Source organism: Xiphophorus hellerii, chromosome 15 (assembly GCF_003331165.1).
Source record: "Xiphophorus hellerii strain 12219 chromosome 15, Xiphophorus_hellerii-4.1, whole genome shotgun sequence".
Taxonomy (NCBI): Eukaryota; Metazoa; Chordata; class Actinopteri; order Cyprinodontiformes; family Poeciliidae; genus Xiphophorus; species Xiphophorus hellerii.
In genome coordinates this window covers 14637508-14780211 of record NC_045686.1, presented here as the reverse complement: position 1 = coordinate 14780211, position 142704 = coordinate 14637508, and the positions used below count along the sequence as shown (strand labels likewise).

Sequence of the window (142704 nt, the reverse complement as noted above, 5' to 3'; positions counted from 1 at the left end):
CCTTCAATGTCACAAAATACACACACGACTGAAGACATGATAAAAAGAAATATTTGTTAAAAAAATAAAATAAAATAGTTTCCACCGCTGTGGATTAAGCACCATGACTCAGGAAGATGTTGGATTTACTACGGGGTTCAAATTACAAGCCACTTTTGCATCTTTTTATCATATGTCTTGTTTAAAATACACATTTAAGGTAAGTATTTCCAGTTAATGATTTCATGCTTCAGCTTAATTTTTTTAAATTAAATGACAAAGACAACCCACTATGGAGTGGTTTACCGTTGATTAAAACATTCCCACATGTTAGAATGGCCTAGTTAAAGTCCAAAGGCAAATCAAGCAGTGAAGTGGCAGCTGGTCAAAACATCTCAAGAGGCTTGTGGATGTAATTGCAATGGGAGGCAGTTCAAAGTAGTACTAATTCAAATGTACAGCACTCATTTCTAATTTTTGTTGTAAAAAAAAAAAAAAAAGCAAACAAGCTAAACATAAACATACATTTCCTTCCACTCCACAATTAAAAAATTTTTTGGTTGTTTTTGTCCCATTAAAACACATTGAGGTTTGTGGTCATAGTGTGAATCTTTTTTGAAATTATATTTAGAGGATGAATGCTTTTGGAGGCGACTGTGTAAGAGATTGCTTTCACATTATATTGAATTGGGGAATATTTTCTTCCTCAAAACTGCACCATAATAAAGATACCAGAATTTGTCTGGATATGCAAAAAGTGTTTGAAATATATAGAAGTTTCAGTCTCTCTCTTTGTGTCTCTCTCTCTCTTGCTCTCTTCCTCCAGAAATGTTCAACAAATGAGCTTGATGTTAAAGGGCTCCGGTGGATCATATATGAATCTAATCATGTTTTTTTTTTTTTTTTATCTTCTAAAGCCTCACAGCTCCGACAACAGCATATTGTTTTATAACCAAAAATTTACATATTAAACCTCTTAACGTGCAACTAGCCAGCTGTGCTCCAGATAATAACCCATCTGGCTGCTTGTGTCTTCTCCAGTCTTGGGGATGCACTTCCATTTAGCTCGTCGTATCCATAAACTTATTCATCATTGCTGCTGTTTGTAAAACATATGGTTGAAAATATAAGTGAAACAAACATCAAAATACACTGCTACATTTCCATCTCACTCCAATACTGCAATAAGATCTGAAATGTTGCTTGAGGTTTCTCATGCAGGTGATAGTGAGACCACAGCGCCCCATGCTGGACAACGATGTGAATTGCAACTAGCTTTGATCGTTTAGGTTTGTAAAAATAAAACTTGCGTTGCCATAAATGTTTCCATTGTGGATGTACTTACATCCAGAGTGAATTTGCAGCAGTGATTTGCCCTAAATGATTGAGTTTCTCTGTTCTTAGTCTGTCTAGTTTATCATAGACATTATCCTAGAGCTTAGTCATCTTGTAGGTTTTTTGTAGGATTTAGCTCATGAAGTTTTTAATTTCAAAAAGCTAAACTTTCATTCTCCCATACAAACGCAGAATTGGAAAATTGTCAAATTAAAATCCAGACTCTGAAGGATTAAAAATCGTGGATTGTAAAAATCATGGATGTATACAAATGGAAAGATCAACAGATGAATCCAATGGTGTGTGGAATGATAATCATGTTGGCAATAGGACATGAAACATTTAGAAATAAACATTGTGTTCTATATTTTAATTTGTTTTCCCTTAGTCTTCTTCACTCTGCAAGACTGTAGCAACCACAGTGAAAGGAGATACTACAAGTACCTATAACTGTGGCATCTAAAACTAAAAAAAACGAACAAAAAAAAAAAACAGGAAAATAAAATAAATATTTCTTGATTTTGAATCGTCTTCCATTTCAAAAATTAAGGTTGGATTTTTCAGACGTAAATTTTAGCACATCTCTACCGAGTGGCGGCTGGCTTTATCTGATAATACCACGCAGACACAAGGCTAGGGCTTAAACATTTAATCTCTCTATACAATATATTGTTCTAACTTTCAGTTGCATTTTGATTATAAAATTGGAAACGGTCATTAGAAACAAAAATCGACATTTTCAGGCTAAAAGCCTTCTGCAGAGAATGACAGGCACATTACCCTTTGCTTTCCCCCCCCCCCTTTTCACACCAGGTAGCATTAAAACTGCATTCACACATCAAAACGTTGAGAACTTTTACAGTCACATGGCCGCCAGGTGACGGAGGAGTCTGTCCCCGAGGAGGCGTGGAAAGATCACCGGCGTGTGGGAAGCAATTTCAGCCCACGGGCGAGTGGATGACGAGCCTCCTGCCCGCTGCGTCGTCTCACGAACATTCATGACTAACCGCAGGAAGGACCCTTCGTTTTGTGTTAGCTACACGTACATTTTGTTTTTAGACTTGTAACCGACTGGAATACAATGAAAAGTATGGCTGAAAATCAGAACCAGGACAGAATGTCAATATCAGCTGGTTTAAACAAAAATCATGCCTCAAAACAAAACGTTTTTTTGTTGTTTTTTTTAAATGCGACAAACTATTTTCATCAATGTTAGTCCCATTGAAATTGAAGCAGCTACAGAGTTATAAACCGAGTGAAATATGACCGGTGAGCTAATAATACACTGCGAGTCAGAGCTTGTGCGTAAAAGCTGACGAAACCTCTCGACTTCAACAACAAAACGGTCGCTAAACTATTCTTAATCAGCGTTTTCCTTATATTCATAAATCAAAATTACCTACTGTTTCCGGCGCAGACAAATTGGTCAAAAGTGAGACCCGAAAAGTCAACAAAGTCTTATTAATGCCATGATTTCTTTCTTTCTTTTGTTTTTGACTTTTAGGTGTTTCGAGTTTATGGTACCTAAAAGTTGAACAACAAAACGAAAACACAGCAACACAAAATGAGAAAATGTTCATAACGAAAATAGCAGAGATTACTCCAACTTTTCTACATTCATCTCCTTTCGTTCAGCAAGCTGTTGCTCCCACTTCAGATGTTCCTTTGAAACTGTATAATAGCTCCTTGAAACGTCAAACAGGAAACGCATTGTCCTCACATCCTCCACTCTGCAGTTCGTCTAAACTCAACCCCCTCCCGCCCAATCGATCGGCACTTTGCTGTTGGCCCCAGGACGAGTCCGTCGAATCCACACCGGACCAGCTCAGACAGTGGGAGGCGTGCGGCCCTCCCAGTACTTCTCGTACGCCTTCTGGAACATATCCTTGCACTGCAGCTTGGCGTTGAGCCGGGAGCAGATGAGGAAGGAGCCGCCCATCTTGCGGTGCAGCGAGTACGTCTCCTCCGGAGGCGGGGTGAGCCGGTGCTTCAGCATCACCGGGATCAGGTTGTGGATCCTCTCGGTGGTGGACTGGGCGCCGAAGTCGAAGGTCTCGGACGACGCGAACGCCTCGCCAAGAATCATCACCGCGTCCACGTGGGCGTTTATCATCGCCTGATGAAGAAGGCAGTGTAAGGGTGCGTCTCCACATTCTGAGCTATCTCCGGTAAACAGAAGATGTTAAACTTTAGGAGGTGAAACAGGTGAAGAAAAACATCATTACCTTGGACTCGTATCCTGTCAGGAACTTCATATCAATAGATCTCTTCAGCACTCCCTCTCTGTCGCCTTCGGCGGCGGCACGGATAATCTAGTCGCATGGGAAGATTAAGAAATGTGGAGAAAATATTTAGCCTCCTAAATGAATTCCTGCCGGAATAACATACCAATAAACACAGCTACGAAGAGAAAAAAGTAATGACCTTACCTCTACGTAGACATCTGTGAAACTTTGATCAAAACCCCTAGTAGCACCAAAGTCCAACAGCGCCACCTAGCGATACATAATGAAACAGTCATTCATTTATTTTACCGTAATCCTCTCCATCTCATCTGCAAATTGCGGAATAAACTTTTCTGCATTGATTATTCAGCAAAACAACCATAAACGTTCATGTATTTTACCGACATTTTATGCGATCGACCAGCACACAAGTAGTGTAGGAGTGTGAAGGGGGAAAAAAACAACCTTTCGAAATAAAACTCGGAAAAGTGTGACGTCTGATATCCCTAAATAAAAACCCAGTGCTTATAGTTAATAAATATAAGTCCATAGATGTTTGTTAGCAACATTACAGAACAAACAAGAGAATGAAGCCAGATGACTAATCAGAGAAGAACTGGAGCGCTAAATGAAAATATGCACATACCTGCCACACTTTTCAGATTTTTGTTTTTAATAAAAATGCTGAGAATGATTTATAATTTTCTTTCACTGCAAATTCATGCATAAGTTCTTTGTGTTGGTCTGTCAGAAACAAGCCCATCCAAACACACTGAGGCCTGTTGCTGGACCGGGACAAAACAGGGCAAAAGTTCGAGGGGGATGAATATTTTTTGCAAGGCACATAATCTCTGGAGACAGTATTATAACCAACAGGCTTATTTAGGCTGTGAGCAGACTCACCCTGTGCGTGTTTGGATCGTAGAAGAAGTTGGACCAGTTTGGATCCGTCTGCATGTACCTGAACTCAAACAGCTCTCTGAGGCACAGGAACAAGATGTTCTGGCAGATCTGAGGGAAGAAACAAACACGTCCTGTGTCTGGTTTGGCTAATTGTTAACACCAAATGCAACGTGTTTATATTTACTTATAGCATACAGATTGTGGTGTTAATGAAATGGGATCAAGTGGAACATAGAAAGCCAGAATGCTCCAACGGGTCGGGGGTAAATCATTAGTCTCACCTCATTCTTCAGCTCCTGCGAGAGGCTCTCTGCCTTGTCCAGGGGAAATCCAGGAACCAGTTCAGTAGTCAGGACGTGGCTGCTGCTCAGCTCTTCGATCACCTCCGGCACGTAGAAGAACGGATCGTCCTTCAGCAGCTCCCTACGCCAGAGGAGGGAGATACAAGCATCCATGAGCCCCAACGAAGCACAGAGGCAGTTCGTATTATAAATCTGCATATCACAATTAAATTGTATTGTACTGAGCAAGGTGATTGAGTGCAATCCCATACAAGATTAAATAAATTAGAACATTTAGAAAGCAATGAGAAAAACACATTTATATTTAAGAAAATTTTCTCTGCTAAAGAGATATGGTTTATTTGCTATTTGTGCTCATATTTGTTTTTTATTATATATATATATATATATATATATATATATATATATATATATATATATATATATATATATATATATAAAAACACAACTCACTCCAGAGAAAAGATGTAAAAAAAAATCCAAAAGCAAAACACAGCAGGGGCAACAAATACACACAGAATGACTTAAATATAGACCATCCGATATATTTAAGTTGTTTTCTACTGACTAAAGTTTTATGGCAAACATTAGAGGACAAAAGTGCATAAAGTTTTAAAATAATTTTTCCACAATCCATTTTCAATTTTCTGTACTTATCCAGACATGGAAAATGATCAAATCAAACTTCATACTCTTAAAAAGAGCTCTGTGGCATGTTTCCAACTATACCACAAGGTGGCGGTAATGCAAAAATCTGAACACAGAAACTACTGTTAATTTCAAAACAAGGGTGCTGTTTTTCTGACTAACCACCTACAACTACCCAAAACTAAAAAAAAAAAGAAAGAAAAAGGACTGTCCATCCAAAACACTGCTCTACTGCAGGAGAATTAATCTGTTCCACATTCTCCAGATCTGTGGTAGAATGACTTCAGAATAACTGAATAATTAAAACACAAGGGATGTAAAAAAAACAACAAAAAAAACATTTTCTTCAGCAGCTGTTATAATATCCACACAGGAAGGCTTGTAAATGTAAAACTACCAAAAGGCAACATGAAGGGGTTTCTGCATATTAAAAAAAAATAAAATAAAATAAAAAATCACATTTTGTTCTGAAGTACCTGAACTTTTTTGCACACTGAGCTTCTCTGATGTAGTCACACTCCAGGGCCAGCTCTCTTCTCATTACATCTATCAGATGCTCTGGAAACAGACCTAAAGACGAGCAAAGACAAAAACTAATTTAAGAAGAAAAAAACATTTACCAAATGTCTAAAGTGTGTGTTGATAGCTAGATTTCTTTCCCCTTAACCAAGATGGACTAAGAGTCAAAGAAGTCTCCAACTTGCAATGATACAACCGCTCCCTCAGACGTTAAGCAGATGTCTGAGTAAGTGAGAGTAATGCATGTCTTAGAGGCCCAGAGGAGATGAAATAAAACAGAAAGGAGGGGAGCAGATTGGAGGAGGTGACCAGCCTGTGTGTTGGGATGAGTTCGGTGAGTGCGTACCCTCAGGCAGAGCGTTGCTCATGTTCAGCACAGTCATCAAGTTGTTGACGTCACTGTTGATGCTCTGAGCCACACCAGGATACTGAGGACAGAAACATACAAAAAAAAAAAAAGTACCTTTATTTATTTCAACTCAGCAATTTCATTTCTTAAACTCAATCTCTTTAATATAGAGTAGTTCTACTACAATTACTCCTCCCTCATGTTAGTTGGACTTGTTCTACAGAGACTCTGACCTGTCTGCAAACAGATCAGAGGGATCAGATTATGGATGGTGTACACACTCTCTCTCCAGTAATCCTGTTGGTCCTAATAACATGGGAATATCCTGTGTCCACACACATGTTTACGTCCTAACCTGTATCTTCATGGCCACCTCCCTGCCGTCCTCCATCCTCGCCAGGTGCACCTGCCCGATGGAGGCGGCTGCGAACGGACGATCCTCGAACGATGCCAGCTTGTCCCTCCAGTTTGGACCCAAGTCGCTGTTCAGCGCCTTCTGCAGATGGAGAAAAACAAATGTCTTTTGCTTTTTTCTTCCCTCACTGTACCTTTTTAAGTGATTTTAAATGAATAGTACAAGTACTATTTCTTCATCAGGCAATTGAAATTTCCAATCAGATCCCAGATTAAAGAAACAAACTTTGTTTAGGACGTTTTTTTTAACGTAATCCTCAATCTTCTTCTGAGACCTTTACACTTTAACACAGTTCCCATATGAATTAAAATGTCCACTTGGGAATTAGGGATTGATGAATAACTGTCAGAAGATAAGCGCAGGTCCCTTGCCATGCTAGCCTATGAGGATTTAGCATGGCGAGTTGAGCGATTCTTCATGGGAGCAGGCAGAGCGTCTAGCACAGATAATGGAATTAAAGTTATCACGTTTTTTTCTGGTAGCAAAGGCAAATACGTGCTACAAGGAAAATTTATTTGCATTTTAACACAAAGATACAATGTTGAAAATGTACAGTACAGACCAAAAGTTTGGACACAACTGTGTGTCCAAACTTTTGGTCTGTACTGTATATCCATCTTAACAGTAAATGGAAAAGTCTCATCAATTACAGAAATAAAATCCTTCTTATACTTGCTGAGCGACTTTTAGCTTCTTTCCACTGATATTTTAACTCTTAATCTTAGGGCTCCTTGTCATCGCCCTAATCTTTATGTCCCTACACAGATTCTCCATCCGATTCAAGTCGAGACTCTGGTTCCACCATTTCAAAATGCCAATATTATTTTCAATCATTAGAAACATGATGGTGAATGTAAAAAACTGATTTAAATCTAAATCTTTACGTTTCACGTAAAGCTGGGCGTATGACTAATTTACATTCATCAGGAAATATGAAGGTTTTTGTTGGAGAGACGACACTTACTGTCATTTGTTTGATTGGCATGAAGTCAGCGCTCTGCCTGACACGCTCAAAGATCTTGGCGAGTTGAGGATTGATAAACGCATCGTCTGAAACACACAGAAACACAAAATGTTTCTCAGCAAGACATAGAAGCTGAACTGAAAATTTGCAAAGGAAACATTTTTTCAAAAGAGTATTGGACCTAAGGTTTTTTTTTAAGATTATCCTTTAAAAAATCCTTATTATATTAAGACAGCCCCACAGAACAACACAAAATCTCATATCTCTACTGGGAAATAAATCCTGATATGCAGATTAACTGCGCAGGTAGAGGAGCTCCAGACTTTTTGGTGAAAACTACGATTATTATTAACCTTTGAAACAGTTGGGTCCTCTGAAGGTGAACACTATTTTGGACTTGTGGTGAAAGGGACCAACGGTTGAACAATCCAAGAGCAGCGTTCCCGCTGTGACAGATAAATGTCAGCAGAGGGCAGTGAAGCCTGCGGCGATTTTTATTATTTCACTCAGCTTATCTGCACCATTCACAGTATCTGAGGCTACAGACCTCCTCTGTCATCATTTAGGAATCGCCTTGTTACCGATTTAAAGATAGGCGTCCCAGCTCTGCCATCCATGACGCACCTGTGCACCAGGTCTAACCTGACTGGAAAACAGTGGGAAGATTACGTCCTTTACTTGAGTACGCAGAGCTATGTTTACTCATTCCCTGAATTGCGCTTTCCAAGTTTGGACCAGCATGTTTATGGTGAACATGAATACCAGAGGAGGGAGCTAACCAGGACAAGGTCAAGCTGTGGGACCGGCAAGAGGTGGTAAACAAATTCAGGACGAGGTGTTTATTGCCGTTACCTGAGCCGGGTTCATAACTTCACCGCTAGCATGTCTGCTGCGGTTAGCGGTGTACTTTAATTACCTGAAGATTGCTTGAAAGCAAATAAAGCGTAATCCACAGGCAGGTCAGTGTTAATGTAAAAGATCTGACAGAGAAATTATGCAGACATGGCCATAAAACATCTGTGTTTTCTTTCCTTTTACACAATCAGTTCAAAAGGAATGCCTCCCGTTGACAAAAAATTATTTTACATACATTTAGGACGGTCTTAGAGAGATATCAAAATCTTCTAAAACACTTTGTGAATCACAAACATTGTCTTGAGGTTTGGAGAATAAAGTTTTCAAGAATAAACGTTACTGATTTAATGTTCTGTAGCTCACCTTGAATACTTAGAGCTTGTCCAAGTTTAAGAGCGGCTCCTCTGACTTTGCACAAAGTCCTGACGATGCGCTCAGCGTTGGCCTCGGACAGGAAGGGGCTGGATTCCAGAACAGATTTCTTACTTTCACCTGAGAAAAAAACAACATTTTATTTGGGTTTCATAAACATAGGCTTGAAACAGTAGATGATTCTGTTTCACATCTGGCAGGTTTTCATTAAAAACAGATGTAATGCAACTGGTTAAATGCACAAAGCGTAACTTTTTTTCGATACGTTTAAGAGCGATTAAACATGTTTTCTGTTCTATGAAGGTCTCAGATTTTGTTAGAGAACATCAGTGAACAAACAGCGTCATGAAGATCAAGAAACACAGCTGAGGAGTGAAGGAGAAATCAGTGGAGATGTTTACAGCAGAGTTGTCTTATAAAATAATATCTTTAACCTTCGAACATCTCACAGTTCAATTTCCAGTTTTCCACAAACTACGTAGCAGACACGGTGAACACCCAGGAAACATTGTTGCAAAATGACGCAAAGCTCTGAATGGTCTGATAACTTGGTTTGGAAACAGACAAAATAAGCCAGAGCCTGACAAGATGGATTCTCTCATATTTCTGTAAAAGTAAACAAGGAATGTCCTCAGTTGAAAAAAAAAAAGTGTCTGAACCCGACCAAACATTATAGGTATTTCAAAAGGAGGCGATTTCTCGCTTCCAACCTCGTCCAAAACAGAACGTGACCCGTTGTAGTGTACAACTGTGGGGACAACAGACTGCCGGGTGTTGTTTACAAGACGCGCTGAGGTGGGGGAGTGTTTGTGTGTTTTTATGTCAGTGGGCCGTCAGGTAGACACCTTCGGAGGCTTTAACAAAGATTTACCAGTCGCTCGCTCATGAGTATGTTCGGAGCGTTCTCGCTGGGATTAGAGAATAAATAAAGACAAAAATAGCGGCCAGCATTTGCACAAAAGCCTGGGATTTGCGCCTGGGAGCTCTGTTTCAGCTTAGGATTAGTAGGTCATTGGAACAGAGAAGCAATGCTTGCTTAAGAGGTGAGCTCATCAGGGAGGCGGTTTTTGAAATGTGCGTAACATGTGACAACATGCATGAGAGAAGATGAGATGTTTTCTTCTGGAGTGGAGAAGAATACCTAACATACAATACAGGCCTAAATACAGACATTCAAAACATTAATATTCACACCAGAATAATTATTTTACTATACCTGCAGCTCCGTTCATTCCGATGCTCTTCTTTGCGACTTCTGCTAGGGCTCCAATACCTAAACCTACAGCTAAACCTGTGCAGAAACAGAGACACACACACACACACACACACAGATTTTCCATTAAATTCATTTATAAAGAAATAAAACATCAATGCATTTTTACACATAGGTAAAGACACACTCAAAGCAGCAGTGTCACTCAAAAACGCCACCATGCAGTGACCTAAAAGAGCATTTCAGTCAACCTGCAAGCATATAAACATCGAGTGTTTCTGTGTGTGCAAAGTGCGGCGTTTAACTCTTCAGTAAATGAAAGCTCCGCCGTGGAGCAGAGCAATGCTAACCGAGCCGCTTCCTTTGAGGAGCCTGTCTGTTGATAATAAAAACACGAAGCAGAGGATTGTTTGTGAACAAGTTCCTCCATGTCGAGCTTTCACCTTACGCAACCTCGCATTACATAATCTGCTAGTCAGCGGATTGCGGGAACAACAAATCTGAGCCGTATCTCTGCGTGGATGAAAAGGAGGACGCTCTGCGTCTTTACTGCCTTACATACAGCCTGATATCCTCAGCAGTGATCACAGCCTAGTTGTACGGAGTCTGAATACATGAATCCAGCAAAATTCTGTTCTTGTAATGCTGACGTTAAATGCGCAGAGGCAAAACAAAAGACGGACTCCTAATCGTGCAATTAGGGGCGAGTATGAATACATCTCTCTAAAGTCAGTGTGTCCTCATCCCTGACTGACAGGTACTTTTCCGACGCGAGCACAAGCGCCTGTCCATCATTTGATCCAACGGAGCAGCAATGTGTTTACAAAAATACTGCTCTATATATGTGCACTGCCAAGTGCTGTCAATTGACTATTATTTACACATGCCATTTTAGAATACAGCTGGAAATAAATGAATACATCTATAATTATTTAAATACGGCTACAATTTATGGAACACGTTATACAGTAACGTTTTAAATATCTCAATTAAAAATTTTAAGTCATACCTTAATAGCACATACAATTATTTCAATATTTATTTTGCATTATTCTTTGCAATGTGATGCATTATGCATCACATTGCTGAATTGTGATGAGCTGAAGGTATACTCTTATATCCTCTCATCCATTAGGCTGGAAAAACACTTTTTTTTTTTTGCCCTGGATTATGAAACAATTAGAAACTTGAAATTAAGGGAAGGAACAAGGACACATGCCACAGCTGCAGATAACCAATCAGCTTCTTATGAGCACAAGGTTTATCAAGAAAGAATATGGGCAGGTTTTATTTTAATGATTGTATTTCAAATGAGTTCTCTGTAAGCTAAATAGCTTCATATGTGGGTCTTTTTTTTATCAGTGTAGGCTAATTTGGTGACACTTGGAAATAAACATCAAACTTTTATACCCCAGTCGGGATTCCTGTTTGCTAGGTTTCCAAGCCACTGAACTCAGATATCACGTAGCGTAATTTCTTTCTCATCGCTGGCTTAAGAATCATACAAATCTTCACTTGTGCACTCAGAATTAAGTTGGAGACATGCTGCAACTTTTGTCTTAGACTTACCAAACAATTTCATAATTCTATGTTTTTTTGCTTTTAAAATATACTTTGTAGTACATTATTGTATAAATTATACATTTGCTTTCCACAGTGCACAGCTTATGCACTCATTCTCCTCCTGTAAGATGATTTTCTCACCCAAAAAGTCCTCAAAACCCTCAGCAAAATCTTTGGAAGCAGTGAGAATCACGGCAAAGACAAGAAGACATCGGAGCTAGGTTGTAGCCAAGGAAACAAGCCAACCGAGTCATGACTATAAACCTTGATGCTTCTCCCGATACTAAAATGTGTACAATTTCCACACACAGCTGTGTGAAAGGTAATGAACTTGCTGACGTTTCTTACCGACTGTTACAGGAGAGCGAAGGACGAGCAGAGGCCACGTTTCTAAACCTGCTCTGCCCACACTTTTCAACACCTTCTAAATGTTACTTACAACAGTCAACATGCTGAATCGTCGCTCAGCTACCTGCTGCTTCGCGCTGTGGCCCCAGTAGATCCTGCTGGACTGGAAACGAGCTGCGGCTAAATTCTGACGGACGTGTTTGTGTTGGCCGTCCTCTCCCGATTTATCCCAGAACGCTCTGGGTTTACTTTTGTTCGCTGTACAGTCGCTTTCAAAGTTCCAGTTTAAAGTCCACAACACATGGTCATGTATACAGCATCTTAAATTAAGCTCTAAGCTACAGACTGGATGAGCTGCAATCTGAGATTTTCTCCATTCGACTGATTAGTCGTTTATCTACACACGAAATGATCATGTGTAGATAAACTACAGGGTCTTGAGGATTCTCTAACTTTCGCAGCATTTACGAGAACCGTCATTACAGGACCGTTTTAGACATGAAGACAAAAAGTCTTTGAACATTAATTTCTATAAATTATCTAGTTTGGCAGCTGACTGGAATATCTCTTGTAACACCGTGACCCCGTCAAGTTATGGTTGTGAAGCCAGTGGCCCAATCATAAAGGAGTGAAAGACCAACTCAAGTAATAAAATTACTCAGGTGAAGCTTAACCAACGTTTACACAGCCTGTTCAAGACAAAAAGGACCCCATCCTACTGGGTCTAGCAGCCATGACCCAGTTATCGGTATCAGGAAGGAAGGAAATAAGGAAAAAGGAGCAATAGGGCAGAAGGGAGTAAAGACAGAAGGATCCAAGAATTACAAGAAAGACGAAGTCTGACATTTGAAAATATTTCGACATGAAGTCATGACGCGGCAACTAAAATTCATCTCCCAGCTCCTCTTCTTACGGTAAAGGCATTTCAAAACTACAGCTGGCGAGCGCCAAACAGCACATTTGTTATTGCAGCCAGCTACCAGCAGGCATGTCGCCTCAGTAATCAACCAGTTAATATCTGCTTGTAGTTCTCATAAACCGAGATCTCAAACTCCAGCCCTCAAGGGCTTGTTAACGGCAACTTTTACATGCGTCTCTGCTTCAGCACGCCTCGTTCTAATAATTGGGCCGTCAGCGGGAGTCCGCAGAACAAACAGGAGGCATGCAGAGTCGGTAATTCGGCCGTTTGTTTTGAGGCTCCATGGACTGCGGTTTGGTGCTCAAAGAGAGGAAGACATCAAAAAGAGATTATTATATTCTTTATTGAAAATTTTTAATTGGGTGGCCTGTCTTCTGAATGTTAAACTCATATACAGAGTAGACTCCAATATACCTGTAATTACCAGTATGTTACATTGTTTCTGTTTGATTAGGAATAATTGTTGCTTTGAAAATAAAAATTTATTAGATTGTCTGCACATTTTTTGTTCAAAATTTCTCCTTAAATACCAGATGTATGAGCCATTTAGTCATGGTTATGACACCCCAAAGGAGTCCACTGATAATAGTTTTATTTTTATTTATGTTTATGTTTATAAAACATGATCTACTAATTGTGGTTGTAAACTGCAGAGATTAAATAGTGGGATGGATGCATGTTTGTGGCAGCTGTGAACCAGGAAAGGACTCAAGCAGTAATATAATCTAGCTCACTTATTGCGTTTTTTGTCATGGTTACAGTCTGCTGCTGGTGTACGTGCACACTAGCAGGAGGGCAACCATGACCGCAGATGTAGTCAGACTAACAGTGGATGAATCACCCACAGACTCAGACACAGTAATGTGGTCGTACCTCCGAAGTTGGCCAATCTGCTGAGACGGGTCACAGGCACCTTCCTCTCTCTGGCTCGTTCGCTCAGCTGCAGATGACAAAGTGACGAAACCTTCGCATCACGTTGTTAAACCGGGAGCGCAAAGCTGATGTCTACAGGGGGACGAGCGCCAGCTGTTGTTATGGGAACAGGAATTACCATCTGTTTGTGCGGCTTCGAGTCAGCCCTCTTGCTCTGGCTGGTTTTCTCTATGTCCTCAGCTGTCAGTCCTCCCACTGAGGACTGGTCCTGATGGTAGGTCCTGAACCGACCGACCTGGTGTGGATAATTAACCTCCTTAAACACGTGCCTGCTCAGGCTGTGGTTATACCGCTGATGTCCAAGGAAATGCCTGTAAAACACGAGGGGACACATCATTACCGTTAAATATGCAATCCGACAGAAATACCGCTTAAAAATATAAACTGTTAACAGAAACAGACCTGGCATGTTGGTGGTAGGATCTTGTGTGGCCGCTAAACTGGTTGCTTGGATCTTTGTATCCCTCAAACATTGACTTTTTCCCACCCGTGTTGCTAGTCCCTGCTGTTCCGTCAGTACCAGTCTCTGTGTGATCAGCTGTAAAGTCCGCGTGCTCTTCCCTGAACTCTGATGATGTGAACGGCGTCTCTTCCTGAGGAAAATCAAACTCCGACTCCGAGGTGCTTTGCTGTTGGCCGGACAGCTCCTGGAAACAAACGGTAGATGTACACGGGTTACAAATCAACCAGCGAGATGCCGCTCTGCCGCAGATTAACTAATTGATAAAACGGAAACTTGCCTGTATTTTCGACATGGCTACAGACAGGCCTTGCTCTGCGGCTGATTGGGCGCTCTGGACAGCAGCACCAACGCCTGCAACTCCTGAGTAAGAAAAACCACAAAAAACCCCCACAAAGTACAACATTTCATTAGGAATTTAAAGGTGTGTATTTATCCTAAGTTGCTTACAGTTTGGCCTGATATGAATATATATTTTTCCCATCTGCCATAAGCCAAACCAATACTCTCGACTGTGCGGTTTGTTGACTTGCCTGAGCTCCAGGTGTAAAACAGCAGGAGACGCATATTGGCAATTTAACAACTGTCCACCAAATCAAGCACAGATCCCGTGAAAGCTGATCTGACACCATGCATATTTTATACATCATCCAAGCCATATGTTAAGCGTAGCACAAGAGACAGATTTGTACTGATGCAACACAAAAAGGAACCTTTTTAACATAAAAAAAACATGAACTACATGAATTTTAAACATAATTTTGTACAAAGCTTTGGGTTAAGATGACCTGTGTGACCCCGAGACATCTTTCTAGTGCGGCTGTTATAAGCTTATGTTGCTAGGGGACTTTCAAAGCTGTAGTCTTTCCTTTCCATTTACCCAATAAATTCAACTAATACCGCCACTAACTATGTGTTGGATTTTTTTTTAAAGTACAGAAATCAGTGAAGAGAAAAGAAGAACCCACTGCTAAGGTACTTGCAAAAGATAATTTTTTTTCCCTCAGATTATCGTGTTATAAATAACAAATTTTTATGTAATCTAGTGAAATCAAAAAGTAGCGCATAAATGAAGAGGAAAGCTATGTTCTGGAAAACATAGCTATGCAAATGTTTTCCAGAAGAAAATTGGGTGATGGCAGCATAATGCTGAAAGGATATTTTTATTTAGAAGAGACAGTGGATGGGGAGAAATAATGGAGGCTGGGTTAAAGGTGAACCAGCAGGAAGAGAAATCCAATGTCACAATTTCAATGATTTAGATCAAAGCATATTTACATTGTGTTAGAATGTCCCAGTCAAAGTCCAGACCTAAACTCCAGCTATGAATCTGTGAGAAAACCTGAGAATCACAATTCACAGATGATCTCTGTCCAGTAAAACTAAAACTGGAGCTTTCTTCCACAGTCAGCTAACCAACATGGCTAGCGAAGTAGCATCTCAATTCCCCACAATGTTAAATATCTAATATTTGGTTCCAGGTCCACATATGCTCCATAGTTGGCTGTATAAACTGCTAAATAATTAGCAAATTAAAAAAAATGTGGGAAAGGTGTTAGAAAGCTGTCACATAGTGTACATACCGGTTCCACTGCGCACGGCGTTGCTCTGGGTCTCCACCACAGCCTGGCTCAACTTGGCCAAGCCTCGAATAAGCAACATCATATCACCCGCCATGATGGTGCTGGACACAGAAAGAACAACAGAAATCAATGCTACTTTATACATTCAGGGAAATATAATAAATTAATATAATTTTTTTTTTTTAAAACGCATTCAGATATGTAATCCCGTCCACAGAAACAAAGACCTAAAGATGGACAAGGAAGCAAATGGTAAGGGATAAAACTTGTCAACACTCTCGTTCCTGCCAATAAGTGAGCTCGCCAACAAACATACACAGCTGTTCCGACTTTAAATCGACGCCTAAAAATACACGACCTCCACTCTGTCCCCTGCTTGGATGAACACACACACACAGACAGGGAAATGCGAATCTTGCTCGGGCGAGCTGTGAATATGCAGTCCAAGACTGAATCTGAAAATGTCACTGGAAACGAAAGGGGAGGAGTGCAAAACAAACGCTGCAGCTATTTCAGGACACCAGTCACCGTAGGTGCACGTGTTTGGTTTATGTTCAAGGCCCGACACCGCACTGTACTGCTCTCAGGGTTTGTTTGGTTTTTTTTATACAACTGACAAGCTTTCTATTAACCTTCATCTCAAAGACCTACCACTAAGCAAAACAGATCAGGGTTAATACAGGCCACAAAGAAAATTTGATCTGCGAGTCTTATCTAAACAGTAGAGCTTTGAACCGCATTCCAGTGTGTTGCAATATTCTACCGCTGTTTTGACACAGGTGATCCACTGATGGTGTGACAACATGCTCTGACACAACACAGTCGAGACCGAGTCCAGTGGAAACAGCTCATGCTGCTGAGTCTTAGCAACATGTGAGCATGCGTGAAGCGCTATACATACACTGGCAGTCAGTAACTAGGTCATCTCCCTACTTCAGGCCTGTTCTGTGTATACTGCAAATCATGTGAACATGGGCGGAGAAAAGGAAAAATAAACTTAATCATCTATCTTCTCAGAATATCAGAGTATTATTGTTTAACATGTATTAGTTGGACTTTTGATCACGGCAAGTGGCGGTGGCTTTTGTTTTTGTTTTACAGGACTGGGAGGTAAAAGCAGTGAACCGTCATTTTCAGGGAACAAATCTGTTCATTCACAAATGAAAAGCTGACTAATAACCGAAGTTATTATGGGGTTGTATTTTTTGCAAATATCACCAAAAATGGTTGTGAATAAAGGCTGGAATTAGATTCTCAAATTAAACGATTGTTAATTGTATAGTTGTCTTACTAAGAGTGAATGGTGGCGCTCTTTTAGTCCATTTTTCCGCTACAGAAAGTTTGCTCACAAACATATGAATTTGTCTTTTGCAAACAAGTAAACAAACCAACGTTCTTTCAGTCAGCTGACTGGCAGTGGGCAGCAGGAGACGGTGGGGTGGGTGGGGGGCAGTGCTATGTTCCTCTGTGCTCCATGAGAAAAGAGAAAACTTTGATCATGTTGGTATTTTCCCTCTCACCTCGTCATAATACATTGTTTTCATAGTTACCAGCATCAAGGTTCCAAAAATTAAAAAACAACAAAAAAACAGTAATATTTGTTTTCAAACATACTGTTTTTATGGTTGGCAGTTATTTTCAGAAAAACCCAGCAAGTGCCAAGAGTGACCAATTTCTGGTCACACTGCCCTGTGGAGGGGAAAAAAGGAAACAGGCAGGAAGGGTGTGTTGTCAGGGCAACAGGCATGCATGTGGTCTTGGGATCGAAGTCAACCTATCAGGAAAGTGGTAGCAGTAACTTCAACCTAGCAGTTTTATTATTATTATTATTTTATTTTGAGTTTTTTGTCCTCTCTTCAGTCCCATAAAAGAGCAACACATAAAACACAAATAAATACTTGCAGCAAATATTCCTATTGAAGCAATACATTTGTAAAATTATAAGCATCTGCTAAGCAGCCAACAGCAGAGGGGCTACAGATACACTCACTAGTTAGCTAAGATCAACTTGCTGTTTGTTCAGTGTAAATTTAAAGTTTATTTTTAATTAAAAAATATATATATATTTTCTAATGAAAAAGGTTTATTGTTCTGCAGAAAATAGCTTGAAAACTACCACTAAATTTAGCTGGTGTTAGCTCAGCAGTTTTTGGGCATTTTTTTTTGGTTTATTTATCAAAAAAGAGAAATAACACTATATAATATAATAATAATAGGAAATAATAATAGTACAAATTGTAGCTTTTCATTTGAAATAAAAACTATTTGATTATGTTCTAAGTTTTCATTTACAATTGAATTATAAAGATATCACAAAATCACACTGCTTTCACTCAATCATTATCAAGTATTAAATCCAATGCAGTCACGTTAATAATAAACCTATAATTGTTATTGACCTCAAAGAACACATAGACAATCAACTTGTCAGACTTTACAAAACAAAAAGCAAACAACTTTAAGAGCTTAATAAAACCATTAATTTAAACACCTTAGAGACAAATCAGCTGTGGGTAAACAGATTGAGGAAATGCTTTTACCTAACTGTAGAGAGGGAGAGGAAAACCTGGAGGCTATTCTTAAAGCTCACACACTGTGCTAATGCGGCGTATTGTGTGCTGAACTTTCTCTGCACAAGGACACACATGTAATCCTCAGCTGTTGTCTGCTCCACAGGATGATGTGGAAATAGCCGAGCAGCTTGAGTCACTGTCTGAATGCTGTTAGCTACACCTCCTGGAGCCCTGACGGTAAATCATCGCTGCCCTTGACTACTGAGTCTGAGCCAAAAGTGGGAAACTGACTCCTGGTGCTGTGAAGTGGCGAAGCGCCATTGCGGTGGCATCACCACTTCTTACTGGGGAAAGTTGAATTATATCATGTTCCCTGAAAGATGACGAAGCTGGAGTTAGTCTGGGTTCCATGTTAGTAAATGACCAAGTCAAAGTTTGCTACAAATGGCTTATAACGGGTACGCCATACTGGTGAAATTTGTAATTGTCAATGTCATGTTGTTTATTTATTTTTACAGTTTTTGAATAGAATACAAATCACCTTGCTTTAACGCATGAGTGGATAGTCTTGCAATGCATATTCTGCTGGAGTCAAGAGAGAACTGCGGAACATTAGGAAGACATAAAATTGCTAATTTATTGTTTACTATTGCACTTGGATTATTCAAAATGTCTTTATAGTCATCACAATGTTTCTCATTCACCGACATCTACATATCTCGGTGAATGAGTTTGATTCCGTATTGAATTAGAGATGCAATACAGAATCTCTAGTTCTTCTTATTGACTTCAATAATGTTTTTTAGGCTAATATGGGCTTCTAAACAGGACAATTATTATCAAAAAACCCAAACTGAAATGAAGCAAGGTACTACTTGTTCTTTTAACATAGTTTTGGGAAGATTGGTCATAACAATATCAAGTGCTTTTGGAGGCAATTACCGAAGAACATCAATGTAAACGTTTTGTTTATCTCTGTGGCTTTTTTGCATGTTTGTTGCTACGAATGAACCCCTATTATGGACAAACAAAGTTGCTTAGCCTAATGTTGGAGAAAACTAAGGATTAATTCTTTTTTTTTTTCAGAAATAAAAAATACCAAACCTGTGTTTTGAAGAGTCATACATTAGTCCCAGTTTGACCATTCTAATAGTTTTCATTGACGATGCTATGATCCCCCACCCCCCCCAAAAAATGCAGAAAAGGCTTTTATAAATGTCCAACAGGATGTAAAAGAATTTAATTTCTGTGAAGAACGTTTCAGATCAGATTCATTGAGATGATTAAGTGGAGAAAAAAAAAAGAAAAGAAAATAGAATAGCCCTCAGTCAGAGGTATTAAAATGTGCTTATTGATATAGCACATTTAATACTGCAATCACAGACTCAAAGTACCTTAAAAGAAAATAAAAAGTAGATCATATAAACAAGAGTAAAACATACAGATAAAAAAAGAGTACGATTGCACAATAAATCAAGAGTGTAGACAATGAGTAAACAATAAACCACATAAAAGAAAAATGAATGAGTCTAGCTAAAAGCTTGGGGAAACAGATCATTACAACCTCTAAAACGGTTATATTAAATTGTCCACTGTAATAATTTAAAAAAATAAACGCATAAATACACGAGTCCTACTTTAAAAAAAAAAAAAAAACTTAATACAGTTTTTACTACCTAGCTATTCAATGTTAAGCCATAACATCCTTTCAGAAATACCTTTACGCAATCCTCAACTTGAGAGTTATTGCAGCAGTTTCACTTCACCTTTAAAGGGTCACGCCACTATATTCTTCACAAAGCGCCCACAGTGGCCTCCTTTTAAAAATCGGCGACTAACGGCTTCCGTGGAGCCAACGAGACTTGACGGAAACTCACGAGCCGTTTGCAAGCGTGACCTCCCGAGTTCACGCTACCATTTTGAGCGTCTTAGCGCATCCGCAGCCGTGTGGTTTGCGTTATCCTACGGTCTGGACAAAGTTTGTATGAGCAGCTCGCTAAGTTTAGCATTAGTGAAGGCGGCCATAGATCCGCCGCCATACGTCAGGGACGTCAGCACGCTGGCCAGGAATTTGCAACGTAACCCGTCTCAGGCTGAAGCTGCGGAAAAAATACGACTGTTTCAGCCTGAACTGGGTTATCGGTGTGCTGTTTTGCTCCCACGCGTCGATGCATGAAAATCAGTCGTTGGGTTTGAGGAACTCACCAGCCAGCAGCTGTCCTGCAGAGCCTCTGCTGCTGGTTCCTTCCACGTCTATTAGAGGTCAACACTGGCGAGCGTCTCCGAGTAAACACTCCCCTTTTTGCGGCTGCACAGTTGAGATATGGAGAGGATGTTGTTGTTATTACTATTATTACTACTATTTTGTTGAATCTGTTTGCAAGAATTGATTCCTCTTCTTCTCCTGCAGGCAGCGTTTAGTCCAGGCTGTCTGTCAACACGAGGTCAAACCCTGTTTCCCAACTTCATGTAGCAGCCAGAGCCACTTATTGGCGCAACCTTTATCTTGCGATCAAAAGCAACCTTTCACACGGCTCACCTGAACAGCTTACTTTCCTGCACCCGCGGTTCTTATTCCTGAAGTCATTCGCTTTCCCCTTTGTTATGCATTTACACGATATAACCTCGTTTTTGCATGGCTCTTGGTGTATTTTTTTTCCTCTATTAAGCTCCGCCCACTCTTTCTCATTGGCTCCTGATAGTTTGTTTACAGTCGGAGGGAGTTATATCAGGGAGGCCCCATGTTGTTCCTGAAGAAAAACTGCAGATAACCTCTGGCGGCAGGTCATTTACATGTCAGGTGAATGAACTTTACAGACATACAGATTTACACTCAAAATATACATATGTCCAAGTGCTGTGCCAGCAGATAGCAACATAAAAGCAGCAAAAATAACTTATTACTCACGTTTCTGACTAACTGGTTCTTTGGTGCCATCTGCTGGTGGTAAGACGACAGCGCGGTGACGTGGACTCTGTTTTTTCCGCTTAACTTAGCGGTCCGCAGAGTTTTTACTTTTCATACGTCTGTAAAGTCACGTCTTTGAAAGATAGGGAAATAAAAAAAAGTGCTTGTGTTACATGCGCAGGATGGTAGATCTGGGCATATACAGTCCTGAAGAATTTTAGGAAGGGAATTTTTAAAGAGTGTTTGATATATGTAAGTTGCTTCTCTGGAAAGTAATCCAAAATCTAAAGCTTGAACCAAAGTTCCTATTTTGTCTCTTTAGTCTACTTTCTTTATTGGTATGTATTTTTACGAATCAAAGAATAAAGTGTAGTGAGTTGCGGTTCTGTGCAACTTTATAAAATTGTCGCATGTTGTTTACTTCACACCCTTTTAATTTCTATTTAGGTCAGTTTATTTATGAAATATATTTTCTATAGTCTACTGTCATTCTAGTATAAGGAAATGTTCATGCACAACACAACTATAAATACCGAGGTTGATCTGATCATATTGGTTAAGGATTTGAAATAAAACTTATAGAAAAAAAGTGTAAAAAAAAAAAAAAAAGTTGTAATTGAATAAAATATAATGCTATTAAATTAAATCGCGATTTCAGCATGTTTATGATTACTCATCTCAATACTTCATAAAAATACTTTATGAACTGACAGCTTTTCAGAAAACCTGTCACTGTCAGTGTTTTCACAGTAGAGGGCGCCACTAACCTACAGTTTTTTGTTATGCTCCATAAACGTGATGATTTGTCACCTATGTCCAAGTAAAAATACATTTCTGCATCCTCTTAAGTTAGCATGTCTTCTGTAGAACTACGTAGAGAGTGCAAAATGTAGTCATGCATTTTATGAGAAATTACTGGTAATAAAAAAGCACAAAGGAATAATTAATACAAATTGTTTGATAGATGAAATCAATGTTGAAATAAAATTGTGATTTCAAATTCTAGAAAACAGTAATCCAGCTCTAATACCTACAATAAATTTGAATAAAAAGGCAAAATGGAATTACATCTAAAACATCTAAAGTTTCTTTCTTTCGCAAACAGTCTTGAGGAATGAGCTTGAGTCCATCGCCTCACAAAAAAAAAGAGGTGCGCATGTACAGCTTCTCTGGCCAAAAGCACTCATGAATCACGTCTTTTCTTTCCCAGCAACTCCGGATGCTGCTGCTGTTGTGGACAGGTGTGATTTGAATGGCAAATAAGCTTCATGCAAATACAGCAATTAGTGTGGGGAAGGAGTGCAGCGGGGTCATACCTTCAGAAGAAGTAAAATGCACAGTTTATATGTATGTATGTATGTATGTATGTATGTATGTATGTATGGATGGATGGATGGATGTATGGATGTATGTATGTATGTATGTATGGATGGATGGATGGATGGATGGATGGATGGATGGATGGATGGATGGATAGATAGATAGATAGATAGATAGATAGATAGATAGATAGATAGATAGATAGATAGATAGATAGATAGATAGATAGATAGATAGATAGATAGATAGATAGATAGATAGATAGCACACACAAACATGTTTCACCACAAATGTATTTTTAAAGGAACAGTCCGAAAAATAAATACACAAACCAGCAACACTACAAACCTTTAACACCTACATTAAACATCTGTAAGTACACACAAAGGAAACCAGGCAATATTTATGACTGCTGGCCTGAAATGAATAGTTAGCACATTTCATTAAAACAGCCCAGACATGACTGTGGTGCCATGATGTCCAGCTGTTTCCTTAAGAAGGCACAGTATTAACTTACAGTAATTCCTTATTCACTGTAACAGCAAATGTTTAATAAAGGTCAGCCTGTGAAGAATGTCTTATTTTCTTCTCATCTACCAAATGATTCTAAAATCAACACCAAACATACCAATCTCATATATATGGTTTTAAATGCATATTGGGTTTTTTTTGTCATATCCCCAATTTTTCTACTCTGTGACTACTTCTTTAAATCTAGCATGTTTAATGACAAATCCAGATATACCATTATTCAAAAATTGTAAAGCCTCCACAGAATACATTGTGTTGTTTAAATAAAATCAGAACAATTTACAAAGTAATAAACATTTAAGAGAATAATAAACAGGCACCCATGTTAGACTAAGCAAAGAAATCCATATTTATACAGTACAGAACCAAATGTTTGGACACACCTTTTAATTCAATGAGTTTCCTTTATTTTCATGACTATTGACATTGTAGATTCACACTGAAGGCATCAAAACTATGAATAACACATGTGGAAATATGCACTAAACAAAAAAGTGTAAAACAACTGAAAATACCCCTTATATTCTAGTTTCTTCAAAGTAGCAACCTTTTGCTGTGATTACTGCTTTGCACACACTCTGCATTTTCTTGATGAGCGTCAAGAGGTAGTCGCCTGAAATGGTTTTCACTTCATAGGTTTGCCCTGTCAGGTTAATAAGTGGGATTTCTTGCCTTATAAATAGTCATGAAAATAAAGAAAACCCATTGAATTAGAAGGTGTGTCCAAACGTTTGGTCTGTACTGTACCTAAAAACAAAAACCAACATTTTTTTTTCCGCTTTCTGACTTGGCTTTGTAATGTCAAGGCACAGTGTAGCTTAAATAGGATTGTTCATGGCTGTAAGTGTTCCACAGGATTTAACAACGACTTTGTTACAGTAAAAACCAAACAAAACTACATAAAACTAAATAAATCTGTCTGTACACCGCATGAACTACCCAGAGCAACCAAAGAGAAACGTGTTAAGTGTTATAATTACGTCACAATTCAAAACACTTCAAAAACTACTGGGAAATTCGCTTTGTTTTCCTCTGTTGCGCCTCCTCATGGTGAGTAATTCCCAAACGACTGTGAATCAAACAACATGTTCTAGCTTAACTTTGACTCTGTCTAGGTGTAAACTTGTTGGGATAATTTTTTCTTTATATATAGTTTTTAATGTTTGGACTAAAAAACACACTTAATTGACACCGCGAGTCCCCCTTTGAAATTGATGCTTAAAACTGCATTAAAACAAAAAAAGAAAAGAAAATACAATAAAACTGAGTTAAATTTTGTGGTTAAATGGTGTTTAAATTGGCAATCTTGAACATTTTTATTTAATTTAATTTCTTAGATTTGAATTGCTGAACGACGTGGCTCAATAGTGCTTGTGTGTATGCCTCACTGAACAACAGTACCTCTGTGTTTTTCAGTATCGGAAAACCTAGTGGTATTTAAAAATAGCTCTTTTTATTTGAATATAAAGGATCTGCAAACAAGAAACACAATTTGATTATCTGAGCATTTTTTTAGCAGTGCAACAACAGCTAAACTTTTTCTCCCTCAAATCACTGGCACTTATTCAAAAACTGTTTCTTTTCTATTATACTATTATTACTATTTCACTGGAACGGTTTATCCTGGTCCAAAGTGTATATTCCATTATCTACATACTACATTGCATTTTCAGAAATCCCAAGCACACCAATAGCCAATGCATCAAAGTGGAACAACATTCCCTGACAACCTGCCAGATCTAGTTAATCCTAATGAAAAGTAAACATACCATGCTACTGCAGTTTCACAGAACAAATATTTAACCTGTTAAACAGGTGCTGAGATCAGATAAGGCAGACGCCTTAAACGCAATGTGTGTGTGAGTGAGAAGAATCAACCATTATTATTGGAAGAACTCTAGAAAGTGAAACACTTTGTAGTTGTAAGTTAGTATTGTAACTCACAATCACAGTACAATTAGGGAAGAGACTATGTTTTGAGTGCAAATGAATGTGAGATTTAGAGGTTTGACAATAAAGCATGGTTGAAATGTTAAAGATTGCCATTTTAAGCTCCAATATGGGTCAGATCATTTTTTTAGCCCTAGTATTATTTTTCTGATTCGACACCATCAAAATACAGCAGGGCAGCACAAGTGGAGGTGTGTTAGAAATCTAGTCAAAATTCTGCCAGAGGAGCAGAATCAGCAAATTTATATAAAATACATTCTTAAAAATTACATTTCTTGGGATTTTCTAAAAAAAAACAAAAAAAAACATTAAAGGAAGCCCAAAGCAACAAGCTGTACCAAACTGAATAAATCAAAACTGAATACGTACAGATGGACGTTATTTCATATTTTCATTCGCAGAAAATGTTAAAAAACATTTCTTTTTCTTACACTTTAGGATTACGTTACTTCATATCGGTCTATTAGATATTCAGATAAAAACACACTGAAGTTTGTGGGTGTAACGTGACAAAATGTTAAAAAGTTCAAGGGGTGTGAATACTTTCATAAAGCACATAATATAATAGAATGCCGAGGCTCTCATTAACAATCAAATATTAGCTAACCTCTTGCTGGTTTAGGCCTTTGCAGAGGATTTATTTATAATATTAAAGTACGTCAACAGGTCTCACTTTGTATTAGGCAACAAGATTCATATCGTTTGCTTTTCAATGGGAATTTCTTAAGTAAAAGGTTATGCTGTCAAAATGAGGTTATATAAGATTGACCCTTTTCCCAACCACAGCACAAAATAACTCAATTATGAGGAACTGAGGCGCTGCTGCTGTTAGTAGTTCCACTTGTGAGGAACTAAGAGGAGCTGGACCATATGGTTTGCGTCGTGAGCTAAAGTGTCAGTGTTTCAAAGGTTTCTCCAGTAGAATGAAGCATGAATGGAAGCTTTAATGGTGGTGTGTCCAAAAGTTTACTTGGTTCAAAAACAAAACCTGCACACTTCAAGTCTCAGAGTCCACCATGGAGGAAAAGATGTCCACCAAGCTGTCGAGTCCATAAAGGTAGCCGTCCTCTCTGTTCCCTTCTACCCATAAAGCTCGGTGGGTTAGTTCCTCCCCATCAGGGAGGGGCGTGGTCTTTCCAAAGTCGATCATCCACACTTTGGCTTGCTTCCTGCTGTCATGAACAAATAAGAGGGAGCTGCCAATTACCTGCGAAGACACACAACAGCCAGGTGATCCAAGAGAACTGGACACAAGGGCCAGAACCGAACAGGGTTTCCTCCGTTATTTGCTCAGCAGAACACGCCTGTTTGTTTCTTTTCAAAACATTATTTCACTTCTCGTTTCAGCTTTGTGCCAAATGTCTGTCTGTGTGTGTGTGTGTGTGTGTGTGAGTGCGTGTGTGAGTGCGTGTTTGCGAAAGTGTGAAAATGTGCGCGAGTGTGTGGTCAGGCAGTTAAGAGTCTAATTTCCATGATGAGTCTTGCTGTGTCTGAGTAATTTGGTGTGTTTACTTTACATTAACAACATAAACTGAATAAACAGGTAACTAGGACTGAAACTAACGCACAGATTAAATCCACAACCAGCTTGTGTTTAACTCCCATCAGTTCCAATTGAAATAATAAAGCTGCATAAAGACTTTTGCTATAATCCATACATCAGTGTCAAAGCAAAAAAAAACATAACGATGCATTCAATAACCATTCAACATATTTTTCAGAAATGTAATCTTCCATGCATAAATACACAGAGCATATTTTCAGTGTTTTGTTTCAATGTGAGCAAGAATTTGATTTTTTTCTTTTGCAAGTCTTACAAGGCAACTTTTCAAATGTTTCCCCTACTAACTGTGTGTCTTTACCTCATGACTTCTGAAGAATGGAGAGATCTCCAAAGTGGCTCGGATTTCCTTTAACCTCGTTAGATATTTGTTCTGGAAAATAATACAAATAAAGAACAAAATTAGTCTTAAATGTGCTTAGCAAAGGAGAACCTCGTAGCAGCATCCAGGTTTGCCCTGTTTTAAACTTTATTCAGCCTCCGCGTCAACTCCGACCAGCTTTCTAGTCCCCACTGACGGAAAGCTTCCCCACACCATGACGCTGCCACCACCATGTTTCACTGTCAACATGGTGTAAAAATGTGGTGAGCAGTGTTAGGCTTTCACCATACTTAACATTTTGTTTGAAGACCAGAAAGCTTTTCTTTCTCAACCAAGCAGAGCATCTTCTTTCTATTTTTCAATTAGGGCAACTGCTTGCTGTAGTTTTTGATTTATTTAGGGTTGCCAGAGTAACCGAGGTTGGAAATAAAAGCACTGCACACCTTTCAGATTTGTATTTCTAAAAAAAGTTATAGATAGAAGTTTCCTACTACTTCACAGTTATGTGCTACTTTGAGTTATAATATATTCTTAAATGACCCTGCAAGCACTATGCATAAGTATTATATATAAGCATTGTATCAGTTAACTGCATGATAAAATTAAAATAAGCTCAATCATTTCAATTCTGATGATTAATGTTTATTGAAGGGAAATTTTGTTTACAGAGAAATCATAATCTATTTTACTTTTTGTTTTATTTACTATTTTTGATTGTGTTTTATCTTAGAAATTTAAAATATCTTCCAGTAGTAGGTGTTCTTTACAAAATTAAAGTTTATTGGTTTATGAAAGGGCAAACTGGCATTATTATGCCATTATCAACATATTACTTGAAAATTGACTCAATACCACAATATTAACATTTTTCCCAATAATTACTGGGACAATTTATCATCCAGCAAAATTTGTTAATAGTTTTGTCATAAAATATGTGAACAAGTTCATGGCATGTGAATACTTTAACAAGTAGCTGTGCTTCACAGTGTTCCAGTTGGGAAACGAAGCTAAAGCACAGAAATGTTTGACGTCGTCTTAATTGTTGCGGTTCTACATAACTGTAATCCAGATTGTTAAAACGTTCAGACACAGCTTCTGCTTGTTCCTCAGACACAAACTTAATGACAGACATTATACACAACTTCACCTCATCCTCCGATGCTTTACTATTACTATCGTAATTGGCAGCTTATTGGCTCACTGAGTATTTTAGAAAAACACTCACCAATATCTCCGAATCTCCTCTTACAAAGTCATGGAAGGCTGCCACCACTTGTTCCCTTGTCCTTGTTTTCTTAAAATCTCTGTTCACAGTTCCATCTTCTTTCTACAGAAAAAAAAACAAGAGGAAATTAAAATTAATTGGCTTTATTTGTGACTCGTTAAATATGGTAGGTAATGTTTGGAAGGATATGGCTTACTGTGTAATCTTACGGCCTAGAGTGTTATGAAATTTACAAATTTCTTCTGTACCTGCTTTCTTGTAATATTTAAAAGTTTGAGGTCGTCAAACTACTTTTTATATTAGACAAAGGTAGCCAGTTAATACAAAATGCATTTCTCAAATCATTTCATTTATTAGGCGAAACAGCTACCCAAACAAACCTGCCCCTATAAGTAAATCAAGACCATTACTACCACCACTACGTTTGTTTTATGCCAAATGTAATAAGCTGCAAACCTTCCAACAATTTTCACTTTTATGACTTTAGTCCAAAGAACTTAGGGATCATAAAAGTATTATTGAGAAAATTTATGTCAGACCTTCATAATTCTTTTGGTTAGCAGTGGATTTGGCCATGGCACTCTCTAGAGTTGCAAAATCCAAGAAATGATCTTGCAGCTATTTGCAGACTGACAGTTAATGGATGTGTTTCTCATATGATCTTGTATTTCTATAGATATTTCAAAATATTTTAACCTACTTCAAGTTGTCAGACAGGATAGAAAAAATTATTTCTTAATTTTTACACCCAGGGCAAAGTTGGTTTGGATAACTTTTTTCCATTGAGAAATGAAATTGCCATTTGAAAGCTGCTTCCTTTTTAATTTATTAAGATTATTTAATATTAAAATCAAATAACTTGTTTGACAATCTGAAACATTTAAGTTTGACAAAAAAAGAAAAAAGGCAGAAAAAAATTGAAAATCCTTTTTCAGGCTTCAGTCTTAGGAAAGCAGACAGACAGAAAAGGTAGGAAGGAGTAGAAAAGGAGAACAATGTGTGGAAGGAAGGCAGAAGGGTAAGAGAGATATTTTTAGAAATTTAGCCTTTGAGCAAGAAAATATCTCTTTGTGTTTTTTTAATCTAAATATCCACACAGTAACTATTTTTATACCTTCAGCTTTCCACTTTATAGATCACAAGTAATTATCATCACCGTAAGTTTCCCACACTCCAAAAAAAGAGCGTGTTTTATGTTTAGAAGCATCACAGATCTGCTGCCAGTGCCTTTGTAGTAAAGAGTCTTCTTAAAATGAACTCATCAATGATTAAAACCATCACAACAGACCAAACTGTACACTTCCCTTCTAAAACAGCAAATGTGGAAGTATCAATGTTCAAAGTTGTAACAGAGTGCTGGCGTGTGAAGCCGAAGCTGTGGCAGAAAATGCAACGCTGCAGCAAGCATGTTCTTACATGACGTGAGACCATTGATGGTCACCAGTTAGGTGGTTTAAGAAGGAATAAATTAGCTTTTCTTATTCCGCTCGCTGCCTAGCAACGAGGTAATATTTAGAAGCAAAAGTACTTTTTTTTCCTCTTTATGGCTTAAAGTCTGAAGAGTCTCTGATCCAATCTGCCCTCAACTCACACTTTACCATGTTTTCAGCTTACATAATAGACTCATTGCTATAGGCTTGGCTGTCCTTGGTGACGATCCGTGCATAATTTTCCAAATGAAAAAGCACACACACGTCTTTTTCTGGGGATAATCCTCCGCATCATGGCAGCGGACCACCAGGAGGTTGTGAATGTCCTTATATAGCCATGACTCCCACAGACAAAGGGACTTTTAGTGTGGACACAATATGTCAGAACCGTATGCTGAGTTTGACACAGCTGACACTGACAGAACTCATACAGGACAAGGGTACTCCTGTACCTTGAGAGGAAGTTTCTGGGAAAAACAGGAAGTTAGGTCATATTCCTGAATTAACCACACAGCAGCGCAGGCCGTTGGAAGAAAGAAGGGAAGGAAAGCTGCTCACACACACCTTTGTCCCTCTTTGAGAGTCTTACCTTGACTCCCTCTATCCTGAACCCCAGGGTGGCCGTTGAGCTTATTGTCTCTCTCCACTGCATGTATCTTGGCTTGGTCACTGCCTTCTTGTCGTTTTCCTCCAATGTGGGCGCCTCAGGGTCGACCTCGATCATTTTCTGATACATGTCGGGCCTCGGCGCAGGCTTTCTCCGAGCCTTGGTTAGTTCTTCTTCAAGGTAGGTCCTAAAGAATTAAGAGAAGCACAATTGGTGAGGGATGAAGAGGGAAAATATGCAAAGGTTACATGAGAAGAAACACACGTTGCACTGCATATTGTTCCTAAGGTCAGGTTTTTAGTTATAACTGACCTACAGAGGTTATCTGTTTTCCCACAAAAATTGTCAATTGAGCTGCTTATTGACAAGCAGCTCAATAAAGTTTTTCTAAATTTAACATTCAGTGTTGTATATAAACATGGTAAAATGCGTACCTATGTGAGTGGCATTAAAGTTTTGGAGAACTTTGAGCAAAATTATGATCAAGATGATTCACTCGAGTGAAGAATACAACAACAGCATTTGAATGAGAATAAAAGATGAAAAATGCATTTTGAGGGATGCAAACTTTATCTATTTTATGTAGAAAAAAGCTGCAACATTACCCTGCACAGGTAAGTACCTGGTGACTGGCATATGTGCAAGGCCACATATCTTACTTTAAACTTGGCTTTTGCACCTTGAATTTTCTTTAAACTTAACGATATAAATGTAAGGTCAATTTCCTAACCAAAACTGATTTTTTTTTACCATTGTAAAGTCAAGTTTAGTCAAATTTAAAGTCAAGTTTCAGACTTTAATGAGTGATAATTTTGACAGATACTCTCAAACATCAACAGGGATTGGAATTATTGTGCTCTTTGATTGTTAAAGGAAAAAGCAGCTTTTTGGGGAGCAGAAGATAATGGTCTCCTGGTCTCAAGCAAGAGACTAGAAAATAATGAAACAGATGTAAATAAATTAACATAAATTAAAATACTGCACAATGACACAATTATGTTTGTATTTGACACGTAATAAAATAACTTTCCACTTCACATCTCAGACAACAGACGAGCTCCTCTGTAAGATCAAAAACCTGGAGCAGTCAGTGGAATTAAGTACATTATGTAAAACATTTTGTGAAAACAATTTTGCATTCTCTCACCTCACTCCCATCTTACAGTCCATTACACATGGGTAGTCGAACTCTGCCAGCAGATCCTCCATCTGGTTGTATTTCTGGCCATCCTTCTCCACGTCTCCATGATAACCAGGAACATAGGGCTTCAGCACATCCTCCATCAGCCGGGACAAGCAGCGCTGCTCACATTCACAGTGTTTCTAAAAGACATCATTAACAAATGAGCATTTAAATCAGAATTACAAATATGAGGAAGCTGTTAATAACAGAGATGATTTGAAGCTAATTTCTTACTTTTAATATGCGTCCATTTGCACCCGCTTTAAAACTCCCTGTGAAGAGAAAAATCTTTACAGTCAGGCAGCTACAGAAAGAGCCTGAGGTACCGTAGCTTAGTTTAGCTGACTGAAGTCACTTCAGCCGTGATTTAGATCTCCGTTAAAAAAACAGGTTCCGTGGGGTCCAACATGATGATGTATAGCGCTAACATTGCAGCCAACCACTTTTCAGCTAGATGTGTCAGAGCACTTAGGATTCAACCGTCCCTTTCTTATGTCACCAGAAAGTCGCCTGTGTTCTGCAACATGTGCATGCATACCTGCATGTCCAGCCAGTTGAATCCAGGGATACTTCTTCTTGAAGGACATAACAAATGGAGACCAGTGGACCATGTTCTTTATCTTCTTCCATGACTTGTGCTGCATAAACACACACAGAGAAACAAAGAGCCTTAGTGGAGTGTTCCTCCCCTGGAGTCTTATCATGTATCTCTACTTTGTTATACTGCAATACTTAGACTTGGAGCATGATGACATTCAGGATGTTTATTTCTGAGTAGCTACACGGGCAGAGAATCAGCTGCTCTCCAAGAATATATTAAGTGGAATATAAAAAAATTATAATTATTATCATTTAGTAAAAGTAGATAACAGAGCCATAGCTAATAAAGATTAACCTCTGGAAGGTTTCAGATTTGAACTACCATAGAGGTTTAAACTACCAGACGACTTTCAGTATACAACCTCAACAGCATGGACTGTGGTCTTATCTGTTCTCAAATAGAAAAAAAAAGAATTATAAGAAAAACAGAAACTGGTTTTTTTATAAGAATGTTTACGACCTTAACAGTAAAAGCAGTTTTCTGACTTATTCAGTTTCCACCCAGTTTAGACTAATATTTGAGGCGAGCTTAGAATTTGACACAATTTGCTTCTGATCTTTGAGCAGCTGAGATGCCTGTTGATCAAAATTTTAAACAAAAAAAAACATTTTGAAAGTCATTTGCCGCCACCTAGTGGTATGAGCGTGAAGTACCACTAGCTGCAGTATAAAAAGTATACTGTTTAATAACTTACTTTCCAAGTCATGTTTCAGCAATACAATAACATACATGCATTAAGACTAAAGATTTAGTTCAATATTTTCCACGATTATGTCTCGTTGCACATTTGCATCATACCTATATTTTGCATGGACTGCATGGGCTACATTCAAATAAACAATCTCCATTAGATTTAGTATCTGCTTCACAGCTAAACACAATTAACTTAATTTCTATACAACTGTTTACAATCTGAGGCAGTAGAAGGTCGTGAAACAGTAGTATATTCAGTTCAATTCACTTACAGAGCACCATTTACCAACAAACTTCACTTCAACCCAGTGAACAGGTTCAAATCCAACCCTAATAAACCAACTGGCTGAATAATGTATTTACCCTTGAAATGTCCCACGCTTTCGAACTGAAAAAGGGAAGAAGGCATTCAGTGTGTTGGCCCCCACAGCGTGGAATCAGTTGCAGTCTGAACTTAAGATGTCGGAAATGATTTCACTGGACTTATTTAGAGCATTTCTTAAAGATAGGCAACAAGATTCTATGAAACAGTGACATTGTTTTTAAATTGTTTTTATTGTTTTATACTTGTGCATATGTATTAATTGTTTTTATCTTGTAACCAGGTTGCTATGTATTGCAAATTTTTTGCCCAGGTCCCTCTTGAAAATGAGATCTAGATCTCAACGGGGTTTACCTGGTTAAATAATATCAAAATGTAAGTTTAAATAAAGAAGAGAAGCAGTTTTAAAGTCTGTCTTTAAATATGTTGGCTAATTATCTGCTTTTCACTGTTTTGCTAAAAATCTATGAGAGACATAATAAACACGTGCGCCTAAAAAAAACACACACACATACATTGTGTTGACTATCCGTGACCTCGGGCAGTCATCTTTTCTTTTTTTTACATTTGTTGTTTTCTAACATTTTAACTAAACTCTGGAGAACTGAGCCAGGGTTTCCCCTGGTAACTCACACAAACACGAATAGACCCAGCGTTTCAGCAAAGGCTCACCCTGTCCCTGGCAGGGATGCATTGAACTGTGGGAGTCCTGCCTCACAAAGAGACACTCATTCACAAAGTGACAAACACACACACACACACACACACACACACACACACACACACACACACACACACCCACACACACGCAACTACACGTACACACACAGCATTGTTGTTTCAACATAAACAGCTTTTCTCTGATTTAAATCCAACTCTTCCTTCTTTTTTACTAGTTCTCTGGCTTTATAGTGCTCAAACTGTTCTTCATTAATTGTGTTTTCCATATTCTGTTACAACCATAAATTTCATTGTATCTTATTGGGCTTTTATGCAATAGACCAAAATAAAGTAGTTCATAACTGTGAAGCGAAAGAACATCTTACAAATAAAAATCAGAAAAGTCTGGTGAGCATTTATATCAAGCACTTGTTACTCTGACACACATATATATACAACTCTGTGCAACTGAAATCTTTAGAGGTCATTTGATTAGGAAATGATGTCAGCCTAAGTGTAAATTAGACTCAGTATAAATAAAGTTGCACACAATAAAGCTTGGGCCTTGAGAAAAAGCCGCAAGAACAAAGCTACTATTGAAATAGAATCATAAGAAATTATGCCTTCATGTGGGGAAGTTGCTCTCTGGTCAGATGAGTCCAACATTAAACTTGTGACATGTGTGGCACTGTGAAACAGTTTGGGACTTGTATCACAGTCCAAAACTGTGAAACAAGGTGGTGGCAGTATCATGCTGGGAAGCCTCAATCTGCAGAAAGATTAGTTTAAAAGCTGGTAGAGATACCAAAAAAGAATTGCGGCTGTTACTCCAACAAAGGGGGGTTTCTGCAAAAGTACTGACTCAGGGGCCTGAAAACAATGACATGCCACACTTTTCAGATTTATTTCTTGTAAATTATTTAAAAATGATGTAGAACTACTTTCCACCTTACAATTATACACTACTTTGTGTATGCCAATGAAAAAAATTATTACTATTCGCAGAGGTTTGTGGTTGGAATGTGGCTTTTGCTGAGAAACCATTTTTACTCTGTATAAATAAACCCAGTGCACAGAAACTCTGGAAATCTAAAATAGAAATAAAACAGACTTTTAGTGTACAAGCCAGTATTGTACAATGAAAACTCAATCTCCATCCCAGCAATCCAAGACACTTTTTTTTTTTGTTAACAGCGGGATCATTACATCAGATGTGGAAAAATTCAGCTCGACTCTGAGAGTTCAAACAAAGCTTGGCTGTTCGACAACAAGGTCACCAGTGATTGCAGCCGAGCTGAAAATATGTGTTGAAAATCCAACTTCCTAAACACCGCTTGACTAATATGACAAAATCCTCTCGCTTCATGTTGCAAATAGAAAGTTAACGATGACCTCACTGAGAGAAGATTTCCTCCGGTCTGTGAGAATCAGGAGAAATAATATTATGTCTCCAAATAACTTGAGGGAAGAAGAAGAGCAGCAGGAGGAGAAGTGAGGAGAAGAGGGATAAGATAAGAGAGGAGCGAACCATAGAAGGAGACATTTAACCCACGTCCAATAATCTGGACCTGAAGAAAATTCATCAGCTGTTACTATGACTATCTATGGTTAAACATGTCCACACACTTTCATTCAAAGCATTCAAAAGTCACATGATGTTTTTTTCTTCTCTGGACCAGTGAAGGGGTTAGGAAAAAACTCAAGCACCAAAAGACACCCAAACCCTGGCGTTTATAGAAATCACATGATGGAAACTCATTAAGAGTGAGGTCATCTGAAATGGGTCCCTGAGCAGAAAGTCTAAACTTTTCTCAGTTTGAGAGGTCCAACAAACAGAGAATGTTTTCTTTTATATTTAACAAGACAAAAAAAAATCAAAGGAGAGCGGGTTGTTTACAGGGAAAATTATGGCGGCCTGGAGGCAGGAAATTGCTTAGTTTACATGTATTATGAGTAATTAAGGCTGTAAATTAAACAAACAAAACATTCGGTTATCAGCCAACATATTTGTTTTTGTTTTCTAAACACTCATAAAGTTTGGAACTTATCTCATTTTTGTCAACTTGTTTAGCCAATGAGCAGGAAGGAAAAGAGTGGTGGCTACTGGCTGAAGTTAGCGCTTCCTCTGTGAGTTCTGTCATACTTTCCAGCATGCAAGGCAAGAGTCTGCACCAGCTTAACAGAGCAACACCCAACATGGTCTCTATGTGACCTTCGCAGAAAGTACTTCAGAGGTTTTCATAAGTTAAAATTAAAACTCAAATCATCGATTATTCCACCTGGAATCACTACTGCTCAGTAAAATCTTGCTAGTTCTAGTTTGTCAAACACGAATCTTTCAGTAGGTGTAGATCTGAGTTGAAAAAAATCTCCTGCGTGGGTTACCTGAGGGCTGCTGCGTCGGTGGATGACAGTGATGATGAAGATGGCTACGAGTGATGCCACAACACTCCACAGTGAACACAGCCATGCAGACCACATCGTGACAGATGGGCTGCCAGTCAACCAGGCAACCTGACAGAAGTGATGACCTGACCGGCCTGCGCTCCTCTCACAGCTGGAAAACCCGGCTCCTCGGGCACCTCTTTCCCAACCTCAGCAACATTTACACCTGTGTGTGTCTGACTGAGCGCAGGCACAAACAACTGCGGGGTCATTTGATTGGCAAAACACAGGGTAAGCATAATCTGGACATGCAAATCTCCACACAGGTCTTGACAATTGAAAAACAGATGGAGCAAAGTGTGTGTGAGTCTGAGAATGCAAAATAATCTGGATTTAATTAGAAGTCAAACAAATTCCTCTTACATATGTTTTATACTTGAAAGCAGTTAGAGTATTTTTCTTTTTTACTTTTTTTCTGGGTGAATAATGATGATGACAAAAAAAACCACAACACTAGCTAATATAAACAAAAGGAAGCATTCAAACCAGCATTGCCCACACTCTATGGCAACCTACTCAGGACTTTACTGCAGACTTCATGTGAATTTTAATTACTTAAACTCACAATGCACCTAAGCAATCAAAGAGACTGTCTAGTTTATCTACATTTTAAGACAATTTGACTTGGCGACGGTACAGACTAAATATAACAAATTCTATTGACTGTATTACTTCCTGTTTCTGTCAGCAATTCTTAAAGACGTGTAACTAGATAAACTGCAGGTTGTTATTGTTGAATTAGGAAACTGATGTAACATAATGATTCCATTCTCATCTTAAACAGAACTTAATTATATCACTTGTACTTCCTCCAGCCTATACATGTCAATTCTTTTGTACTTTTAAAACAAGAAAATGTATTCAGAAATTAATTTTTCAATGTGGACTGCACAGTGATGCAATTTGACAGCACTGTTGCCTTGCAGCAAGAAGGTGCTGACTGCACCATTCTTACAGTGAAACACGGTGGTGGCACTTTTCCTTCTGAAAGCTCAGGGAAGCTGGTCAGAGTTGATGTGAAGGTCAGTGACGCAAAATATAGTACAGTCGAGGAAGAAAACCGTGTTGGAGGCACAAAGCACTTAAACATGGAGTAAAGGTTCATCTTTCAGCAAGAAAACAGCTCTATACATTCAGTCGGAGCTGCAATGGAATGGTTTGGATCAAAGCATGCTCATGAGTTCATGTGGATCAGTCAAGGTCAAAACTAAACCCAAAATAAAATGTGGGACAAGACTTGAAAATAAATGTTTAAAGATGCTCTCCATTCAATCTGACAGAAAAACAAAACGAAAATGAAGCTCTGACTTAAAAAATTGTGTTAGTTGGTCATAAGAAATAGAATGAAATTCATCAAATGTACTTTAATCATGTTTGTTTACCTTGACAACTTAATAAATTAACTTTGATAAACATAATGTTATTACTTATTAATTAATGCATTTGTTTTTAAGTTGGAGCTGCATTTTCTTATTTTCAGTGTGTGCAAAGTGTTAATACTATTTGTTTCCATATATACACTACTCTTTCCTGTTTGCAATCTGGGATTTTCCCAAAGTGTCTGTGATCCAACAGGACAGACATTTTTTCAGCTTGGCTTCCACTTTGTTGAGAAATTACTGTCTATAAGATGAATGAAAGATGCCTTGTTGCCCTCCTGGCTTTAGATAAGATGTTTTCTACAAAAGGGAGCTTTTCTAGTGAAGCTTAATTACATTTGTTGAAACTTAACGAGAGGCCTCAGACTGTTAAATAAAATCCAACAAGTCTTAATTTAATGGTGTTTGATTTAAAGTTTTCAAGTTCTGTTAGATCAGTGTTTGATTTACTCTTCTCAGTGCAAACATCTACAGTATATTCATATGCCCACAGTGTTGATTGACAGTTTCTTCTGGATATAATTACCCAAAAAATGATATGTGTGCATACTCGTGTCTCTTCATGTCTGCAAAAAGACAAAGAAAAAAGAAGTAAGACTGCTTTTAGAAAGTCGCTGAAGGCTCAAAAGCCTTTTCCCTCTGTCTGTAAGTTCCCTTTGCCGCCGTCTGTCTCACATCTTTGGCCGCTCGGTGAAAGATTTCTTCTATCTCCGTCCCCAGACTGGCTGAGTGACAGGAGGATAGCAGGAAGAACAGCAAAGTTTCCATTGAGGGAGAGTCGAAGAGAGAGAGAGGAAATTGTAAGCGAAGGAACTTCTTGCAGACAGGAAGTTGAGGAAGGGGGGGTTGCCGCTTGCCTTAGCGACAGTATTTTCCACATCCGCCACTGACTACAAACAAAATAAGACAGAAAAAAAACTGGCCTTGCCCACTGTAAACAGTAGATAGAGGAAAGACTAAAAAAAAGGGAGAGCCACTAAGCAAGAGAGGTTTTACTGGTCACTGGTCATTACTGGCTCTAAAACATGCATGATTTTCAACCCATCAGCTACATGAATTTGCAGAAGCTACAAATTCATTGGTTTTATGTCAAAACTTTTATCTTAAAAATATGCACAGATATATAGGAATATAATGTTTAATTATCAATAAAAAGAAACTGAAGTTATGTGACCTGATATCAGCTGTTTGCATGCGGAAAGTAGTGCAGTAAAAGGTGTTAAATGGTTAAAAAAAGACACTCAGGGCAAAGGGTAACTCTGGGTTACTAATGTGTAATGTGCACAACCAGGGGAAACACTGATGCACGCTGATGTTTTCAACGGAGAGACTCTGAGGAAACAACAGGCTCGATATCTCTCACCACAAGGTCCCCTTGCAGATACAAATACTGCAACTGTCTGAGTCTGCAAAAGTTTAGACTACGAGGTGCACAAACACAACACAAACACACACTTACTCGCAAGTCAAAGAAGAAAGAAAAATCAAGCACACAGGCACCATTAGGCTGCAGTGAGGGTGACGCAGTTTAAACAACGTCCTTGGGGAGAGCATGATTAATCCTTTGGTAACCAAGGTTTGGAAAAACAGCTTTGAAATACTGACTGTGCTGGTGAGCTGGGAAAAGAAAGACCTTACAGTAGAAAGGAGGTTAGATGTTTTGAATGTGGCTGCTGTTCAGTTATGTCGTAACCAAACATCGCAGTTAGATAAGAAGACTTCTTTCCAAATTGAGGTCACTATGGAACATTAAAGAGCCAATCTGAGTTTCGATCTAGGCTTGACTCTGCAAGACTAAAAAAGCCAAAGTGATTCAAGGGGGTCCTTTGCAAATTTGCCAGGGAATGTCAGTGCATTTAATACTCCTACATATTGATCTCTGGCTCACATGCATGAGTGTTTTCTCATAACCGTGTGTCAGAGCCAGCAGGGTTTCCCCCGAGCAGTGGGTCCAGTAAAGGCCGTCTGTCATCTAGGCCACCAAACTCAGTGACAGCAGTTTGACCGGACTTCTTCATGTCATGCATAAAACATGCAGCTGCATTCTCCAAACTCACACAAAAAGCACCAAATAAAGGACTGACCAGTGGTTCCCCTCTCACGGTAAACCAAGTAGGCACTGCAACAAACACACACTTGGGTTAAACACACACCCATAAACTTAGAGACTCTGCACAGCTGTAAGAGGGAAACTCGGTTTGACGTCACTGGGCTGCTAGGCAACTTGCGCTGTGGTGGTGAAGATTTTCCACTGCAGTACAAACGGGGTGTGTGTGTGCGTGTGTGTGTTTGTGTGCTGATAGTTCAGTTGACTTACAGTGCTGGACATACAGTAAAAATGGCTGCTCACCTCAGTGAAGTACGGCCAAAAGAAATCTCTCATTTTGGTTAAATTCGCAGGAAAAAGCATAAAATTGACACGAAAGGTGATGATGTTGGGTTTGGGTCAGCGTGTTACCACATTTATCAGAGACACAGAAAAAGGGATGTGAATGTAGCTTTACCAGGTTACACTTTCTGTGTGTACGCTGATGAATGTGTGATATTTTACTGACTAAATTTGTAGAGAAATGTGTGCATAAGGTGTGCCGATGATGTGTTAGGGTTTACGGTTACTGCAGGACGGGTGTGGCCTTCGCTTCAAAAAGGCCAGCTTGTTTATATAGTCGATCTGTGTATTTAACAGGCGCATCTTTTTCAGCTGCAGAAAGTTTATAGAAATCTTTTCAAGCATCCCGTGCCTTACAAACTCTACATATGGTTTCGTAACACTATGCGTGTATCACTTCGCTTCTAGATGTCCTGCTGTGCATCCTTTTTGCTGCTTCTGCCCAAAATAGCTTCAAAGTCTTGACTGAGTCTGCATAAGATCTGAAAGATGAAGGAGTTTTATTCTAGCCCTGACAAAGTGAGAAGCTAAACAATAAAATAACAGGAAAAGCATTTTTTTGTACATAAAAAAACTATTTAATTCTTAATAAGCCCAATAAAAATATATTATTATTATTATTAATAATTATTATAGTTAATTTAGCATTCAAAAAAATATTTAGTTAATTTTTTTCCCGTGATCATCACAAACGTAGCTCTAAGAGAGCCAAACCACATGAATGTCCTTCCCCAGCTAACAAAGGACGCAAAGCTAAAGACTGACTGCTGGACAACCGAGTTCTGAAGAAGCCACAAGCTTTTGCTCTTGTAGGACGATGTGTCATGTGGCTTACAAAGATCTCACGCACAGAAAGATTCTCACGATGGAAGGTGAAGAAAGCAAAGTAGCATTTTTTGTCCTGAGACAGACCACGAAAAAGAATCAGAAACAGCAGTTTCACACTGGCTGAAAGATGACACACTTTCTAAAATTGGGGCCACACAATATTGGAAGGTCATACGATTTTGACGCTGTTGGCAAAAACTGTGATTGTTTTCTTTAGTACATTTCCCACAACTTGTTTTTAAAATTCACAGCCTGTGAAGTAGAACATTCATAATATTTTGATCAAACTGGCTTCGTCCACAGAGAACAGCTGAAACACCAGTCAATAAAAGTTATAACGCTCAAAGCAAAAAAAACAAAGTTTTGAGTTAGCACTCCAACCTCTGTCTGTATGACTTATCTGACTCAAAATGAACTGGCAAGGCACTGAAATATGTTATAAGCCTAAATATCAATCAGCAGTATAAAAACAAAAAGGGACTATGCTGGCGTTACAACATCATTTTAACAAATTCTTCCACAGAACCAGCAGGACCGAGATGTGAGCGTGATTGGGTTAGGAATGTTGTCCTACAGGAACTGCACTGCTGGGTTCACTAATTATCCAAATGCCACTAATTGATTAAATATGACACATTCACATTTATGTAGAAAATATAGTGTCAATATTAAGCTAATGACAACTGAGGTTTTATTTTTTTTAAAATAGTCTATACTTTGTTTTACTATCACGTAAAATACATGTGAGCTACATTTTTCAATAAAAACTAGTTAGAAATGACTACACTTAACCAAAAATACTTGTGTAACTGAACATTTTAAGTGAAAAATTGCCTTGAAATGGTAAAGAATTGAAATGGAAACCTGCAAAATAAGTTTTGGGAGAGAAAAAGAAAATTATAAATACTTTTTATAAGTGAAGTAGATTTGTTAAGCAGCCATACCAATTGTTCTTAAAAGAACAAATTCTGCAAATTGCCCCAACATACTTGAAAAATGTAAAAATGTTTGTATCTCAAACTAAATTTGTACCATTTCACTATTTTTTCTCTCAGAGTTCACAGAACCAATTGCTCCACTTGAGCTTAAGTGAAAAAACCCAGTTTTCTAATTTCTGATTGATTTCGTTTTTTTTAACTGACATATTATTATAAGAATAGATGTAATTTCAAGTCCTAGTTGAGGTTAAATTTGAAGAAAAAAAAGGAAATGACTAAGTTGTGTTAAAGGAACCGCATTTGTGGAATGAGGCGTTTAATATTATAGAAAAGTTTTTGATTGAAAACTGCAATATAAAGTAAAGGAAAAAAAATGTAATATGTGGAAATTATATGCAGAATATTAAAGGCAAATCAACAAAAAATTGGTACTGTCAATTAATTAAGAATAATAAAAAGGTTTTTATATTTCCTGTAAAAGCAGAATATTTACCATTTCAAACAAGCCCTGAATAAATTCTTCTAAATGTTACAATAAACGTATCCTATTAATCCAGATGCTTCTTTGAAGTTTTCTTTTGTAGATTTGTTTCCTGAAGACATTTCCCAGCTGCAACAAACAGCTATTATCTCGTCGAAGCTTCATTTTTTTCCTCCACAGAGCTCAACTGAAACACCGATGCCAATCTGTGACAGGTGTCTTTCTGCTGCAAACATTATCAGAACAGGAAAAAAAAAACTGCCAGCACATTTCTAAGTGACTTGTATTTTAGGAGAGATGCGAGATAGTTAAAATATCTACCAAATGTCTCTACGTGTACCTTCTGTCGGAAAAAAATGTTTTCAATTCATCTTAATTGTCACAACGCTCTACAAATATTTAGCATTTAACGTCACTCTAAAATGCCTTTATTAAAGAAACGGTTGTTTGCAAAAATTTATAAAACAAATGGACAGCAAAGCAGAGCAAAGGGATCAACTCATAACTGAGAAATAATGTGTTTGGATGTGTCTCACATTTGCATTTTTTTACACCTAGTATGCAATAAAAAATTCCTTTTTCTAGCCCTTGTTTGATTCACGCTCTGGCATTTATAGCTGTGTCAGAGCCATGTTAACACATCTATGCATTTCCTGGAACATTCAATGGTATGACAAACACCTTTTAAAGAGCCGCTTTCAGTTTTTCTTTGTCTTTTCTGCAGACTAAATACTATGAAAATGGTTTATTTCCTTGTTGGTGTTTGTAGCAGCTAAATTCTTATTCAGTTCCACTGTGTTTGTATCACTCCTCCTCTCTCTGTCCCTCTACTCTCTCCCACATACCTCCTACACGAGCAAGCACGCTTTATGTGTTTCTGCACGTTTGCCTCTTGCACAAACACATCAGATTTCCTTAAAGGACGGATCAGGAACTGTAACAAGCTAGAGACAAAATCAAGCTACATGTTAGACAACGTCATGATGTGCCCATATGTTGCTTGCAAATTGCACCGAGAGCTTTGGCTTCTATCTTTATCCGGACAAATAGAAAAAAACAACAATGAATGGAAACATGCAAAAGACAATACAAACCCTATTCAAATCTTTAAGCCAAATTCATTTAAACAAATGATTTATACAACAGCAGGGTAAGTGGAGAGGTTGGTTTCAATTTGCAATCTTTCAGCAAACTTCTGTTAAAAAGATCTTACTGAGAGTTTGCCAAAAAGGTCACTTATAAGGGAGGAAGTTTTAAAACAATGCGAAATCAGTCCCACAATCCTTCCTTTCAAAGGAAAGTCAAGTGATTTTGTAAAAAGCTGCCACCCACATGCTTACACACACACTTCAAACCCGAAAAGGGCCTGGCGTTTAGCTGCATTGACATTCAGGAGGTTTAATGCAATTTCTCATGCCTTCACCTTGTTTTATAACACGCACAATCTCACACGGCTTCAGAACTGCACATTAGCAAGAACAGGGCGCGATCCCTGCTAGTGTTGAGGTAACTCAGGTGGTGGGCTTGACGCAATTTGACAGAGAAGCACTCAGAAACATGCAGAGGCATATTCAGGAACATCAGCAAGGGGCATAAAGAGGGATTCCTGAAGCAAAACACTAAAAGAGAAGCTTATTATTCTGTCTTACATGTAAAACTTGATTTTATGGCACCTGAATCCAGAGCAATTCAGACAATTTACCTGCATGGTGTGATGGGTAAATCACTTATGAATTGAGCTAATTTATGTTGACTAAATTCTCTGCCCCAACTAAAACCTGTAAGTTCTGTTTGTGAATGAATGCGGATGTTGTGTAAGCTGATTATGTGCTACCAATAGTACTTTCTTTTCATTCAGCGTGTGATATACCACCCTGTTGCAATAAACACATAGACAAAGTAAAACAAAAAAAGTCAGGGCAAACTCTTTCCAGGAAAGAAAAAGAACAAAATGCACTTCCAATAATCTCAGTGAAAATATTTTAGACAATAAAACTGCTTTTGTGCTTTAATGGCTCCGGAGGTTCAGCAGTTTAGCTAAACTGTGTAGATGACGTTCTATACAGAGACGGATTAAAGAATGGTTTTCTGCAAACAAAGTAATGCGACAAACACATGCAATAAGCTCCCAGTTGGGATTGGGGATCAACAAAATTAATAAAAGCTATTGGGTGGAAAGAGGAAACAACTATAAAGACATTCCAGTAATCCATCCAGCACCCTTTGAGACCCTTTAGCCAAAGTCAGAAGAATAAAACCAAACAAGAACTTCCTGTCACAGCAGTTAGACAAGCTAATGGAGAAAAACTGCATTAAAAAGCCATGCCATTATGTTATGTTAAGTAGAATAAAACAAGATTAAAAAAAAAAAAAAGTGTTGTCATTGCAGTCACATGCACAGCATCCAAAGTGAATATTAACAACAGTCGGTAATAAATACTTGGCTGACGATGGCACTTTTACAAATTACACTTAAAAAGAAGATATAGCCACAATTACTAATTAGCAGTGTGGTGCATGAACAATTTTTTTGAGGACTTTGAAATGAACAGTGCTTGTTTTTACATGACAAACGCCACATAATTTATTCTACCATCTTTAAAAGGACCCGATATATGTAGCATATGTCTCTTTTCTTGCTTTCAACTTGACTGTAAAGTCTTCATCCTAACGTAAGAATTTGAACTAATGGCAACTATTCAAACTAATCAACTGTGTTTTGCTTTTTTGTGTGTGTTTTTCATCATGACTGTATTACTTGTTGGCAGGAGACACAGAAAACTTTTCCTTGAGACCTTTGTGCATATTATAAGTAGCAGAAGTAACATCACCAATGATGTCAGATTTTTACATAATTGCAATTTTTGTCAGCTAAATAAGTTTAGAATGAATCAGGATTGTATTAATAAAGGAAGATTTTAATGCCTTTATGACCACAATTATGCATAATCCACTTTGAATTATTTTAATTTTTTGTCCGTACAGTCATAAAAACAACTGACGTAAGTATTTTTGACCATTTGTCCAAGGTAACTTCAACTTTTAGTGTCTGGCAGTAATTCATTATTACTGTGTGTTTTCGACCATGCAATAAATTGAAAGGGCAAAAAAGGTGATTGCTAATAGGAACATCGTCTTAATAAGCCTTTTTTCACTCAGTATTTTACTCATTTTGCTTATGTATGAATATGAGTGACTTTTTGGGGGAGTTTCACCATTATAAAATACTATTTATGTGAGGAAAGGGAGAACAAAAACTCATTTAAGGAGGGTTACAAATGTTAGGCACCGACAAATTCAGTGCCCTAGTTGGTCAATAATGTCATGAAGTACATATAATTATAAGTAATTATAATGTGGACCTGTTAATATTGGAACTGTGACCTGTGAACTATGAACATGAACCAACTCACGCTGCTAAATAACTGCAGTAATAATTATTTTCACTGTTTCTGCCTTCTGGGTTGATCCAACAACTTTGTCATGAATATTTGCGCCTAAGAAAAGCTCTAAAAAGCATTCAATGGAAGTTTACCAAGTGCTAAATCTGTTTAATGTTGATTTCACACCTCTACTCATCCAGGAAGATCAGATAATTAAATGTCACATCCAATAATAGCACATTAAAATACAGTCCCTGGGGCCTAGGTTTTCAATGAATCTGAAGCAAAAAGACTTCAACACTGTTTATCAATATCTACTAATATTGTACAGCTATTATCCATTTAACCAATATTGTCCTCCACTATGGCATCAACTAAAGATATCCCTCTTAAGTGTCTGTTTTTCTGCTATGTAGCTGTCTCTTTTCTGGGTCCAGTTAGAAACCTGGCTGCAAAACTTTGGATCCTGCAGATGGGAATACAGACACCAAGTAATCCCTCAATAAACAGAGATAAAACACTTAAACCATAAAGTAATAGAGCAATATACCGCCGCTTAAGTCATTATTAAGAGAGATTTGAGATAAGAAATGTTACTTAGATCTAAAACAACAACTCAATACAACTGAGTTAATCTTTTTATGAAATATAAAGTGCAATCAAAAATTGCTCATTATTCTCATGAAAATAAAAGAAATCCTTAAGGAACTCTGTAAATGACAAGCTTTTCTTCAAGCTGACAAAGACAAAAACCAAAACAAATTTTGGGTCGACTCACCGCTTTCTGCTTAGAACTGAGATGTGCAGGATTCAGGAGATTGTCTCCCTTCTCCGTGTCACTGGAAACATCATCCTCCGACTCTTCCCAAGACGAGGAGAATCCAGCTGAGGAGGCGGAGGAGGAGGACAGCTTCCTGAGAGGGCGAGACGAGGAGTATGGAACAGGACTGGAGCTGGGGCTGGGGGACCGTGACAGTCCCCGCTCCGAGCCAGAGCCGTCGGTAGTTTGAGACCGGCTCTCCAAACCGTGGTCGGTGATTATGACTGCAGGGATGGAGGGAAGCAGGGAGGATAAATGGTCGGATGTTTGATCAGGTGCGTTCAGCGAACTCAGCTTCACGTTATTACTGTTATGTCCTTGAGGTAACGCAGGGGTTTCAGAGATATTGATAAACGTTTTTCCTTCGGTCTGAATCAGCACTTTTGATTCCCACTGATCCTCCTGCTCATCTTTATTTTCTCTGTTTGTCCGTTCTCGCTCATCTCGCTCCATTTCTCTGTTTTCTACCTCCTTTCTAACTTTTTCCTCCTCCCTTTCTCTCAGTTTTTCCTTATTCTCCTCATCTGTAGCTGAATGTTTTACTGACGTCTCAGGCAAACAACGAATAATCCGTTTATCCCCATAAGGAGTTTGTAACGTTGTTTGTGAATGGCAGTCATTTTGATCAATCAGTGTCTTGTTCTCTGTGTTTGACTTCATAGCATTGCTGTTCTTCTCGCGCTCATCCATTCCACTTTCCTTCTTTAGTCTTTCCGTCATCCCTTCCTCCACCTCTCTGCCATTTTGGGCAACAGAAGGTACTTTAGTCACTTGTGGGTGGGTCATTGGATTTTCGAGAAGTGTGTTTCCTTGGCTGGGAGACAAAGAGGACTGGCTAGTCGCTCGTCTTGTCGTCCGAGGACTGCGCTGGAGTTCACTATTAAGGGCCTGGGTGCGGATCCCGGAAATGTGGGCCTCAAAGATGCCCACTTTTCCCCTGACCTAAAAGACAGAAATAATAAAGGAGTATTTGTTTTGAACATTTATTATGATTCCATTTGTTTTTCATTGTCTAACAATAAATTCAGTATAAATATAAGCAAACAAATTGTATTTGGAAACACAACGGCTCACTAATTTCTACATCAACAGAAATTTGTCTCTATGATCTGCTCGGATAATGCTGTATATAAACTGAGATTATGGGACATTATCCCACTATAGAGTGGATAGGTAAATACAGCACTATTTAAAATAAAACTAAGCATTCCAAGCCAAGTTAAGTACATACGCATGCAGGAAATGTTAGTTTTATACTTAATACAACTTTTAAAACCTTCTAATTGTTTAGGCTAAATATATTAAAATCTTTTAAAATATCAGTTTAATTTATATTTTTCAGCAATATGAGTAGAATGACTCAGAAAGTAAAGACACCACAACTAGCACATTCTAATAAATAGAGAAAAGAATTACCTGTTTAACAAACCTTAACCCAACAGTTCTTGAAAAATAACTTTACTCCCTTCGCTTTAATCTGTGATAAATATTACACAGATACAATAGCTAAAGAAAGTTTAATCATGTTGGAAAACGGTACACAGATTGCTACGGTGTGACCAGAAAGCTCTTAAAAACATTGTTATTCAATTAACTTAAAAAAATAAAGAAGTAAATTCCTCTGACTTCTCATCCATGACTGAAAATCTTTGCATAATCAGATGTAAACAAAGAGTTGCATAGATGACTACATAAAGATAAATTTCCGTTAGAAAGTAGATAAAATCACCTCAACGTTTTGCAGCTCTCTGTGGATCCGGAGCAGATGTTCCTGACGTTTCCTCTCCTCTCGCGCCTCGCTCCCTCTCGTCCCTCCTCCCGTCTCCTCTTGCCCGTCTCCCTCCCCTCTGTCTTCACCGCTCAGGCGTCGGATGCGTTGGCCCACATTGACTCCCAGGCGCTCTGGGCTTCGCGGCGAGGGGGAGCGAGGGCGAGTTGTGTCGCAGGGGGAGAGCAAATTTGGAGGAGGGGGAAAGACAAAGGCTTGGCTAAGAGATCGGGGGCTCGTCTAAGGGAAGAAAGAAGGGACATTAGCAGTCACCATTAATAATTCACAATAATGTAAAGTTACTTTGACGCATTTATGACAAATTTATTGATGTTTGCAGTTGAGTAGCTTTAACTTCTAAACTAAACTCCAGGGAAGGAAACATATTGTGTTTTGACTATTATGGGTTAAAAATCAGAAACAGTGTGATTTCTACAGCAAGTATTATTTTTTTGTAAATAACTATATTATTTTTTTATTATTTAAAAATTAAGGATGAAACAAGATCTTATGATATAAAAACACCATCACATCTCTTGTGAAGGTGGAGTGAACACCTTTAGCCTGACATCAAATCCAAAGATTATTTCCATCCAGGATTAAAACAAAAGTGCTGCTGTTGTGCTATATAGAAAAAAATACTTTAAAATGATTTATTTTTACAAAATGGTGAACACATCCTGATTTTGCATACATTGAGAGTAAATTAACAATAAAATAAACTGCTATGTTATTCACAACAAAGAATACAATGCCTTGAAATAAATTTCGACACAATAGCAAGTACACTTCCTATTGTGTTGTATATTTTGTATATTGTGTATATTGTGTATACTTGATAGCAAGTATTTTCTTATTAAAGGTGCCGAGTTGAAGAAAGATGTATCAAAACGCTGCTTTTTGGACCAACCAATTCTATGCAGGTTACAGAAACTTCAGCTTGTGGTTTGTGACTCTGACTCTGTCTTTTGAAAAATCAAAAGAAAGTATTCTTAGGTTGCCCCGAAACTTCGCTACACTTTGTCTCTTCTTATTCTTGCAGACATAATATCTCCTTAATATATATCATTCTACTCCTTCTACAACCTATTCTGTAGATGTATTATGAAGATAGGAACACCTTTTCTACGTTTTATAGACGAGATTTTTATCAAGCAAAATTAAACTTTAATAAGAGATAGAACAGAATCAATTGTCCACACTTTACCCAAAAGTAACACATACAGTGGTGGTTTCTGGGGGCATTTCTATCCTCAAGCTAACAAAACCACACACCACCGTCTCCAACGAGTCACAAAAACCAAAGTTTAAAAGTAACTTAAAGACTAGAAGTAATCCAAAGACCCCAGATACATACAAAATATGGTGGTCCACTCTTTTTTAACCATCTATCTAAAGTTAACAGCATATGTTTCTAAATTCACTTCACAGGAGCTGGTGGAAATATAAAGAAATGTTTCCAGATTGACTGGACATGGTGCTGTTGCTACCTTAGGACTCGTTGGGCTGTAGAGGCTTCCCCCCAGTAACGGACAGTAGGTGCTCCGATCCGGAACCGGCAGCACAGGTCGGCCGACTGGGCTGGTGTTTGTTCTAGATGTGGCGTTGGAGGACCCTGGCTGGGAGTGAAACTGATTGCTGCTGCAGAGAGGAGGGAAACATACATCATTAACAAACACCAAAGCTTCAAATAAAAGCAAAACCAAAACAAAAAAAACACACACTTTCAATAAGTAAGATCAATCTCACCACTTTGGTCTAACAGTTTCTTACTAACCATAGTAATAAAACTTGTAGAAATAACTGATTTTTATCAAAGTCCTTGTACCTGTTCATGACTCCAAGGCCGTTCAGGTTCAAGGCAGAGGCTGCCATCCCCACGGCCAGGCCAGGGGCTTTGTGTGCTGGGTACACATCTGACAAAGTCCCCTGAAGCTGCAGGGATGCCTGCCGCGCCAAACAGCTCTCAGGGTTTTGTCTGCATCCACAAAGAAGCAGCAACAGAAGATTGGCAGCAAGAAAATAGGTCCCTGCCGCTGAAAATGAAGAGAAAAAGCCAGATGAGCTTGCTGTATGCTGTTTAATTCTTATAAATATTCCCACCTGAAGCAAGTGTCACCATAAAAGTTTTGTTTGCAAGCGAAAGGTACTGGCTGCGAGATTTTTAAGTAGTGGGAGTCATTGTGAAGTGCGTCACAAACACAAAACATTATTCATGTGATGCTGTTGTTGAAAAATTTAATTACGTTATTTAATCTGTAAATGAATAAATTGAATAGAGAGAAGGGGAATTTAAGGGGCAGACAGAGTTCAATCAGGAACAAATTCTACAAGACAAAATGTCTTTTATTTCTGTGAGTCTGAAACAAACAGCTGGTCCAGCACAAAGACGAATTTTTCTTCCATCAATAAAAAAAAACATGAAAACTATTACTGATGAGTTATTTGTCGCTATCAATATATCCTTACATTTTAAAAAGTTACAAAACCACAAAATGCTTCCTTCATTCTTCTTCCTTCATTTTTACTTAAGAGTGAGTGTATCAGAATTGGAGAAAAGTAAATAAATGTTATGGATAATATTCTTAGACACGCATCAACTAAAATAAACAGATCGCATGTTTACGTGAACACTTTTAAAATGCAATCATTTCAATGACAATAAAACCGGTAAGATTATTGAAAGAAAACAAAAACGACCGGTTCTGATCACTGATCAGATGATCAAAAAAAATTTTTTTTCTTATTCAATAAATGCATCAAAACCAAGAACACCCAGTAATTTCTTTACATAAATTCATCAACAAAAGGCTCAAGCGTTGATGCACGTATTTGTATCTTTTTAAAAAAAGCAAAGAAAGAAAACAAAGTGCAAAGCACTTTTTTCTTGTATATGTGTTACAAGTCAGCAGTCAAGAAAACCAGCTATCAGTATCAGATGTGAAAAGCTCAATTGGTGCATCAGTAAGTGTCATAAACCTAATAAAGTTAGTATAGTGTATACTTTTAGAAGAAGGTAAAAGTTAAGTTGCAGAAGGTAAAGGTAAAGGCAAAGGTAATTTTATTTATATTGCATATTTTCAGCAACAAGGCAATGCAAAGTGCTAGTGCTAGAAGTGCTAGAAGTCAGAATAAAAGTTTAAATCAAAAAATGTCAGAGGTTTTCACAGTTTTGAAAGCTAATGTAAAGTGTGCATTGGTCTTTATGGCAGTCATAGTTTTGTTTTTATATGAATACCATGATTTTCCAAATTACAGCTGAGAATCAGATGCCTTGCTCTTTTACAACTGCTTAGCTGCTTTAAAGTATCATTGTAGGAAAAGTTGCTGCGATGACGAAGAGAGAGGAAGAAAAAAAGGAATCCATAAAGATGCAGTGACGTAGACCCGTAAAAACGAACAAAAGTAGCACTTCTTTAACAAAAAACACACTGACTAAAATTTTCTGTAGTTTTGTTTTTTGTGTTTGTTTTCTTTTTATGCAATTTATCAACCTCTGCTCTTTTGCAACCAAATTAAGATGAGTTCACCCCAATTAGAGGTGAACTGTGGCACAATACAGTTTTAGTTCTGCACTGGTCAGTTTAAACACTGCATAACAGCTTGTTTTATCATATCCCGCTGTGAAACAAGCTATGCAAATAAGCTTGACTGAGCAACATGAGTTGAAGACTGGCATTCCATGCGCAGATGGTCAGCTGCAGAAAACCTGCTTAATGCTTCGCCTTATTTGCCAGCTACTTGTTAGAGATATCATGCTTCAACTCAAGAGCGCTTCAGTGAAGCACTAAAACATCCACAGTATCTGGCAGATGAGTGATTGTGATTAACTGTTTCTGCCGAGCTGTGAGTAATAAGTCTTTGTGTTCAAAAACATTGGTTTCAAGGATATTTCTTTCTAAAGTCAACGTTTTATCAGACACTTTAATCGCACCGCAGTCTATTTTTCCACTCTGCTTTATTTATCGGTACACTCAGAGAAACTAAACTGAAGCCGTTATCTCTGCGAATCAAAAGCTTTTCGAATCTTTTGCATTCTGGTTCTGGGGGCTCACTGAAGCAGCCAGCTCTTCTTGCCATGTGCAGAGCTGACGGAAAGCAGCCTCAATAATGCGTTTTGATTCCAGATAAGTAAAAACATCAGGTCACGAACCAGGGGGTAAATATGGGATTTCCTTATTGGGTAGTGACGCAGTTAGAAAGAAACTCAAAAGACAATCTGATAGGGCCCCTCTTGACTAGAAAGTGGTCACTGCTGCTTTTTTCTTTTTTCCTTTCTTTAATATAACACACAACCTCATATATTTTGGCTTTGCTTGTGCGAATGCTTATAAAGTTTTAGTGAAAACAAGTAAAAAAAAAAAAAAGAAGGCTGAATGAGTGAGAAGATGGAAAGAGAGGTGTGTAAGAGTTATTTTGGTTCTGTTGTCTGTTCTGAACCCCTCATGCAGAAGGAGCAGATTTACTTTCTGTCAAACAGAGGGAGTGTAATGAAGCAGCACTGGGCACCAAGAACCAATTTCACACTGTGTGGGGCACGTGGTCTTTGCACCCTAGAGAAAAGCTCAGTCTTTTTTTTTTTTGTAGCCAAATTTCTCATAAGAAAAACAAAAAAAACATTGAGCAGCCAAAACCCAAACCCAACCTTTGACTCAGCAGTTAATAACCCATTCAGAGATGTACTGGATAAAATCAGAAGGTACCAACAACCTCTTCAATCCACTAAATCTAAAATTTTTTATATAGGAACAAAGGGACAAAGACTTTAAAAGACTCAGCACCGTGTATTTTGATCCATCAGTCACAACTTCATTATGCCGGCACAAAAACATGCAAATCCTGTTGCGATCTGAGCGTTTTCTTTTATCGCACTGGCAAAGGTCCAACGGCAACAGCGATTAAACAGAAAGGCAAACAAATACCCGGGCCATGCCTTTAAAATCGCACAGATGAGTCAAGCTTCAAGGCCACAGGCAGACCTGTACTAACTTTAGCGCATCTCAGTCAGCCCCTTCAGTGTTATTTGCGCTAAAGCTAGGGCCTTGCTCGTCAGAGCGAGTGGGACCATGTTAAGACTCCAAACTGTTCACTTGCCCACACGAGTGGGCAAGACATGCATAAAACAATCAGCTGGTAGAGAGGTTTTTAACAAGTGCAGTAAGGACAGCAGCTGGGAGACAGCATGCATTTATCTGCTGTGTAACACTTTCACACCAACTCCATTTCATGCGTTTTGTTTGTGGGTGTTTTATTGATAACTTTGACAAGTGCGTATTAGTAGAGATGAACCAATCAGGCTTTTCCTGGCCAAAAAAGGTTGATGCTTTCTGATTATAATACTGATTTTACACTCGGAGGACTATAACATATAATTTAAAAAAAAAAAGAGGTTGCAGGGTTTTGTTAAAATAGGTCATTTGAATCCAACAGACAACAAATGAATTACAATAGCATTATTCCCTCTAATTTGTATTAAACTCAAGCACAGGTTGGTGGTGCATCTGTATTTCTTCATTCGTATCAGTTGAACAAATATTTAACTTGGTGCACTCAATTTACCTTGCACAGTGATTAGCACATAAATATTACGAAAGAATAAAATCCATCATTAATTTCATCCACATTTCCATCTAATCCTGTCATCCTGTCTAAAGCTCATGAGAAAAGGGCATGAGTTCAAATGCAAAACTTGAATTTGACCTATACTTGTGTAATAATCAGAAATACCTTGATAAACAATAATATTTAAGTTTATTTTCTTCTAAAATGAAAAGTTTTCATGTGCTTATATTATTATTATTTTTAAATGCTAACAGACGATAAATCTTCCAAAAAACTTACTTTGCATAATTTGCACTATTTTATCAGCAGTTTAATAGAAAAGAAAATACTAACTGAATTACTATGCATTTTTTCGTTATGGGTGATACGTTAAAATATTAAAGTGTAAAACCTAGCAAAAAATACTTAATACTTACATTGCATACAATACAAAAACTGTCAACTTAAAACTTAAAAACTGCATTTAAATTGCATCTTATGCTGCATTTCATGAGGATTTAAATAGCTTTTTGTACAGTACTTCTAAGCAATATATATATATATAATGCATATGTGCACAGATCAACAAACAGTGCCGCTGCTCTTTGCACTGCAGGGACACATCTCCAAAGACGTGTCCCTGTCCCGCCCGTGTAGATCTTAAAAGAAATATGTACGAGACAGCTTGTGCAAGTCAACATTTCCACGAGGATCGTTTAAAATTCCGCACATTCTTTGACTTTCCCACCATCTTAACTAATGTTTACGCCTGTGTTCCTGAAGGGTCTACTCCGCCACGGCGCTAAATGTGCAGTAAGTGCCAACAAAGTGTAATAAACATCCAGCTGCAACGTTCAAAATAATGACGTGCGAAAGCATGTCACAGCGGCCCAGTTGCTGTCTTACCTCCACCCCGTCCCGTCTCCTCCGGGTCTTCTCCGGGACACTTTTTTTTTTGTATTAAATCGAGCAGATGCAATATCTCTATGTGTGAAACATACAAAGAAACCAGCCGTCGTGCACCATCTTTGTTTTTACTTGTCACGAAGCAACTTTGTTTGACGCACTCGCCGGTTTTCTGCTTTTGCTCCTCCACCTCTTCACTCACATAAAAAAGACCCACCTCCACTTTAAAAAAAAAAAAAGAGGAAAATTAGCCTTTCGCGACGAAGAGCATCCGCTTGTTTCTCCAGCAGCCTGAACCACGAAAGCCGTCCGGACCGCTGCAGCCCCGTCCTGCCCGGTCCTGTGGATGGACAGCAGTTTTTTGGGGGGGGGATTGATGTCTGTTATCCTCCGTTGCTCGACTCCTCTCTGAGTGTAGTAAAGCTTTTTGTGTCTGCGAGTGTAAAGGCGGAAGCTCGTGCTCTCTCTCTCTATCTCTCTCTCTCTGTCACTCCCTCGCGTGGACTCGGTTTAGTGGAAACGGGAGGGGGAGCTGAAAAAGCTGATTGCACGTGAACGCGCAGCATCGGGGAAACCCTCGCACGCACGTGCTCGGACGCGTACATGAGCTGAGCTAGAGATAAAAAGTGAGAGCCCAAAGTCAAATACTACACTGTAAAAAAAGTCAGTAAATTTACGGTAAAAAACTGTAAAAAACCAACAGTTTTTGACCGTCGTATCCAAAAACATTGCATTACCGTAGAAATTACATGGAACTACCGTAAGTCGAAACTGCAAAGAAAGTCAGTAAATTTACGGTAAAAAACTGTAAAAAACCAACAGTTTTTGACCGTCGTATCCAAAAACATTGCATTACCGTAGAAATTACATGGAACTACCGTAAGTCGAAACTGCAAAGAAAGTCAGTAAATTTACGGTAAAAAATTGTAAAATGCCAGCAGTTACTGACCAGAATATTCACAGCATTATACTGCCGTAGAAAATACATGGCATTATCATAACTGAATAAACATATATCCTAAATAATTGTGACAGTCACGAATGTAGAAAATACAGAAATATAGTGTAAAAATATAAGTAATTGTAAAGTTCTTAAAAAATTGTAATATTGCCAGCAGTTAATTACCCTAAACTTAACAGTAGCAATCAGCCAAAATTACAAATTTTGCTGATGTTTAGATCTACAATGTAAAAGCGTAAACAAGACTGCAAAATAATTTTTTACAAAGAACAGAATGCTGGTGTGATATTTTGGTTTCTTTTTTAATAATGCCTTTAATACACCAAACTGAAATCTCAGCAGTAGACCAGGCATCGATCTGGCGATCCACCGATTGCAAAGCAAACTCCTACAGCCAACGCCACCATCATTTATGAGAGCATTTGATCATTAACATTAAGAGAACTGTATGTTAGCCCCTCTTGCTTGAATGAAGCTGAAGTTGGTTTCCAATTGCTGCTTCCAATTTGGGAAATGGCTAAAGGGCAATTCCACCTAATTTTTCACTGCAATCAGCATCTTTAATTTACTCTAGCTAAAAAACTACAACACCTAGACTCTTCAAATCTGGACTAGATTATTCTCAACTCATATCAGAATATTTAGAACCAAGTGTGGGATTTGTAAAACCTTTATCTGATTTGTGAAACTTCAATAAAGAACAATTCTAGTGTTATCCAAAATCATACAAGTTGTAAAGTCACCCATCATTGAAGTTTCACAAATCCCACACTTGGTTTTAAATATTGTGCTATTAGTAGAGAATAGTCTAGAGCAGGGGTCCCCAAACTTTTTCCTGCGAGGGCCACATAGCTGTTCCTTTCTCTGCTCGGGGGCCGGTCTTAGTTTTTGGAGAAAGATACCTTAGAAACTTATTGTCGGCGGGGGGGGGGGGGGGGCTGTTCTGTCTTTGAAACTGTCGACGGGGGGGGGGGGGGGGGGGGGGGGTTGCTGACTACGACACATTCGCGGTCGCTTTTAGATAGATTTTTACCCAGAATGGAAATGGAAAAAACCGTGAGTGAAACGGTGACTGGGACTGACTAGTATATATTTGAGGGAAAGTTAGTTTAACATCTGCTCAAGAGCCCCCTGGTGGTTGAAGAGAAATCCACAAACCAGAAAATACAATATATGAAAAAATACACTGAATGCTCTCTGGTATGAGGAGGCGGGCCAGATCCGGCATTGCCAGACCAAATGACGCAGGCCGTAGTTTGGGGACCCCTGGTCTAGAGAGTTTTTCATTTTGTTATTGTGATAAATAGTAGGGTTTACAGTAAATGGAGACTGTTATTTGTCATGTAAACAAATAATTATCTAGTTTGCATTGCTGCTTGATCCTTCAGCATCAGCAGCAAGATTCTTTTAACTCTGTTCCTGTAGTGGTGTCCTGAACTCAACACAGTAAAGTCACTGTGCTAACTAAGGTTGCTAACTAGGGTGCTGAGAGCCCAGTAGGCCTGGTCCTTGTCAAGATGCTGCTACTGTCTTTGAAATCAAATTTCTGCTATTTTTGCACGTTCAGGAGGAGAAGGGCAACACATCACAGGTGAGTCCCTTTCACGGTTTCAACTGAAGTTAGCTAACTTTAACCAACTGACAAAGAAATGTGTAGTTTCTGAGCCATGCTGTTTATGTACATGCACTGCAGCTAGATATTTTTACTATATGGAACATTTAATCTTCACAGATGCAACACTTCCATTAATGTTTCTGTAGGAACGGCTGCATAGATTATATTTCTGGTCTACTTCAGACTACATGTGCTTAAAGTTATTGTTAATGGCAGAAGCAACTTTTTCCAAGTTTGGTTCAATAATTAAGTTGAATTACTTTGAGTGTGAAATGTTCATGCATGCAAGTTAAATCTCTGAAGAACATGTTAGCTTTTGTTTCAATATTTTGGTAATACTTAGAAGTATAAAGCTTGGCATCAGAGATATTATTTAATATTTTCCTTTGACCTCTTGACTCTCACACCCAAAATACTTGCACTAAAGTCACTGGGTCCATGACAGTTGAAGGATTTGAAGATAAGAGAATTTAAATATTAATATTTTACAGCTTTTCTCAGTTTGGGTGCATCTCTCAGAACAGAATTGAAATTCTTAAAACTACCTGTTCAATCTTCAAATTACTGTGTCACTTCTGCACATCAAAACAATTAGTTTTGCAAGTTTTGCTTTTGTACATCATGTAGCTGGTTATGTACACTTCTATGCTTTTATAATTGTAATTTGCTTTTATCGTCTTGATCAAAATATGTTAACCCTCCTGTTGTCCTCGGGTCAAAATGACCCGCCACTGTGTTAAACCCCCCCCCCCCCAAAAAATCCCCTAAATGTAATTTTTTTAACTTGAGATTTTAAGACTTTTCCTAGATTGGCCCAGACAATAGAAAAAGTTCAGTGTTGCTTTTATTCTCATTTCCATGTAAGCTGTACAAAAAAAGGTACAAAGATGGTCTTCAGGTCAAAATGACCCGTGAGGCAAATGGAGTTGAAATCAAGGTCACAGAGTTATTTACAAACCATAAAATGTTACAAAGTTTTAGTTGTGTCTCAGATCAATCAGTAGCAGAAGTGAGCAGAGAGTGGAAGGCCAATTTTCCGAGCCACAATGCCAGTCAAACTCTTTCACACCTACTCAAGACTGATGCGATTTGATGACCGTGAATCAAGACCAGCAAGACGTATGACAGACAAACTTGCAGCCATAAGAGAGGTATGGGACAAGTGGGTGGAGCGGTTGCCCTACCTCTACAATCCAGAGCCTGATGTAACAGTGGATGAGCAACTGGTTCCATTTAGAGGTAATCTGTTTTCATATTTGTAATAAAAGTGATTTTCACTATTGATTTCTTTGACTGTTTTCTGTGACACTGATACTAATCACTGATGCTAATGTCTTTTGTCCAAAGGTTGTTGTCCTTTCTGGCAGTATATGCCCAGCAAGCCAGCAAAATATGGGATCAAGTCATGGGTGGCTTCTGAATCAAGCTATGCTTGGAAAATGCAAGTCTATACTGGGAAGTCAACCAGTGGATGCCCAGAGAAGAACCAGGGGTTGCGAGTTGTGCTTGATGTGACAGAGGGACTGAGGGGTCACAATGTGACATGTGACAATTTCTTCAACTCTTATGAACTCGGACAGCAGCTCCTGAAGAGGAAGATCACCATGGTTGGTACAGTTCAAAAGAACAAGCCTGAGCTCCCACCTGCACTGCTTGGGTCAAAGGAGAGAGAGGTCTTCTCCTCAAAGTTTGCCTTCACACCCACCACCACTCTAGTTTCCTACCTCCCAAAGAAAAACAAGAATGTAGTTCTTCTGAGCACACTGCACAAAGACGGCGACATTAGTGACCGTGAGGACAGGAAGCCAATCATCATCCTGGAATAAAACCGAAACAAAGGAGGTGTGGACAACCTAGATAAGGTGATTGGAGCATATAGCTGCAGAAGAATGACTGCCCGCTGGCCCCTGGTCATCTTCCACAACATCATTGATGTGTCCTCCTACAATGCCTTTGTGATTTGGATAGAGATCAACCCAACCTGGATGTCTCATAAGCACAACAAGAAGAGGGTGTTCCTGGAGCAGCTAGGAAAGGCACTTGTAACTCCACTCATTGAAAGAAGGAAGCATGTCCCCCACACAGAAGCCTCAGCAGCAGTTGTGAAAGCTATTCAGAGTGCAGCAGCTCCTGATCAACCTGAGGATCCATCTACCACAGCCACTTCCTCAGCTAAGCCAAGTAAGAGGAAGAGATGTCAGTTCTGCCCTCAGACTGTAAAACACATACTGTGTGCTGCAGGTGTAAGAAATATATCTGCAAAGGCTGTGCACTTGCATACTGCCCTACATGTGCCAATTAGTTGAATGGGTTATGTTATTTTTCATATTTTTGTATTGTACATCCTCTTGTTCACTGGAGAAAAGTAAAAGAAAATTAGTCACTGTGATGAATAAAAATGCATTCGAAACTCATTTTGCACATTTTTTTTCTTAAGCTATAGAAATTCAAGTGGAGAGGGAAAAGTCAAGTATTCACACATTTTGTGGTGAGTGACAATATACAAGATAGAATTTGGTGTTTAAAATTCAATTAAGCTGCTTATATTGGGGGTTTATTGAAGACGGGTCATTTTGACCCGGAGGATAAAGGGTGTATACAGAAAATGAGGACAACAGGACAACAACGTGTCTGTGTTGAATTCTCAACTTCCAAAATAGCATCAGTTCATTGTGTAAGTCTTAACATGCATAAGTCTTAAAGTTGTCATAATGTGAATCATATATTAATTAATTTATATTCTATTATTTTCTAAATCTGTCCTGAATTGGTAAATTGCTCCCAAGTGAGTCCTGAGTTTCTCTAACAGGTCAGTGTATGAACCATTAGCTCAACCAACGATCAACCAGTTTTCTGAAACAGATTGGAGGTGCATCTTGTGAACCATCAGTTGGCAACATTATGCTCTATATAGTCAGAACACAACACAATGTTACATGTCTGAGAACTGATGAACAAGTATCTGGGCAGAGTGAACAGCCAGAGAGAAGAAGAGGAGTGAGGCTGAGGAGGAAATAGTTGGGAGGAAAGCAGAAGAAGAGTCAGAAGAGGCTGAGGACATCTGCCAGTTTCCATCAGTCCAACATCAGGACATGGCTGAGACCCACAACATGATGCTGATGGAGGTCCTCCCACCCTACTGTTCATTCCTTAACCCCACTGAGGAAAAAAGATTCCTCAGTGGAGTTAAGGAACAAAGTGACTATGGAAATTAAAATGTAATGTAATTTCTACAGCACTGTACAGTTTTCCTTGAGGAGATTGTCCTGTGGCTCCTTTTCTACTTTTTTTGTTCTCTGCATTTCTGTCTTTTTCTTTCTGAATCACCATGGCATGGTCCATGAATAAATTATAGCAAAAGCGTAAATCAGTGTTTCTCAATCCTGGTCTTCAGCGTCACCCTGTCCTGCAGGTTTAGGTATTTCCCTTCTGCCACACACCTGAATTGTATCTCTGGATGATTAACAAGCTTCTGCAGTACTTGATTGTCATCCAATCATTTGAATCAGCTGTTCTGGAGTAGAGGCACATCTAAAACATGCAGAGCAGGGGGGCGTTGAGGACCAGGGTTGAGAAACACTGGCGTAAATGATCCTTTTGTAGTCTCTTCTCATGACTAATCGATTTGACTGTCTTATCTGTACATAGAGAGACTATAACTTATTATTTTGAGTCACTGATATGTTAACAGACAGGATTTTAAGAGCTGAACTAAGGATTTTGAAAGCAAACAAATGCTATTTTTCCTGTTTCTACAAATTGTTTTGAGAAATGCGCTTACTGTTTTGTAAATGCCAACAATGACTCGAGAAATGCACCAAAAGTGACTGAGAAAAACTAACCTAGCATAAATTGTCTCAGCTGTATCAATTTGTTTGCCTGTATGAAAAGTGTTCACATTTACAGCTTTGTTTCTGCTAGCTTGCAGGAAATGTAACTTACATAAATGGTTGAAGACAACCTATTGGCCTTCATGAGACTCAGATAAATGGTGAGTATCTATTTCATAAATTGCCTAAAACAGTTATATTTGTTTTTAGTTTGTGTATTTTGTCTGGTTGCAGACCAGAGGATCACACCTGTTGACAACAAACAAAGGTTTAACTACTGAATTTTCAGTCAGAAATGATCACACCACCTGGTTGAAGTACCTGTGTCCATATGCAAGTCAACAAAGGTGAAACAAACATTTAAGCGAATAAGATGTTCATGTAGTGCATCTTTCTAACTTTTTCTTTTTGTTTTCCAGCAGAGAGGAAACACCCGATTGACAACATGCGAGTCTCAATTTCAACCTGTGACTGGGAAGACTACAACCATCCTGAGCAACGTCTGATCTCAGCGACTTGTGACTCTCAACCCAGAACAAGAATCCTTTTATCACCATTTTGTCTTCTACAATATGTTATCTCTTATGTGGACACATACTGTTTGTTTTGTTTTTGTTTTCCAGATCTCAGTAATACCGTGAGGAAACTGGACATAAAATAGAATCAGTTCTTTTTTTAACTTGACTTTTTAAATAGAAATTGTTTCTTTAAGTGGATTACTCGTAATCTGTATTTTTGTTTAATTAGAAATTATTTTCTTTATAACTTTCTGTATAGAAATGCTTGACAAGTTACACTTCCTTGGTTGTTGTACTATAATTTGTATGGTAAAATTCTGGTAGGAACAGAGACCAGTAATTTACCATAAGTTTTTTTTGGGGGGGAGGGTTTACAATAAAATGTCAATATATCATACAGTCTGGATGTGTTTTTCACTCATGTAGATATTATGCCTCAGTCAGCATGACCGTATTTACTACGGCAAAACCACATTTTATTTTTTTTAAAATATTTTAGGAAGTACGGTATTTTACCGTATTTTAAAAATACGGTAGAATCCTGCATTTACAACATACGGTAAAAAACTGGCAGCTGTGGTTGCCAGAATTTTACCGTATATTAAAAATACGGTAAAATCCTGCATTTACAACATACGGTGAAAAACTGGCAGCTGTGGTTGCCAGAATTTTACCGTATTTCAAAAATACGGTGAAATCCTGCATTTAGCAAATACGGTAAAAAACTGGCAGCTGTGGTTGCCAGAATTTTACCGTATTTTAGAAATACGGTAAAAAACTGGCAGCTTTGGTTGCCAGAATTTTACCGTATTTTAGAAATACGGTAAAAAAATGGCAGTTTTGGTTGCCAGACTTTTACCGTATAAGGACGGTAAACTTCTGGCAACTCAGCTGCCAGTTTTTTACCGTAAAATGAGGCCGTTTTTTTTTACAGTGTACGGCTACCACTGCAGAGGTGGTGGTACTCTCCTTTAATTATCTTATTCAGAGCCGGTTCTAGTGATTCTGGTGCCCAAGGTGAGATAATCCTTTGAAATCCCCCCCCCAGAAACCACCACTGTATGTGTTGGAGATTTGGTGTGTAAACTTCTTGGCCCAAATTCTCTGTTAAAAGTTCCTGTGAACCAGAACTAAAACTTCTTTTTTTTTTTCAAAATAAAAAAATGCAACAGTAGTTCTTTGAACTTAAAAAAATGTATATTTCAATTAAATAACATAGTTAGATTTTTGTAGAATGGGGGTTTGTAGTATATTGTAGATCCAAAGCGTAAAAGGGTCTCACATTTACTTTTTTGAAAGAAAGGTCTACGGTGTCCTATTTTATTTTTCTCAAGACAACAATTTCATATTTTTGTGCTTCTAGAAAAATGTTTTGGTCTATTGTCTTCAATAAGAACAGGGTGTGTCTCACTCTGGATGTTTGTTGCCCTATTGATGATGAAAGAAAAAGAGAAAGCAAGTAATTAAAGACATTAAAAATTTTGAGTTGTACGTAACTCTTTTGATTTTAAGATAAATTTAATTCATCAATAAAAAATCTTACCATAAAAATGTTCCTATTGTCATCAAATGTGCTTTGAGGCCAGATTTTTTCCTATTCTCTAATTAAAGTCAGAAGGCCACAAATGGCCCTTTGGTTGCAATTTGGACATTCCTCCATTAGAGCTTAATCATGCAGACAAGTTATTCTAGATTTCTAATCTCGAGTGCATTTTTTTTTTTATTTAATTTTTTTGACGGTTTCAGTCTGGATGCCCTATGTAGACTTTACTTACTCTCAAATTAACATTATTGCATAATTTTTAAACAATTTTACTATAATACATAGGATTGTAATGTAGTGTTTAATAATAGATACTATAGTCTTCTTAAATGAAATCTTCTTGAAATACAAATGAACATTAGAACCCTTGTGGAAGCTGTGATTCACCTTTAGAAAAGTTAAAAGGCTTAAACAATAAACTACTAAATTAGACTTTTAGAGCCTTTATGTATGAACAAATGTCATAAATATTTCTTCAATGGATCTTTCCAGGACACGTGTAAATAAGTTCTAGCTGTTGCTGAACAGTACAAACAAAACATGTATTTGCATTGCAGGAGACTACTAAATGTTGTCAACATAACGAATGATCTAGTATGGAGATTAACAGCATCCTATTTTACTATTTTATGAAGTAAAATAGGTTGTAATACAGTTGTATAATAACACAGCAGCAACAGAAGCATCATTAGTGATTTTAATCTAGCTACCCAAAGAAAATAAGACCCTGAACATACTTCAAAAGCAGATCTGCAACATGTACCTCCAAAAAGGCACAAATGATCTAGCAAAGAGAGAGACGTTATAACAAGACTAATTGACCCACTAGTGATGTTTTTCGACTGGAGATAACCCACGCATGCACAAGGAGAACAAACTCTGTGCAGAAAGAGTCCAGGCTGGGACTCAAATCCAAGACCTTCTTGCTGCAAAGCAGCAGCTCTACCAACTGCATCACTGTGCAGCCCAAGATATAAAGTAATTTGATCTACCAACTATTTTCTTGAGAATATTTAAATGACATCAAAAAAATACTTTTTACTATTTCATTTTACTGCCTCTTCTTGGTCTGTCCACACAGGAAATAAAATCCAACAACTATTCACCAAGTAAGTAAATAAAAAAGCTGTCCTAATATTAGTTTGTGGCTATTTCAGGTGGGAAACACCAATAGTGAAACAGTTCTGTCAGAAGCTACATACTATAAGCTATCTTTATTTTGTAACAACAACGGAAGGTCCCTTCAAATATTAGTTACCTTCACTATATCTTAAAAACATGCTAATAAGGGTAGCATTTACTCTCAGATTCTGCTTGAAAATATAATACACCCTGAAGAGTATAAACATTTTGTTACATACTTACTTGAATAAGCTGATTGTGGCAGAAATTGGTAGAACGGTTAAATTTTTAAAAACCTTTGTGCCTGGCAGGAGGTCCATCAGATTAAGGAACAAATGACACAGACTGGTTATCGCTCATACTTTTTTTTTTTAAGGAGTTGTGAACGAAGCACCCCCTCAAGCAGTTGACGCCTTAAGCAACCACCCAGGTGGCCAATGCTAACAGACGACTCCAATTTCACTTTGAGCTTCACTGTTCAGGAATTCAAACATTAATTCACATTTAGTGACATTTACCAATGGGTTGGTTTCTTTTTATCTATAAGACTATCAAATAGTTTTAGTCTGGGAACTCATTTGGTTTTTTCTCTCCAAGTTTAATGAGTTGTGTGTGTTGATTATTGTAATAGTACTGCTATTCACTTTTTCCATAAAAAGTAAATAGACTATAGCCTCCTGATGGATAATTACTGAATGTCTGATTATGTTTCAGCTAGTAATAAGTTAGTAAACCCTATTGATGAGAAGTGAGTAGCTTCTCATTGCTTAAATAACTTTGTCAAAAGACATCCTGTGATGTAGACACGCGTAAGGGAAACATCGAAGAAGAAATCCGAAACTTTGAAGATGGGTTGAGAACTCTCAGTCAGGAAGAGGCCATCATAAATCTGTTCACAAAATGTCAGAAGTATAAATTGTCCAACATGTCTTGGCATGCGGAAACCTTAAGGTTAAAAGATCCTTCCAAAAGTTCAAAAAGGAATTCCCACTTCTGAAAAACAAACACAATGCTGTCTAGCAAGGTTTTTCTTCTGGCAAATGTCGAACCCAGACTGGATTTCGGAAGTATGATTTAGCGATCCTGAGAATTTGGGAAGCAGACTTAAAGGGCAGCACACTTCCCAATGCTTTGTGTCATATTAAGGCTTGAACAGACCAGGAAAACGCAGTTTAATGGGGTTTTGTACAGACTGTCCTTGAGCTAATCTCAAGGCCACAGGTGTTTGGAAGGCTCTAGCTATAGCTCTGCAGAAAGCAGGCGACTTCTACTTCCCTCAACATCTACTGACTCTGCTCTGCGATTTTGTCTCCAACTTTGAGTTATTCCCTTGCCCTGTTGCTTCCTCATTCTTTTCCTATGGCGTCAAAACAGAAAGCGGTGTGTTTCAGGTGTGGCCTTAAAATACAATCGCAGGTGTGACTCCAATTAACTCAAATGTGTTTCCAAAATCTGGTATCATCATCTGGGCTTTACCAAATGATTTAAAGCAATCATTCTTTATGTAAACTTTTGATTCTGAAGACATCAATAAATAAATAATTTTGGTAATTCTAACTAACATAAAATAAGAGAAGTTTGGTCTGATTTAACTTCAAACAGTGAGAAAAAGAGGTGTATGTGTCTTTCTATTTGGTGCATGTAAACTTCTGGTATCAACTATATGTTCAATTATCAGCTTTTCATAATTAGCCGAATGTCATTTATAACTTAATTCTTCAAAGTTGTTTTCTCAAATTACCTCTGGATTGTCCTCTTTCCAACTCCTCATGTCTATTTTTTAAGGAGTTAATATATTCAATTGATAAATCATGTTAACACTGACAAGTACTAAGATGAACTAAGAGTTTGGTGCTGAAAAATGTGGATTTGAATGTTGTCAGGGTTGCAGCCACAGTAAAATGAATTTGCTGTCCACAAAGAGCAATGAAGCAGCACGGGGGACATTTCACCGAGTAGGAAAGCAGATTATTTTCCTTAACTTTTTTCCCCGATAAATAAATAAATATGTTTAGTTGTCGGTCTGAGGATGGAAACACGTAAAAGTTTAAATGTATGAAACCTCAGAACTTTAGTCCTGGTAAAAAGACCTGCTGGAACAAATTGTCCTAATTTTGACCATCTAGCTGCTGCAAAAGTATCAACACTAAAAACTTGGATGTAAATGATTTTTCTTACAGAATTTGGAACTTAAATCTCATTTGTAAGACACTTATAATAATAATAATAATAATAATAATAATAATAATAATAATAATAATACCTATGACAGGTTGAATTATATTTACCTAAATGTAGAACATACAGACTAAAGTTTGTTGAACATACAGACTAACTCTATTTTTTTTGTTCAGTTGTCAAGAAAAGAGGATAAGAAAAAAACATTTTAACTCTCTATCAACTTATTTAACAACATATAGAAAAAAAATAGGACTCCATATTTCCTGAAATCAAATGAGACTCTGGTAATGCAAGAATGAGTTTTTGCCCCCTAGTGGCTTTTGTATATGCTGCATGTTGTCGGGAGATATCATTTTGTCTAACATTAAGTAAAATTTATGGACTTAACACTACACTGTACTAAAATCAAACCTTAATGGTTGACTTATGAAACCAACTTAAATACCATCATATAAATATGTAAATATATCAATAAAAGACTTGTCACAGTGTTGCCATGCAGTATTTGTAGAGAATTTGCATGTCAAAGAGAGCTGCTATTCTTAGATTGAAGACACCATTGTTTCACCCTATTAGCTTTAGCTGAAGCTTATCAATCATGATGCAAAGCTATATCTGTTCATCCAAATTGGTTCATAAATGTTGCTTGATGCTCTGTTGGTGTACTAAATACAGGAGCAAAGATGTGAAAATACAAACTGTTGTCTGAAATGCAGAATTCAGTGGGTTGAATTGATGAAAAATCAATAATAATTACGCTGTCATGATTATTATAAATGTTCCCTAATCTCTGGATGTGATGTACTGCAGAAATTTTGGAGTTTGTTTAGACATAACTCTTAAAATGGCTAGTGTCTATAATGGAAGTCATTAAACAGGATGATGAAAACCTATTGCTGTTTTCAAAGACTGTCACTCAATTACCCAGTTTAGGGTAATACGTTTTCTTTAATAAATTAGTATAGCCCTGTGGGCAATACAAAATGTGCTAATTATTATCTTTTTTTAACAAAAAATAATTTTCATATTGTGAGATCCCAGCTAGTTCTGTCTATTTTGAAATCTTTTAAGAATACATTTTTAGGGCTACATCACTATTATGCAAATAAGCTGCTGCTGCCCACACCCCACATCTCAATGTTTACACTTTATACACTTGAGAATGGCTGGAAACAAATACATGTTTGACCCAGAATCAGACCCAGAAGCAGAAGAAGCAAAAGAAGCAGAGCTTGCTGGGCAATCAAGATGCAGCAGCTGTTTCTGAATGATAAGTCAACCCTCTTGCAGTCCCAGAGTGGATAGATTGTCTGGGAATAGGCAAGGCCAATAACTAAACATTCTCCATCTTCTAGCATTAACTTTTTACTTTTCATGAACATAAAAAGTACTCCTACACCTATTTCTTTTCGTGTGTCTTCTCTGTCTTCTCACACTCCCAGTGGGTGATGGCAAATGGCTGCTGGTACTGAGCCAGGTTTTGGTTCTGTTAGATGTTTCTTCCTGTTAAAGGCGATTTTTTCCCCCTCTCCACTGTAACTACATCCATGCTAGGAATGAGGAATCACTTTAAAGTTAGCGACACAACCCAAGTAATTGTCTGTTGTTAAGTGTTCCTCCTGGAAGTGTGAATGCTCCAAGTCAATTATTTAATGCAGTCTGCTGGGTTTTCTTCGAGAGATTGCTTTTTAAACTAATTTGAATAATGAATTGAACTTAATGCACTGTTTGATAAATAATATCACTTAGAATGTGTGTGATTGAACTGAAATGACTTTCTTTTTGAAAAGTGCCTCAAGATGACATGTTGTGATTTGGTCCTACATAAATAAACTGAATTGAGTTTTCTATAAATTAGTTCTCCGACACTCTGGAGAACAAATTTCTCCAAAATTAGTATGTCTCAGCATTATTCAATGTGATCAATTTAGGAAACACAACTCATAACTTCTTAAAACCCTGTTTTAAACACAGTCCAATTCTTTAGCGCTGCATTGTTCTAGATTGTTGACAAACACACCCATACACACGGCGTGTGTGTGTCCGAAAGACTTGTTTAAAGGGATAGCATTTCATGAGATCAGGTTTCTGGCTAACCGTTCTTAAAACACAACCGAGGCAAGATGTAACAAGCTCACACACAATCACTAAAAACTCAAGACCATGAATTAGGCATGCCCAGGCAGGGTCCTAAGAATGCTTCAGATTAGACTAATATTTGATATTTCAGTGTTGTCTCCCATGCTATGTGCTCATGAGAAATAAAACACAAAAGATACCCTTTTATAAATAGCTTCCCCCCCTGTTGCTCCTGTTTGATACATACCTACATGTTTTTAATCTCTGTCTATCTGTGGTTTTATCTCTGTGCTCATCTGGTTCTTTTTCTCCTCCTTGTGTGACACCTGATCCTTGGGTTTAGAGTTACCACTCACACATACAAAGAAGTGTAAAAGGAAGCCAGAGGGCACCGGCGATTGACATTACATCAAGCAAAGAGGTGTGAACTGCTGGGAAATATTTGTTCAGCGTCTTTGTATTTGTTCACCAGCCTGGGAGATAAAGAGAGCAAAAGAAGCGGGTTTGGTTCGAGGAAATACTGTCTCAAGTCGTTCCAGTTGGTTATCATCGGATTTCCAGGTAAAAGACGCCCAGATGTGTGTGTTCGACTGACTGCGGTGCACTTAGGAAAGGTGGTGGTGGTGCATGATGTATGGCCTTCGGGTCTAACGTTGTGAAATAACGCCATCTATAGAACCTGACTGCAAACCCTTACAGTTGCTGTTGTTGTTGTCTATCTGCTGGAAATGGGAGGTTTGCTCTGTATAACTAAAAATAAACGGCTACAAAAATAACTACACATCTAAACTTGCCCATATCTGCATTCAGAGCAAATCATTCAATGTTGAAGTACATCATAATCTTATCGAAATTTTGTACTAAAAGATGAATCACTTACACTTTGCAGGAAAAGATTCATTCATTCACACATTAATAGAAAGAATGAGAAGACCCTATAGAATAGAGTCCTCCTTTATCTTCCTTATATTTGTTATATTATTATATTTATCCAAAATAAGATTTATTTCCCAATTAAACTAATTACACTAATCAAGAATGTTTATTGATAATTTCTCTAAGGTCTATATCCTACTGATTTAGTTAAAAAATAAAAGCAAAAAATAAAACAATAAAACAAAGGTACCAGCTTTAATTTATAGTCTACCACTACTTCTAAAACAAGGAAGTAATTAAAAACAAATTGATAACTATTTTTAAATGTCTTTTATTCATTAACGACTCTCTTTTTTTTTTTTTTTACGTCATGCAAGAACCATTAGTTAAACAAATACACTATAAACAAATATTTTTGGATTGAATTAGATTTTTTTTTTCAAGATCATCCACTTTGTCCCAGTCCAGTTTTGGGAGCCACTAATCTTTAATTATGATAGGTTTTATATAATGGTTTAATAGTGTCATAAACGTTTGAGTGAACTAAACGGTTTCCTAATCTGATGAATTCAGCCGGTTTCATCTGTTAAAGTTGCTGGATTGAGTAATTAAAGCTGATTGGTTTAAATGGAGGACTTGTGAGGGACAGTTTACTTAGAGAAAGTGTTTGATCTTACTGTGTTAAAGCACGCCTCCAAAGTCAACAGACTGTTATAAACACTTGGATGCAAAATGTAGATCTTGTTTAAATACCAGGGTTGGATTTAATTAGATTTTCTTTTTTGGATTATGGAAAGAGTGTCTGATTATATCTCAGATAAACTCACGATCATGGCTGGACAATAACTATTCTTGTAGGCAATGTTTTCTGTCCAGATGGCTCTGTCGGAGTAATTCTCCTCAGAAGGACGCTAATCCTCCGGAGAATCTGAACTGCCTTGATCTCGTGCCTGCATGGGAAACTGAACTGCTTGTTCCCTTCTTATACTGCTATTTTATTATTTTTTTTGCTACATTGAAGCCTCTTGGCTTAAAGATCATAGCATAACGTATTTGTTTATAGCAAGGACATGGATATCCCAGTGTGATGGGCTCTGCAGTAGGAGTAAAACTGGTCTGCACAGGGTGTGGAGCTGCTCTGTAAGCCCGTCACTGAGAGGAGAGAGGTTGTGGTTGGACAGCCGAGGAGAGATAGCAAAGAAAGAGCATTTCAGAACCATAGATTGCAGCAAGCTGATTAGCTCCATGATTGTTTTAATCTCATTGGGGACGCTCTTCTTGAAGGATGGGGCTATTACATATCAGGTATATTTTTTCTGATTTCTATGTTAATTGTCATATTTATTGTGTCTTAACTACCCTACAAAGTCCTCTAAGGCATTTTGTCAAAGAGCTGCTCATCCAAATGGTTAAAGAAATGCATGTGACTGTCATTTTCTTAACATTGTATGATTTGTGTGCATTAAAAGCTGTGTGTAGATGTCTCTGCTTGGGCTCTTTTAATAATTTCCAGCATAGATATCCTGAAACCTGTCAGTTTGCAAATGCATTAGAGAGCAGATTTGCCACTCTCAAGTGACCAGTTTATAATCCCTTTTATATATATATATACAGTATATAGTCATACAATGTGAATGTAACTGGATGACATTGCCTTTTGAGTCAATCTCCATTGACGTACGTAGTTTTTGCTTGACAAGAGAGCACTAAGACGAGTAGCCTTAGCAGATGCAGTTCATTAAACAAACATGCTGATGTGAGGGTGGTGGTGGTGGGGGAGACAAGGCTTTAAAGCAGCATCTGTGCTAAATATGCTCTCATGTACATTCTCTCTCTCTCTCTCTCTCTCTCTCTCTCTCTCTCTCTATTTCTCTTTCTGTGTTTGTGCGCATGCTCCCACTTGGCCTGCTTTGGATCCATGCTGCATCATTAATGGTGAGTCTGAGGAAACACTCCACACACCTCTTCATTAGGGATCCTACCTGTTTTCCATCAGATTTATTCAGCAAGTATTTTGCTCATTCATTTCCTTCTACAGTCACAGACGATCGGTGTCCCTGTGTGGTTGTTTACTCCTCTTATGTAGATGTCAAATCTGCATGGTTCCTTACACTTTAAGCCAATTACCTGAGCTTCTTTAACAGGCATGTGGTGTGCTTGTATATGTACGGTAATGGTGTTTGTGTGTGTCCACAGCAGCAATGGACAGGCGCTGTTATGCAATGGCCTGCCCATGCATTTTATTTATGTGAGTATGAGAAATGAAGGGATAATTCACATTGAAAGTAATATAACAGATCCATAGCTTCTTCATAAACTTAATGAAAATCCTTCTTTGTTTTGTTTTGTTTTTTCTAATACAAATCACTTCATACACCTTTCCTCCTCATGTACATTTTATTAAGGGTGTTTATAGCAGCCATTATAAAATGTCACACATTATTGTGTATTGCCAAGGCATTCATGCCTCTTGGATTATTTTGACATTGTATAAGGTCACACACACACAAAAAAACAGTACAGAGAAGAAGAAAGAAATGAGTAGTGTAGTGTGCATTTAGTGTATTCATTCATTCAGCTTCTGTCCGGAGTCATGGGGGAAGCTTTTAAGGAGTTTTTAATACCCTGATACCTTGAGGAAAGAAACTTTTACACAAGCTGGATAATCTGGCCCAGATGCTATATAACCTCCCTCCAGAGGACCAGAGAAAGAAGTAAGTGGTGCAGGTTGAAATGTTTCCAGCAAGATATTTGCCGCTTTTTGCATTTCTCTACCTGAAGTGCCTGCAAGTTTGGACACTGAACACCACTATCTAAGCACCATAAATATATGCACAATCTGCATGTTTAATTTACATTCATGGCCATTCAAATCCATAATTTAACACCCCACATAAATTATTTAAAATATTAATATAAATATATTCCATAATATTGATATTATAATAAAATTTAAATATATAATAAATGCATTTTTTGTGTGTAAACTGTATCCCAGTTATCAAGAGTCCTGCTTTGAAATGAATGTTAGATGCTAGAAAAACAATTTTTAAAACGTTACAAGATTTAACCTCTAGGGGGAGCTGTCGTATCACACTGACGCTTAACGTACTTAAATCGTACATCCCTCCATTTTAAACTGGCAACCAAAGCGACCAATCAAATGCCATACTCTAATACAGTATTTCCTCTGAGCCAATGAGAACCGGGTAAAAGGTGTTTTTTCACTGTAAAAGGCGGGACTTTATGATGATGGACAAGTCTCCTTTGAGCTGCTGCCAGACCGTCGGTGTGAGTGGAGTGTAGTTGAGATTTTTGGGAGGCTGAGGTACTGGGACGTGCATTATTTTTTTGGAGCAGAACCGAGCGCGAGTCCACGTTTAGGAAAATCCGCAACACACCTATCTTTGGAGATTTAAACAGGTATGGGTTGATTTTTCACCTCCTTTAAAGTCACGTGATGGAGATATCAGCGACATATCGGCTTGCTTCATGGCTGTGTGGATCTGCATCATTTTCTGGTCTTTATGCTTTACATACTGAGGTTTCATATGCTTAACCTCCATAAATACCTACTTTTTACGTAGATATAGCGGTCAAAGAAACACCGCTATTCGGTGGTCTCTGTTATGAAGGAAATTAATTCATACCTTCGATTTAAGGCGCTTCATGGCGCCTGCCTTCTTCCATGTTATCCCTGTTATCATCACCTTACTCCCCCCGCTTCCCGCTGCTTCTCATTCGGATGTGATTTACGTTGCTAGCGTAAAAGACCTGGCGGGCATGTTTTTTCTTTCTTTTTCCTTTTCCAGCTCAGGTTAATTTAGCTACACTCTCATGTTTACATGTTTGTGTTTTTTTTTTTTTTTTTCAACATGAACAAACTCCCATTTTCTCCAGGTAGTTCTGATTGAACATGGTGCTACCTTTACGGCAATTTTAACGGTAGGTCATTTTTATAAGTGATGCGTTCAGAGACTGTTCAAACATCCGGCTCCGTTTTTTTTTTTTTTTGTTTTTTTTTTTGTGGGACAACAGACGTAACAGTTTCCTGCCGCTGACAAAACAAAGTAGTAAATGCCTTGTTGTTTAAACACCACGCTGCTGAACTACTCCGCAAGGTATTTTGTTTTTATTTGTTGTATTTTCTCCCGGCACCAGCTCACGACTTAAATTATCGTTTCAGTGTGATATAGATGAACTTTTCTGTTGGTAAGGGGTTTCCAGGCGTGCATGGGTGGGACACTAATATATGTTTTTCCATAATTCTTCGCTTTAATGGTTTGTTAAGGCATCCACAGTTTTAAAAGCCTGGCACTTCCTACATTTTTATATGCAGGGTGTTGTTGTGTGTCTGTATCATAATATTTTAGACAAACTTTGACAGATGGCAAAGGGCTCATCTAGTTTAGACTGACAAGCAAACAGGCCAGCAGACTGGCAGACACTGATCTGAGATTGTGCTGACTTGTAGGTTTGTGCTAGACCTATTGAATATTTCAATGATCACGTATTCAAGAAATCCTTCGATCAATCAAGTAATCAACTGCTACAATGGTCGTTCCCACCTTGTCATGTCTACTGTAAAAGTGTCTGCACTGTACTCTACTGTATTGAGACAGAAAATAACCTAAACCTCCATTCATATCGTAGCCTGAATTTGACATTTTGAGGTTTCACAACCCTAAAACGTTCATATATTCTGTACCGTTTAATGAAAGTCAATCTCTGCTTTTTGTAAATATTCATGCACAGTCATGTAGAAATTTAAATAAGTGTGTTCAAAACCTTTTTGAAGTGTTGAGCAGATACGGAAAAACAGTAAAAAAAAAAAAAATGCATAACTTACTTTGACATAATGATAGAAATAATAACATTATGTTACATTCTTAGAACTGCAACAGTTGAGCTGCAGCAGGGATAACTGTTTTTAAATGAAAGCAAGTAGACCATACTTTACATTTATGTTTGAATTTTAATGTAAATGTTGTGAAAAACGTGACTAGGTTAAGAGAAAATGCCACATTGTCTCTAATCTGTGCTGATGGGTTTTAGACGTGTCTGTCATGTTCTTTGTTATTCGGATTATATGTTTTTTTAAATATGTCCCACACAAGTAATATAACTTAACAGACTAAAACCAGGACACCGGGCTGTTCCATTTGGTATTAAAGGTAACCCTTAAATCTAGCTCTAATTATGGGTTTCAGTTTGTCTTGTGAACTTCTCTTCACTTTGATCAGCACAACCCACCCAGGAAAAGCTCCATTAGTGTGTTATAAAGTGATTATCTTTGTTCCCTGGTAGCTGATTGAGAGGCAGCTGGATTCTCATTGAAGAGAGAATCCATCTTGGTTTTGAGCTGTACTTTTATGGCTGTCATGTGCACCAGGCGTTGTTGTTTATGGACGGGATGTCAGTCAGAGAACGGCTAACAACATCAGCTTTCTAAGAGCGACGCTATAAAAGCTTATGGTTGTAGTCTGGAGGGGCGGGGCTTTGAAAAGTCACCTACTGGCTTCGTTATTAGTGGTTCAGTAATCTGTTTTGTTACAGAAAACCCATTAGAGACACTTATAGAGATATTGATCGGGTTTGGAGGGCCTCCTCCATGTTCATGGCCGTACTGTCCAATTAGATAATTGCAAATGTGTTTTTAGACAAACACGCTGCTAATCTTATAATTAGTTTGAATGTTTTCTAAAGCATATATTTGTATTTATTTTTTGCATCAATCATTTGTTCCATTTATCTTTAACACTTTACCAAATTTGAGCTATATTTTCTGTCGTCGAGAAGAAATAAAAGGCAAACCGAATAAAAACACCATTTGTTACTATGGCAACATGATAATAGAAAAAAAAGCATTATATATTATTGCTGAATATTACAATGATGACATCAGTTGTGACCAACCAACAACTTTCATCAGTTTTGTTTTTTAAATTTATTTTGTATTTTCCATCATCACAATGTCCCCACAATTTCCCCAAAGCTTTAGCTTCCTGGTCGCTCAAATCTACATCCGATATGGGCATCAAGTGCAGTCAAATATAAAAGCCTACCCAGTAAACCTTTCTGATTGCACACATTGATAATGCTGTGATGATTGTGGTTTGGTATATTGTGCAGCTCAGGTTCGTAGCGAGTGCAAGTAAATTCACAGGACCCACCAACTTAGTAATTAAGAATAAGATTGGATTGCAAATGGTCTTTTCCTCTTAAACATAGCGCTACGCCTGGATGTAGTCAAGCTGCAAAAAAGAAAAAAAAATCGACTTGTGCAATTTTAAAACGATTAGAATCAAAATATATTAAAACTTACCATGTATACTTCCTGTAATAAAAAAAATGTTTGAGGTAGAGTTGTTGTCGGGCGCCTCACTGTGTGTATCATCGATCTGTAACCATCAGTGCCATGTTCACTCCCAGACTCTCAGGATGTGCAGAACAGTGGCAGCTCTGTTTAAACCCACTAATGAGAAAGCCCTAATTGGTTGTTCTGGTGGGGAGAATGGGCTCATTAGATAGAGCTGGGGCCTTGCAATAAGTTCATGATTATGTTTTTCTTCACACTATATTTCTGTTTTCATGTGGAAAGTTTGCACATAATCTCTAGATTATGTTTTTTTTTTAAATTGTTTTTTACATTTTAGAAGTCATCTCATATACAGTAATTGTTGAAAGGGAAATATGCATTTGAAGGGTTCAAAAATATAATTTCCTCTCTTTTTTGTAAGTTGTAGACACACAAGGTTATGAAAAATATGAGTGAAGTTTAGAGCGGATGTGATGTGACAAAATGGGAAAGATGGGAGCACATTTAAGCTGAAAGGAAGTGAGAATGATTTGTACATAAGAGAAGAAAAGGGACTGAATTAGAGCGACGGAGAGAGTGAAAGATATTGCTTAACCATTCGGAAAGGCTATGGGAACATCCCGGTGTGGGTGTGGGTGTGTGGATGTGTGTTTTTATGCCAGCTCTGTAGTTTCACCAGAAGCAGAAAATCGACTCCCATCCACCCTGATAACCCTACTGTCCCACATCGGTTTTAAATCGAACAGAGTTCAACAAAAAGTTGTGCAAACAATCCAAAACAACGCAGCCCTCCTTGAAATCACTTGACTGTGCAAGTCACCAAAGGTGCCTGCTTGCATAACAAAGCACAGTAATGAGATTTTATCTCCTCAGTGACTGTAGTGACAGCACTGTCACAACAATTATCAAGGAAGACATATTTTTACAGCGTAGTGCTCAGCTGTGACAAGAAAGTATCAGCCTCCTGGTTTTGGAGTTGCAGGGCAATGAGGCACCACAGGAGCTCTTTTCACCCAGAGGAGATCAGAGAGGGCCATGGATGAATGGAAACTGTAATGCAATGTTCAGCTTATTACAGGGACGGGCGAGTGCTGCGGGGCGGTGAAAGGGTGAGGCGGGGGGAGACAGAAATGTGTAGGACGGAGGGCTAGAAATGTGGAAAGTCAGGGTGGGCTTGATTCTTCGGGTAAACCTGTAATGTTAATCTCGATTGTACATTAATGGGGGTAAAGAGCAGTTTCCTGGGCTTTTTGATGAGAGAATTAAAAGGAACCCATTGTGTTCAGCGGTAACATTTCAAATAAGCGGGGGGAGAAGGAGAGGACAAGCTGCCTTCCCCAGCGTGCGTCCACTTCTGAAAGGAACGACAGAGTAAAAAACAGAGACACGGAGAGCAGGCCTGTTGCTTTGGCGCGGATCCAGACATAGTTAAAAAGAGATTAATCAGCATAGGGTCAAATTCTGAAAGGGGGAGGCTGGTCAGGCTAGAGAGGCGTGGGGCAAAGCCTTCAGTTTTGAAAAGCAACAAGTCAGGATGCAGTATGAGGAAACAAGTGGCTGTTGAACACATGATATGTGATGCTTATCAACTCTGATTTCTAAAATTTGGACAGCGCATTTCTGTAGATTTTAATTTCAAAAACTCAGGGATTTTGCTATTTGTTGATCAGTTTGTAGCAGGAAAAGGATTTTAGTGTTATTATTTAACAATATTCATGGTTCCTTCTGAGGGTGATCATTTATTATGTCGGTTATTATTTATTGTGAACAATTTCTTATCATGATTTGAATTTTTATTTATTGTAGCCATGTCATTGACCAGCCTAAATGCTAGTCAGTAACTGACAGGTTGTTATTTTTTACATTTTCTCCCCTGTTTGATTCATGAGAGCATCAATAAATATCAGTAAGTTTGAAAATATGATTAAATGCAGTTACGCTGTGCAGTTTAGTGATATAAATCACACTTATTGTAGAAGACAATTTCAAATGGAAATGTTTTTCAAAAAGATAGTTGTTTGTGTCACTACAAATGCTGTTCCATACAGTTACCTAAAAAGTAAATGCATGATGTTTTTATCATAATCTTTAACACCACCCCTAGTTCGTAAGTTTGGAAATGTTTTGAAGTTGCCTATTTTCAAGCCTGATATAAGGTGAAGTGTGGAAAGGCTCAAGCTAATTCTGCATTGATTAGACACCACATTTCCAACAACAAAGTAAAAGTTTTTTCCAAATCACAAAATGTGTTTTAAGACGTATCTGTTTAGTGTGGAATAATTCAGACCAGGTTTGACCAGTTTAAATGTTGGAGAGCTAAACAAAGACGGCCTGGAGTCGTTAAAACAATGACTGAGTTAGTCTTTTACTCAGTTGCTGAATCAGACGGAAACCCCAACATTGCTTTATATACGTGCTGACTGTTGCTATGAACAACCACAGGAACGAAGGGAAAAGCATATTGACGACGTGTGACACAAATTTAAAAGAAAAAAGTGTCATATGAATTAACAGTGAAGGTGTCTGGCTGCCGATCACCACTCAAAGATGCCTTCACCCCAATTCTATAAAAACACCATTTCCCACAGCTGACTTTCTTTCATCTGACCAGACCATGAAGACTATGCCATCCATGCAACTTCCTGTATTGTGTTGCAGATGTAAAAACATTTGGTTTTGTACAGCATTATGGATCATGTTGCATAATCATCACAGCCGTTATCAGACTTGTGGTAAATATACTAAATACATGAAATACATGGATTTAAATCCATACGTTTGACTTTTCTATGTACTGAGGTTGTCCTACTCGTCTCAGTCAATGATGGTCCTGAAGTAGTTCAGATGCCATTAAAAATAGCAAAACAGCCCTTTAATTTAGCATACAAGTCAGGTACCAACTTAGTGTTTTGTGTTTAACAAAAGCCTAAACTTTTATTTAGCCTTTACTACTTTACAAGACATTATTATAATCTATAGGCATGAGATCTTGTTATATAATTAGCCACAGCATGCTTTTAGGCTATGAGACTGTAAATCAACAGATAGTTTATTCTGCATGGCAACCATGGACAACTACATTTTTTACATTATTTTAGTTATAAGTTACTCCATATTTGATCACATTGGCCAACTTATTCATTGTTACATTTTAAACATTCATTTGAAGATCTTTTTGTGTCGAAAAATAACACGGAAGCGTCTGGCAAATTAGGAGCATGGGAAGCGAGGTTGGACAAAGAAGAAAGGATACAGAGAGTAAACGAAACGAGAGACGGAGAGTCCCGGTCAAGAAGGTTGAGTGGGCGTGCAGTCCTGCCAACTAGTTCTCATTAGCAGCTATTGAGATGCTCTGAAGTTTGTTAAACATTTTGGAGAGAGTTTAAAGAACTCTGTGAACTCTGTGTTTGTATGAGGGCGAAATCGAAGCATTCAGAGTTTAGGGTCTGTGCTCTGTAGTTCAGGTCAAAAAATATTTGTGGCAGGAAGTGGCTGCATGTGGCCCTGAATTTGACCAAATGTTCCAAAAGTGTGTAAGGAGATTAAATTTTTTTTACCTAAATAGCAAAATAAATAATTGTGGGGTTATTTAGAAATGCATAAACTGATTTTTAACATTTCTGATTTGCAATTGACCTTTTATAAGTCACATTTTTGAATGGATAACCAGTGTTTTCCACACCACATATATCACTTTTCCACATGGAAATGTTATTGCATGTGCAAACACAGCATCGCTTGGTTGCCATGGTAGCATCAGGAGAACAGAAAAGACTGCTCTCTTCATTATATCCACTGTAGTAGTTATTATTTCACGTATCAGTAAGTCTTCTGTCAGAAAGCTTCAACAAATTGAATAAAAAATAAATTATATAATAAGTATCATTACTCAAAAACCTAATTTACTAAATATTTTACTTTTATCACACCAATTTAAAAAAAAAAGTTTCCTCGTAAAAACAGACAGTGAGATCTTTATATTCAAAAAGGAAATTTAAAACAGATAGAAGGGTAAACGTGAAGGAATGGAGTTCTGCTGGGAGAAACAGCAGAAGGGAGGGGGTCTCTTCCTGTTTCCAAGTTAGGTGTCAAAGGTCATTGGTTTGGGATTAGTTGATACCAGACGCCTAAGTAATCTGTCTGGTTTTGGCGTTTACATGTGTGAGGCTCTGGCCACCGCACGCATTGTTCACAGACGGATGGGAACGAGAGCGTGTCCAAAGTTCAACAGCAGCCGCAGTGTCCTTGACGTGACCGAGGAAACAGTAGAGTGGCATAGAAAAGAGGACATCTTGCTGTGGTCGCCAGGGAAACCTCTAATTTTAGAGTTTAGGGTTAAGAATGGAGAGCTAATGAGTTACTGGTAGCAGTGAGATTAGGATGTGTGGGTGTGTTATGAGCTAACCTTAAGCTTTTTCACATTTTGCCACCATTTGAGAGTCCAACACAGAGCAGTGCGTCACTGTGAATTAGAAGGACAAAGCTTTGTAGAGCCTCATGTGGTAAGAGGTCCTGTAGGAATCTCTACCAGCTTTCCACATGTAGAGACTGAATTTAGAAAATTCTTTACAAAATAGCTCAAGCTCAGTCAGAGGTGACATGTACTAGATGGTAGTTTTCTGACAAATAGTGTTTTGCAAGTAAGGCCTTAAAGTGTAACTAACCCCCAAATCAACTTTTGCTGGTAAACTGTCTAAATAGGTAATTTAGGGTTCTATTTTTAAGTTTCTGTCTGACTGTAGATATTTTTGTGTAAATTTGTTTGGCATTATATTGCCTTAACCCTACAACACCTAAATTTCAAGGTGTTTCATTCCTGGATGTTTTTGCTTATTTTAATTGTGAGCAGTTCTTCAAAGGTCCTGTGAGTAAATATATTTGCCCATAATTCCATAGCAACTGGAACTTTCAATATCTAGCAAGTTATTTTCGCAATTTACCGTGCCCCTCAGATTGATTTCACTCCCTGCTACTGTGAAATTACCGCAATAACCCGATATTGGCTGAAAAGTCTCCCCTTTTAGAAACCGTTGGAATTTTTCAAATGGCGCAAAGTGTGGTGGAAATATGGTGCAAATTTGGCTGGATCATTGTTGCTATGTTCGGTCTGAAAGGGTTAAACCTCGCTTTTTTGGCAAGCATTATGGCTGTAAAGGACTCCTCAACAACACAGAAAAAGACTTGCTGGATTTATCACTAGTTGCTTTAATTTTTTAAAGTCGCTAGAGGTGCAGGAAAATTTGATTAGCATAGCGACAAAGTGAATAAGTTGACAAATAGTACCTTTTTCGTTCTGATCACAAACCCACTCACCCATTCATTCAGCCTCACCGTGTTTCTTTGCTCTGCCCCATTTTGCTGGAAGTTTTCAAAGTTTGCCAGGGGCGGGGTCTAACTTTCATAGGGGGGGGGGTTAGTTTCACTTTAAATTCAGAACTACCCTAAATTTAGCTCCATCTATCTTCTTAACAACTGTGAAGAGAGGCACCTCCAAAACATGACACTGCCACCACCACGTTCTTCCACTGGGTTGGTGAGTTCAGGGCAGTGCAGAGTTTGTTTGCCACCATTTTGGTGAGAAAAATCAAATTCCAATGAAATGCAGACATTTGTTGTTGTAAGGTAATGTGAAAACAACAACAACAAAAAAACACTAAAGGGAATAATTTGATTTGCCAAAATAAAGAGTTCATGAGAGTTCATATCCTGCATCGGTTTGTCACATGAGCCAAGTGTGATGATCACTTGTTTTTGCCACAGCACCTGTTATTACTAACCGCTATCAAATGTTTACCCACCATAGTGTCTCCACACCCACCGCTGCAGAGCGAGCGGTGCAGTTTCACCTCAAGTTTCAGTCTCTCCTTGTGTAATTCTTTTTTTGTGTGTGTGTGTCTTGCGGCTCTGTTCCTGCCTGCTTTCTTACTCTCTCTTCTCTGTCTCTTTTTTTTATATCCTGGGATATCACAGTAAAATATAACCCCTCTCATGTGCGCTTGTGTGACACGCCCCCGTTCTTTGTCTCCCACACACACCCTGTCTCACATTCACGCAGACAGGCCATTTGCGCCTGACTGCTTTAATCGCTGAAAAGGGGAGTTTAGCACTTAACAATAGTAGTTATGAGCTGACCTATTATTCTCACAGACACAGAGCGACACAGAGGGGGACACTTTACAGAGGAGGACCAAATCCATGAACTGAGTTAAGTGTTTTTTTTTTGTGGATAAACATATTTCACTGCGATTAAATCAATACGTTGACATACTGCAATTTTTTTGTTTTTTGAAATCATGCCAAAGGAATATAAACTTATTCTAATTTATTACAACAGCTACCAATGAACTGAAACCAGGTGTCTAGCAGCAGACAATTGTAGCTGTGAGTTGGGAATAATGCTATAGCAACCAGAGTAATTACATATTAAACATCCTCTAAGAATCATGCTTGAGATGAACTTTCACTAGAAAGCTGGAGGAGGACTCTGGGCAGCGTATCTGTGTCATTTTATGTCAGCGAAAAGTTAGAACCGAGCGAAGATGGAAGCAGAGGCAGTGAGGTAGTAGAAAGGATGCCAGTATGGACAGGCTGACAGACAGACACACAAACATACACAGGGACACAGGGATTATCCCTTGTGTAATCCTCCGTTTGAGGGTCAGAGTACTGTGTAAAGAGACAGGCATGTCCCGAATTTTCACACCACCAGCGTTCCTAAGTATCTTTTTATTGTGTGGGTGTGTGTTTGGGAGGATGTGTGTGTCGGAAGTTTAGGTCAAAAACTCAAAACTCGACTGGTATTCCCCCCCATCCCAAGCTCTAATTCTGAAAGTATGGTATTAAATATGTTTAAGTGTGTTGAAATGCATCTGTTTCTGTTTGTGCTTTTTTTTTTTTTTGTGCCGCTGCGTGACAGATGGAGGGATCATACAAGAGAACAGCACAGATTAGGGTTCTGCTCCGTGTTTGTATGTGCTTATTTCAAAACTGTGCCTGCGTAGCTGTCAACTGCTGGCCCGTGATGCAATTCTTATTGGAAAGCTCCAACTTGTTGCCTTGGCGTCCAGCTATCTGCTGGAGTTAACCCTTATTTCATTACATTTGGCCGGATGAAGGCGCATCCTTTTACAATTCTTTATTTTGCAGATTGTAATTTGTGAAAACTTTGCAGAGATAAAGGCTAATGTAGAGCTAATGTACATCTACTGCACTGATGGATTGAGTTTCATTTATTGCGCTCCACAATTAGGGTTATCAGTGTGCGCTTTGATAGAAAAATCATGCTATTGATTTATTTAATGTCCAGTTTAACAGCCCATTCATCTGGTCTCCATCTTTTATTGTAAGTAGAGCAGTTTTTCACTGTCTTACAGTGTTATATTAGCTATATTCAATAATTGGACAAGATAAAAATAAGCAATGGAACAAGCAAATATTTTTTTGGTGCATCTCTACAAATGTGGCTGTTTTGAAATATTGATATTTGCAGTAAAAACAGTCAGAATGTGAAAATGAAACCCTCATTTCCTAACACTTGTTTTGAGGTTTTTGGACCATGGGAGGAAGCCGGAGTACCCAGAGAGAACACAAGCATCTACCTACAGGGAGAACATGCACAGCAGTACAAAGATAACCGTTGCTGATCTTTAGTTGTTGACCTTAGTGAAGCAATTTTACAGCGACTCTTATGTGAATCACTGGACCCCATTGATCAGAGATTGTCCCGTTTTCCTCATTGAGCTTTCAAGTATCATTCTGTGTGCAGTAAAAGAACCTGCTACGTTTTGTTGCAGGTAATAGTTAGAATCAACTTTATTTATTAAAGTTTGTGCACACTCACAATAGCTTTTTGTAAATATGTATAAATTAGGGCAGCTACTAATGATTAGTAATTTATTACTCTATTGGTTATTCTGACTATTAATCGGAACATTGGCACATTCTGCAGATTTTTTATTTAGCTATATACAATATTAGAAAGACATTAAAAGATGCAAAAAAAACAACAACAAACAGTTCAATTTCCTTTTTAAATAAGAAAATGAACAGTTTGTTGCCTAAAATGCAGTAGCATAGTATTCCTTTAGCAAATAAGAACTAGGCTAAAACTACCACTTGGGGAGTTTTGGGTAAAACATATTTACAGACAAGGATGTTTTTATCTTAAATGGCCTTATTTTGAGTCTGTATACTTGAGTTAGTGATTAATCAATTACTAAAATAGTTAGTGCATGGTATAGCTCTGATTTGGGCTCTTTTCCTGTAAAGTGTTCATCAGAGAGACAGCCTGGGGGAAGAAACCATCTCTGTGGCTACTCCTTTTATTTTGCAAATAACGGTCTGTATCACCAACCAGCAAAATTTATACCAAAAATTAGTTGCAAATATCATAAAGCATAAATCACCGTCATCACTTTTTAAGGACAGTCATGGATAAAAGAACTGGTGTTAAACGAAGCCCTGCTCTCTTTACGGCGGGTTGAACGCAGAGTCAGAAGTATCCGTTCCGGCTCTGATAGCTGCACAATGAACATCGCATGTAACTCTGATGTGCTCTGAAAAGGCTTCGACACGGTAACAGTCTCCTATTGTCACCAGTTCCCCCATCCACTGATATTTATTTTTACCGTTGTAATCTCTCATCTCCATGGGGATTTATTGTCGTAGCCCATGAATGTCTTCACCATAGAAACCTGTTCCTCCACTCTTGCCCTGCTACGCCCCGTAGAATAGGGTGGGTGGGTATGCATGTGCTTTTGTATCACCTAGACAGCTCTGCTATCTTCATTACAACATATAAAAGAAAGGAAAAAGGGGGAAAGGAGGCATTAAAACCCAGATTACTATTGCCTTTTTTTCCGCTTTGTGACAGTGTTTTCAATTTTACGCTCCTGCATTATACACTTTTATCCCCTGAACCTAAAGATGTTGAGTTTCTGTCTGTTTGGCTTCAATGTTTGAGGCGGAATGGAGGCATATCTGAACAAATGGGTGGTGCTCTCTCTCCCTCTCTCTGGGGTTAGTGGTACTCTTCATGACCCTCTTTTTCCATTCAAAGAAATATGCAGTTTCAACTGTCTGCAGTCTACAAAAATTATGCAGTGACAACTTTGTAAGTAAGAGGTCTGCTTTCAGGATGCTCATAAATACTCCAAACAAGTACAATGAAAAGACACTTGGGGGGGAAAAAAAGCACAGTCATCTTAGAAGAGGTGTTTATGGAAGCTTTTCCTGCTTGATGTGGTATGAAAACCGAGTCGAGGAAGTCTTAATCCCCATGCCGATCATCATCCATTAGTAATCTGGCGCAGTAGGCACACTTTCTGTCTCTCTCTCAAGGGTCTTCTGTAATTCTGCCCTCCCCCCCGCCAATCCGCTGAATTTCTTTCCCGTTTTCTGCCCTCGTTTCTCTGTGCGAGGGTCCTGAGAGGCAGGGGGGTGGAGGAAGCGGAGCTCTGAGGGACGAAGGAGAGGATGGAGGACAGTTAGTAGGACAGGCGTTCCCTGAGCAGCGGGGAGAGAAAGAGACGGAAAGTAAAGGCAGAAAGAGCTGAACGGGATTTCAGAAGGCAACCGTAGGTGAGAAGGAGCGAAAGGGAAGTAAGAGAGAAACACAAGCGACAGTAAGTAAGACTGTAAGCTCATCAGCTCATGTAACCATTCATCTGCTCATTTGCAAGAACTAACAGGAGAGGCGGGAAAACGTGCAGCAAACGTTCCCAGCAGTGTAATCAGCTTCTCACAACAGTTTCATCTGTGGTAATTTTGTAAAGCAAATAAATGTGAATCATATTAAATGCACAAAGCGAAGTAAAACGGCAATTAGCCAGCAAATCTGCAAACCTCTGGATGATGATTAAATTGGTTGAGATATGCAAGGGAAGAGGCTAAGGTAAATTCAGAGAAAGCTCAGGAGTGTTGAATCACAAACCCCACTTTCACGATTTCACTGGATTAAATGAGCATAAAATATTTGAAGAAAATGCACCACAACACCTCCAGTATGCGCCTGCAGACAAATTTGGAGTCGTCTTTAATGAAGCAAGAAACACACAGGATGCCAGCTCGCTTAGGCGTCATCTGTACGATTCAGTTAACTCTTTATATCAGCCATCTGTTACAGTTGTAGCTCAGAAACTCTTGACTCCCATCAGAAAAACTTGGTTTTATTGTCTTCTCTGGCTTGTATGTGAAGGGAGAGAGAAGAAGAGTGTAGGAGATAATGTAAATTAGGGGCTAAAATGGGGCCTTGGAAGAGAGACAGAGGCTTCCAGAGCTGAGAAGAAAAGAGAGCAGCGAGGGGAATGAGAGAGTTGAAGTTATGGGAGCAGTAGAACAAGGTTCCCGGTGTTAATAGCTGTAGAGACAGAGGGTGAGTTTGAAGCAGGCCTAAGCCACCATGACGAAGCTCCACTTAGGTGCCATCTCAGAATAAACCCACTCTTATAGAGAAGCACTGTTTCTGAGAAGGATCTGCAGGGTGTCTTTAATAGAGGATTGTTCTTACAAACCAGAATTTAAGTGGTTTTGTCTCTACTTAAATTGGGCATCCAGTGCTTTGCAAAAGTTTTCATCGCCCTTAAACCATTTCATATTTGATCACGTTATAATCACCACTCTATTGCTCTGTACAAAGTATTACATAATTAGAGGGAGGAAAATGGCACGTGGTTAAAGCCTGTCGCAATAAATCAATTAACCGCATGATAAATTAAAACAAGCTAGATCATTTCCATTTGTGTGATTGTTTTTCTCAGTCTTTTTAAAGACTGGATGACAAGAACTTCAGTCTGGTGTTTTGGTCTCAACTAGCCCTGCTTTTGAAAGGAAATTTTGCTTACAGAGACTTAATAATTCCTTTTATTTGTTGTTTCTTTCGTGTGTATGTGTGTGTGTGGTTTTTTTTATATTTAAAATTTCGGTTGTAGGGTTAAATGTTGGTCAGAAATTAAAGTTTATTGGTTTATGAAATGGGAAACTTGCATTATTATGCCATTACCATTATATTACTTGAAAATGGTCTCAAAACAACAATATTATCATTCATTTATCATCCAGCAAAATTTGTTGTTGTGACAGGACTGCACATAGCAACCATTTCTGTTTAACCCTCTTTACTCTGAAGACTAGAAATAAAATCCAGTGCAACATTTGGTAACACTTTAGTAGAAGGGGTGTGCATAAGACTGGCATAATGCTGTCATAAACAGGACATAACACCTGTAATAAACAAGAAGGGGTCTACATGAATGTCTATGACTATTGTCATGAAGTGTCATCCAGTAAATAATGACACATTTAGTGCAAAGTTGACCATTTTATTGCACTTTTAATGCAACTTTTAGTACAACTTTGCATTAAAAGTGTCAATATTTACCGAATGACACTTCAGGACAGCAGTCATAAACATTCATGAAGAGTCATAAATAAAATGGATTATGAAATCCCTGTAAACAAAATGGCTAAATTCAGGGCAATCCTGGCAGAAGAACCTGTTGGAGGCAAACCCCAAGAGATGAGACTAAAGACTGGAGGTTTACTTCGCTCTGCAGATGGTCTTCAGGCGCTGCTCGCTTACCATCTGTTATAGTATAGCACGCCTGTTATAGTATTTCTACATTGCTACTCTGATGCCGATAGGAAAGTTTCGCCTTGACTCTGCAGTAAAACATCAACTCTGTGACACATTTTCTGAAACAGAATCAAAGCTTGCTTATGTGCAGCTGAGTTTTACTTTTCCATTCCTGGATCTACAAGCAACTTCTTACTTTTAGCAAATTCTTTTGATTCCCTTACTTTTTCCTTGACTTATCATTGAACCTCTATGAGAAATGCTAAAGAATCGGAGAAAACTCTAAAGTATCATCAGCCGTGGTTCTTATGTTTTATTGGACTGGGTTTACCTCTTAAGAAGTGTTTATCTCCTCGTTTTTGTTCTCTACTCAACTGGTTTATTGCTTCTCCCAGACACACACACACACCTTTCCCTATCCATCTCTCCTCCTCCTAGCTCCACCTCATTAGCCAATCATGCGTAAGAACCCCTGTTCTATTTTTACTCCGACCCCCTCCCTTTGCACCGCTGCTGCACTGTGGATGTTTGTGTGTCTGCTTTTATCTAACATGGCAGACCAGAGAAATGAAAGTCAATTACCATTTAAGATGTTAATAAGGAAAAAATAAAGATGATTCAAGAGGAATGACATCTTAAATATTATTTAAATAACATGTTTTTACTTTCAAACTTGTTCTCCTCACATCCATGACCTTTACTTCCCCTAGAGAAGCGATGTCATCGTCTCGCAGTGCTATCAACAAATTAGTGTCAAGCTGCTTGAAAGTGTCTGTTGCTGTGACAGGTTGTGCGTGGACGGTGCTGCCAAAAAAATTTGGGTTGAAGAGTTTGTGTATGCTGACCGCAGCTGCAGGACAAAACTGTTGTGACTCATATTTTAACAATTGAGGACCTCTCTTCTCTTCCTCTGGGTTTACATAGATGTGCTTGTAACCAGCTAGTGACCCAGGTGAACGTCTCTGTGGAAATGTGATATCATATACTAATGACTTCACCTGCTCCCAGCTGTTATTTGTGTTAGGCAGATATTTGCAGTGGGTTTAACGTACAACATACCTTCATGCTTTTGTAGGAGTCGTAAAACCCAAAATACATTTCATCACATCATGCTTCATCACTCACCTCCTTTTTCTTTTCTTCTTTTTTTTTTTTTACTACAGATTGACCCATCACCATGACAACAGAAGCGGGCTCTGAGACAGAGGTGAAGGAGAAAGCAGAGGAGTCAGCTGCTCAGCCGGACCAATCGGAGACGGCCAAGGAAGAGAGCCAGGAAATAGCAAACGTTGAGGGAGAGGAGAAGGAAAAGGGGAAAGAGAAGGAAAAAGAGGGCAAAGAAGGCAAAGGGATAACTCGATACTTGCCAACATGGTTTAAGAAGCAGAAATCTCAAAGCCAGGTAAAGTCACACTGATGTTACTATGCTGTTGAGACTGCTTGAAAAGCAAGATTTCAATTTCACTATCGGTTTCTGTTTACTGGATCTTCAAAGCAAGGTGTGTTATCTAAGGTCTAAAATTAAAAAAATTATAAATTCTACCCATTTAGACATCTCCAACAAAGGAGGTCCCAGCAACAGAGGAACCCATCAGCAAGGGGGTAGAGGGAGAGGAGGAGCCTGCCCCGGAGGTGAACGGCCACGCCGAGGAAGTGGAAGAGAAAGAGGAAGTGAAGTCAGAGGAAGTCAAGGAAGCAACACAGCCTGAATCTAATTCCAACGCCAGTGCAGACACTGAGGTAAGGGCTCTGCTGTGTGTATCATCAGCATCATGGCTGAAATGGGAAAATGGGAGCTGTACTTTCAGATGTCATGTGAATTTAGTCCAAAATGTTTGGAAAAAATTACAACAGGAGCCATAGAGATGATTTACAGTGTGTTTATCTTCACTTTTTGTCATGTTGAAACTGCAAACTTCAATGTATCTTAAGGAGATTTTATGTGACAGAGCAACATAAAGTAGTGCTTGAAATATTCTGCATCATTTTAAAAATCTTTTACAAATTAAAATGTAGAGGTTTAGAGAGTACTAGTCAGAAATACAGCCAAGTCGCCCATGGTTTTCAAACCACTTTGAATAATTAATTGAGCTTACTCTGTTGTTTGATAATTAGGATCAATTGGAAAGTATGTGTGAGTGAATTTAAATAATTTTTTTTGTAAAGTGCCTCAAGATGACATTTGTTGTGAATTGGCGCTATATAAATAAAACTGAATTGAACTGCTAACTCTGTATGAACTGCAGAGATGGCACTTGACTGGATTTAGGAGTGTCATAGTAAAGGAATGCACATTACATTTTTCTAATTTTAATGGAAAAGAAAAACTTTGAAAACCAAGATTTTCCACTTCACAGTTAAGGGAGGAACATTTTAAGGAGATTACCTCTTAAAAAAAAGACATCAAGCTGATAAACATGTATGTGCAACAGTATTCTCATTAGATTTGTTTCTTTACCCGGAAAGAATGAAGGAAAGACTTGAAAATTTTCTCCAGCTTGCTTACATGTGTTCTTCCATCCTCTGATCACATTATGCTAAGTGGGCCCACCCATTGACATCAACATTTCAGTCTCCAGGCCAAAAGAAACGCCTGCTTTTCTTTAAACAACATCAAACTGGAGAGAAAATCACACAAGGAGCATTAAAGAGAGCCAACTGGGAACTTCCCACTGAGTTCCAGCTAACAGTTTGGGTTTGAATATGATAATAAAGAAATCAGAGCATCAATAACAACTGAGTTTTGCCTTGCTTTTTTCTTGCAGCCGCTGGCAAAGGAAGAGAAGGTGGAAGACACCACTTCAAAAAGTCCGGAGAAAACCAAAGAGACTGCAGACGGAGAAGGAGCAGAGGAGGAGAAGAAGAAGGAGCCAGAAGGACACGTAGAGGCTGAAACAGACGGAGGAGAAAGCCAGACTTCGATTTTCCAGTCTCCTCTTCGCCTGGTGAGGAAGAACAAAATGAAGGTGGTGGTGTGTCACGTTACCCTCCTGGATGGGACTGACTTCACCTGCGAGGTGGAGGTAAGATGTCAATGAAATTCATCTGTAAATAAAAGTAGGCTTGTTTAGCCCAAAGCACGTGAGTGGCTTTGTGCCAGTGATGTAATCACTAATAGGATCAGATCTGGTGTGTGTCTTTGTTGGGGGGAAAAAAAGCTCTGGGGTATTTAACTTTCTGACTCAAAGCATAGCCATGATGGAAGCACCACCTGCTCACATTGCAAAGCGGACCAACCTGATGGGGGCTCGTCCGGGGAATAAAACACACTCACACACACATTGAGCAGATTAGGGGGTTCCACCAGATTACTTTTCTCCATCTGTTGCTCCCCAATGGACACGTGCCTTATACCTCCCCATTCTCCTACAGACACAGCAACTTATATTGTTTTGAAAAGTTTTCATGTCCTTTTTACTTTATCCACAGTTTTTCACTTTATGTTGCTGAGAGAAAGACAAAATAAATTCAATTTGCTGCAATCATGTGGAAGAAGGTGTGCTTAAATCAGGGATGCCCAAAGTTGGTCCTCGAGGGCCGGCATCCTGCAGGTTTTAGTTCTCTCCCTGGTTTAATGCACCTGGATCCAATGATGGCTCATTAGAAGGCCTAAGAAGAACATTGACATGCTGAAAAGGTTGTTACTACCACAAGGGAGAGAACTAAAACATGCAGGATGCCGGCCCTCAAGGACCCACTTTGGGCATCCCTGACTTAGATGAACAGTGCACCAATACTATATTACAGATTAAGCATTAACAGCTTAAGACATTTGTTTACTTAAATACAATAAAAATGATTGATTTAAGAGAGAAACGGTACATCTGAATTAGCCTAAATATAACACAGGAGCAACTGTTTAGTTAAAATAGACAAAGCGGAGCGAGAACCGAACCACAGAGAGATCATCAGTGTGGTGAGGCTGGCACATTAAGTTTTCTGTTCTGCCATAAAAAAGCCAAACCATCCCTTTTACTGCCTTTTTTTTGTCCCAATTTTTTCATCATTTTAGTTTGCTTAAAAATATTTCCCACACAGTGTGGACATTTTTAGCCCTACAGCCCCTCACATTCCCACACTTGCCCCCATCCAGTGGGAAGCATCCCAAAATAGCCATTGTGCAGATCCACTTTGGTCCTCGTCTGCATTTCTGCATCGAGCTTCTTTAAGCAGAACATGCACCGAATTCTGATGGTTTTAACATTAGGGTTCACAATCCTGCACTCAGGAATGGACTGTGGCAAACCGGCTCCCTGAGCTACAGTGTGCCAACGCCTAACCTACTCGCTTGTGAGAGTCTACGGTTGTTTGAACAGTGGCTGCTTTGTGGCACAACAGATAACGCTGATACTGCAACTAACTGCTATTGTCCTGTAGTGAAACACACACACACACACACACACCCACATATCCATCCCTCACTCCACATGCTGGCATAGTTAGCATGGCGGCCTGGAAAGATGCACAATGCATTCCAGAGATTAAATTTTCTGTTCTGCTAGCAGACCTCCAACAAAGGCAATACCACAGATTTATATGTTCTGATCACATGCTTTTTTCTACAATTAAAATATTCAGGACTTTTTAGGAGGTGTCCACCATCCTAAAAAGTACAAGGTGTCCACCATCCTAAAAAGTCTTTTAAAAAGTTGTCTCATTTATGGAAAAGTAAGTTTTGAAAATGTCTTGCATTCATTAAAGAATATGTGAGTTGACCGTAAATATGTTAATCACAGGTCTTAAATTTTGTCTCTTTAATTTTATCTATTTAATCTCAGACATCTTCACTGATTACGTGCCATGACTTAAGCCGGTTAAAGCTATTGGTAACGAGCTTCTAATACTTGCTCGGTAGCTGGCTAGCTAGCTAGTTTGCTTTCTAGCTAGCTGGCCAGCGAGAACACAAACAAGCCATTAGCTGCTAGCATATGTCTCATTAGCTGCTAGAATATGCTAACTGCTAATGGCATTCTGTTAGATACACAAAGCTGCTGCCAAGAGTCACCAAAAGACCCCAGAAATTTTACTGCTTTGGTCCCTTGCAGTTTTTTTTGTATATTTCTGTTGTGTTATAAGTCTTTTACTCATAATAGTTTTAAAAGTCTTATATTTGAATTGGTGGAACTTGCATTAATCCTGTATTTGATGTTTTAGAGGGGAGAGTCTTGGTGTCACATCGTCTGAGACAACAAACGTCTGTAGTATTGATAAGTGTTGGAAGCCAGCGGTAGCGCTTTGTGGCGAGACAAAACAACACTCTAAAAGTGTTGCATTCTCACGTTCATTTTGCCTTGAGCAAGTTTAGGAAAATACCACAGATGTTTCCAGTTGTCCCAGGACAAAAGGAAAATTATTTCTTTTATCTGCGTCCTTCCACTTCCACCACGCTCCCTGGCCTGTCTGTGAGCAATGCCCTCCTCTCTGTCTGACCACCAGCGTTAGAGTGAGGCTCCACCAAATAACTCAAAAGTAGAAGAATTTGACCTCATATAATTACGGTACTTTGTTCTTTGTGATCGCCTGCCGCTTCTTTTCCACCCTCCTTCCTTTGACCTTCTGACTGTCTGAAGGGGACCGCTGTGTGTTTGGGTGCACACACTTGGGCACGCATTCACAGATGGTTGTTAAATGTCATTTTCATAGCTGAGTGCGGAGGATTTTAGGGCTAAAGCCGCTATCAGGCCTATGAAGGAATGTGAGACAGATGAAGACAATGTACTAAAGAGCAGAGAGTAATCTAACAGATTGCAGAGAAATTTACTACTAAACTTTTAATTTCAAGTTTTCAAATGATGTTAGAAGTGGTTGTTTGTGATGAACTTTCTTTCATTTTGTCTCAGCAGAAACGAGCTAAGGGGCAGTACTTGTTCTTCAAGGTGTGTGAGCACCTAAATCTGTTGGAGAAGGACTACTTTGGCCTGACGTACAAGGACAACCATGATGAGAAGGTGTGTACTGCTTGGGTTTTAGGCTTAAACATGAAAGGCTGCATTGTTTCAGGATTTTGATTCTCCTCTTGCTGTGTTTCTCCTTCTATGACCCCCCAGTGTTGGTTGGACCCCACAAAGGAGATTAAGAGACAAATTCGCAGTAAGTTCACCTTTTCAAATCTCCCGTTTCAGATTTTTGTTTATGATACCTTATTATGTTTCCATCCATCCATCCATCCATCCATCCATCCATCCATCCATCCATCCATCCATCCATCCATCCATCCATCCATCCATCCATCCATCCATCCATCCATCCATCCATCCATCCATCCATCCAATCTGTGTCGTCCATTTGTTTGATTTCCATTCATCCATCCATGTAGGCTGTTTATAATGAAAAAAATAGCATACTGAATGTAGCCAAATGGTCTGAATAATACATTTATAATTAATGAATCGATTGTCCTGCTGTCAGAAGAAAAACAAACTACTTGAACAAAACGCCAGAGACACTGGAAGCCAAATGACAGCAGTCATGCGGCATTAAAGAGTTTACCAAGGGTGTCATCACTCTGCTTCATTATTTAAAGACCTTTTCATTACCTGTTGTTAATATTTAAATGTGAGATAAAGTGTGGCGTTTCACCTGTTTAGGGTTGGCACCTACTGGAGGAGGTTTGGCAGCTGCTAAGCTTACAACGTCTTGCTTGGTTTTATATACACAAAGCATGACAGTAACTATGGGACGGTTACATCAGCTTGGGAAAATGTCAAAGTCTGTTATTGGGTTATTATTGATCTAAATCCAGTCAGCCGTTCTGTTCTGAGATTGCTTGTGCTTTGTCTTAAATTAAAAGTTCGGTTTAGACCTTCATTTGCCTACAAACTTGTCTGTTTCTTGTATTCCCAGGGTTTTCCTCCAGCTCTTTTAAAAAGAAGCTCAATAAATCTGACCAATAGTCATAAAAGTTAGAAATGCTCTAATTCGTCTTTTTATGCCGTTCATACCTTGCTTCTTCTTATGTTTGCCGTATAAGTAAAAACAAGTTCTTACAAAGCCTGTAACTTCACAGTACAACCATGTAATTTAGGCTCGAAAAACGTTTACATTTTGTTAATTGGCAGATGTGTGAGACAGTGGAGTTTGGGTGTGTGCAGAACGCATGCGGTTTATCCCAGACTCTATGTGAGAGTGTGCGGTGTGCATAAATGCCTATATAAATGCTCTAAGTGCTATACATCTCACTCTATGTGCTCATTTATGTGCATTTTTTGGTGTGTGAATGTTTAGAAAAGCGTTCACTCACAACCTTTATGTATGCGGCCGTTGCTTTACGCAAATCACAGGGTTGACACCATTCTTCCCTAAACTGCTGTCATTTTGAGGGCAGCCGTCACAGTGCGGATGCAAATAAAGATGGGTTGAAATCTAAAGCGCCTGTCAGTTTCTCCAGGACTTGTGCTAGAAAGTACACAGGCGTGTTTTCCATGAAGACCTAAAAGTTTCAGTTTGGCCCCGATTTAACCCAAACATTTTATTCGGCATGTCTGCTGTTTGTGCTAAAAGGCTTGTGAGAAACATGCAACTGGGACGATCTTTCAACCTTGGGATTCATCTTTCCACACTTTCGTAAAGGCTAGAGTTGTTAAGTGCACAACTAATAGTTGCAAAGTCAACAGCTTCACATCGTTGATTTCTAAAGCTCCTCCAGCTACTTTAAGCCTCCAGGCTGCTTCTTTTGATTAAAGCTCTGTTTGCCTGGTCTGACTTTTTAAGTGAATTAAAATTTTTGGTAGGTTTTGCAGTTGTGCAAAAATGTGAGATTTTAAAAGCTTTAAAATCTTTGCTGGCAGATGTAATTTAGGAACTTGAATTATGATTGAGGACCAGGACAAAGTCATTCCAAGGACCTCAAATGGTCCCCGGGCCACACTTTGGACATCCCTGCTTTAAAACATTCACACAACAGCTACATTTATAATGTAAATGTAAATTGCGTACAGGGAATTATATTTATCAAGTAGGTGACTTCTAGATTTTATTTAGGGGTGTCAGAGTAAAGAGGGATGATTACAAATTTACACCACACTTTCTAGGTTTGCAGTTGTAAAAAAAGTAAAAACTATGCTTATCATTTTCCTCCCACTTAACATTTATGTCCTCCTTTTTATTGGTCTTTCTCATAAAATGAAAGTTTATGGTTGGAACTTGACAAATGTTACAATTTTCATCCAGCTTATAAATAGCCTCACAAGGCACTGCATGTAATGTCCTGGGGACGTAAAATCACATCAAACACATTCCTGGTTGACGTAGTGCATTTCCTAACGACATGTTTTGTTTTTTTTTGTGTTTTTTTCTGTCATGCTCAATAAAGTCTGGGAACCTCCCAAGCCGCCAGAAGATCTACGGTTGTTTACACAGATCAGAATATTCCGATTTAAATGGGTCACTTTTTCCTGAAGGGTTTTAAAAAATTCAGTCAGTTTAAGACAAGGCAGAGAATCTTGTTTATTAAATCAGAGGCAGCGTGAACAGAACCACGCATAAGATGGATTGATGGCTAGATGGGTACACTGTAAGTCTACAGACAGAGCTCATAGCTGGAGTGGAAACGTATACAGAGCTCTCTACTAGAGATTCATGAAGTATTTTGCAGTCCGCTAAGTAGTCTGCTTTTAAGCTTCTAAATAAATCAAATAATATTTCTAGGTTTCCTTTTTCAGTTGAATTGACTTAAAAAATCACACTTTGGCACTGCTTAAGGAACTGCTTAACCAATATGTTTCTGCACATATTGGTTAATGTGCAGAAACAATAATGTGTCACTTTTAATGACAATCTATAGGGGGACAGTCTCTATGTATCTTTATCTTTGTGTTTTTTTAAGACACTGGTCATGCCTATTCTGCACTCCATCTACATGACGTGATATTGAACCTTTAAAAATATGCTGATTCTACAAATAATGACAGGTAAAATGTCTGAAGTCGGTTTTTACATCCCACAATGAAACATTTAGTCCTGCAGGAAGTGAACGGGTGTTTGTTTTGACAGAAAACGGCAGCAAGATTTAATCTCACCTGTAATGTTATGCTGAATCTAACTGGAGGGCATGCAAAGCGAGCAGGTCTGGATGTAGGCCAGGTTTAGACCTCAACTGTGCGTGTGGCCACTGTTAATATTTAACAGCAGTGGTCAGGTTTGCTCCTTCACCAACTGTCTCCGACAGGTCTACGTGCCTCACTGGACACTTTCATCCAGGATTGTTCAGGATTGTCCTGTAATGAGCATAAGCAGGCATATCTATTGGCAGTTCTAGATGATTTTCAGCTAAAAGGATCTGAGAGAGATATTAAAATCCTCTTATCTGGTTGTGCTGCAGTAGCATCAGTATAATTCATCAAATTGTTTCCTTTTTGCGCGTTTTGTTACTTTACTTGACATCTTTCACTATGGATTTCTTCATAAAAAAAATCTCAAAAGAGCCTAGAACGACAGAGTGAAAACATGTCTGATGCCATTTTGTATGAATATATTAAAAATGTTTTATCTAAACATAACTATGGCTGAAATGATTAGTCATTATTATTGAAATAATTGTCAGCTAATTTAGTCATTGATTTATCATTAATTGGAATATACAGACTCAAAAAAAGGCAATTTTTCTAAAAAAAAAAACGTATTTAAAACAGTAATTAAGCCAAAGCTGTACAAAATGTATATATGTTTAGCTTTTATAATGAAAACATTTTTGTCTGTAAATATTCTCTACCACAAAACTCCTAAAGTGTCAGTTTTTTAGCATCTTTTGCATCTTTTAGTGTATTTCTAACATTGTATTAAAAAACTTACGAGATTAAATTAAAAATCTATAGGATATGCCAAATTTTCTATACGGTTTATCGTCCAAATAATTGGTAGAATAATCAGTTACAAAAATAATAGTTAGTTATTATTTGAACAAAACGGGCACAAAATCAACAGTAAACGCTATGAATACTTTCCAGTTACATTAATGTCGAATAATGCATTCTTTAGTTTTAAATTTGCATACTTTTTTTTCTATTGGAAATATTTATCAAACAACCTATTTATCAAATCTATTAGGAGTCAAAAACCTGAATCTGAAGATGTTTTCAACCAGTGTGATGCATCTTTTCCATGTGTTTGATTTCTCTCTGATGTCATGTTTTCTAAGAATAAAACACCCAGATGATGTGATCTGCATTACGTCACCCGGACATTTTTGGTTGAGTGGAACAAAACTCAACAGACTGGGCGAAGGCCATGACAGCCTGGCCTTTTGGATGCAGCCAGAACAGAACATAAATGAAGGCCACGTTATGACGGGTTGTTGAAGACGTTCGCTGTCATGTTGCTGGTGATGACGGCTCCTTTTTTTGATCTCACTGAAGACTGAAATGAAGCATGGCATTTAGTAAAGCTGGTGGGGAAGGGGTGTGTTATACAGCACCAGATTTGCTCATTTGTGTCTGGGAACATGCTGCATAACAGCTGTCCTGTATTATTTTTTATGAATCTCATCTGCTTTTATTGTCATTTTCTTTTAAGAATTTATATACGTGTTCTGTTGTATTTTCCGCTCTGTTTTCTTGTTTTACTGCGATGTAAATCACTTAATTGAATATTTCGTTCTCCAGGTAACAACTGGCAGTTTGCATTCGGTGTCAAGTTTTACCCTCCTGACCCATCACAGCTTACTGAGGACATCACAAGGTACCCACACACACACACACCCACCCCCACAGCCGCAGACACACACACACTCAACTTCCACAATTACTAACACCATTTGGTAAAAAAATGCAAACAAAAGCCTGAAAATAAACTGTTGTGAAGACTTGGTAATCACAACATGACTTTTTTTTTGTCAGTGTTGCTATAGTGAATAAAAAATGAACACTTTGAACAAGGCAAGCTAACAAAAACAATAAACTAGAAATTAGCAAAATGAGTGGAAGAGAACAGCATGGTCTAGTCGAAACCTACTGAACCGAGCAGAAATATATTCTGAGCTGTCTTTCTGGCTTCTCTCTCGCATGGTTACTGAATTATAATCATGCAAGAGAAATAGTCTCGCAGGGTAGATGGCTTGTAGAAACACTGTTTCCAAATAATCCCCTTTCAACTTAACGTCCAGCCATTATGCCGCCCAATCCCACCTACTAGCAGACCCAGAGTGATACTTCATGCATTCATGGGTGACTTTCTTCTTGCCACCAAAAAAAATAAATAAAATACCATCACAATATCTACTTGTGTTTCAGTGGTGTTTTTGTTCTCCACCAGATGTCTTTTTTTGTGATAAAGTATCCATTACGTTCTGCTGCTTTGGCCTGCTGTTTTATGTTAGGCTCTTTGTTGTTCAGATTTGCTGAAAACAACGGCCCACTCTGGCTGAAAATGTGAGTCATGGAGTAAAGTCAGTGAAAGTGAAGCAGACCCATTGAAGACTGGATCTGGCCCTAATGCCAAAACAATATGCTCTGAAGCCACACAACGCTTCATAGAGTAGCAGGGAAACGCTCAGCTAAGTTGAAACTTGATGCTGGACTTCTTCTCACATGTAATAGTTTTTCCTTCTGATTAAACTTGGGTAAATGAACATAAACCCATATTTTTATACATATTCAGACACATGTAGAGGCATGTTCTCCTGGGTCAGTACTTTGTAATTTACATCAGGGTTCGTACCAGTGCTTGAAATCCTTCAAAATGCTTCAAAATTAATTTCAAATATCTATTTTCAAGGCTCAGAAACGGCTTGATTTCTGTATAAAGTACTTTAAAGTGCTTGATATTCAAACTGCACAGTTTTGTCATAAAGTGCAATCTAGCATTTGATTAGAAGCCAATAAATCATTAATCGCATGATAAATTAAAAGAAACTCAACAATTATAATTTATTTCATTTATTGTTTTTCTCTTTTTTTTACCAAAAACTGAATGATAAAAGTCTTCAGTCTGGTGTTTTGATCTCAACTAGCCCTTTTTGAAAGATAATTTTGTTTACAGACACTTCATGATTTATTTTATTTGTTGTTGTTTTCTTTATTTATTTTGGAAAATTTTAAATGTCTTAAAGTTGCAGACTTTAAATATTCATTAGAATTTAAAGGTTTGATCTTTGAGAATGTGTTCTTGCATTATTGTGCCATTATTAGCCATTATTACTATTATATTACTTGAAAATGGTCTCAGAACAGAGGGCTGCACAGTGGCGCAGTTGGTAGCACTGTTGCTGCAGCAAGAAGGTCGTGGGTTCGATTCCTGGCCGGGGTCTTTCTGCATGGAGTTTGCATGTTCTCCCTGTGCATGCGTGGGTTCTCTCCGGGTACTCCGGCTTCCTCCCACAGTCCAAAAACATGACTGTCAGGTTAATTGGTCTCTCTAAATTCTCCCTGTGTGTATGGTTGTTTGTCCTGTATGTCTCTGTGTTGCCCTGCGACAGACTGGCGACCTGTCCAGGGTGAACCCCGCCTCTCGCCCGGAACGTAGCTGGAGATAGGCACCGGCACCCCTCCTGACCCCATTAGGGACAAAGGGTGAACAGAAAATGGATGGGTCTCAGGACAACAGTATTATTGTTTATCGCAATAAGTATCGTGACAGGCCTAGAAACCAAATATTTTCATACATCTTTTTTTCTTGCTGAAGTTAAGTCAAACTATACTTTCCTTGTTTCAGATCAGTTAGAATGATCCAAATTATTTCTCTTTGCTAGGAAACCTTTTTTATATTGTGCTTAAACATTTAACTTGAGAAGGGAGGTAATTTACCTTAACACAGTTTGTTAGGATTGCTTCAATGTAATGCATATTTATTATTCCTAAGGGCACAGTAACTTATTGATTGTCTTATATTTTATATGTTAAATAAAGTTATTAACATTTCAGGATTTTTTTTTTTGTTAAATTAGTGTCCGGTATGTCAGACATTTCAAAACATTTTGCTACGTTTTGGCTTATATTGTCTGTGCTATAGGATGTGGAATACTACCATAAAAATATTTATAAATTATAAAATGTCATAGGGAATTGAGACCATCTTTTTTTAGTTAATCTGTTTTGTTTTCATCTCCAGTGTGGTAGTGGAAAAATTTGAAAACATACCTTGAAAATGCTTGACAGATTCTTGAATTTTGCTGTGGGAAAAGTGTAGAAACCCTGAACCATCTACAAAAATTCCTTTAGTTCTAAACTGAGCAGAAGAAATCTTTATGATACAGGGAGGAACCTCTTGAAGAATCAGTAAAAGACGTCCTGTTGTTCAGCTACAAGAATGGAAAGAAACCTGCCCTACTGAGAAAACTATAACAAAGGCATTTAATCCATACCCATTTCCAGTTTTGAGTATTTTTTTTTTCACCTTATCGTTTTTAGGTACCTTTTGTGTCTGCAGCTGCGGGAGGATGTTGCTTCTGGACGGCTGCCTTGCTCATTCGTCACTCACGCTCTGCTGGGGTCATACACATTGCAGGTACAGCAAAAAATATTCTGTCTGTTTTGTTGTCTTGTGTTTGTGAGGTAACGTATGCGATAATCATGTTAACCAGTAGTATATTTAGCCTTGGCACCTTCCCAAAAATAGATTTCTGTTTTGAATAATTTACAGGCCGAATTAGGCGACCATGAACCCGACCAACCTCGCCCTTTGGACTTCATCAGTCAGCTGACGTTTGCGCCCAATCAGAACAAAGAGATGGAGGAGAAGATTCTTGAACTCCACAAATCCCACAGGTCAGAGAGGAAAATGAGTTTGACTCATAGTTTGATAGTTCAGCTGTTATCAAGGGAGTCTGACTGGATTATATTTATGTGCACGACTTATCATGATATTCTATTTAATTTTAGCCATTCTTTCGTTTTTAGGGGAATGACACCAGCACAGGCAGACCTCCAGTTTCTAGAAAATGCCAAGAAGCTCTCCATGTACGGAGTGGATCTGCACCACGCCAAGGTATAAATAAATGAAGGCCTCCCCTCTTCTCCTCTTCCTCTCCATTGTTGTTGACATCTGGGGATTAGCCCAGCTCCTTTGATGCTGGTCGAGCCGTGCCGGAGTGCATGCATGTTTGTATCTGTGCGTGTCAGCTGTGCAAACACTTGGACAGGCCATTTCCATGGGAACAGTCACTCTCCCTCGCTGGGATAGTGGATCATCAGCCGACTGGGTGCATGTTTCCTTGGTGTGGATGTGTGTCGGAACATGTTCTGGGGTCTTTGGGGCAAAACCAGCAAGTACACATGAGAATAAGAGAGTCTGGAAATAGGAAGCTGGGAGGCATGGTGGAGAGTGAAGACAAAACATGGTTCAACTGAGGTAGAGGGCAGTCCAATTAGATTTAGAGAGGGGCAAGTTCCCTTTAAGGACGTGCTCCACTTCTGTCCAGCAGAGAATGGAAAGAATGGTGCAGCGGAGCGCTTTAATTGCTGACAGTGTTTTTCTTTTCATCGCTTACCATTGTTAATTATCCTGGAAATTCAAAGGGATGATCTACTTGATCTTTTATGGAACATGTCTGCAGGTTTTATCACTCCAAAGCCTGCAAAAGAGGTGACCTAAACACCATGTTTAAACTGTAGAAAGAGTAATACTAAGTTGTGTGCCTGATGATACGGAGACTTCGGCGCTTGCTTTGCAAAAGTAAAGCAAAGTGTTATGAAACGGGGTCGGAGATTGATTTGTTTGATCATTACATGACAGATTACATGCGGTGCCTGTTGGGTTTGGGATGCAATATAGCTTTGAAATGCTTCAGTGCTTTTGGTGCAAATTCCTTTCAAAACGTTGCGGCATTTTCTGAAACCACTTGTCTTTAAAACTGAACTTACTTGTACTGGCGCAACATATAGATTGCATTATATGCTACATAGAGGTTAATCAGCAACACTGTTATCAAGCTCACCACTAGTGTGGTTTTGTGTGATAAATGGTAAAGTATGTGACATGTTGGGACTAATGAGTTAGAATAAAATTCGGCATTATTCAATTCATGGTTCACCTGTTACTTCAGTTTTTTTGCTGCACTTATACATCTTTAAGTCTTTTCAAAATGACTTTATGACAAATGACATTGACCAAAACTTGACTAAATTGTCTCCCAAAAAGAGAAAAACAGGTGGCTTCATGACTTACTGTATTTTCATTGATCACTCAGACAATTATCCGTGTTTTTGAGGTTGGTAATAGTTCTGTGTAAGAAATCGACCAAACAACTAAAGCCTATTAGTCCTTACAGCACAAGAACAAAGATCGATGGCTGGCTTTTAACACAGCACGTCCATTTGATGTATGAAATGTGGCTGAGCACCAGTAAAACTGTCCATTATCAGCAAATTGCACTCTCCATTTGTGCAACTGATTGTTCTCTGTTAATTCATTGCCGTAATCAATTCGCCTTTACTCTGACCAAACGGCCTTGAATTTAAAAGCTCTGCTGGTGGGTTAGTCTGTAGGCTAACTGTGTTCTGATTGTTTGTGTGGGGAGGGGGGGCTTTTGTTTGTAATACCTTGTTTGGACCATTTTCCTGACACATGCTAGTCACACAAACGTGCGTCTGTGTGTGTGTGTGTGTAATAATTGAGTTTCCCCTGACCCTAAACAGACTACGGTACTTTAAAAATCAATCGATGAATAGCATGATCTGGTTTGTTTGTACTGCAGGCATTTATATCAGAAAAATACATAATCTCCTCATCGAGACATTTTCTATATTCTACTTTTCTGTCTGACTACGACAGGATTCAGAAGCAGTGGACATCATGCTGGGTGTGTGCGCCAACGGACTCTTGGTGTACAAAGACAGGCTTCGGATAAATCGATTCGCTTGGCCCAAAATACTGAAGATATCGTACAAGAGGAACAACTTCTACATCAAGATCAGACCAGGAGAGGTTTGTAATAAACACACACTGATGGATGGATGAATGTTAAGTACTTTAAGGTTGTTGGCATGACTTTTGTTTAACTTCTGACATATAAGGCCAGACCTTCTCTGCTACGTGTAGATCGGTATGTGGAGTAAATGTGACGTAAGAGAGAAGAGTTTGTTTAAAAAATTACAGGACAAATATTAAAAACAGTTCTTCAGTTAGCCGACTTTAGGTGTGGAATAATTCTTGTGAGGAGTTAAAGTTATCTAAAGTTTTTACTCTTTAGAGAAAAACAAAGTATAGAAATAATTTGCTAAACAAATACAATAACACTTGTTTATGATTGTTTATTTTCTTTAATGAGTTTGTCTACATACTCAATTAGAGTCCTTAGATACATGTTTTTGAAAAATATGCAGGAAATATTTGTTTTGATTTTGATAAATAAAGGTATAATAAACTTCCACTTCCACTTTTTTTGATTTGCACTTTCTTGAAATTGATTGTCAGGAATTTAGGTTTTATTCTGTACTAGTGTTGTCTTGATTTTTTTCCTTTGCTTATTAGTTTTTTTCTACATTGTGTGTGTTTTATTGTTGTATGTGGAAAATGTTAAAATGACTGAAATAAATAAAAAAATAAATTGCAAATCAGAAGAAAACATGTTTCTGCCATTTTGTTCCTTTGGCAGACGGAGCAGTTTGAGAGCACCGTGGGATTCAAGCTCCAGAATCATCGATCTGCTAAAAGGCTGTGGAAGGTCTGCGTAGAAAACCACAGCTTCTTCAGGTAAAAGACAAATATACGTTCACAGTGAAACGCATGCGTGCTGCGCAGGAACATTAATTAACAATGTAGCGTTTTGAGAACTTTATTTGGCTCAAGACAAACCTGTATGTTCATTTGTCCTATAGGATGGCGCTTTATGTATAAAATACACTCATACATAATCACAACATAGACAGAAAATCCAAGTGCACACTTTTGAACGTGTTCTCCATGATATAAGCTTCTGACAACAAGGAGACATTTCCCTCAATCACACGCACCTGTAAAAGTAACTACAAAATGTGTTTTCAAAGGAGACCACTGAATATGATTTTGGTCGTGCTCCCTTTCTCCCTCCGCCTTCAGGTTAAACGCGCCGGAGCCTCCTACCAAGGCCCGCTTTCTGACGCTGGGATCCAAGTTCCGCTACAGCGGGCGAACGCAGGCCCAGACCCGGCTGGCCAGTTCCCTCATAGACCGACCCGCACCCAGCTTCGAACGCACCTCCTCGAAACGCATCAGCCGCAGCCTGGACGGAGGTAACACAAGTAGCATCTGTATGCGAGAGTCGCGCACCTTTTTTAAAGAACTTCTCAACCGAAGGAAATACGCATCAAAAGAGGAATGTCAAGCATGAAGCACAGTTAGAATTTCATAAGTTTATGTCTGAATATCTTTTTCAAAATGGATCTGAAATGCTCTATGTCAGAGCAGATACAGGAAATAGCTGGGGCATCTGTTTCCTGTCACACAGGGAGAGACAGAGCGAGGGAAAGGGAAAGAAGAAAATAAAGAATGCTCTGTTTATTGAAAATAACAAAATTCTCAGCACGTAATGTCACATGCGATTCTGGCCTCTGGGCAGTAAGCAAGTGTGAAGTTACCTTACATTATCTTAAAGCTGCTTTCATTTTTGTAGAATCACAATAATTTTATTGTCTTTGAAAACAGAACGCACCGTTTATCCTGTGGTTTCCCACTTTTGGTTTACAGATTCCACTTTTTGCAGCTGCTTGCCTCCGTTTCCCGTCTGTTGCATTGTTCACTTACCTTACAGCAACCCCTGCTGGACAGATTGTTGCTTCAGTTCATTGTTCTTGCTCATTGGAACTGCAAATTAAACCATCAGATAACCAACAGATTTCCGTTGTGTGGTTTTGCCTCTTCAGCACCGGTGATCAGCATAACTGAGGCTGGAAGTGAGACAGCGGAGAACGGACGGGATCACCGTCTAGAGCTTCACTCTGACTCCAAGGTGTGTATTCACCAAAATCTCATCGAAAGGGAAATATTAAAGCAGAAAAGATCTGCCAGTGTTTTTAGACAACTTTAATTCTGACGTTTTTATTATTTCTGGGAGTGCTGTGTTATTGCTCAAAGAACAGAAATCAGTAACAAGGTGACACTTTCTTTGTAGAGCACTGTAAAAAGCATTATTTTGCAGTTTTTGTCAACTTCTTTAAATTGACTTTCTGATCACTACCTCAAAAAGCATCAACTGCCACAGGGAGGACGTGAACAGAACCAAATCAAGGGCCAGAATATTGTGTTTTGGAACATTTTTCACTGCCTTCAGGGGTAAAAAGAAAGGGAAAATGTCTGACTTTCTTTGCTTGTTTCTGGTATTTCCTGAAAATCCTTTAGACCTCTAAAGAAAACACTAATGTATTTGTTTTCAGCATGTCAGTTTCAATGCAAGACTTCACGTCATCTTGGGCCAAACAACTATTAGATTCCATCAAGCTTTAAATATATCATGAGAAATTTGCAGACACACTTATTGACACATCTAGTGTTCCTTTTTCGTTCCACACAAGAACAACATGAAGTGGTTGTTGTCAAAGAAACCTCAGGATCATCTGTCTAAAGCAAACTGTTTCAGCTAAGCCCTCATCAGATTTAACAAGCAGCATGTGTTTACATTTGTGATGGTAGCACAGAAAAGGCTCTATTTGACCATCGCTCTGACTGTAAATATGAGCAACTTTAGGTCTGTAGCTATTTTCTTTTGGAAATATCTGCCTTACTTGATCTACACATTGTCCTATTTTTCACATTTTGAAGAGTGGCTAAGAGCTTTAAGCAGGCTCTGTAAAAAAGGAGGCCATTCATGATTTTAAGTTTCTGGAAGTTCTGATCAACTTGTAAATCCCAAAATCGAAATTACAATAGAAAAAAATATAAATCTAAATTTTTATTTTTTTTTTTAATTAATTTATTTTTATTTTTAGGAGTTGTAATAGGTGTGCCTTTATGAAAAAAAAAATCTTTTGACATGCTATTTATTTCCTCTTAATAAATCTCCTCAGATTAAAGGCTTTATTTCTCTAAACTTGTTAGTGTGAGATAATCCTACATATTTCCACTTACACATGGTGTCAATATGTGCGGAGACAGATGCATATCACTTAATAGACTGATGAAGTCACTAAATGTTGTGATGTTTACCTGGACTGCCATGCACTCACATGTCCACAAGGGGGCACTGTGCCCTCCTGAAGCCACCTCACAGGAGTGGATTCTGTTTGCAGTGCATGCCTCCTGTCCCACCACCGTTTCCCTCTCTGCCACCCTTTCCCTCCTGATCCTCACTCGCCTCCCGTCTCTTGCTGGTGACGCCCCCTGTTGGCAGTTTCTGCGAACTTCTGTGCCCTCTACTTTCTGCACTTTGCTCTGCCCCGCTATGTTCACTTTGAAGCTGTTGTGTCGTCTCGTTCACTGACTAATGTTATGTTTCTTTCCTTTTCTCTTTTTTTCCTTCACAAACACTCCCTTTAATTTTGCTTTTCCAATATCCCACTTGCATGATTTTATATTTTCTCGTCATGAAATGCCTGTCGCTTATTTTGGTCTCGTTTCAATTGATTTTTTTTTTCCATGCCTCTTTTTTTTATTTTATTTTTTACTTTTTCGTCGTGTGTATGCAAATTTCCCCCTTCTCTATTATTTGCTTTATTTCCCATGTACATTTTCCCTCACCTTCACTTCCCACCCATTAGTCAATCTTTATGTTCCCTCTTTCGTTTTCCTCATCATCCTCACTCTCCTCCATCCCCCCTTCGCTCGACTCCATCTCCGAGCTCGACCGCGCCCTTTCCGACATCTCCGAGGACGACGACCGAGCCGAGGACGCGGAAGCCGCACGCTCATTGTGGAGCCTCCCCTCAAACACCCTTTCGCTTTTCACCGATCAGCTGATCTTGGCTGATCTTGGACACCTCATTCAAACCTCTTCATCCTCCCAGCCAGTCTCTGCCTCTCAGACATGTAGCTCAGAGCTTGTGAAATACGAGGAGGGTGTAACCAGAGCAACAGCCGGTTGGGCAAATTTGCGACAGTGGTTCTCTCTGAAGGGTGTGGTTAAATTAGCGTCTTTCATCTTGTGTTTTCTCTCGGTTTTAAGCAAGAATGAAAGCAGGTATCTGCCCAGGAAGATATTTACAGGGCTAGGAGAGAAGCTGAACATATATTTTAACATTTTTGGCACTAAATATTCAACTTTCAACCTAGCTGCATTTAGATTACATCAAATTATGAGCTGTTTAGCATTTCTGTGGGCTCGTTTTCTGGCATTTTTGACTCATCTTCCACTAAAATTCAAGAAGTTTGTCAGTACTCTGCCTTTATACACAAAGCAGCTACAGTTTCCCAAAGTATCCTCCATCCCCTGCCCACAGATTGTCTCCTTCTCTTTGCTTTCCTCCTTTTCTTCCCGTCCCTCTCTTCCTCTTACCACCTTCCACTCTTCTAGCTTCCCAGCATCTGTCCATCGCTACCTCCTAAACCCCTCCCCTCTCTTCCTCCCATGCCTCTTGGCACTCTTCCTGCTTGTCGTGATGCTGACAGCGAGCCAGTCAGTCGTTTTAGCCCTGATTTTAGCCACACCCCTCGGCCTGACCCTGTCCTACTTGGAGACCGCCGTCTCCAGTCGAAGAAAGACTCTTTTGCCTGTGTCTGTCAGCCACGAGGCAAGCAAGCGTAATTTAAGCTCTGGTGTAGACCAGGACGCCTCCGCTCTCACACCGACACACACACACCCTCACACCAGGCACCATGGAGGCACGGGCTGGACCCAGGAGATGTGTGATCCTGCGGCATAAATTCGCACATTCACATTTCTCATCCTGCCCCACTTTCCATTTTAATTCTTTTTTTTTTTTCAGCCTTTGTGAGAATGTAAACCACATAGAAACCTAAATGTTTCCTCCTTTATGTTTTTCCCTGCCAACAGCACCTCCTGCACCTGATAAATGCTCCTCCTCTTAGCTTCCCTGCACCTCACTCTAATCTTTCTAAAGTAAAGAATGAAGTTTGTGACATTATTTAAGGAAGCAGAGCTATAAAAAAAGAATCTAAATGAAGAATAATTACATAGTGTAAGTAGATATATGTAAGGCTTTTAGATGCTGTTTTTGACTAAAGTAAACAGATACGTGTTGAATACACTGTACAGTAACTTAACAAAATAGATAAAGTGTAGTATTTAAAAATCTGCATTATTTTACAGTATTCTCACTCAGCATTTATTAGCTCTTGGATATTAAACAAATGTGCCTCCATTTGTTTACATATAGGCATGGGCCGGTGCGAGAATGTCACTGTATGAGAAACTTAATTAGAATTCTAAAACAGAAAAGCAAAACTATTATCTCCTCTGCATTTTATATATCCCTGTTTACTCATTTAACACTGGGTAAGCCAGGCTGCCATGGCTGTTTTGACGATGAGCCCTCTATTATAATGTTACTTTATATCGTGCTCTCATATAAACCATTAAAATCTCACTCCCAGATGGTCAGTTGATCCATGCACATCAAAGCGATACATGTATCTCGAAGACATGACGTTTCCTGATATTTCCCACATACAAGGCAGCATGGGAAGCAGTATGATAGCAACTTACAGTAACTAACAGGCAGTGCACATTAACAATCTGAGAAGAGTTTTCTTTCTTCATACAGACAAAGGAAACCTCTTGCATCACCCTAAAAGGAGAAGAAGTGGTTGATTCTGCTAACTGGACCATGCATATGTGTAACACATTTGATGCCCCCCTTAAAACATATTTAATTTTTTATGAAGACCCTCTACTTCATCTAGAGTAAAAATGACTCATTTCTCGTGAATAAAATTGTTTTTAATTGTTTGTTTTTTTATTTGATGTTGTACATAAAAATCAATTAAGACAGAATAAATAAGCTTAATCCACACTTGCAGAAAACGTTAAGTCTTTTTTTAATGTAGAATAACAGCAAGTTGTTGCCGCCTCTGCGTACTAATCATCCTAAACTTCTTACATATAGTGTCACATGACCAGAAGTGTTTCCTAACACAAGGGGAACAGGCGTTTCTCATCATCCATTTCACCGTTTTTTTAAAAAACTCATTTCCCCTTCATTTTGACTTCCACCTCCCATGTCTGCCACACTGAAGGCTGAGGAGGTGGACTTGAGCCCTGCCGATGTGGAAGCCATCCCCTCCCAGGTCTGTAAGACCTGTTTATTAAACATGCTAATTCAAAGCCTGATGTTATGGTACAAGACTATAGAGGCCGTAATCCTAACCTGTCCTTTCTCCTTGACTTTACCCCAGCAACAGTCACCTGGACGTGCTGAGCCTGCCTCCTCTCAGGTTCATAACACTGTTATTGGTGATTTGGTTGCGCCACTCGTTTTCTCTTCTCACGTTGGTTGGTTTGATGGTTGACGTTGCCCTAAAGAAATCAGATCAAATCAGCTGTGTAGTAGATAATGAAAATCCAGTCAGAGGTTGAGTTGTAAAAACCGATGACGAATGGGCATTTTCAACCATTATTTTCAATTTCTGCTGTGGCTTTCAGTTTCGCAGGTTGTGTTTGGGTTTTGCTTCGTGTGTGTGTGGTTCATTACGTCATTTTGGGATTGCTGAAAAAAAACGCTGGGGTTTGTTGGTTTATGTGCATGTCTGTTGGTGTCGTGGTGTTTCGAAACGCTTCGGCGGCATGGGTACAGCACTCAGATCATCAGAAATACCAAAATGTTTTCTTGTTCCTGCCCCCATGGTCAACTTTTTTTTTCAGTTTGGGATATTTACAGCAATTTCTTTTTTTTTCTTTTTTTTTTTAAGTCAAATTAGTTTCTGTTATTTTCTCTACACATTTGAGTTTATTTTTTATTTTTTCATTAATTTTCTGCATTTTGTGCTGTATGTCTGCCTTCCAGAGTCCATTGAGAGTGCATGGGGACAATATTTATGTGAGGCACAGTAATTTAATGTTGGAGGTTGGTACTGGCGTCGACTGATGGCTGAAAACCAGATCTCCGTGTTTCTACTTTTTCTCTGACGCCATCAGAGCTACAGCCCGGTCTTTACTGGACTACCGTACAAGACTGCTGCCCTCTCGCACTCTCAGGCTCTGTGTGCATGCCGGCGTGTGGACGTTTACTCTCTACTTCAGCTTTTGGCAGATTTTCAGCAAATCCCGTCTCATTGAAAAACTTTGTTTGAAGATCTTTCATTGCTCAATGTCCTGATTTGCGCAGCAGCTATTCTGATCAACTACGCCCTTATGTTGTACATTGATACTATATCCATGGTAAAGTGTACTAGCATTCTGGCCAGTAAAGGGGAGTTGGATCTGAATATGTGAAATGCAAACTATTCGTTTCATGTGCTTTGACACAAAAGCACATAAGAGACTTGGTGATCTAGAAACAATTTCCCAGGCCGAGGGTTCACAATGGCTGCTTTGTGAATAGGATGTGTGGCGTATTGACGCCACTATAATGCATGCTCTGTGCATGTTCAGTGCTGTTTCGTGACTGTGTTTTTACCTTGTTTTGTTCTCAGTCCTTGATTGGTCAAAGAGTTTGATTATTGCCAGGCAGCTGCGTCTAACCTCACTAACCTCTGCACAAGGAGCTTCCTTCCTGTTTTCTCGTGATTGGCTGCCACTGCAGAGACATGTGTGGTTGGATAACAAACTAAAACGACAACGCCTGTTTGTGCAAATTGGGGCTGATGGTGATCGACTGCCATTGCGCTGAGAAGTCCACAAAGTATTTTGATAGTTTTAGTGTTAAATGGTTCAAATCGGGGATCTCTTGTTTGAAATTAAATCCTCTAGTTTTCTAAGATGGCCTTTTTTGGCCCTTAACAGGTTTTTAAAGGCCAGGTTGGTTTTGTTCATTTTTATTCATTAACAAAACCAAATTTAAAAACTGCTTTTCATTTGAAACATTTAAGATTGACAAAAAGTAAAATTAGAAGAAATTTATAAATGTTTATTTACATATTTACCCGTATATATATGGACAAACTAAGTAAAGTGAATTACTACCAGCTCCATGTTGTACATTCTGCCATGCTGTTTATGAGCTCATTTATGGAGAAAATAAAACAAGTTGGGAGGCCCCGTTTCACTGAAGTCTGGATTTCCAGTTATTTTTTTAACCACAGAAAAAGCTTCAGTGAAGCCTGCCCTCCATCCTGTTGCTCTTTGGATTGACAGATTATTTCTGAAAACGATGTTTTCCCGCCTTATTCCTTCTCCTTTTATCTTTTCCCCTCCCTCCTCAACTACCTTCTCTCCTGCTCTTTTCTGTTACATTTCTGCCTCATCATCTCACTATTGCTCCATTTTCTTCTTTTTTATTCCCAATCTCCTTTTGGAAACTCATCAAGTCCTCACTTCCATCCTTCTTTGATTTCCTCCCATTCTCCTCACTCCTTGTACTCATCCTTTTCCCACTTACTCACCCCCCCGTTTTCCACCAAATCCCTCATTCCCCGTATCCTGTCCGTCCCCATCAGGACCTTGATAAGACCCAAGACGAGGTTCTGAAACACCAGGCTAGCATTAGCCAACTCAAGCGCTCCTTTATGGAGGCGCCTCCTCCCTCTCCTCCCCAGCCCAACCAGTGGGAGAAACGTCTCACCTCCTCTCCTGCTACGATACGCGTCCAGCAGCAACAAGTGGTACGTCCGTCCGGATGTCTATCTCTCTCGACAAGCCATTATATCCGCTGATGATTGCTGGGTTGTTGTGTTAGTTGAACTGAAACTAACTGCATTTCCAAAACTGTGTGTTTCTATGTACAGGTTGGTCCTCCATTGTGTTTAATGGTTGAACATTATTTGTTTTCGATTTTCGTGGAATCACTTCTCACTTAATTGAGCAACTGTTCCTGACACTTAACTTTCCTAACTCCTCTACCTTTTTATCCATGGTTATCTCGACTAACGCTCTGTTTCATTTTTGACAGCATGTTTTATCGTGCTCTCTCCTAAAACTCTGATTCTTATAAGTGATAAAACCTGTAGTTTTCTCTTTAGCTCTCCATTAACCCTCTGCCACTGCTGTTTTGTGTGCATCTCTTGCCGTAGAGCCTCGAAGACGAAATAGCTTCGGTGCTTCTTGGCAGACGCACTGCTGCTGAATTTTACTCAGCAGGCGCTCCGCCTCTCTGCAGTGTGCCAGAACCACCACTAGATGCTGCTGTGACCACATGTTCAGCTGCTGCCGCTCCCACTGCTGTCTGCAGTTCATCTTTGTCTCATCCTGTTTCTGCACTCTCTGCCACTGAGGTGCTTCTGCTGGTACTAAACATTAAGGTGTCAGTTTACTTTGTATGGTCCCAAATGGACAGTTATGTTCCAGTTTGATGATGCTTTTTCTTAATTCAAAGAGCTTAAGGGTGAGAAAGATTGTTATGTTCTAACAGTCTGACTTAGTATGTGGAGTAAAATATTACTTTATCCCAGTCTAATTTAAAGACGTGGTGGAAGAGGCTAATGGGGATAAAAATCTGATTTCTGATTGGTCCTTCTTACTAAAAACACTATATAGTCAACATTCATATTTTGATCCTACTTAGCTTACTCATTGATGACCTAACATATGTTACGATATCCTTTAGTTTTTACGAGTTTCCTGTGCAGCTGTTTTTCTTACAGAAAATATATCTGTCTTCATATGCTAAAGTGCTAGACTAGTACTGGCATGTTTAATTTTGATATGATCATTTTGTGACAAAACTTGCAGAAGAAGTTGTTTCCTGCTTCATAAAGGTAGCGTTTTGTTATGAACGTCATAACATTTATTGAGTTGTGTTTCAGCTCCTTTCTTCTATACTGCAGCACCTAGGACAGTCTCTTCTTTACTGTAAATGTCATTCAAAGGGGTGGAAATAACTTATTTTTTTTGGAGAAAACAACCAGTATGAGAAGCTGAGTTTAGGTTTTTTTTTTAATTTGTACTCTGGACCATTAGCTCACACTGGGGTCATCTCTAGTCCAACCATTATGTGAGATTTATCTTTATTTTCTTACCCATTTCTTCTTTTTTTTTAACCTCCTCTCAGTTGACCAGCTTGAAAGGGAACTGACACCTTTTATGCTTTAGTTAATTAAAGCTGCTTGGCAGATGTGCATATAAAGCCTGCTGTTGATGTTGCATGAATTAATTTGCGTCTGGGAGCATTTAATCCTCAGTGACTTGTTGATGCACTATTTTCAGGATTAATTTGATCTAAATCGACTAACAGCTGTGCAGTGCAAGGGTTTGTCATTTCTGGCGGTAAAGGAATGCAAATTGCCAAATCTGCACCCCAGACGTTCTCTGCCTATTAAAGACAGTACGATCTGAAGCATCTGTTTTCACAGAGGCTGAAATGGGGGGGGGGGGACAAAAAGAACCTTATTATGTGTTTATTGTGTGCCTGTTTGTTGGAGCTTCTTTAAATGGCAAAAGAAACGCATTGCCATGCATGAAAAAAAGACTCTCGGTACCATCTTTTCTTTAGTCTTTTTCTTCTGTGAGCAAACTTCATTTGTATTCTTATTTTGATCCTGTTTTTGCTCGCCGAGTTCCTGCCGTGGTTTTAGTGTACAGATGAGCAGATGACAAAAGCCGGCCCCATCCCCACCCTGTGATAACAAGCGTCCCAGTGTTGCTAATTGCTAACAGTGATTTTCCCGCTGATGTGTGATTGATGTTGTCGTCCTAACTTCTCTGTCACGCAGGTCAGTGTGCCGCAAACCGAAGCAGCTTCAGCTGATAACACGAGCTCTGAAACCAAAGAACCTGCAAAGGTGGTACTAACGTTCTTTGTAACCAATCCCAGCTTTCCATTCATGACTTTCGCTTCCTTCCTGCCTCCATTTGTTCTCAACTGAGCTTTTATGTTCCCATTGCCACTTTGGTCGTTTCCAACTTGATCCAATGTAGAGGATTCCTACACAGTCTGAAAAAGTATGGAATAAAATTTTTAGGCTTTTGGTCTGGAAAAGTGGAAAGAATAAAGTTTAGGGAAATATTTTTGTTTCCAGGATTTTTTTTCCTTATCTCATTGTCCTTTCCTCCTTATTTTTTGATTCCTTTACTTTTTCCTTTTGTTTCCTTCCTTCCCTCTCTCCTTTTTCCTTTTCCTTTCTTAATTTTTTCTTTTCCTTCTTTCCTTCCTCCCTTTCTCTGCTCCTTTCTTCTTTCCTTGCTTCCTCCATTTCTTTCTTTCCTTCATTCCTTTATTTTCCTTTTCCTTCCTTTCTCCCTTTTGTTTTCTTCCTCCCTTCCTTTGTCTTTTTTTCACCTAATCCTTTCTTAATTTCCTTGCTTCCTTCCTATCTGTCTTTCCATGTATCTTGCTTTCCTTTCTTTCTTTTATTTTAAATTAAATGTGTATAGACAGAGAATCCTGGAAAGTTGATTATGGAAAAGTCTGAACATTTTCCATTAAAACCGTGTAGAAACCCTGCAGGATCTTCTTCATTTATACCTCATCTTATTTTCCTCATGTTTCTTGAGTATATATTTTTTTCTGTTAACCCATTTTTAATTTATGTTCAATGATCATATTTTGCTCTTGTGTTTTTTTTTTTGTTTTGCGTTTGTTGTATACGTGTGCACCTCATCGTGTGTGCGTGTGCACTCTGTGTACGTGTGTGCGTGTGTGTAGACCACCGAAGTTGAAATCGAGGAAACTGTTGTCATCCAAGAAGTTTCCAGAGCGCCCAAACCTGTGGTCGTCACGGTTACGGCTGACCCCCCTGCCGCCTCGCCCGCTGAGCACGAACCTCAGGACCAGAAAGTGAAGGTCGAAGAGGAAGCGGTGGTGGTGGAGGAAGTAAGCCCCGCGAAGCCGGAGAAGGCGTCCTCTGACAGTGAGAGTGAGGAGGAAGCAGAGTACCATCCAAACGTTCCTGCATCCATCTCTCAATCACAAATACCAGAGGGGAAGGAAGAAGAAGAGCAGATGAAGGAGGAGGAAGAGGAGCAGAAGCAAGCGTCTGCTCCGGTTGTTCCATCTCTTCCAGTGGAGGTCAGCCAGCCTGCAGAAGAAATGAGTCAAGAAGAAGAAGAATCTAAGAAGGAGGAGATGCAGGTTGAGGAGAAGAAAGACGATCAGGAGGAGAAAGAAAGCGGACGGGAGACGGAGGACAGCACAGATGATCCGATGGTGACCCCCGAAGAGGAGCCGGAGGGCCTCATGCTGCCCGAGGAGAGCGCAGAGGCCGGCCCCACCGAGGAGCCTGAGCAGCCTAAAATGAACGGAGAAGCCTCGCTGGTGGAAGTGGATCCCCGGCCGCAGGTTATTTGTTGCTCTGAGGTAAAGCCAACTGCGGAGCTCCTCCAGGGTTTTGAACCTTCCTGCCAGCCGTAGAAAACACCCACTTCTTTCCCCGCTGCTTCTCACATCGCCGGTTTCCTTTTCCTGCTTGTGTGAAACTTTAAGCCCCATGTACATTCTCACACTCCTCTCTGTTCTGTGAAAGCATATTGAGAAAATAAAACACCTTTTGAAGACAGTTAGGATTGTGCTTTAAGACTTCATCGCCATTATTGTTGGTGTTAATGTCAAATTCCTCAAGAAGCCACCTTTATTTTACTGCCCAGTCACACTTTTTCATGTCTCTGCCACATTTCCTGCCATTATCCTCATAGATATAGTGCCACTCATTGTGGTGTGTCGATGCTGTTGCCTCCTACGTTGTGTTGTGAAGTAAATGGGGCCTAAGTGGGAAATGCAAGATGCTTTTAGGTGTGCGCGTTTTCATTTTGCATGCTGATTTTCACCTTTATGAGCTGTGCCTGTGTGTCCTTTATTGTGTTTGGCAGTGCCGCTGCTCCTCATATTTGTGGAAATCGCCATTGCCAAGCACTTTGGAAATGCCACCCACTCATCTGAATGCCACCTTGTTTACATTTCAATAGCCGCTTTGTTTTCCAGTCATTAGAGCCCTGCTGGCTTTATTGGCTCATGTTCCCTTCATGTTGGTGCCGTCTCATGTTCGGAGTTGCATGTTGACACCCAAGAAAGTTCTGTGGTCGGTGCTGCTGCTGTAGCTGCTAGTTATCTTCTCTTAGCTAGATTGTAATTTGCTTTTCCTGGCATGACGTTGCACGAGTTTAAGAGCCCTCGTTCCACCTGCATGAATTTTATTGCATGTGTGCTTGTGTGTGCGCTTTGTTTACATACCTACACTTTATGATACGCATGGACTATTTACAGTCCCTTGCAACAATACTCAAAACTTCCACTTCATTGCCTTTTTTGAGGGATTTTATGTGCGAAGCTAAAACAAATTAGTGTATAACTGAAGTTTAGGAGAAACTTTATGCATATTTTATTTTTCTTTGATTAGGTCACGTTCTATATGTTTGCTTAGTCTCCTACGTGACTCTGCAAACCTCTTTTTCAATAATTAGGTGACTGACTTCTAAAAGCTATTGGTTGTTCTGGATTTTATTTAGGAGCCTCAGAGTTAACAAGTTCATGCCACACATCTTAGATTTTTAGCCATATATTATTTCTCTGCAGCTTGAACTATCAATCACTACTTTGTTTTGGTCTGTCACATAAAGTCCCAATAAAATACAGTAAGGGAAGCAACACTTTTGCAAGGCACTGTATATTATCAGTACTTACACAAAGTCACTTTTGTTTGGTACCGTTGTCTTTGAAGCCAACTTCTCTTAATTTTGTATTAAAGTGACAACTACCTTGGAAGTAATTCTGATGCCAAAGACGTATTATGTGTCTATTTATTTGTTCCCAAAGCAGTCTCATATTAAACCTATTAACTGTCTCTCCTTCCCGCTCACTCCTGTCTCTCCTCCCTCCCCAGCCGCCTGTGGTAAAAACAGAAATGGTGACTATATCAGACACGTTTGCTGCCCAGAAAACTGAGATAGCCACAAAAGAAGTGCCCATCGTGCACACGGAAACCAAGACCATCACATACGAGGCCGCACAGGTGCACACTTAAGAAGCACAGGGAGTTTTTCTTTTTCATATTATTATAATTATTTCTTTCCTCTGTGTACTTTTTTTTAATTTAATGACGAAAACCCTTTAGTTTAATATACTGCAAACCTTTTTATTACTTGTGTTACAAAGTGCTTCCTTTTCTAGCAGCAGGGCATGGCGCCACCAGTTATTCCTCCATCCAAAGAGAAAAAAAGTCTTGCATTGTTGAGATGAGTTCAAGAATTTGCTGATGTGGAGCCGATGATCTCATTTTTTCTCTCTTTTACTCAGTTGGATGGTAATGGTGATGGTGAACCCGGAGTGTTGATGACCGCTCAGACAATCACCTCTGAGTCTTTGTGTACCACCACCACCACGCACATTACCAAGGTACAGAACATGATTATGCATTTTCATGTTGATAGAATTTAAATCTTACAGTACACCAGTTCTTCTTTTTTTATGTCTTAAACTTCTGAGTTCAGGATCTTAAGTTTCAAGTTGTATTCATATATTTTCCATCATTTTAAGATTGATTTATTTATCTATTAAATTTGGTTAACTTCTGCCTTTTGGTTGAAATATATGGATATTTTTGTTCCATGTTTTGAAGTTATGGATAGATTGTACTCTGCTTTGAGAAAACTCCAAGGGACATTTTGAGGCACGGCAGCAAACGAGCATCATAGTCGAACTTTTAGCCTTTTCTCCTCTAGGCTGCAAAAGATTTTGACTCTTGCAAACGATTTATCTAGGAAATTAAATGTTCTTGACTACCTGTCCACTGCCCTGCTCGTTTATCACAAAAAACTGCACAATTGTTTGAGTTTAAATAAATCCTATTGAAAGCTGAAGAAACCCTGAAGTTAAACTGAAGCAGAGTCTGATATTTAAATTTTTTTTTTATGACGCCATCATTGTTTCATCTGTTTCGCCCCCCGGCTCTCCGCTTCCCTCTAAGCTGCGTCTCACCAGTCGGGCCATTACACTAACAAATAACCACATGTGACGGTCATCAAAGTCGTGTCCTCCGTTTTGTTCCAGACATTAAAAGGCGGGCTCTCAGAGACGAGGATTGAGAAGCGCATCGTCATCACCGGCGACTGCGACATCGACCACGACCAGGTGGGTTCTCAGCCCCTCTGCTCATCTCTAAGGTTTTAGCTGCAGCTTGTTGGGCCACTTTAACCTGACAAGATGTGAAAGGTTCTCTCTAAGATCGTTTCTTTAGATGTAGAGTGTAAAAGTGTTGGGTTTTTTTAATTTAAAAACATTTTTGGGTATTTAGACTTCTGGTGACATGTCAACATCTTGTTGCTGGCAGCCAGAGGGCGACTTCTTCTTTATCACTTTTTCCCTCCATTCTTGCCTTGTTGGATGTTTTTCTTTTGTTTCTGTTTTTGTCTAAACTTATCGATCTCCCGGTTCATTTGATTTGCTGTGTTTGCTTCCAAATGTCAGAGATTTTGTGTCTTCTGTTCTAAATCAGTTTAGTCAAACTCAAATGAAAATGGACTGCCTTTGCATCTGCATGACTCTTGCTCTGTTGTTTGTTTAAGTTGCATGTCTGTTCGGTTTTGCTAAATTTTTAGCAAAAACAACCGGCTTGAGTTTCAGTGTTTTGGGAATTTATTCCAGTTGGAATAATTTCCTAATTTAAAGCCATTTTACTCTGTCAGTCCTCTTATTTACCATTCTGTCAACCCAAAAACGTAAAATGGTCCACTGATCTTTCATATGATGTTTTTTTAATGCTTCTTATTTCATTTTTTTTTCCTTTATTTAACACCATCATTTTGCCCTCCTTCCCCTCCACTGCCTGTCGTGCTCGGTGTCTCCCCTATGTGGCTGCCCTTGGGTACTGCAGGCACTGGCACAGGCCATTAAGGAGGCCAAAGAGCAACATCCTGACATGTCTGTTACCAGAGTGGTTGTTCATAAAGAAACTGAACTGGCTGAGGAGGAGGATTGACTGAACTCAGGTAATAATAGTGAGAGTTGCACTATTGTTATTATTGTTATTGAACCATTTTCTGTCTTACTGAGGTACTAGAAGAGTTTCGACGCAGCAAATTGTCTTGTATCGCAGCATCATAAATTTTAAACAACTCTAGCCTTTAGCTCCAGTAAATTTATTCACTCACATAAAGATTTTTTTTTTCTGGTGGGACATTTCATAGTGTTCCCTTATAACATTTCACAATGTTGAGAGAGGGTTCTTTCATCATTCCCATCTGCACAAATTTGCTAGATCATCCAGAGTCCTGACCCTTCCGCCCTCCATGAGCTAAGCTTCCAGGGTTTTAACAAGATTTAACCCGAAGGACTAAGAGCGTGTGTTTTCACTTATTAGTCTAGTAGACTCGGTTCGAATGGGGACCAAAATTACTACATTTATTACATTTTCAGTTACTGCGGTTATATACTGCATTTCACTTTGTCAAATAAACCAAACCATTTAACAAACCTGCTCCCCCCACCCTCGCCTTTGGTGGCGCTGCACCAAGAACCACTGAAGGAAACAACACGAATCCTCTGATGAAAACACCGAGCGCAACTTCCTTCTCCATGAAATGTAAACAAAAATGCAGTAGCGACAAATGTTATGTTTTCTTTTATTTCTCTTTTGCTTTGGCAAAAGACCACGAGCCATTTCTCCCACTAGCACTAGACTTGTGTGTTTGTTTTGGTCGTGTTTACCCAGAATGCTCTGCGCTGTAGTCCACTTCCTGCTTTTGGAGCGGTGTCCGGATCTCCTGCATTCACATATGTATTCGAATCGCGCCAGAGTTCACTTCAACCAAACCGAGATCTAGGTTTTTAGGCAGACCAGGTCTTTTTTTTTCTTTCCACATTCACACCTCCCCAGATGTACTGGACTTTCTAGGCAAGCGAGCTAGAGTTCAATTAAAGCGGACTTAACAATGGTAGTGGCCTTAGATGGTCATGAAAGACGGTTTAGTTTATGTCCATTAAACTATTTCTGTGTTGATTTAACCATATGTTTTGTATCTTTACGCGCGGAAAAACCCACTGATGCCACATTTTTAGTTTTCAGTTTCCACCAGATTTTCAATAATATCACCCTGGAATTCTTAAGAATTTATGAAAATAAAAAGGAAATAGGGCCTAAGTATCTCAAGCTTCCTAGTAGTGTTGGTTCCCTTAAATCTCAAATTATGGGGCGTGCTGTGGTGGCGCAGGGGGTTAGCACGCCCCACGTTTGGAGGCCTTAGTCCTCGACGCGGACGTCGTGGGTTCGACTCCCGGTCCTGACGACCTTTACCGCATGTCTTCCCCCCTCTCCTCACCCTCCTTCCTGTCTGCCTACTGTAGAAAAAATACCAGCCACTAGCGCTGCAAAAACTCTTCAGAGGAAAAAAATGGAAAAAAAAAAAAAAAAAATCTCAAATTATATAGTGCATTTGATTTTCCTCTGAAGCTAGATATAATGTCACACCTGACTCTAGAGTCTTCTAATTCTCAGTCTGGAAACAGTGGGAACTATTATCAGCATTACAATTCAATTACAGCATGTTTCTCTCCGCTTCGTGTTCAAACTCTGAAAAAACATGTTCACAAATATACAGTTTACAGCACTATGTTTGCCACCAAAGAAACAAAACCCAATAGAAGAGCTAATAAATAATTGATACCAGCGAATATCGCTACGGTCTGAATGCGTGTCGGCTTTATTGGCTACTAAAACGAACACACTGATTTTCCCACGAGGGTTTTTAGCTGAAGGCTTTTTTTTTATGGCATTCTTCTAAAAAAAAAAAAAAACAATGGGTATGTTTATAGGGTCCAATTATTGCTACAGAGGCTTAGTTTCATTTAGCATAAATATATTATAATAGCATAAAATGATGCAGTTTTAGTTCTGTTTATTTAAAAAAAAATGTTTTTGCTAAAAGTAGATTTTTTTTCCCCCTCCGACTGGAACTAAATGGTTGATTATTCTGACATTTTTCACATGCTGCTGCAATAAAAGGACTTTTTGCACATCTTTACCAGTAAATGTGAAAGGTGATGTAGCTGAAAGTGGAATGAGAGTGTAGGTCTGTGTGTGTGCGTGTGTGTGAGGAATTTTTTTAAAAATGGTGTGTTCTGTGAAAGGAGTCGGAGTGTTTCTGACCACAGAGCTGCAGGCTGATTGCCCCCAATCTGCTTTCCAGAACTGAAAGACCAGCAGTGACCCTTACCTCTTCTGACAACATCTTCATCACTTTACAACAACCAAGCTGCACTGCCAAAGGGAGAGAGGAAGAGGGGGAGATAAGGATAGGAGGAAGAGGCTCAATCCGGGGAAGAGGGGATTGAAGATGTCACTCTCATCCCAGATGGTCTTTCAGACATTTGTTTTGGTGCATTTCAGTTTCTCGTTGCAAAAAAGAGAAAAAAAAAACTATCCTCTCTCTCTCTCTGAGGGAACAAAAAGAACCACTTTGTTAGCTTAACGTTTGTAGCTTCTATTCTTTTATATTAGAGCGTTTTCTTTACCTGGTTTATAAAAAAAAAGAGAGAGAGACTATAGTGTTTGTTGCGTGTTGCGAATATCAAATTAGGCTTCTGCTGATCTCCAACACGCCTGACATTCAAGAATACTTCATCTACGTCTCTATTATTACATCAGCAAAACTCTAAAATGTCCCAAAATTACGTTAGCATAAAACGAAGCCAATGGCTTCAGACTGAAATAGCCTCAATCCAGGTCCTATTGCTCTAAAGAGAGAGGTTATTTTTAGTGAATTCCTTTGAAAATGAGTTTCAGTAAATTACAGCTCCTATTTTCCTTTAAAAAGGTGTAAATGCAAAGAAAAATATTTAACTCATTAATGCGGTTTGAAGAACATAGAAATAAATCTTTTTTTAATTTTTTACCTTATAAAACAATCAACGCAAGCTATTTCACATTAATGCTTTTTTATTATTATTATTAATCACACAATGGCAGGAGCTGTAATTTACACATTGCAGTAAATCATCCAGGTTTTTGGATTTTTTTTATTTTATTATTTTGATGTTGTAAATGTAGCTTATTCATCCACATTCCTTGTGTCGTTGCCAGCTGCTCAGTAAGTTCATCTTCAGTTCAGCTCTCGTTTCATTTCACCGACACAAGGAGACGTTTTATCACTCATGTTTGCCGTGAAATTACATAAGCTTCAAAAGCAGAATGTGATGAATTTCACAAATCGACACTGAGATGAAGTTGAACTGAAAATTAGCAGATTTCAACGCTGGTCGATGCATCTCTTGTACGGAAAAGAAGACGGAAGAAAAATGAAGGTTATTAAAAAAAAATAATAATAAGAGCAGCTTTTCAGTAGCTTAGCGCCTCGTTGGGTTCATCTACTGTACAACACTAACCATTCCTGCTGGGCCCCAGGGGAACATGGGAGATTAAACTGACATTTTAATGGGAGAGACGACTGGTAAACTGGACGATTATTGGGAGAGTGCCAACCGATACCTCGGGAGTGAAAACCAATTGAAGCGGCGATACAAGTTGGCCTTACTCTGTGCCGGTTCCAGCGCGGAGACGCTTTATTTTCAGAGAATATCTCCATGCAAAATTTCATTTCGTTTAAATTATTCAAAGCGAGCCGCGGAGCAGCGAAGGTACCAAAACGAAGACGACTTGAAACCAGTTCTGTCCCAGATTCAAACTAGTGCAACTTTTACACGTTCGCTGTAACTACAAACCTGCTTATTGTCGTAGTTCTTCACTGTTCACGCCCCGGCTGCTTTTCATATCCTTTTCATATCCTGCTACACATAACACTAAGAAAAAAGCCTGTTAAAAGACGATAAAGCATATGGGATTGAATCACGCCTGCTTCACCCTTTTTTTTCTGTCAACTTCAGCCAGCTTAGAACAGGCTGACTGGTGTCTGTGACTGGTTTAGGTTTAGATTATCTCAACTGAAATAATCTGACTTCATCATGCTGCTGGATGTGTTGTAGCTGGTTTAGTGCAACCAAACGTTCTGCTCTATTCAAGCGTGTTTTCGAGCGGTTCCCATTGCACAAAATACTAGAGGGGTAAAACAGTCGGTACAACATCAGAACGCAGCTTAAAGAGGGAGGAAGTTACAGGGCCTGAAGTGCTCTTTAAACCCACAATGAATTTCTATGTTGTCTTTTTCAAATTTTTGTAGAATGACACCAAATTACACCGTTTTTATTCTGAGAACCTTGAAGAAAAGGCTTTGTTGTTCAAACGGACTCCTCTGAGAAAACATGTTCCACTTCTCTTTAATTGGACCTTTTTAAAACGATGTTTCAAGTAATACAGCTTTTTATAAACATCCAGTCTGGAAAGCGTAACATGTCCAGTGGACTGCGAGGCTAAAGAAAGGAGAAAAAAAAAAAAACTTTCTGAACACAGGTCTTACTTCAACTATGCAGCTAAATAACATTCCACGCGGGGAGGGAGCTTTGACTTCTAATCCTCTTGCAAAACAGAAGGAAAAAATAAATGTGAAAAAAAAAACCAAATCAAAGCACTCATCTCTAGGCAGCTTTGGAAGTGGCCGCTGCTCCACATAGGAAAATCTAATTAAATAAATCTGTAATGCCACATCAGCTGAATCTGTAGAGTCTTCTCATGGTTCGTCTTTTCTCTGTGAAACTGGTCTAGTAGTTGGGAGGGTGGGGTCTGTCGCTCCACCTTCCTGCTTATTTGTAATATTGTCACTGTGTATTTTGTTGGTGAAGAAAAACCACTACAGATCAACTTGTTTCGTCACCTTTTCTCTGCTTCTGGTTCAGGGCTTTTCTCTTTGAACCCACCGCAGGAGGTTTTGGGGGAGGCGAGGTTGACTTTTCCAAAAATGTTTGTGGCTTTAATAAAAAAAAAAAAAAAGATCCGAATTTTAATCTTTTATTCAGATTACGAAGCTGGTGATCATTACTGCCAGCTGATTTTAAATTTGTCATGGATTTTAACTGAAATGTCTTTATAATCAGATTGTTATTGGAGGAATTGTATTCTCAGGCTTTATTCCCCACAATAACGGCACATTTTTTTGTATCTCACCTAACAAGAAATAAATCTTAAGACGTTTATGAAGACGGACATTTTGAAGAAATTAACTAGCCACCTCTTTGCTTCCTGCTACCAACACATCACTGGTAGGTTGTTTAGTCTAGCTGCATAATCGTGTTGTCTCCTCACACGCAGCCACTCCTCGCCCCTGTGTAACACTGTTCAAATAAACAATTGTTATACTCTGAAACACTTCCAGTCGTCTTTTTTTTTTCCCCAGACACTTATTTTATTTATATTAAAACCTAAATAATGCAAACTGTCGTACATAAGCTGAGAACTGTGTAGAAGATCAGTATCATACATAATATGAACAGTACAGTATCCAATTTTTAAAAAAACGCTGCAAAAGAGTTATTACACATTTGGAGATGTATCCACAATTTCCACACCGAGTAGTGTTCAAATATTATATGTACATAAGTCAAATTTTGTCCGTCACTGTTAAGAGATTCCTGTCAGGAATAGGAATGTGATCCAAAACTTCTCCTCTGACTGGCACTTTTGTGCCTCTGCCTGTGGATGGCACTTCGGTCCTGCTCAAACCTGGACAGATCCCCCTCAGCTGGGGATGAGAAGAAGGAACAGGGAACAAGACAGAAAATATTGGTTTAATGCTAATTGTATAAAGCAAAGGATATATTGAGTAATGTTCATTTTAGTGGCTTAAAATTCAAATTAGTTGTAGTAACCATTTGGGTGGTTTCACTACGGTTCTGAAAACTTATGAGTATTACAGGTGATACTCGGACCAAGTGGAGCATCACAAGCTAATCATTTAATTCTCTGCAATTTGTACTTCTCAGTACTTTTCTAGCCTCCAGCATTATGCTAATTGAAGGCGGTTTTTGTTGAACAAATGCTAATACAGTGATTTTTAATTTGGCTATTATGCACAACGCAGCCTTAGGATATGTTTTTTGCTTACAAATGTTTCCATTTCTGATTCTAATAGACCTCGCTCAGTTTTTTCAACTAGAAACTATAGAAGATCAACATCCGAGTAAAAATTTGATTGATTAAATAGCATCACCTCAACCAAGCCAAGAGCTTACTATGGTGACATTTATTATTTAAAGTTAGGAGAATTATTGTATTGGGTTAAATATAATATATATATTTTTTTACCACTAAAACTGTATACAAGACTTTGGAATATTCCAACATTTTTTTGTTTAGCGGATAATGCTAAACAATGTGACTTGAGAGTTATTACCAGTAAAAGAAAACAATAATATTTTGTTCTTAACTACAATAAAACTAAATGTTAGTGTTTTGTTGCGTAAATTAACTTAGAAAGACAAGTTTTGTTTTGTTTTTTTTTTAAACCCCAGATTTTATGACGTAAACATTTGTTTCCTAGCTTTGAAGCTAGTTTAGAGTTAGCTCGCATGTTAGCTCGTTTTCCTGTTTATTAAATCTGTTAGCATTGGATCATTATGTAGTTTACAAATAAAATGTCTTGAAGAGGGGGAAGCACTGCAGCACTAAACGGAAAAGAAGTATTTAAGAATATCTATGTAAACTTAATACTTTATAGGTAAAGGAGGCAATGATCACACAAAAAAAAATCTGCCAACCTTTTCGTAGCTGTTGTAAAAATAGTAGCTAATTTAATCATAGTGAACCACCAAAGGATTTTCGCTCTAGAAGCACATCTGGGGAGATGTTTTGCTAATAGTGAAATGGGACATGACAGCCATATTTAACTGATGATCAGTGAATGGCTGTAAACTGGGCGGCCTAATTGATTAGATCTGCTCCAGGCATAAACAGCAGATGAGATTTTCATGTTGACTGATTCAAGCTTGTTTACTCTGGACATCTTCAAAAGCTTTTGATTTCATAGCTATTGCTTTAATGTAATTGGGCATCCCCCCCCCCCCCCCCCTCAAATCTACTAGCAGCCGGATCAGATGGCCAAAGTAGAGTCACGACTTTGTTTATGGGATGTGAACGACTGAATGCGTCTGTCTGTGTTTTATGTCCACACAGAGAACAAAGGGACTCAGGTTAATTCGGCAGAGCAGCATTTGTGACCAAGTCCCAGAACACATGTAGAGGGAAGAAAACAAATGTTTCTGAATATTAAAACTATTACTGACAACCGCGCCATTTTGGTTCAGATACACACACGTTACACCATAGGACCACAGCTGTGTAACCATCTTAGTTATCTGTTCCATCATGGTTTAGATTTATCCCTAAAATGTCACAGTGCTGAGATTCAGGTTTGTTTTTTTTATCCCCCCCAGGAGCCAATTTTGGCCATTTTCGCTTATTTTATATATATTTTTTGGATGCAGCTTACTCAGGACCCAAAGATATTTCTTCGTAGCCGCAGGCGACGAGTTGTCATGTGCAGCTCAAATAAACCTAGAGGTATGAGTAATCCCTGGCCTGCTGTTAGCACTGTGTGCTTGGATGACGCTAGGAAATAGCAAAGCCTTTCTTGCACATTCTTGTAATTGGCTGCTCCTCATTCTGGGATGAAATGAAAGTTTTTGCGTCCCTGAAGGACCCGCCTGCTGCTGCGGTGTCTGTTTAGTTGCGTTCGCCCGTATTACATATAACGGAGAGTTATTCTAGATGCCACGAAGACCTAAAATCGCGCCCACCCTGTCTGAGCTTCCAGCTGAAGTAGACGATTAGTTGCAGCAGCAGCAGACAGACTGACAGGAACAGCAACAATCCAAACAGCCAGAGAGGAAGAAAGCTGTCCGTGTCTCTGTGTGTGGCAGCCTGTTGCAGGAAAAGGGCCAGATCAGCCCAGGGGCCACTCAGCACCTCCATGCTTGTTCTAGAAGAGAGGAGTGGACATCAGGGTTGATGTGACGTAATGGATACGAGGCAAAAATCTGTGTTTATGTATTGTAGGCATATTGACATGTAATTTCACAATTTTTCACAAGATATTTTATTACTCTAGTCCGAGGGCCTGAAATAAAGTTAAGCGTTCAACAGGCTAAACATAAAGCTGTGTTTTTAGTCTCAATTTCCTCCCCCTCATTTTCACACTTTACATGTTCTTGGATATAAATAGTACACCCATGCGCTGCATTCATTTCCAGCCCCATTTGTCACCACAGCTTAATTTAACGGGCATGTGTTCAGCGGCTCACTGACCCAGCAAGCAGACTTCGTAAAGAGCGCCTGGTTTGGGTTAACATAAAACAACGTGGCTCGCCTCATAACGGACCCCTCTCGCAACACGCTGCTCCATTTCTGCGTCCAACTCTGCCGCAAAACATGCAGTCACAACGTAAAAGAAACCTGCAGCCTTCAAAGGTTCTCCGAGTTTCTGCAACTGCATGAATGAAGTCTTATCTGCTGCATTGTTTACCGTTAGACCTCCAGCTGGTAGGTAAATGAAGACAAGGGTTTTGGTTAATTTTCCATGTTCAAACAGCCTGAAGCACACAGAGCAGCTCAGAGGAGGCGTTTGAGTGGAGGGCAGACGCTTTGATTACGCAGAAGCTCACAGAGTGCAGCACTGCACGGCTACTGTAAGCGCCGCCTTCACTAACTACGCTGTCACATTAACCACAAATAATCTACAGCCATCAGCTGGTCATCATCACATGTGATTTGATGTGACTTATGAAGGGTTGCATTGCGTAAAAACGATTCTTCGCAGCTTTCACATCCCAGGAAAGCAACGACAAAATCAGATTGCGGATTTTTCAGAAAAACTACTGAACTCCACCAAAGATTTTCACCTCAGACTCTTCAGGTCTCATCAAGTGCATTTGGGAACGAGAAACCAGAGGAGAAATGTTTGGCCGGACGTTGCGCAGCACATTGGCACAAACGCTTCATGCTTGCTGCGTAGCACGGCGGGGGAAGGTCAACGGACTTGGCTAGTCTTGCAGCCGCATCACCTTTGGCGGTCATTGAACTTTTAAAGTTTGTCCACTTGCAACGAATAGAATGGATGTTTCCATGTGACGTAGACTTTTTTGTAAGTGGGAAAACTTGATAAATTAGTGGCGCGTCAGATCATCTCTGGCTGCTGGGTCACACAAGCAATGAAACACGTCTTCTAAAAAGCAAACTAAAAGATGTTTCTATTCAGTCTGGTTTTTAGTTTAACCTTCATTTTTGTTGTTGTTATATCAACCGTTTTAGTAAGCGTAACTTCAATGATTGTGTGTAGTTTTGGTTATTTTAGATTTTACAAAAACTATATTGACGCTCAGATACTTGCGTTTATGCGTTCAGATTTTTAGAACTATACTTTGTTTTTCACATTTACTTCTGGTACTTCCTCACTAAATTCGTTTTCTTTTAATATAATATAATGTTTATAATATAATGTTTACCAATCTATTTGGGTTTTGCAGATTGTCAGAGTCTGATCCTTCCTTTTCTGCCAGTTTTTAAGCTCAGAGAAACACTTTGCATTGCAGCTGTTTCTTTGAAAACGAGTCTGCCTTGTTGTCAGAGTTGATCCTAAAAGCTTTAAAATGATATATACATATATATATGTATATTTTATATATTTGATGTTTCAATTTTAATCATTTTAACACCTGCTATGTCCTGAAATGTAAAACATAGACTGGAAAGAGGAGAGCAGCATCAGACCTGCTTTCTGAGTCCGGTTACTATTGTTTGACTTTAAATTATTTTCTCTCTTTCCAGCTTAACAGTAAAAATGTTAAACTGTTATTGTGGGAAATGTGCAGGCAGCATCATAGCGGATCACCGGACGCGTAAAGCCATAAGTGTGTGTGTGTGTGGGGGGGTGTGGGTGTGTGTGTTTTCCACGTCAAATCACTGAACTTTTACGGCGACAGTTTTTCAAAGTTTGAGTTCATTTGCAATAGCCGCCCACGTGTGTGATTTCGACCGACTGAAGTGCTGCAGGACCGTGGTGCTGGTAGTTATTTCTGGGTCGCATTTCTACCTGTGAAATTACCGAAATTACATCCGAGAGTGCACTTTATGCACTGAATCGAAATTAAAACTCTTTGCTCCTGAAGCAAACTGCCATGAAATTAGTCTGTTTTTCCACCCACCGACGTCTGGTGACAAAAGCCGACGGCAGTAAAAAAAAATATATATATATATATATAGAGAGAGAGAGAGGGAAATGAAATCGAGACTCTCGTTCACTTGCAGGGCACGCTCCCAAACTCAACGCTCCTGTTGTGGAACGGGAAACAAAAAAGACATGCACTCACAGTTTTCAGGATCCTTCAGTGTGTGGATGTACATGTTGCCAGGTCCAACCTCTGCCAGAGTGTGACAGCAATTTATTTTGCAAAAAAAACAAAAACAACTAAAAAGACATTCTTGCTCTGAGGCCTAATCTTTTCCTCTGCTTTTGCTATTTGGTCAAATCTGCCGCTGTTCTAGACTCCCCGCCACTCTCCCTCTGTTGTCAGTGTGAACTTTGTTCTGTTCCAACAGTCCAGCCTTGTGATTAGTAAGAAGATTAGCTATCCTGGCCTGAGTGTGAGACTTTGCAACGTTGAGATACTGCAGCAGGGTTCCTTCACGTTTCGGCTTCCTCCAAAAGAGCTCAAACATTTGAAAGGGGGTTCTTTATTTTATATTGAGCGCTTTGCGTGCACGTGTCCAGTCTGAGCAAAGGCTCCGGTCACTGAACCTCAGGACTTTGTACTCGCTGCCTCACAAAACGCTCAACCACACAGAGACTCTTTCGCCTGCTTGTCTCGATCCTCCTTTAAAAAATGGACTTCCGGTCCATCTGAGCTTAAAGCTTCTGCCTCCGTCTAATTGTATCTCTGCAAGCAAACCCATTGTTTCCTCCGCTGGTCAAACACAACATTCATGGTGGGGCGTTGAATTGCTTTTCTGTGTTTTGTTTTGTTTTGTTTTGTCTTTTTCAGTTCAGCCCCACCGTTTCCTCTCTATTTATACATTTATATTTCATGAACGTTGCAACATTCGTAGAATCTTTTTGTCGTTTTTTCACCTTTTATTTCGCACGCAAGCTGAATGAAAATTCATCTTTTCTTTCACTTTGCAGCTTTTCCATAAAGCCTTGTCTAATCTAGATAAGTGAACCTTTTGGGTTGAGTTCAATAAAGAGTAATAACTGTATTTCTAATGTGATGTATGAGGGGGGGAAAGAATGCAGAGAAAAATTGACACTTTTATACAGTTATTTGTTAAATTAGGTCAAATGCCTGTCAAATATTAAGTCCAGTCATCATCATTAAGACGACGGCGTGATCCGGAAAATCTTTCACTTCCAACTGAAGGAAAGTAACCCAAGCATGATGCTGCCAACCACCTGAAAGAAAACAGTTTCTGAACTATTCAAATATTGCTACTGACCCACCATGTCGGTATAATTCACCTTTGTTTGACTGTGTTTAGTTTTACGTCCTATCCAGTAGCCTGAGCATCGCTCTCCTGCAGGCATTTAAAACTGATTGCTTATCAATTTGAGGCCAAATTTCACGAGTTCAGAACGATCGTTTGAAAACGCAAATTACCCTCCCAACTCTTTATCTCAGTCATCTGTGAACAAGTAAAAGCATTGTTTGCTGCAAACAAACAAACCAAAAAAAAAGAGGAATTGATCGTGCATAAATGTAAACAATCTGTTGGATTTCTTTTCTTCTTCTTCTTCTTCTTCACATATTTAACTTTAATGTCTTTCCCACCAGCCAGGTCCATTACTGAAAGAAAAACCGCCTAAATGATCCTATCAAAATGCAGCTCCGTCTCAAATCTCTCCACCAGATGTTTCATTTAGCCCGTTCCTAATAAGCTCCTAAAAATCGCAAGTAAATGTAACCAGGTGAAAGAATGGGTACATGTCAGAACTGTATTTTGTAAACCCTGTTTTGCTTTGTTTCGCCAACTGGTTGCAATTCTTGTTTTTGCCAGCATGTGGTGCTGCTTTACAGAGAGGTCAAAAGATTTCAGGAAGTAGAAAAAAACCCCTCTTGTGTATGTATCGTGGCATTCTGAGAAAAGCGGAAGAGAAGGACATTTTTGTGTGCCGAGACCTGGTGAAAAGGATGACTACATGGCCACCTGAGCCCAGAATCCAAGTGTTCGGTAATGTCGAAGCTGAATTATCTTCCGTGACCAAAGTTAAGGAGAGGATGTTAATGTTATGTATTTCTTTGTTTGTCCTCTAGAAGTGCCACTGCCGTTTGTAAGAGTTTTAGTTTTGTATGTGAAGCTACGTTGCTACATGTGAGCCCGCCATTTTCACCGAAGCTGAGGCTTGATGTTGACAGAATATGGGTCATTTACATTTGCTTCTTTGCAACTCAGAAAGAGAGAAAATGTGTTTTTTTTTCCATTTAAAAACAATAAAGACCCATTTTATTTGAAGCTGCGTGTGCTGCATAAGTCCCGGCTTCATAAAAAACAAGAAAAAAGGAAAAGAAAAAGCTCTAAGTTCACCGTTTACCATCTCACCACCGCCGGGACGTCAAAGCACCGATGTTTATTACGTTTGATTTCAGCGACCTTTGCACTAAGTTGGCAAAGGAAGATGTTTTTTTTCTTTTGTCGTAGTTTTTTTGTTTTGTTTTTTGTTTTTAACCCTGTTTACTGTCACGTCTCGTTATCGGTGCTTCTGTGCTATGACGTGTCCACACTGCTTGTGTTCTATTGGAGATGTAGAACCGCCCTAATCATGCAGATTTTTATTTATTGGTTGTTTATGTTGTACAGCAGAGCTGCTCCCATCTCAATCAGGCTCGTTTTCGTAAAACTCACATGGCGTCAGTGCCGGTCGGCTAATTGAGCGACGACATTGTGAGGATCAAAATAAATATCGATCGCCTTTGTGTGATCAACAGATAGTTGTTTCTGGAGAACTGTGTGTCTCCATTTCCTCCGCCGCCTTTTGGCCTTTTGATCGATCAAGCGGGGCTAAGTACGGAAAACTCCCACACGTCTTTCTACAGAAAGTTTACAGATCTTTGTTTCTCCGTTTCTGTTTCGCTGTTTGTTCGGAGAATTAATTACGTTTAGGCATTTTGCTGTTTATGTGTTTGTTTGTTGTCTGATAAATCACCACACATGGCTTTATTGGTTTTGCTTAGGCTTATAAGCAAAAGACAGAGCCTGCAGCCCTTTTAAATTTAAACAGTTTAATGTTTTAAAGTGGTTTTATGAGTTTTCTCTCGTACATAATTGTTCAATAATGGCCTTTTTTTTTATGGAAGAAATTGCCCTGCGAAATTAAATCACATGCCAACAGACTGCACAGGGAAACAACCACTAGAGCTACATCAGAGAAGGCAATAACTTTACTTTAAATTAGATTTATGCATCAAAATTCTAACAATAAATTTAAAAGAGGAGTTCAAGGTTTACCACGTTATCAGAAGAATCAGGATGTTAGTGTGCCATCAGTGATATACTCAGATATTACAGAGTTTAACAAATGTAGCGGTGAATGGGTGAATGAATGAATATTTATTTCAAACAAAAATTCATTAATTAGTAGTAAAAAGAAAAATGATAATCAGTTCAAAGAGGAGCAGGAAGAAGTATAAACTTCCATTTATCACCTTACTTCATGTCCCTGGTGCAAAAGAAATTTGGGTGAGCATGGTCTCTCCTTAATCTGTTTCAGTTTTATTCTATTGTGTATAATTTAGTGGACTGAGGTGAAGATGCAGTATTGTAGAAAAGAAATGATTACCCGAGTTTCATACTGAACTGAACCACTTCTGCTCCCCCCTGTAAACTGTCATCTTTCCTGCCTTCACTTGGTGCTTTTCAGGTAACGGCCTGGATTGATTCTCTGTGCTTCTGCTGGACGCTAAAAAGGAAGCGAAGGAAAGAACTGTGAGTTCTTTGTGAAACCGTCTACCCAGGATAACCTCTTATAAATATTTTCCTTTCATAAGGGATGACACGAACTGCAACCGAAGTGAAGCGGTTCGGCTTTGATGAACAGGCACCTGAATGGTGTCTTTCTGTAAAGAAATCAAATATCTTTTTTTATCATCCGACAGGTAATTTGTGCAAATGGCCGACGGCTTTTCACCTCTCTCAACTTATCTTCTGTTCCCAGCCACCTCTTGATTTCTTCATGAGCCACTTTGTTCCTTTTCTGACCGGTTTCATTTATAAGCAGCAAAGTTTGTCAGTATGAAGGAATCTAATTGGGCATTTGTGACAGTCAATAATTAGACTTCCCCCTGTGAAGCGCCACTGTGGCCCAGTGCAGTTTGTGGTGACATGAGGACTCTCAGTCTTTCTGAGTCCCAATTAGTGCACATGCGAAGTTAATAGGAGGCTTTTCCAATGTTGAGGAATAGATGTGATGCGGGGAATACAGGCATCTGGCTTCTTATAAAAACAAGACTTCACACACTTTCAAAGTAAACACTAGTCAAATCACATAAAAACATCAACAGGTTACAATTACGGTTTCTCACATGGCTCTCTGCCCAGGGCGTCATAGCTTAGAGACAAACAGCTGCTCAAATAAAAAATAAAAAAAATCTAATTTTTATGTCCAGTCAATGGAACTGATTTGCAGCTTACTCAGTACTAAATATAAAAAAAACGTTTTGTTTTGCTGAGTTTAAAAAAAAAAATATATTTTTTTTTTATGAAATCTGGAGTGAAATTGACCTGATATGTAGTTCAAAGTTTTTATCTTACACTTAACAAAAAATATTAAAACATTATTTAAGATTCATTTAAGATAAATTCCAATTGTGAAAACACAATAAAGAGCATTTTCAGCACTTCCTAAGTATTAGGACCACCTTAGGTTTGTGCGCAATACAAAGCATGATTAAAGATGAACATAGTTATTTTAGTTATTAAAGATGCTTTCAGTTGCAGCTGGCTAAATAAGGGGCTCAACAAGGGCAAAATTCATGCTCGAACTGCCACTGACAGTTAAAGGATAAAGGTTAGCAAGGATACAGAACATAAAATATAATAAAAAGAGATTCATTGTACACAGCGAGCACACTGCTTTCTGACATGACAAGCTGGGCCTCTCAGCTAGACAGTACTCCCAATTAAGATTACTGTGAATATTTTCTAACAAGCACCAGGCGGGCTGTCACCATGTTACTGTGTGATAGTGAGAGAGCGAGGGTGTATGCATGCTGAGGGGAATGCCTTTAGGATGATGGTGATGCAGAGTGACTATGAACATGTATTTCCCAACATTTTCTGGAATCTCCTACCTTGTTTTTTTTATTTTTGAGGGTGTGTGTGTGTGGGGGGGGTTGTGTGTGTATGTTGGGTGCTTTTGTGAATATGTTTTTATGAAACATATTCACAAAAGACACTCTCCAACTTCCGAGACACTCTCCAACTTTCCTCCCTCCTTGCCTGACTTGTTTAGCTTCCAGTTGTCATAGAAACCTTTTGGCCTTTTTAGCATAAGTTTTGTCAAGGGTCGCCAATGATGCTCATCTCCATAGTAACTGACTTAAAAAAAAAGAAGAAGAAAAGATTCAAACCTTCCAACAAGAAGTGTGACATTTACTTACAGGCATATTGCTGCAAGAATGTGCATTTTCTGGGACATTGAGCATTGACTGGCAGACATAAGACTAGGAGTTAAGAAAGTATTAATCTATACCAACGGTGTAGCAGCTGCAAATCCATAAATGTCTTATATGGGGCTATAATTTGATATGAACATATCACTGTTGATGGGTTTCCCCCCCATGCTTCCCATTTCACTCAAAAGTATCTTTACACAAGCAGTAGCACAAATGTTTTCTATAAATAAAAATGTGAAAATCAGGGAAAACAAAAGAAATCTCCTATTTTGTTTATTTACAAGCTACAGCACAGCTTGCCAATACAGGAAGTTCGAAAAGTGGTCTAAAACTTTAGTGAGCCATTTGGGAATAAGAGTAACATACATAAAGCTAATTTTTTTTTTCTGGGGTGCACTAGATGGAATTTCACAAAAAACATTTCAGATTTATACATTGTGAAAAATATGTATGCCCAATTTAAAATGTATACACACATCTACATATATGGAGAAAATTGCTACAACAACAGGTATGTTTTAAGATGTCAAACGTGGCTTTGTTAACTAAAAACACAACACCAACTTTCAAACACGGCAGTGAGGGCAGGCATCATCCCAAGGGCCAGTTTTACTGTCAGAGATTCAGGCGAATTTCACAAAGTAAATGAAATGACGAAAGACACATACCATGTCAACTCCATTTTAAACGTAGACACAGCAAGATTTTCCAATATTATAATTATCCAAAACATCCCAAACATTATCCAAAACATTTTTAAAGCAGGTCCACACTTAGCTTCGTCTGAACAATCAAGGAAATACAGGAGATAAAGTATGACTGGCTAAAACTACCAGTTATATAATCTAATAAATATGTAAGTTATATAAAATGTTTAAAAATTAGAATAAAAAAAGTAAAACAAGACCAGAGTTGAAACTGAGTCAAGTCTATTGACAACGTACAAATATTTCACAGCTAAATGAAGCTGTGCAGCTCGAGTATTCATACTGAAATCGTTTCCTTTCCAGTGGGGATCCTCATCATGTGTTTGTTTAAATTTGATTTCTGGGTAAATCTTTGTCCACAAACATCATAATAGAAAGGTTTCTCTCCCGTGTGGATTCTCATGTGAATGTTTAAACTTGATTTATGATTACATAAATATGATTTATGATTACTTATGATTGATTTATGGCTATATCGGTTCCCACATAGATCACACCAGAAAAGTTTCTTTCCCATGTGGATTCTCATGTGTGTTTTTAAACATACTCTATAGCCAAATCTCTTTCCACACTGATCACAAAAGTAAGGTTTCTGTCCTGTGTGGATAAACGTGTTTGTTTAAAGATGCTTTCTCTGTAAATGCTTGTCCACAAACATCACAATAGAAATGGTTTTCTCCTGTGTGGATTCTCATGTGAATGTTTAAACTTGATTCATGGCTATATCTATTCCCACATACATCACAACAGAAATGTTTCTCTCCTGTTTGGATTCTCATGTGGGTTTTTAAACCTACGCTATGGCCAAATCTCTTCCCACATTGATCACAAAAGAAAGGTTTCTGTCCTGTGTGAACTATCATGTGAGTGTTTAAACTTGATTGATCGCAAAATCTTTTTTCACAAAGATCACAGCAGGACAGTTTTTGTCCTGTGTGGATCGTCATGTGTTGGTCTAAACGTGATTTATAGCCAAATCTTTTTCCACATAAATCACAAGAGAAAGGTTTCTGTCCAGTGTGGATTCTCTTTTGTATATTTAAAGTGTTTTTTTTTCCAGTAAATGTTTTACCACGGTGTTCGCAGCTAATCCTCACTCCTGTCTGTACTTTCCTTTGTGAGTCAACATTTTTCTTCTTTGTAAAACACACATTAACCTCAGAGGTTGAAGACTCCATTTCTGAATGTGTCACATGTTTCTGAGGAGAGCGACCGTGAACAAAATCATCAGTACTCTCAGATGAGCTAACAGGTTTACGAACACTGTTTCTATCTGACTCAAGAGCTTTGCTCCCCTTGCAGGAATTGTGCCTGTCTACATCATCGTCCTCTTCCTTATCCTCGGCGCCTATTGAAATGAAACCGTCTCCACGATTTTGTCTAGTGATATATATTCCCCCATTATTCTCTTCTGGAAGCTCACTGCCTTTAATTTGGTCTTGATAAAACTGTGAGAGCAGGGGGGGTTGTTTATCATTTTCACTCTGTATTGGCGTGCCAGTGACTGGAAACCTGATAGCATTGATCTCCTGCGCCGCCCCAAGACTGATGCAGACTCCATCCTGTTTCCCCTCCAGGTGGTGGAGCTTAGGGTCATGCAGGTGAGCACAAGATCTGTGATATTCAGGGGCTTCTTCTTTAATCGCCATCATCTGCTTAACAACTGCAGGAAACATTGAAACACATTATACATATTAGAAAAGGTCACTTGAGTGAAATGCTCATCCTCTCTGGCTTCTTTAAAGAAGCTTTGGAGCAAAGATTTGTCTGTTGATTGTTTGTGTATCCAGTAACTGTAAACAAAGTCTGAAACTGGATTATCTGAGCTGTGGTGACGTTGCCAAAGTGGTTTTATTATCTCTAACCTGAGAGAAGGTGAATGCTTCATCTGTCTCTAGGCCAAGAACAGCAATAGCGTTTCACTTTACCCAGCCACCGCTGCGGGTAAACGGCTCCTTTGTTCATTGAAGCTGCAACTCATTAACCACCAGAAATTTTTCTGTTCACACAGTTCTAAGTAAGAGGCTGTGTTTTGGTAGAAGAAGCTACATCAACTGAGGAAGAAGAGGGAGCTGGTTCTAATGAAGGACAACAACCCAATTTATTTGAGCCATTTATTTGAGAATTGCGCAAGAAGGCAATGGCCAAGCTACTGGGAAAGTAGTTACCACTAAAAAAAAGACCCTTTAGGGAACTAGATAATTTGTATGTTTGAAATTAATGAAAGATTTTTGATATTAGGTAATATATACGGTTGTAGTAATCAAATCAAAACAAAAGATTAATTTCAGAATTAATAATTTAAAAGATCTGACTCAAAGATATCTAAACTGTGACATTATTTTTGGAGGAGACAACAAGATGGTAATGGATGAATGGCTGCATAGATCCCCTTAGAGATTTCAAAAACATCATTACAACTCAGAACGTGCGCTGGCTTTCCCACCACTGGCAATGATCAAAGAAATATTTTGCTAGAAAAATTAATTGTTTAAAAGAGTCACCAAGACAGAAATCCCCCAAATTAGTCTCTTTAGCTTCATTACTTGCTCACCGGCAAGTGATAGGTCGAAACAGTCCCTGTGTGCTACAGCTTCTACACATGTAACCTGTACACATAAATCCAGCCTTGGCTACAAGTATTTAATCTCTCCTTGAACTTTTGCCTCAGGGTGTTCCTGATGCCACACTTTTATGTACAGGAAGCAAAGAGCAGAGACGAGCAGAATACATTTTGTGACTAAAAGAAGCATAAAGGGCGGTGGGGGCGAAAAGAAAAACGAGTCGACAGATAATCAGGGAAAAGTGGACAAACAAACACCTGGTTTGTTTTCTCCCATGTGCTTTCATACAACACCTTCATGGTACTCAGAGCTGCTTTGTTGGTATTTCATCTCTGATTTGTGCATTTGGAAGCTGGAAGGCCACAAGGTGAAAAAGGGTAAGAGGATAATGAAAGTTAAAAAAAATAATTACGATTAGCCTCCACTTAGAGAGAGGTCGCAGAGACTGCGAGGGAAATCAGGGGCAACATTTCTCACAGATTAATCGGTTAATAACGGATGTCGCAGGAATCAGCAGTTTGAGTGTATTCGCAGAGATGAGAGCTGCTGCAGAGACTAATGGCAAGACAGACAACAAGAGGGGCTGGTGGGTGGACGTGTGAGACAGAAGGAGAGAGGAAAAATAATGAAGGCAGAGAAAATTTTATAAAATGGTGCAGGCAAATATTTCAGATTCTAACTCTGGTTGATTCAATCTGTTGTTTTGACAGTCGGCAAGAGACAGACAGAGTGCTGGAAATTACTAATCAGCCGAGAAGGAGGCACGATGAGGGCTAACGCAAGAGAGGACCAGACAGTGAGGGAGGACGAAGAAGGAAAGGGGTTCGTGGGCGGATGTGAGAGCGAGCGGCGATGAAGGGGACACCGGGGGAACGAGAGACGTGGGGTTGAACGGGCGAGGAGGAGAGAGGACACTGAAAAGTCAGGAGAGTTGCTGAGCGCACTTGCATATTTCATCTCAGCTGAGCCAAAGAGCAGAAGCTGCGAGAGCGAATAATGAAACAGGGGAAGCCTGAGTGAGGGAACAGCTTTGCACTGACTAATACTCGTTACTATAGCAGCGATTTAGCATCAGGGTTGGAGAGTGGTTACATAAGAGTGGCCAGTAGCATCCTTCATTAAATTTGCACTCGCATCTTGAGTAGGACCTCTATCCCGATCAGCTCATCGGGACTCTGCTTACCTTGGAGATGGAGGCTGGGGAGGCTGTTTTTAGCCTTCTGCACCACTTTGATGTCATCGTGCAGGTCTAATCTTTTAATCCCCAACTCCAAGATACATCCCCGATTCTCATAAGTCACAGTTATTAGTCTCTGTTCTGCTTGAAGTAAACGGGAGTAACATTCCAGCCACAAACGTGAACTGTTGGATGCACATTTCTCTGTACAGATGTGCAAGAAATAATCCCATAGTTCTGTTGGTTGTGTACCTTGAAAACATTTTTCCTTTATCTGTATTTAGATCAGGGCAACTGGCTTTTCAATATAGAAATATAGTGATCACATAAAAAATCAGAACTAGAGAAAGGAGTTTACTGAGAAACCAAGAAGGAATCTCCCTGCTGCAAAATCAACAACTTTAAGTTTGAGTTACACCTGCAGCTGCCCATAAGAACAACCCCAACGCCTTCTCGAGGCTTCTCTTGTAGTCAGAGGAGACAAACTTGAGCTATTTGACCACAAATAGTGTTGTGCCACCACTGCATGGTGTTGATAGCATTTATGCTGAGGGTCTATCTTCCTGGCAGCGATACTTACGCACAAAGAGGTTGGACTCTCAAACTTCAGTTCAGATCGGTGTTTAGACGATTGAGACAACGAGGAAACAACTGGATGTTCCAACAGGACAATGATTCCAATAGCAGATCCAAGCTGTGTCTGGAATAGATAAAGCTGGCGCAAAAGGTCAGCACCAGAGTGCACGGATATTTAACAAATTTCCTGCTATCATTTTTGTGTCAGCTGCCGCTTTGCTTTCTAAGCATCGCCTACAGAAAGTGGCTTAATGAAAATTGCGTGTTTTACAGAACAGAATGTAACCTGGCAGTTCGAAGTCAATGTAGCAGCTGTTTTTGTTTTTCTCTCCCCCTGGCAATCTGCACTTTATCTCAGTGACTGGAGCGTCAGTTGTGGAACACCTGGCGCGTGCCGTTTTTAGATAAGCAATAAAATGTTTTCACATAATCAGCATTAGTGAAGATAGTCTTGAGAATCATCACCTCCAATTGATGGTGAAGGTGAATATGTAAATTTTTAATCATGTGTTCATTTAAAAATAAAAAACAGCAACAAAAAAAGAACCCTAATTTGTCCACGGTCCGATCAGATGCGCTTTATGAGGGAGAGGAGGACAAACATGAGGAGAAGAGGGGAAAGAGAGAGAGAGAAAGGCAGCTTTTACTTGGATGTTTTACGTAACATTCACAAATATAAAGGAACTCTGAGGCTTTAAAAGGGTAGCTTGTAATTAAATGGTTCTCTCTTTGACATATGAGTGTGCTGCATTTTAATGCCGGCTGGCGCAGAAACAGGTAGACTGGAGACGGAAAGAGGAGCAGATAAAGATTTACACAGACAAAGAGTAAATCTGAATATGTGTTTGTGTGTGTGTGTGCGTGCGTGTGGGGGGGATTTAGAGAAAGAGAGAGAGAGAGGTGTGGAAAGAGAAACAGATTAAAAGGAAGGACTGAAAGGTTATCTCTAACTGTAATGATGCTCTTGTTGTGAGCGGGGTAATTTAACCTCAGACAAAAGGGAGGAGTGATGGGTGCCAGAGAGAGAGGAGAGATTGTTTTTTCCTGTTTAGTCAGGAAGGTTACGATGACACAGAGCAGAGATGATGAGAAAAGGAATAAACGGGTTCTGTTTGGACCTTTTTTGTTGCCGTATTCCATTTGTTTTCCTCTATATTTGACTATTCCCTCCAAAACACGTGGAGGTGTGTCACTGTCACGAAATGGCAAATGGATAAGTTTGCAAGGGAATGTCACTTTCCATAACAGGTAGACTCAAAAGTGCTTCAAAATTATTAAGTACAAACGCCAGAAAGTGGGAATGACAAAGGAAAAGTTTTAAAAACAAGGGATGATGTTGGTTCATCTTTCAAAAATTACGTCATTGACACAATCAATTATTTTATTGCTGGCGTTCCTTTCAGAGCTGTTCTTTAACAACTGTTCTTGATTTTACAGCAAAAGTTTTGAAAAAAAAAAACAATCTCTACAAACTACTTTTATGAGCACATGAATAAACATTAATGAGCTTCTGGTCACTGCAACCTTCAGGATATTAATGTCAAATTGGTGTTATTACTATGCTTGCTTTTTTCCCCTCTTATTTTTATATATGTATATTTTTATCATTAGTAAAACTTGAGTATCCAAGAGCAGGAAGGTTGCTTTGTTTGGATATCCAGGTGACATTTGGAAAGAATTAAAAAGAAGTAAATTAAAAAGAAGTTTTTTAAACTCTGCTTGCAATATGGCTTCAGGACTAACATTGTCAGCAAGTTCGGAAGTGCCTTAAAAAAAAAAAAGAGAGAAAAGAAATAATTGCGTTATAGGAATCCATCCAAATTGTTGTCGACGCCTGTTTTAATAGACCTCCCTGAACAAATTATGACTGGTTTTAAGAATGAATTATAGTCGCTTAAGGAGAAAATTTATGAAGTATGTTGGACCTCATGGTTTCCCCCCCACAAGCAGGGTTTTTTTCGACAGTATTTATAGGCTGTTACAAACTGCAGGACAGGCCAGAGATGTTCTCAAGAGAATCGTTTTCACCTTCCAGAGTTTCAATCTTGTTCTTGCGGCCATAATTCTTCCATTTGTGATCCGGTGGGTGGGTTGCTGATGTAGAAACATGCTGGTGAAGTCAACAGCTTAAATGCTTTAAAAACTAGTTCTTACCCTCAACCTGATAAAACATTCTTTGTATATATAAGTAGTTGCTGTGAATCAGATGCCGTTGAGATTGCTGCAGACCCTTCATTTGGTAATCTCAACATAATCAGAAACATTTAGATGCTGCATATTGCTTAAACTGTGTGCTTAATAAAATACAAAATCCAGTTTTTGGAAGGGGAGAGAAAAAGAGGGCAGGAAGGGACGTTTTCTATTGCCTTCATGCATGTGCAGTCAGTGTGGAGCTGGCACCACTTGCTTACTTCTAAGGAGACTTTTTTAAAAATTTTATTAATCTGAAACAAACAATACGACCAATCAACTCATATGTGCTTCTGGGTTCGTTTTCAGCTCAGACAAAGTGGAAATACGCGCCAAAGTTCCTGTTCCAGGATGAGTATTTTAATCCATATCAGCGTGACGTCTGACTGCACGATTTCTGAAATTGCGCAGTGTGCGCTCCAAGCTTATTGGGAAGCCGACGCCATAGTGACTCACAAAATACTTTTAGTTTTCCTTCCATAAAGAGCAGAACCAAAAGGCGGAATAAAAGGTTCACTAGAGCAATATCTAGCCACCATATCAAATAAGAGCTGACTGCTCCCAGTCTGACATCGGATTGGTATGGCGCCTCAAGAGCCCCTTCTGTTGACTCTGAAATGTCTCAGCTTTTAGCAAACGTGCCAAATGCTCTGGTATTGGCGGCGAAAAAGAACACAAGACTCTTCAAGCACTCTTGAGGAATAAAAATGTCATCGGTTATTTTTATTGTTGACTGCAAGTCCTAACGAAATCCTGTAAATGCTGTGTTTCCGTTATAGGCAGCAGTGTGCAATAGGCTTTCCTTCAGTCTTTTGCTTAAGCTTGTGACGTTTGGTTCTGCTGGCTTATAATCTGAAATTTTCTGAAAAAAAAGTTAGCTTTGTGGTGCCCAGATAAAAATATTTAGATTTACCAAGCAGCA

General features: G+C 38.9%; 3 protein-coding genes and 1 long non-coding RNA gene across 27 annotated transcripts; 1 reads left to right on the top strand and 3 right to left on the bottom strand.

Annotated features, from left to right (window-relative positions):
* Positions 1-1948: 1948 nt before the first annotated feature.
* Positions 1949-21073, bottom strand: coq8aa (coenzyme Q8A, genome duplicate a). Of its 5 annotated transcripts, XM_032585014.1 has the most exons (18): positions 20938-21073; positions 20604-20706; positions 15886-15986; positions 14583-14665; positions 14245-14489; positions 13961-14153; positions 13783-13849; positions 10083-10157; positions 8858-8986; positions 7640-7725; positions 6616-6756; positions 6258-6339; positions 5869-5962; positions 4724-4865; positions 4443-4550; positions 3744-3809; positions 3540-3626; positions 1949-3430 (listed from the first exon to the last, which is right to left on the bottom strand). In XM_032585014.1, the coding sequence occupies exons 3-18, from the start codon at positions 15977-15979 to the stop codon at positions 3140-3142; spliced, it is 1983 nt and encodes a 660-aa protein (XP_032440905.1). In that variant the 5' UTR covers positions 15980-15986; positions 20604-20706; positions 20938-21073; the 3' UTR covers positions 1949-3139. The 5 variants fall into 5 exon arrangements, with proteins under 5 accessions (XP_032440905.1, XP_032440906.1, XP_032440907.1 ...); XM_032585015.1 differs by lacking the exon at positions 20604-20706; XM_032585016.1 differs by lacking the exons at positions 20604-20706; positions 20938-21073 and adding an exon at positions 20117-20434.
* Positions 21074-24192: 3119 nt separating this feature from the next.
* On the bottom strand, positions 24193-64444 carry itpkb (inositol-trisphosphate 3-kinase B). 5 transcript variants are annotated; one of them, XM_032585583.1, is made up of 12 exons: positions 64422-64444; positions 49971-50172; positions 49633-49783; positions 48104-48382; positions 46333-47316; positions 31974-32073; positions 31670-31707; positions 31400-31575; positions 30235-30439; positions 28216-28317; positions 26970-27041; positions 24193-26314 (listed from the first exon to the last, which is right to left on the bottom strand). In XM_032585583.1, exons 2-12 carry the CDS (start codon positions 50015-50017, stop codon positions 26105-26107), a joined length of 2364 nt encoding a protein of 787 aa, XP_032441474.1. In that variant the 5' UTR covers positions 50018-50172; positions 64422-64444; the 3' UTR covers positions 24193-26104. The 5 variants fall into 5 exon arrangements, with proteins under 5 accessions (XP_032441474.1, XP_032441475.1, XP_032441472.1 ...); XM_032585584.1 differs by lacking the exon at positions 64422-64444 and adding an exon at positions 54590-55077 and having other exon boundaries at positions 49633-49780; XM_032585581.1 differs by lacking the exon at positions 64422-64444 and adding an exon at positions 54590-55076 and having other exon boundaries at positions 49971-50178.
* Positions 64445-68868: 4424 nt separating this feature from the next.
* epb41l2 (erythrocyte membrane protein band 4.1 like 2) lies at positions 68869-123894 on the top strand. 16 transcript variants are annotated; one of them, XM_032586142.1, is made up of 25 exons: positions 68869-68999; positions 88393-88607; positions 88757-88945; positions 89971-90228; positions 93046-93153; positions 93253-93295; positions 97804-97879; positions 100546-100642; positions 100778-100902; positions 101035-101122; positions 102908-103060; positions 103731-103828; positions 104174-104346; positions 104977-105062; positions 109241-109291; positions 109400-109438; positions 111599-111763; positions 112172-112372; positions 113810-113878; positions 114742-115392; positions 116912-117040; positions 117325-117423; positions 118078-118158; positions 118901-119015; positions 121212-123894. In XM_032586142.1, the coding sequence occupies exons 4-24, from the start codon at positions 90166-90168 to the stop codon at positions 119003-119005; spliced, it is 2700 nt and encodes an 899-aa protein (XP_032442033.1). In that variant the 5' UTR covers positions 68869-68999; positions 88393-88607; positions 88757-88945; positions 89971-90165; the 3' UTR covers positions 119006-119015; positions 121212-123894. The 16 variants fall into 16 exon arrangements, with proteins under 16 accessions (XP_032442033.1, XP_032442026.1, XP_032442027.1 ...); XM_032586135.1 differs by having other exon boundaries at positions 88369-88607; XM_032586136.1 differs by lacking the exon at positions 68869-68999 and adding an exon at positions 72584-72737 and having other exon boundaries at positions 88369-88607; positions 93049-93153.
* Positions 123895-124019: 125 nt separating this feature from the next.
* On the bottom strand, positions 124020-129704 carry LOC116734641 (uncharacterized). The gene is made up of 3 exons (XR_004342248.1): positions 129274-129704; positions 126706-126887; positions 124020-124652 (listed from the first exon to the last, which is right to left on the bottom strand). It is a non-coding gene; the product is annotated as an uncharacterized LOC116734641 (long non-coding RNA).
* Between the last annotated feature and the right edge of the window lie 13000 nt (positions 129705-142704).

Bases quoted from the DNA above. Each gene is read 5' to 3' on its own strand.
- coq8aa (XM_032585014.1), bottom strand. From the start codon at position 15,979: ATGGCGGGTGATATGATGTTGCTTATTCGAGGCTTGGCCAAGTTGAGC. The intron at 13,850-13,960 runs GTAATTCCTGTT...TGTCATCTGCAG, and splicing joins CGAAGCCGCACAAACAGATG to CTGAGCGAACGAGCCAGAGA. The intron at 3,627-3,743 runs GTAAGGTCATTA...CCATGCGACTAG, and splicing joins TCACAGATGTCTACGTAGAG to ATTATCCGTGCCGCCGCCGA.
- itpkb (XM_032585583.1), bottom strand. From the start codon at position 50,017: ATGGCAGCCTCTGCCTTGAACCTGAACGGCCTTGGAGTCATGAACAG. The intron at 32,074-46,332 runs GTGAGTCGACCC...GTGTTTATGCAG, and splicing joins TCAGTTCTAAGCAGAAAGCG to CACAAGTCATGGAAGAAGAT. The intron at 31,708-31,973 runs GTATGCATGCAC...TTCTCTTCACAG, and splicing joins TCAACTGGCTGGACATGCAG to GGAGTTTTAAAGCGGGTGCA.
- epb41l2 (XM_032586135.1), top strand. From the start codon at position 88,383: ATGACAACAGAAGCGGGCTCTGAGACAGAGGTGAAGGAGAAAGCAGAG. The intron at 93,154-93,252 runs GTGTGTACTGCT...ATGACCCCCCAG, and splicing joins AGGACAACCATGATGAGAAG to TGTTGGTTGGACCCCACAAA. The intron at 93,296-97,803 runs GTAAGTTCACCT...TTCGTTCTCCAG, and splicing joins GATTAAGAGACAAATTCGCA to GTAACAACTGGCAGTTTGCA.